The 142,754-nt window shown below is 46.4% G+C and overlaps 8 protein-coding genes across 17 annotated transcripts in view; 3 read left to right on the top strand and 5 right to left on the bottom strand.

Annotated features, from left to right (window-relative positions):
- Positions 1–220, bottom strand: part of npy8br (neuropeptide Y receptor Y8b) — a 4,901-nt gene extending 4,681 nt beyond the window's left edge. For both annotated transcript variants that reach the window (XM_084024419.1, XM_084024420.1), the window contains exon 1: positions 37–220. The gene's annotated coding sequence lies outside the window, so the exon portion shown is untranslated. The remainder of the gene's footprint in view (positions 1–36) is intronic.
- Positions 221–13,198: 12,978 nt separating this feature from the next.
- On the top strand, positions 13,199–20,559 carry klhl22 (kelch-like family member 22). 2 transcript variants are annotated; one of them, XM_084024239.1, is made up of 7 exons: positions 13,199–13,788; positions 15,811–15,976; positions 16,063–16,374; positions 17,024–17,433; positions 18,061–18,253; positions 18,531–18,764; positions 18,840–20,559. In XM_084024239.1, the coding sequence occupies exons 1-7, from the start codon at positions 13,538–13,540 to the stop codon at positions 19,179–19,181; spliced, it is 1,908 nt and encodes a 635-aa protein (XP_083880365.1). In that variant the 5' UTR covers positions 13,199–13,537; the 3' UTR covers positions 19,182–20,559. The 2 variants fall into 2 exon arrangements, with proteins under 2 accessions (XP_083880365.1, XP_083880364.1); XM_084024238.1 differs by having other exon boundaries at positions 13,200–13,788; positions 16,063–16,386.
- Positions 20,560–24,469: 3,910 nt separating this feature from the next.
- tbx16 (T-box transcription factor 16) lies at positions 24,470–28,699 on the bottom strand. 2 transcript variants are annotated; one of them, XM_084024430.1, is made up of 9 exons: positions 27,557–28,144; positions 27,315–27,471; positions 26,669–26,771; positions 26,275–26,439; positions 26,034–26,180; positions 25,858–25,928; positions 25,592–25,680; positions 25,291–25,504; positions 24,470–25,205 (listed from the first exon to the last, which is right to left on the bottom strand). In XM_084024430.1, the coding sequence occupies exons 1-9, from the start codon at positions 27,570–27,572 to the stop codon at positions 24,764–24,766; spliced, it is 1,404 nt and encodes a 467-aa protein (XP_083880556.1). In that variant the 5' UTR covers positions 27,573–28,144; the 3' UTR covers positions 24,470–24,763. The 2 variants fall into 2 exon arrangements, with proteins under 2 accessions (XP_083880556.1, XP_083880555.1); XM_084024429.1 differs by having other exon boundaries at positions 25,291–25,680; positions 27,557–28,699.
- Positions 28,700–31,467: 2,768 nt separating this feature from the next.
- Positions 31,468–75,905, bottom strand: cabin1 (calcineurin binding protein 1). Of its 6 annotated transcripts, none has more exons than XM_084024679.1 (39): positions 75,744–75,905; positions 74,466–74,524; positions 73,966–74,058; positions 73,226–73,339; positions 72,718–72,852; positions 72,432–72,612; positions 72,209–72,338; positions 71,962–72,111; positions 70,938–71,245; positions 70,648–70,831; positions 70,423–70,553; positions 69,523–69,740; positions 69,240–69,312; positions 68,951–69,147; positions 68,726–68,863; positions 68,320–68,508; positions 68,000–68,242; positions 67,224–67,377; positions 67,014–67,129; positions 66,261–66,422; positions 64,518–64,724; positions 63,402–63,547; positions 63,063–63,324; positions 61,478–61,648; positions 59,485–59,574; positions 58,969–59,129; positions 58,671–58,885; positions 56,484–56,549; positions 55,578–55,757; positions 54,444–54,844; positions 52,388–52,501; positions 42,767–42,930; positions 42,577–42,673; positions 41,789–42,481; positions 37,776–37,850; positions 35,415–35,682; positions 34,097–34,261; positions 33,817–34,019; positions 31,468–32,961 (listed from the first exon to the last, which is right to left on the bottom strand). In XM_084024679.1, the coding sequence occupies exons 2-39, from the start codon at positions 74,466–74,468 to the stop codon at positions 32,788–32,790; spliced, it is 6,771 nt and encodes a 2,256-aa protein (XP_083880805.1). In that variant the 5' UTR covers positions 74,469–74,524; positions 75,744–75,905; the 3' UTR covers positions 31,468–32,787. The 6 variants fall into 6 exon arrangements, with proteins under 6 accessions (XP_083880805.1, XP_083880806.1, XP_083880807.1 ...); XM_084024680.1 differs by having other exon boundaries at positions 70,648–70,825; XM_084024681.1 differs by having other exon boundaries at positions 31,468–32,934; positions 70,648–70,825; positions 75,744–75,903.
- Positions 75,906–77,185: 1,280 nt separating this feature from the next.
- Positions 77,186–79,685, top strand: neflb (neurofilament light chain b). Its single transcript, XM_084025193.1, has 4 exons — positions 77,186–78,327; positions 78,402–78,526; positions 78,600–78,973; positions 79,062–79,685. Exons 1-4 carry the CDS (start codon positions 77,236–77,238, stop codon positions 79,232–79,234), a joined length of 1,764 nt encoding a protein of 587 aa, XP_083881319.1. The 5' UTR covers positions 77,186–77,235; the 3' UTR covers positions 79,235–79,685.
- Positions 79,686–87,526: 7,841 nt separating this feature from the next.
- On the top strand, positions 87,527–117,728 carry dock5 (dedicator of cytokinesis 5). Of its 2 annotated transcripts, none has more exons than XM_084025209.1 (50): positions 87,527–87,695; positions 91,891–91,974; positions 92,451–92,491; positions 92,575–92,630; positions 92,746–92,842; positions 93,137–93,285; positions 93,362–93,497; positions 93,581–93,738; positions 94,997–95,078; positions 96,242–96,371; positions 98,471–98,543; positions 100,026–100,168; positions 100,420–100,545; positions 100,776–100,900; positions 101,455–101,626; positions 102,239–102,342; positions 102,549–102,729; positions 103,595–103,692; positions 103,782–103,871; positions 103,955–104,055; positions 104,130–104,264; positions 104,346–104,457; positions 105,267–105,337; positions 105,441–105,547; positions 105,627–105,763; positions 105,994–106,089; positions 106,194–106,292; positions 106,509–106,679; positions 107,252–107,352; positions 107,435–107,493; positions 107,646–107,800; positions 108,085–108,170; positions 108,760–108,916; positions 109,032–109,072; positions 110,092–110,182; positions 110,280–110,399; positions 110,659–110,748; positions 111,516–111,620; positions 111,783–111,924; positions 112,353–112,434; positions 112,552–112,636; positions 112,902–112,988; positions 113,060–113,236; positions 114,247–114,330; positions 114,419–114,556; positions 114,717–114,889; positions 115,036–115,147; positions 115,370–115,529; positions 115,687–115,805; positions 115,899–117,728. In XM_084025209.1, the coding sequence occupies exons 1-50, from the start codon at positions 87,653–87,655 to the stop codon at positions 115,998–116,000; spliced, it is 5,583 nt and encodes a 1,860-aa protein (XP_083881335.1). In that variant the 5' UTR covers positions 87,527–87,652; the 3' UTR covers positions 116,001–117,728. The 2 variants fall into 2 exon arrangements, with proteins under 2 accessions (XP_083881335.1, XP_083881334.1); XM_084025208.1 differs by having other exon boundaries at positions 115,006–115,147.
- A 4,159-nt stretch (positions 117,729–121,887) lies between these two features.
- On the bottom strand, positions 121,888–122,832 carry tas2r202 (taste receptor, type 2, member 202; the record flags this gene model as incomplete). Its single annotated transcript, XM_084025684.1, has 1 exon — positions 121,888–122,832. The coding sequence occupies one exon, from the start codon at positions 122,830–122,832 to the stop codon at positions 121,888–121,890; it is 945 nt and encodes a 314-aa protein (XP_083881810.1).
- A 2,567-nt stretch (positions 122,833–125,399) lies between these two features.
- Positions 125,400–129,952, bottom strand: vsig8b (V-set and immunoglobulin domain containing 8b). The gene is made up of 8 exons (XM_084025255.1): positions 129,866–129,952; positions 129,565–129,662; positions 128,195–128,355; positions 127,353–127,554; positions 127,057–127,209; positions 126,575–126,697; positions 126,357–126,495; positions 125,400–126,266 (listed from the first exon to the last, which is right to left on the bottom strand). Exons 2-8 carry the CDS (start codon positions 129,653–129,655, stop codon positions 126,017–126,019), a joined length of 1,119 nt encoding a protein of 372 aa, XP_083881381.1. The 5' UTR covers positions 129,656–129,662; positions 129,866–129,952; the 3' UTR covers positions 125,400–126,016.
- Between the last annotated feature and the right edge of the window lie 12,802 nt (positions 129,953–142,754).

Raw genomic sequence — 142,754 nt, 5'->3', positions numbered from 1 at the left:
ATCACGTGTTCACTCTCAGGTGTGCGCGGCTCTTACCTCGGTGCGTGTCCGTGTCGTCGGACTCCCGCGCTGCTCTGCATCAGGTGAGGCGCCGCGGCCGGAGTTGGTGTCGGAGATCCGGGAGGAGGAGGAGGAGGAGGAGGCAGAGGAGGAGGCGTCCTGCCGGGCCGCTGATAGGAGCTCCGATGCCTCTTAAAGCGACCTCTCTCTCTCTCTCTCTCTCCCCGGCGGAGGGAGGGATGTGTGATTGGGAACATGTTACATAATAAAATCGCACGCACGCGCTCGGGCACGCGCACTCGCACGGGGCCAACGGGGGAGTTTTTCGAAGTGTGCGCTCACGGTGCGTTTCCTCCGGTGTGTGTGGAGTCACGGAGCCGCGGAGAGACGCGCTGAAATATCTCCGGTATGTACGGGTGCACGTGATGCTGGAACCCCCCCCCCCCCCCAGGGATCACTGGGATCCATATGGGATCAGAATCAGTCACTCATTTGATCGCGGTGTTGTGACATCATCGGGAGAATCGTCAAGCAACGAAAATAGAAGATTACAGCATAGCAAAATATCTTATGATTTATGATCATGTTATTTAAGGGCGTTTTAAGGGAGCAAGGTCCAAACAAGCAGGCGTAGTGATTTACATCGTTGGATCCTGTTAGCTTTGGATTCACGTCATGCAAGATATGGCATTACTACGATATTACTGCCAGCAGCAACCTTCAGGTGGAGAACTTGAGATTCATTCAACACATTAACTTCCTCTTAATGCAATTTTTTTAAATAGATACTCACTTTACATCTTCATCGTCTTCATTTTCTTCGTCTATGACAGCTAGCTTCCTCAAAGTCCTGTCAAAGTCTGAACCATCCAAATGATCTGAACCCTGGTTCAGTTTGGACCGTGACCACCTCATTTGGATCGGACCACGCTTTGGTCCCGCTGTCCGAGGTTCGAACCAAATGTGTGAAAGGACCTCGGATTATTTCTCACTAAACTCCATTTATTCACTGTAAAAAAAAAAAGATGCGTCTGATTTGTGATCTAATAGAAATGTTTCTTCACCGAATGTAAAAGGAAACCAGGATGTTTAAGAGTTTAATCCCATTGTGATGATTATTGGGATAATATGGTGAATCATGATGATAAGCTGGACGCAGGCCTGTGAAATATTAGATTCTCTTCCACACGAAGAACATTGTCACGTCAAAGAGAAGAGAAAGTGGACGCAGTAAGAAGCAGACAGAGGAAGAGTTTTCACACTTCAGAGTCTGTGGGTGCGAATAGAGGACGCGTCTTCATCACCTCCTCTTCCTGTTTCATCCAAGTTACGTACCAGAACAACAAATACTGAGGGGGCAATAATATATATTTATATATATATATATATATATACAGGACTGTCTCAGAAAATTAGAATATTGTGATAAAGTTCTTTACTTTCTGTAATGCAATTAAAAAAACAAAAATGTCATACATTCTGGATTCATTACACATCAACTGAACTATTTCAAGCCTTTTATTATTTTAATATTGCTGAATTTGGCTTACAGCTTAAGAAAACTCAAAAATCCTATCTCAAAATATTAGAATATCATGAAAAAGTATACAAGTAGGCTATTCAACTAATCACCTGAATCATCTAATTAACTCGAAACACCTGCGAGGGTTTCCTGAGCCTTAAAAACACTCAGCTTGGTTCAGTAAACTAAATCACAAGTATGGGGAAGACTGCTGATCTGACTGCTGTCCAGAGGACCATCATTGATACCCTCCATCAGGAGGGTAAGACACAAAAAGAAATTTCTCAAAGAGCAGGCTGTTCACAGAGTGCAGTTTCAAAGCATATCCACAAAAAGTCTGTTGGAAGGGAAAAATGTGGCCGGAAACGCTGCACAACCAAGAGAGATGACCGCAGCCTTAACAAAATTGTGAAGAAGAGCCGCTTCCAGAATTTGGGGGAGCTTCAAAGACAGTGGGCTGAAGCTGGAGTCCAGGTATCAAAAGCCACAGTTCACAGACGTGTCCGGGAAATGGGCTACAATAGCCGTATTCCCATGGTCAAGCCACTTCTGAACTCAAGACAACGGAAGAAGCGTCTGACTTGGGCTATGGAAAAGAAGCACTGGACAGTTGCAGAGTGGTCCAAAGTCCTCTTTTCAGACGAAAGCAAGTTTTGCATTTCATTTGGAAGTCAAGGCGCCAGAGTCTGGAGAAAGGCTGGAGAGGAGCAAAATCCAAGTTGCTTGAAATCCAGTGTGAAGTTCCCACAGTCAGCAATGGTTTGGGGAGCCATGTCAGCTGCTGGTGTTGGTCCACTGTGTTTCATCAAGTCCAGAGTAAATGCAACTGTGTACCAAGAGATTTTAGAGCACTACATGCTTCCATCTGCTGAAAAGCTCTATGGAGATGAGGATTTCATTTTCCAGCATGATCTGGCACCTGCCCACAGTGCCAAAACCACCAGTAACTGGTGCACTGACCATGGCATCACTGTCCTTGATTGGCCTGCTAATTCCCCTGACCTGAACCCCATCGAGAATTTGTGGGGTATAGTTAAGAAGAAGATGAAAGACACCAGACCTACAAATGCAAATGAGCTGAAGGCCGCTATCGAAGCATCCTGGGCATCAATAACACCTCAGCAATGCCACAGGCTGATTGCCTCCATGCCACGCCGGATTGATGCAGTAATCCGTGCAAAAGGATTCCCAACCAAGTACTGAGTGCATCAATGGACATTTTCAAATATTTGATTTAGTTTTGCTGTTATAAAATTATTTTTTTACTTGGTCTGAGGAAGTATTCTAATTTTTTGAGATAGGATTTTTGAGTTTTCTTAAGCTGTAAGCCAAAATCAGCAATATTCAAATAATAAAAGGCTTGAAATAGTTCAGTTGATGTGTAATGAATCCAGAATGTATGACATTTTTGTTTTTTTAATTGCATTACAGAAAGTAAAGAACTTTATCACAATATTCTAATTTTCTGAGACAGTCCTGTATATGCATGTATCCATCCAGCGAGGCCATGACCCGACTTCCTCTATCTCCTCTGAGGATCCTGAACCTTGTCCCCGTGCGATCTGCATACCCAGAACTCACCACGCAGGTTCTTCCTCGCCGACGTCCACGCCGGCGGCAGCACGGCGAGTCCCCCCGCCCCGATCCCTCTGCAGATAACACCTAGCCAGCTATTTTAAACGCGTTCTTTTGCACCTCTCAGATGGTTTAGCGGCTCCTTTCACGCCGTCCCCACGCCTCCTTGCTGGGAGACGAGGCCGCGTGACAGAACGGTAATAGCCCGACGACAACAACGGCCTCGTTGGGCGTTTTCACTCGACACGGAGACTGTCAGCCTGCACGTGTTTTTCTGGGGAGGAGGAGGAATGCTGCAAAGAGAAGAGGGCCAACATGAGCTGCAATGCTTTACAGGGCTCCTACATCTTCTCCAAAGTCACATTCAAGCACTTTTCAAGCATTTCCAGGTGCATCTCCATGCTTTTCCAGCCCCTTCCAGCTGTGGTAAACTCCATATTTGTACCAATCCAATGGTCAGTATTCAGTCTACTTATGATGTCACTTGTTCATCACATTAAATGAGATGTTATTGTCCTCTAAACAACCAACATGATGTTTGGAGACAGCTTTTTACAGAAGGACCACAAATGAAAGGAAAACTAATTCCACTAATAGATCCACAGAAATATAATCACCAACTATTTTCATCATCTGTTCATCATCAAAAGTCATTTTTCATAAAGAAATGTCAGAAAATGCTGTTTTCAGTCCCTCAGATATGGAGATCTTCTTTTCTCTGTTCTATCATAGATGTCATCACATACAACACACATTTCAAGACCTTTATTCTACATCCAAGCATTTTTCAAACCCTGAAAACACCACACTAAAATTCAAGTGTTTTCAAGGATTTCCAGCACCCGTACGAACCCTGAACTCTTCAATATATTGAGACATCTGGCCTTGTGAAACCTGCCGTCCCTCACACAGGAGGAGAACAAACAACCTGGTTTCAGCATCTATTGATAATTGCAAAACTAAGGTGACGTGCAATTGTTTTCTAGTTGAAGCCGGTTTATTTGTGATGGATTAGTGACGTGTAGGTCGGCTCAAGGCCGTTCAGCGGCCGGAGGAGAACAAAGTAACTCCAACGGGAACATGGATTCTCAAAAAGCTTCTGCATAAACAAACAGAGAGCAGAGAGTTTCGTCCCGTCTTCGATAAGGTGGAACCAGAACAGATAACATGTTCCAAACATCGTTTTATCAGCCTGCTGAGACTCCCGTCGCATTTCCACAGAAACCTCATGAAGCTCACATTCAGATGCATGTCCATATTCGGCCCCGGAGCGAGACTCTGTCTTACGTAAAAAGGCATTTTGTGAATAGAGATGTTCATGGAATTAGTGACTCAATAAAGCACGGCAGCCCAATTAAGAAGAAAACGCTCCACATATCCATGTTTAAGATTATTCGGGGGGGCGGTTGATTTCAAACCTGTGGCCGCATATTTGGGGGTTCATTAATTTAAAATCAATAAAAAACATTCACGTGGATGGACCTTTAACATCCTGTTCTGTGCAGCGAGGCTTCAAAACACATTTCAGCAGCAGCCGGAACAAAGAACTGAACGACAAGTAACAAGGATGGAACATTACAGAAAGTCAAATAAGATAGAGAGAGAGAGATTAAAGTTATCAATCGATTAAATATTTTAATCAGATTAATCGCAAGGTAGCTGTGGATTAATCACGATTAATCACCACTCATAAATATATCTGTATATTGAGAACAGAAAGATAGATGACGGAAGGCATATATATATATATATATAGAGGATATATATTGATAGTGAGTGTGTGACTGCGTACCACACGTATGTTTATTGTTAAACTGGGTCAAGTTCCCATCCTGATGGAGATTCAGCGTCTCCGACCTCAACGCCATGAGAAAGTTGGAGCGGCCGTGTAATAGGTGGTATAAATCCACCCATATGTCAGGAGGCGGTGATAAGGATCCTTCTGCAAACACGTCCGTGCAGATGGAATAAAGCAGGGCGACATAATTGATGCGCTCTGAAAAGCTGCATGTGACGACTCAGTCGTGGAGGGAGGCGAGGAAGAAGACCTTATTGTGGAAAATGATATGTAGAGAAGTCGACGTGAGAGACGGATGATGTTTGTGATCCCGTTGAGTGTTTGGACATTTAAAAGATCATTTAAAAGACTGAGATGCTTTAGAGACGCAGCGCCACACGATTTACTCGCTCCAGTTGAAATATTTCAATTTGCCAGAATGTGCGAATGATGCTAATTTTTGCGTCTTCGCCTCACTCGTCAGTACATTTAGATATTTGTACAGAAGAAGACCCCATGGGGGCCGCTGGGAGACCTCTTTATTCCAGTGGCGTTGCAGCATGTGTGCCTCTGAGAATAGCAGACCAGGGGTCTGTGTATGTGAACGTATGAATGATTTATGATTTCTGCGTCTGTTGAATGCAAAATGCATTCTGTTTGATATTGATGAGTGTATGAGACGGACAGAAGGACAGGAATAAAAAGAAACCAAACAACAGTCAAGTAAAAAATGCAATCATGACTCTTTGTCAAAGTTAACTTTTGATTCGTCCACAGCTAAAAGCAAAGAAGTGATTCCAGGATTGTGTTGGTGCACAGTCTGAACATGGCTGAGGTCTAATTGATCATCCAAAATCAAACAATGGAGCACAGACATCGTATTGATCGTGGTGCTTGATTTCCCCCTCAGCCCCCTCGCTCTCATCGCAGCCATGAATCCATATGCATTGTGTTCAGGCAGCGACTCATTGAGCGGAGGACAGTCTCCTCCGGCGGTGCTGTAGCTCCTCACAAGAACCAAGTTGAAGTGATCCTTGACACCGTCGCTGCAACCACAGTCACACAACCCCCCCCCCCGGGGGCTTTAAATAACCCCGGCCAAGAACAAATGCCACCATGCCTCAGGTACTCGCCGAGGACAAATCAACCCCCGTCAGTTGCACAAATCATATCCGACACAGAAGCTCGACCCGGCGCTCCCCGGCTTAAATGTGACTTTTGGGAGCAGCTGGTAATACGAGTGAGCATTAGAGCAAAACACCGTCCTGCACCTTCAGAGGATGCTAACGGGACAACCCACACACTAATTATCACCCAACGCCCAGCAGATCCCCCAGGGGGCGACCGCCGGGTCTGAGAAGTGAAGCCAAACGCTGAAGTGCCTTAAACTGGTTTTCTCCCTGCTGGTCACCAGGGGGCGACTCCTCTCTGGTTGTATTGAAGTCTATGAGAAAATGGTCCTACTTCTCTCTGCTGGCCACCAGGGGGCGACTCCTCTCTGGTTGTATAGAAGTCTATGAGAAAATGGTCCTACTTCTCTCTGCTGACCACCAGGGGGCGACTCCTCTCTGGTTGTATAGAAGTCTATGAGAAAATGGTCCTACTTCTCTCTGCTGGCCACCAGGGGGCGACTCCTCTCTGGTTGTATAGAAGTCTATGAGAAAATGGTCCTACTTCTCTCTGCTGACCACCAGGGGGCGACTCCTCTCTGGTTGTATAGAAGTCTATGAGAAAATGGTCCTACTTCTCTCTGCTGGCCACCAGGGGGCGACTCCTCTCTGGTTGTATAGAAGTCTATGAGAAAATGGTCCTACTTCTCTCTGCTGGCCACCAGGGGGCGACTCCTCTCTGGTTGTATAGAAGTCTATGAGAAAATGGTCCTACTTCTCTCTTGATGTATTATCTCAGTAAACATTGTAAACATGAGTTTATGGTCTCAATCTCTAGTTTCAAGTCTTCTTCAATCCAGCATGATGTTCATTTAGTACATTATGGTCCATTTAGAGTCCACCAGACCAGAAAGCAGGGGATGCTTTAGGGGGCGGGGCTTACCTGCTGATTGACAGGTCGCTACCATGCTACCAATGCTAATTAGCTACTAAGATGACTTCAACACTTCATCACAAAAGATTCCACATGGATCCAGATCCAGTAAAGGTTGCTGCTCGAGGTTCATCGGATCCACCCGTTGCTCCTCCACAGTCCAAATATGGTCACTTCCTTCAGACCTACGTTTGAAAGGCGGTAAACACGACTCCAAATAAACGCCAGCGTTGCTCTCATATCGGCTGCTTTCATCCGACTCAGCAAGACGGCCAATAATCATATACATTGCTGTCCCAACTGATCCACATTAGTATGTTTTAAGTCACCAACAATGGAAGCTTAGTATTCTCACACTGGGCCATAAAGTCTCCCAAGTATGAAATGAAAGAAAGCTAAAAAAAAATGATTTGTAGTTTGTGTATTGCTACTCCAATAGATAGATGTATTATAGTGGAATAAAACGATTTGAATGTAGGTAACAGAGGGAGAAGTGGAGATTGCATTACAGCGCTCTGAAAGGTTGAATCAATCCGGTGTGCATTAGAGCGTCCGACTCTGCTTTAATTCAGATAAATGTTCTGCATGTCCTTCCTGCTTTCTGAAACCACATGCTGCAGTCTCATCCGTGTGCGGAACATCCTTCCCAATCATGCTAAGTGAGCCCCGACCTCAGACTGTATAGAGGTGGACGTCGTCATGGTAACGACACCCGTTTGTTGGGCATCTCAGACTTTTTTCCACCAGTAGGAGGAGGTGACTAGATATTTGGACTGTGGAGGAGCGACGGGTGGATCTGATGAACACCCAGGAGTCGCCCCCTGATGGCCAGCAGAGAGAATGACAGTTTAAGGCGCATCAGATTTGGCTTCACTTTTCAGAACAGGAGGCATCTGAGCTATTAAACGCTATTAAACTTAACTTAAAAAAATTCTGGATTTGTATTGGTTTAAACTTATTTTAGAATTATTCATATTTGACCTTTTTGGTTTTAATTCACTCGTCTTATGAATTCTAATTGACTGGTTGCTGAGTTTGATGATTTTTACTGTGATTCCTACTTCTTTATGGTTTATTTTAACACCGCTCTGTTTGTGGTGGGATGCCGCGGTTGCTCACGCGTTGCAGCTTCCACCTGGAAGAGAATTTGCCGTATAAATGAAATTCTCTCTGCTCTCTGTGTGTCAACAAGGTTTTCACACTAAGATCCACAGAAGCCTCGTTCAATACGAGTCCAGACACAGATATGACCGACCACCCACTCAGGTTATTGCCGAGGACGGCTATTTTTCCTGAAAATGCTCCTGTAATCTTGCAGGAAGTGCATTCCGATCATGTTTTTATGAGCGTGATGTAAATGAAACATTTTCTCCTCAGTGTAAAAAGACATTTCCCATCCCGTTCCGATGTTCCATCAGCAGCAAACCGTACATGTACAGACTAAACCTGTCCTTGGGGAGCAGCCGTCACAGCCGTCCGGCCGAGTTATCTGGTGCTATGGAGTCTCTGCTCGCCGTCTTGTGTAATACTTCCCACGGGGAGATGTTTCCTGCCACGTGTCGGCCACGCGACAAACAGAAGAGATGATCCCGACCTGTCTGGCTTTAGTCGTTCACGATCATGGAATACAAGCACGTGGAACGCCTGCTGTTTCTTCATTTTTATTTTACTCCATTATTTCCTCTTTCATTTTAATACGAACTGACAATCCTCGCCTCCTGCAGAGCAGCGCAGACTGTTTGGCTGCATGAATATTTCAGAGACATTGGTTTGTTTTCCCGGCGAGGCAGGAAATCTCCCAACCTTCTCCGAGTCGGTGACTCTCTGACCTCAGACGGAGACAGAAAAAACCCATCGCTTCAGCTGACACGGGAATCGCCATTATGGTTAAACAATGAATAAATTAAATTGTCATTTCAATATCCAGAGACTACAAATTGCCCTTCCTCTCCCTAACAATCTCACTGTGGCTGTTGCAAGAAACACCCAGCGTCTGTCGCCCGGCAGGCCGCCACACAGAGACGGCCGCCACACGGAGACGGCCGCCACACGGAGACGGCCGCCAGCCTTCATCAAACATCGGCGCAGGGATTTTTCAGTGTAGAGGGAAAATTGATTTCTCACCTCCCAATCATGGTGAGCAGCCCCCGACAAAGATTGCACCTGCCAGGGCTTCACCTCACTCACTCCACAGCCTCCATTCGCCGGATGAATCACCGCGCGTTCAGACACACAGCTCCGTTCACGCTGATCCCTCACCAGCCGACACGTTTGCTTTTTTTTCATCTCGACATGCACTCTTCACAGTTTATGCCTCGTTATTGACTGCGGTAAAACTCAAACCAATGGAAGAAGGTATTTCATATAGAAAACGCTGCTCGTTAAGAATTCCAGTCATATGCCAAGCGGTCTAGATTCAAGCAACAATGAGGGTTTTTTCAAATGTCCAGGTGGCAGGTTTTTGGCAGCCGTCCTGGACGAGGTGCAGCAGAATGAATGAATGGCACCACCGGAGCCATTCTGTCAGCTGGTCTGGGGTCTGCCAGTTTCCTCTTATCGTCTCCACAATCGACCCGTTCTCACCGCCAAGCAGTCAAATAATGCAGCTTGGCCGCTGCTCCTCGGCATCGCTTAGTTTTTGGCAACATCCTCCCTGCTGCATTATGGGTAAATTAACTGGCAAAAAGGTGGACGGGTCAGTCAAACACAGGACTTTCACCCAGGAAACTGCCGTAAGTGTCCTGTGCGAATCTAAAAATGAACATTACGTCATGTCAGTTGTTAATAATTGGTGTTGATAGTCACGTGACTTGCTGATCGCTATCAGTCAGGGAAGTTAACATCCAGCACGCTGTTTTCCTAAACCTCACTGTTTCATTAAAAAAAGGCTTCTAAAGTGTTTCTATGGTAACAATGTCTTGACAATGTAACACCACCCTAACCACTGTTTTTTGAGAGACTTCTAGTTGTATTATCTATTTGGGCTCCTGTCTATTTGTTTGACGTTGGCTTTGCGCTGTGAGAGCAACACAGGCCCTAAACCTAACTTCCTGTCCAGAGGGAAGTTTATTTTGAAAAGACAGAGGCATATCAACGCTCCGTAACTGATGTAGAGCATCACAGTTTGAAGCTTTGGGAACTCTGACCAAGATGCAACATTTGACACGTAGAATACGTGACATGTGTGATTTATTTATCATTTATTTTCTTATTTCCACGACTCACTAAGTCGCCTCATCACAGGAAGGCCGCCCACGCTGTAACAGGGATGCTCACAAAAGCTCAAGGTCATGACGGACCACGTGAAAGCCTCGGCAGCGGCTGTGGCCGACATCCCTTCTCAGAGTCCGTCTGTAGAAGAGACTGCCAGTTAATCCTGTAAATGCAGCCTCACTTTGTGTTGGTTTCTTTGTCATTTCTTCCTCCGGCTTGAGTTCGCCTGCTGCTCGGCCTTTTCTCCTGATGAGAGGAGACGGCCCGCTGCTAATGCACCACAATGCTCTACTCCATAATGGCAAAAAACCCCGGCTCTCCGTGACCTCCAGGAAGGTCAAACAAAAAAACATGCTTTCAGTCTCTGACGTCACTCACGATGACAAGGGCGCTGACACGACCCTGTCACACCAATCAGCAAGGAAAGTGATTCTAAGATTCAAAAGTGTGAGATTAAGCCGATGTGTTTGGAAAATAAAACCACATGAATGATGAGAGGACTAGGTAATGAAAATTTATCAGTAATCCTATATGAGCAACATCAGCTAATGAACATCAGGCATCACTTTCAGCATTTAATTTATTGGCTGTGACTGACGACTGCTATCGTTTTAAACTGTTGCCATTTACTGTGGGTTACTGCAATTAACATTTACTTCCATTAACCAATTAATCATTTGGTCTATAAAAAAAATGGAAATTGCACTTCTTTAAACCTGCAGTGATGTCTTCAAATTACTTGTTTTGTCCAGGGAGCAACCTCCGGTTCTGAAAAGTGAATCCAAGGCTGAAGTGCCGTAAACTGTCACTCTGTGCTGGCCACCAGGGGGCGACTCCTCTCTGGTTGTATAGAAGTCTATGAGAAAATGGTCCTACTTCTCTGTGCTGGCCACCAGGGGGCGACTCCTCTCTGGTTGTATAGAAGTCTATGAGAAAATGGTCTACTTCTCTCTGCTGGCCACCAGGGGGCGACTCCTCTCTGGTTGTATAGAAGTCTATGAGAAAATGGTCCTACTTCTCTCTGCTGGCCACCAGGGGGCGACTCCTCTCTGGTTGTATAGAAGTCTATGAGAAAATGGTCCTACTTCTCTCTGCTGGCCACCAGGGGGCGACTCCTCTCTGGTTGTATAGAAGTCTATGAGAAAATGGTCCTACTTCTCTCTGCTGGCCACGAGGGGGCGACTCCTCTCTGGTTGTATAGAAGTCTATGAGAAAATGGTCCTACTTCTCTCTGCTGGCCACCAGGGGGTGACTCCTCTCTGGTTGTATAGAAGTCTAATAGAAAATGGTCCTACTTCTCTCTGCTGGCCACCAGGGGGCGACTCCTCTCTGCTTGTATAGAAGTCTATGAGAAAATGGTCCTACTTCTCTCTTGATGTATTATCTCAGTAAACATTGTAAACATGAGTTTATGGTCTCAATCTCTAGTTTCAAGTCTTCTTCAATCCAGCATGATGTTCATTTAGTACATTATGGTCCATTTAGAGTCCACCAGACCAGAAAGCAGGGGATGCTTTAGGGGGCGGGGCTTACCTGCTGATTGACAGGTCGCTACCACGCTACTAATGCTAGTTAGCTACTAAGATGACTTTAACACTTAGCTGTAAAGTTGACCTTGAATTATAGACGCTTACTTTAAGCTTCACACCAGAATCCACATGGATCCAGATCCATGACTATGTCCTCTTCCTACTTCCAGTATAGGTTTTGTCCAACCAAGTGTCTAAAACCTGAAGATATTCAGTGTATTATGGCACACAGGACAGAGATGTGGGAGCAGGAGATGGAGTGGAGGTGCACAGTGTGAGTGGCATGCATGTTTGCTCCTGAGGGAGCTGCAGCAGACTCCATTACTGGCAGGAACTGTGATGGGAATTTCTCCAGCCACATGACAGATGCATCAGGGGGGAAAAGAAGTTATGATTTGCAATTTGAAAAGGGCATTTCTGCACCCCAAGACAAAAAGCCAGGGGAGCTCTCCCCCCTGAGCACAACGCCACTGCAACATATATATTAGACTGGAAAATAAATCAAGTGATGGATTATTCCAACGGTGTTATTGCGAGTGGAAAAAAATTCTACTCTTGGCGTCAGGAAATGATATATGCAAATTGAAACCTCGGCAGAAGATGAATGAGATTGAAAAACCTAATATGGAAGCCTCAACTTTTATAAAAAGAGCATCATGACTGGCTGCCTTAGAAAATCTATCTGGCAGCTCATGCAGTTATGAGACAGTGGAAAATCAATCTGGAAAGTGTTTGATCGCAGGGACACCAAATATCGGACAAAAACGATAAATTCAACAGACAGTTGGCAAGAATGACGGATCATTATTTTAGATCTGGCAGAGTCCAAACATTCTTCCCATTATCCTTTTTAGTGTGACATGTTTAAGACGAAGATATATTGAATATTTCTTGTCTGAATAAACTCTAGATAGGAGTGTTTTCATTTTGTGTTTCATAATAGGTGAACTGACCTGTCCAGGGTGTACCCTGCCTTCGCCCAATGACAGCTGGGATCGGCTCCAGCCCCCCCCCCCCCCCGACCCTGAATATCGGATAAGCGGTAGGTAAATGGATGGATGGATGGATAATAGGTGAACTGTTCCAGTTAAGTGGAGGAAACGATATCAAAGGAAATGGAGCATGTGAAAATATGTAAATGTATATAGAAAATGCAAATGTAATACATACAGAACAGAGTACATGTACTTGGGACTATTTTGAACCTCTGCTGCTGGTGTATTTGTACAACATGCAGTGAAGACATTTGCGCGGGAAACAGCACCCTCTTGTGTTTCCAGAAAGAATCACAGTATCTAAACATTTGTTGAGCTAAAAAACACACTTGATATGAATAAGGTGAATCTGAGCTGTGGATAAAATGACTGTTATGATTGATTCTACTTTAAAACACCATAAATTCTGTTAACGGTCTTTATTTGCCTTGCAAATGTGACTGACGTATCTGATTGGCTCTTTCTTAGAAGCTGGGCGGGACGAGGCGACGCCAGTGGCCAATGGCGTGCGAGCTCCGCGTCTCGGGCACCAAAAAGTAAACAGGCTTGTTTTGATCTGTCAAAACATCAGGCTGCGGAGCCCGGTGGCTAACGGCGGTGCTAGCCGTCCCACGGTCGTGTTTCTGGCGTCACCGCGACCGAACCGTCGTCGTTGTTCACGAAGACGCGTTTCGTTGTTAAAGTGCTGTTGTTAGCTAGCAATGCTAACCAGCTGACGGCTCGCTAGCACGCCGTTTAGAGTAAGTTAACCCGAGTGGCAGCGGAAGGGTGTTAAGTACTTAAAAGTCTTCGGCGTCACAGGTCTGGGTCCGGACGTCTCGATCAGTGACGTCGATACGTGACGCAACGGGATGGCGTCAGCGCTGGACAGGTGAACACGGCGATGAAGCCCGAGAACCGGCACCCTTGCCCGGTCGGCGAAGGAAAGCGGAGTCCGATGGGAGGACGCGCCGGTGGCTCGTCGGGCCGCCCGGGCCGCCAGACCTTCAGGAGCCCCGCCCACTACCGCAGCCTGCTGGACGGCCTGCTGGCTCTCCGGCAGAGCGGCGTCCTGTTCGACGTGGTGCTGCTGGTGGAGGGTCGACCCATCCAGGCCCACCGGATCCTCCTGGCTGCCTCCTGCGACTACTTTAGGTATTCACCTCACTGCAGCTGGTCTCCATGGTGATGGGGGGGGGGGGGGGGGCATAATTATAAAAATATAATATATGCCTCAGTAACGTAACTGGCTCCCGCAGACATTAAGTCCTCTCTGGAAGAGTTACACACTACTGATCCCCGTTTGTTTGTTTTAAAATATTTTATTTTTATTTTTACATTTTTAATTTAATTTATATATATATATATATATATAAATACATTTAGATTTTTAAAATAAATATATATATTTTGATTATTTTGATTAGTATTATATTATTATGGATGGATGGGGGTTATCCCCAAAAATCCAGCATGATTTGCTGCAAAATTATGCAGCAAATCATGCATGCACACTACGAATCCCCGTTTGTTTGTTTTTATTTTAGTTTTTTAAATCCAACATTTTTAACTTTTTTTTTAATCTAAAAATAAAAAAATATATATATACATATACATTTTGGATTATTATTATTATTATTATTATTGTTTAACCGTTGCCTATGAAATCTCCCTTTTGGTGAGATTTAGGACAGCTTCTGTCCATGTATCAGTAAGAAGATGCAGCTCTGTCCTGACTAACTCAGAACAAATACGCAGATAGAGCAGCAACTCTGATGACGACAGCGACCCCAGCGACCCCCTCCCTCCTCCGTCACACAACTTGTATTTGACTCCCGTCTTTACAGACATAGCTGCACGTTCTAATCAAGGCGTACGTGTGATCAGGTCCAGCCGGGGCTCGGTGCAGAGTCCAGTCTAATCATCACCTAAACCACATTGAGTTTGAGTAGTGCGTGTTTACGCGCCTGCTTCCGTCATGAATGATAAGTATCTACAGTAATCACAGTCGTGTGTGTGTGTGTCCATACCTGATTTCAACACTTTAGACCAGATCAAATGTTGAAGCGTTTCTTTTTCTCCTCCTTATCAGACTAAATATAGTCTTTAGGTGAATATGGGTCACAGATAGCCAGCAGGATGTAGGTCACAGAGGAGGAGTTATTGATGAGAGATTGTACTTTGGGTTGTAGCTGAGCTCAGGAAGATGCTTCTCTCCCTCCAGCTACAAACCAATACGAGTACAATACTTGACCTCCAGTACGCCTGAGGGGTCGACCGATATGGCTTCTTAAGGATTATTACCAATCTAGGAGGCCAATGACCCACATTTGAAACAGATATTTGTCTGCAGTAAAAATCAAAAGGTGTCAAAATGTAGAACAGCACAATCAACACAAATCTTTGTTGAAATGTCTCAAAGCACAAAACAGAACTTAACAACGTGACCTGAACAGTAAAAGGGCAGGAAGCTATCAGCAGCATTGATATGAAGATGAACAAACAAATAAAATATTTCCCTGAAGTTTTATGAAGTTAAAATCAATAAATCAAAGACCGGAGAGCGGCATCGACGCCAAAGTAGTAGAGCCAAATGACTTTATCGGCAAACCAGCAGATAACCATGAGAAGCTGAATGCTCGTCTCCGACCTGCAGGTTATCTGAGGTCACGATGGAGGTGTTGGCAGGTAGCCTTGTAATCCCATTACAATGCTAAAAGCAGGTGAAGCCACGGCGCCAACATCCCTTTACAGAGATGCTTTTACTGCATTAGGCGAGCTTCGTACCGGCGGGGAAGTGCCTCTATGTATTTGTCTTTTATTGGACGGTTCAGTCAGGGAAGCAAGAGGTGGATCTTATGCAGGGAGTTGAAACCGGGTTATTGTGTCGCTGAGAAAAGTTGGGTTTGAATGGACCAAACCAATCAGGCGCTTCCAAGGTCAACTCGAGGTCACGCTATGTTTTGACACAATCTTATTAAACCGGAGGTTTAAATCTCCGGAAAGTCAGATCAGTGAAATCGTCGCTTTCCTGTCAGCTGAGCGTCACAGGAACTCAGTTTCCCAGCATGCAGTAGCTAAACTTGGACTAACTAATCCCAAACCAGCTCATCTGATTTGGTAAACTGGCTTCATGACCGTGGGAATAAACAACGTGTGATCACCGTCCTCCTCCAGGGGAATGTTTGCTGGAGGCCTCCGTGAGACGCAGCAGAAGGAGATCCCCATTCATGGTGTATCTTACATGGCCATGAAGAAGATCCTGGACTACATCTACACGTCGGAGATCGAGTTGGACCTGGAGTGCGTGCAGGAAGTGCTGATAGCCGCCACTCTAGTCCAGGTGAGCTCTCCCTCGCTGTTCTTTTGCTCGATCGTGCCGTCGAAGCGTTTTTTTCCTCACCAATCAGAATCCTTTGTGTTTAAAAGCTGGAGATCGTCGTCGGCTTCTGCTGTGACTTCCTCTTCTCCTGGCTGGACGAGGGCAACATTCTGGAGGTCCTCAACCTGGCGGATCTCTACGGCCTGCAGCAGCTCAATGCCCGGATCCACAGCTACATCCTGGGGAACATCCAGACCCTGTCCCGCGCCGACGTGTACCGCCAGCTGCCCCAAGGCGACGTCTTCAGCGCGCTGAGCAGCGACGAGCTGCAGGTGAACAGCGAGAACGAGGTGTACGAGGCGGCGCTGCACTACCACTTCAGCCCCGAGCAGGTGGAAACTGACCAGGTGTACCTGCAGGTCAGTGCCAAGGTGCGTCCCCATTTCATCCTCATCTCCATCAGATTCACACGACATGGATAAACCTGCTTAGATTCAAGCTGCGTCCGAAATCACGACGCATTCACGACTCACTCTTCAAGGTTCTACGGAGAGGAAATATACTAAAAAAGCAGTTAATGTGCCACCACACAATTAAAACGGGTTGGTGGACCATCCATAATAAACACACCATTTAATGTCATAAAGCCAATTTGTCGAACCTAAGTTCCCCTGGTGGGAAGTGATGCCGCCTATATGTCTCGGGCTTTTATTGTGAAAGGTAAGAATGAAAGGAGCAGCTCATGTTCGGAGGCAATAAGTGCATTTTACCAAAATAATAAATCAATTCAAAGTACATTGCTCTGCTCACGTTAAATATATTATTTTCATGGATTTGTCTTGATCGCTCTACTCTCGTCCTTCAGTGCAATGCATGATGGTCTATAAACACTCGGCTGTACGCTGCTTTCCATGATGAATTGTGGGATGCTTTGAGTCACTATAAAGGGTAGAATAACCTTCAGACACGTAGAACTCACTATATAGTGCGTAGTGAGTGATTTCGGACACGGCTCTACACTTTATTCATCACTTCATTGCTGTTGTTTTCATCTTTGTGATCCTAAAGGACAACCTGAAGATGCTGGACGCCGTGCGTTTCTGCCTGATCGAGAAGCACGTGTTGCAGCGGCTGCACGGCCGGCTGCACCCGTGTCCGCTGAGGGAATCCGTGGCGGCGGCGGTGCGCTACCACGAGCAGGAGATCTGGCAGCCGGTCCTGCAGAGTCCCCTGACCCGGCCGCGGTCCACCTTCCGCTGCGTGCTGGGCTTCGGGGGGATGTTCACCTCCAGCTCCCTCGGCGACGGCGAGCACTTGTTCCAGGTGTTCCACCCGAGCTGGGGGGAGTGGAGGACCCTCGCCGCGGCTCACGCCCCCCGGATGTCCAACCAGGGCATCGCCGTGCTCAACAACTTCGTCTACCTGATCGGAGGAGACAAGAACACCAGCGGGTTCCGTGCAGAGACGCGCTGCTGGAGGTCAGAGCCCATTACTTATACGTATTCAAAGAGGAGATTTTCTGCTTTGTGTTCACACCAAGTAACACACTGTTTGTTAACAACGGCAAACACGGCATCTCTGAAATATTTGCAGGTACAGGTGTATTTGTAATAATCTAATATTGCCTGATATGCAGGCTGTATGCATCAAACTGACCGGCTGTTCAGAATCCAAATAAATTCAGTTTAAAATACTCAAGTAGATGTCCAGATACTTGTGTTTAAAAAGACTCTGCTAAAAGTAGAAGTACAGGCTCTGAAATGTACTCAAAGTAAAAAGTATCACTATGAAGTACATTTCCACTGAATCTGGCGTCATAATAATGGATATTTGAAAATTCCCCTCAAATGCATTTAAAGGCAGAAAGTACAGAGATTTGTTTTAAAATGTAAAAAGTTGTCAGAAAAATAAATATTCAAATAAAGTACAGATACCTGGAAATTCTACTTAAGTATTTGTACTCGGTTTTTGGTCTCAAGGATCTCTTTTTGCACTTATTTTGATTTAATCTGCAATCTGAGCAACAATTTGAATTTGGAAAAAGCATATTCCTCATCCACTGTTTCTAATTCATTTGTTATTATTTACCCCCCCCCCCCCCACAGATACGACCCTCGACACAACCGCTGGTGCTGCATCCAGCCGCTGCAGCAGCAGCACGCCGACCACTGCGTCTGCGTGATGGGCGGCCATATTTACGCCATCGGAGGACGCGACTACAGCAACGAGCTGGAGTCAGTGGAGCGCTACGACCCGCACACCAACACCTGGGAGTTCGTCTCGCCCCTGAAGAGAGAGGTGTGAGCCCCGCACACCGGACGCGTAATACCGCCGTCGTCCACACGATGGTGCCACACACACGTATCCTTGTATACACACACCAGGTATCCTTATGGAACAGCAGCATCCCAGGGCAGTCATCATCACTTCTATGAGCTGCAGCAACTCTTAAAGCAACAGACACTCACTCTTAGACTTAGATTTCTGCTTGTGTGGATGTTTATTCGTCACCTCAAGAAATCACAACATTGGTGCTAAATTAACATAATTGATCCTGGTCTGGACCCCTCTGTAGGTCCACGCCCACGCCGGCGCCGTGCTGGACGGGAAGATGTACATCACGTGCGGCCGCAGAGGCAACGCGTACCTCAGAGAGACCTACAGCTTCGACCCGGGGGCCAACCGCTGGACGGCGTGCGCCGAGGGGCCGGTGGAGCGAGCGTGGCACGGCATGACCGCCGTCAACGGACGCATCTACGTGATCGGCGGGAGCAACGATGAGCGTGGATATCGCCGTGACGTCCTGAAGGTGCGATGATGTCACGCGGGTGTTACGCCAGTGACTTAAACACTGATTTGTTTCTCGTGTCGTTGTGTTCTCCAGGTGGCGTGCTTCGAGCCCGACGCCAACTCTTGGTCTTTGGTGACCCCGCTGCCCGCCGGACACGGAGAACCCGGCGTCGCCGTGCTGGACGGACGCATCTACGTCCTGGGAGGGCGCTCTCACGACAAAGGCAACCGGATGAAGTACGTCCACGTGTACAACGCCGACGCAGACGAGTGGGAGAGCGAGACGGAGTTCAAGGAGCGCGTGTCGGGCATGGCGGCCTGCGTGGCGCTCATGCCCCCCGCTGTGATCGCCCAGGCCAGGAACTGGGAGCAGCGCACCAAGGCATCATGGGAAGACGTGGACATGGACAACACGGAGGAGTCCAGCGAGGACTGAAGCAGCAGAGCCCCGGAGCCTGTGATGCACTTTCTTAGAAAACGTGTTCGCCTGCAAAACCATTGTTTCCCCCCGGGGGGCGCTGTGCCCCTCGTGTTCCCCTCTTGTGTTCCCATCTTTTTTTTTTGAGACTTGCATAAAAAGGTAAAAAACTATTCTTAAATGTAAATTTTTTTCAGGACGTCGTGACCCCAAAACCTAGAGCTCCACATCGGCTCCAATCCACGTTTGTCGGGCTCATCGGAAGTTTGTTTTTTTCCGTGACGTCGTTTCTTTTAAGCTAGCTGTTGCGTCTCGGCGTGATCGACCCCTCATGTCGAAGTACCTGCAGGATGTGTTTCGGCAGCGTCACGTCGACCAGTTTGAGTGCCTCTGAACCAAAGCGACGGCTTTTTTTTTCACACTTTTTTGTCACTTTTCAAATATGTTCTCAGAGAGTCGTCGCCCTGCTGAAATGCTGGATTTGACTAAATCTGCTTCATGACAGAAGGCAGAGAAGAAGACCAGCAGCTATGCAATAGATAGAGGATCTTCTAAGAATGGGTTTAGGTTCTCATCTCCGCCCCCCCACAGATTCTGGTTCTTGCCAGGAAGTGACGGCGTTAACAGGTACTGAACACGTGTTTTTTGAGCGGTATATGATAGAACTGTACTGTGATGCCACGCTGTTTGGGACTCATCTGTGTTGAAATGTATATTTGAACAAAGAGTGATAGGTCACTGAGTAATGTTCTGTTTTGTTTGTGTTTTTGGAGCCGGGCTCCGACCCGCGGTACCCGGGGGTTGAAGTTACATTTTAACATCGTGCCTTGTTCTTTGTGTTGCGTGTTTTTTATGTTTCCGTGTATTTCTGCGGATGGAGACGAGCCTCCGGCGTCCCGCCGCCGACATCGCAATTTGTTTTAAAAACAACCTGTTTTTCTGTTGTACCTGTTTGAAAGATGAGGCGCTGCAGCTGCTGCTCCAGGTTTTAGACCCCACCGCATATGATTTATTATGAGCATCGAGTTTAGATTTTTCGTGTGGTGGAAACCACACATTTTTTGGGGGGTACTTTCATTGATCTTCCGTACTTTATAAGCTGTTTCATCACTGAATCCAAAGAGCACGATGAGTTGATTTTTAGGATGTTTCTATTGGCTTCATGGTTGCACTGTTTCTTCCATGTGAGCGTTTGAAAAGCTAAATGTTGCATCTTTAGTTCTCTGCCATGGAAAAGCTCCAGGCACAAGTCTGTTATAAAACAAACGCACATTTATTTTTTTCCTTTAATGAGGGTCACGTCTTAAGAACAATTAAATGTATTCGCACAAGTTATGCAAACTTCTTCCTATCCTACTTCTGACTTTTGAGAGTTAATAAAGAAGGTAATATATTGCTTGTGTCATGTGTGTAAGTTGGTCTGGACGATATTTCTCTTCTTATTCAAACACTTTTATTTCAACACAAATAATCCAAAGGATTCTGCATCCATCAGAATCTGATTTGTTGTGTTTAAAAGTTTACTTGCGGGAAATTGATGAACATCAGAGCAAATACATTAGATAAATACATAAGATTAGCACTAGAATATTGTACTCCAGTAAGTACTGTTACTTCAAAGAAATGTACTCAAGTAAAATATACTTGTACCTAAGAAAATGATAAAATACTACTATAGTACTGTTAAATTAAAGAGCATCTTTAGGCTTCAAAAAAGATTAAACTGAATGTAAACATAACCTCTGATCAGTGATCAATAATCCATATCAATCCATCAGTGTGTCATAGTGGAGGATGAACGTGAACCTGATCACTGATCAATAATATCAATCCATCAGTGTGTCTGTCAGCTGTCTGATTCTTCCAGAACCTTCAGCAGAACACAAGGAACCAGAGGAACCACGTGGACGTATGGAACGCTTCGGTTGGCGCGCGCACACGCGCGACTGCGTTGCTAGGCAACGAGCCACTCGTTCCGGTTCGTATCGTTCATAGCGTGTTTGTTGTACTCACCGGTCTGAAATCTTCCACAATCTGGTCCACTTTATACTCACACTTCCGGTCCACTCGGCCTCTCTGGTCCCAGTAGAACCAGTCCACTCTGGTCCCAGTAGAACCAGTCCACTCTCTGGTCCCAGTAGAACCAGTCCACTCTCTGGTCCCGGTAGAACCAGTCCGTTCTCTGGTCCCGGTAGAACCAGTCCACTCTGGTCCCAGTAGAACCAGTCCTCTCTGGTCCCGGTAGAACCAGTCCGTTCTCTGGTCCCAGTTTTACCAGTCCACACAACCTCTGTGGTCCCGGTAGAGCCAGTCCACTCAGCCTCTCTGGTCCCAGTAGAACCAGTCCACTCTCTGGTCCCGGTAGAACCAGTCCGTTCTCTGGTCCCGGTAGAACCAGTCCACTCTGGTCCCAGTAGAACCAGTCCTCTCTGGTCCCGGTAGAACCAGTCCGTTCTATGGTCCCAGTTTTACCAGTCCACACAACCTCTGTGGTCCCGGTAGAGCCAGTCCACTCGGCCTCTCTGGTCCCAGTAGAACCAGTCCACTCTCTGGACCCAGTATGTTAGCGTGTTAGCATGCTAGTGCGCTTAGCCGGAAGGAGCCGTTGAAGCTCGCGGACGTCGTGACTGCGTCACTTATCGCGCTGTGCCCCCGTGCGGCCGCAGACGCACGTGCAGCTTCTTCTCCGTGTTTTCTTTAATCCATGGAGGACTTAAACACGTGACTGAAGGTGAGACCAGGTTCGTTTGCGTTTTTCACTATATTTTCACTATATTCATAAATATCAGTCTGTCAATCATGGTAGATTATAACCAGCAGCAAGGTAGCTAGGAAGCTAGGTAGGGCGCTAGGAAGGTAGCTAGGAAGCTAGGTAGGTAGCTAGGTAGGTAGGTAGCTAGGTAGGTAGGTAGGACGCTAGGAAGGTAGCTAGGAAGCTAGGTAGGTAGCTAGGTAGGTAGCTAGGAAGCTAGGTAGGTAGCTAGGTAGGTAGGTAGGACGCTAGGAAGGTAGCTAGGAAGCTAGGTAGGTAGCTAGGTAGGTAGGTAGCTAGGTAGGTAGGTAGGACGCTAGGAAGGTAGCTAGGAAGCTACGTAGGTAGCTAGGTAGGTAGGTAGGACGCTAGGAAGGTAGCTAGGAAGGTAGGTAACTAGGGAGATAGGTAACTAGGAAGGTAGGTAACTAGATAGATAGGTAACTAGGAAGGTAGGTAACTAGGAAGGTAGGTAACTAGATAGATAGGTAACTTGAGAGATAGGTAACTAGGAAGGTAGGTAACTAGGGAGATAGGTAACTAGGAAGGTAGGTAACTAGGGAGATAGGTAACTAGGAAGGTAGGTAACTAGATAGATAGGTAACTAGGAAGGTAGGTAACTAGGAAGGTAGGTAACTAGGGAGATAGGTAACTAGGAAGGTAGGTAACTAGGAAGGTAGGTAACTAGGGAGATAGGTAACTAGGAAGGTAGGTAACTAGGAAGGTAGGTAACTAGGAAGGTGTACTACAAGCTGTTTAACATTGAATAGCTTGACAGACATCTTTACTAAAAAAAGTTCCTCGTCAAACAGAACATTCCAGATCTCCAATCGTACTGGTGAACGCTAAACTCTGTGTGATCCGGTTCTGGAAAGTTCTGTGTCGTTCTGAACGTGGAGGCCTGTATCCGGTACCTGTCTCCTAGATGAGCCAGAATAGAAGCCAGGTCGGCCTGACCTCTGACCTTGTCAGACATGGTCTTGTCTGTGAGAGGTCAGTCTCTCCTAGTTCCTCTCCATTTGGCCTCCACTCCATCAGCTTTATGAAGCTGCTGTTTCATCTACATCTGTCACCCCCCCCCCCCCCCCCCCCCCTCTCTGTTTCACACTGACGTGACAGCCCCCCCCCCCCCCCGTTCTCTGGTGGGACCAACAATCTGCTGTAGTCTTTTCATTGTGACCCTGCAGTACCACCTGGGGACCCGTACCGGCCCGGCCGGTCCTTTACGGTCCTCTGAGTGCCGCTTCGATCCGAAGCTCTTTGGACCATTAGAGGAGCAATTAAAGCCCGATGGCCCATTGATGTGCAGCTATGCAGATTAACCCGTGTGTGTGTGTGTGTGTGTGTGTGTGTGTGTGTGTGTGTGTGTGTGTCGAGGGAATACTAAGTGCTCACTTTCATTCTAGTCTCTCCTGCTGTGTGTGTGTGTGTGGGGGGGGGGGGGGGGGGGGGTCACCTGTGGATGGAGATCTGGATCCTTGTATGTGTATAGATGTGTACAGATGTTCTCTCCTCAAGTAGAAGTACAGGCTCTGAAATAAATAAATACTCAGGTAAAAGTATACCTGAATATTCTACAAAATTGTAGAAAACATATTTGTTATTACAACAGTCTGCTCCTCTGAGTTTTTATATTTTTACATCCTTGAATCACAATTCTACTGAGCAAACATTTGAAAGAGGGAACATGAAGAATTGAATAGAGTTATGTATCTAATTTCACCCGACGCTTTATCTTCTGTTGTCCACTCACAGATACAGGTTATATGGATCCAAACAGCTAGTATTTCATCAGTATTGTGTTAAATCAAAGCAAGACGAGGAGGATCTCTTCATATTCATTCATTTATTAGAAATGTCATCTTCATCACATCGTCGGCGTAGAATCTCATTAAAACCACTAAATGAAGCGTGTTCCTCCAACATGATGACTCACACTGAGGAAAACCCACACCAGTCGTCCCTGAAGGACCCCCCCCCCCCCCGCCTTAACAACAGTCATTAGCGGCCCGTATCCACGGCGACGGGGCCAGCTTGTGTTGGAGCCGTGAAAGCAGCCAAACGGCCTCGTTTCCAAGCCTCTTAAGGCTCATTGAGGAAGGAGAGCGCTGCGGCGGCTTTACGACGGCGGTGGGTAAACCTCAGCAGGTGAGCCGCAGTCACGCCAACACGACGCCTCTGATGCATGCTGGGATCCAGAGGGCCCTCGTTAACAGCCACAAAGAGGAAATACAAACAGGGGGGGGGGCAAAAACACACTTCTGCAATCCGCTCCGACGTCCAGCAGCACGATGAAACTAAATCACAGGAAACAGATACGACGATACGAAGGGAATCACTATTTATCTACATGTTTAAAAATATACCTTTATTGTATATAATCCGCCATGATTCTAATTTAATATAAAGACAAAGTATTATATCTACTTACAATCAAGACATCCAAATCCATTCAATGTAAAGATGTTTATTTTCAGGAATCCAAATAAACACAAACCAGACATTAAATCACAATAAACTTCTTTATTTTCACATCACAGTTTCAAAGACAGACAAACATTGCACACTTAACTTTTATTCTTTTTTTGTTTTGTTTTTATTTTACAAAAATAATATTTAACCGTGGCGATGAGATGAAATACAAAATAAATAGACAATCCAACGTTAAAACGGTCACCAGCGCGGTTTCCGATGTCCCGCCCGCCTGGACAGGAAGCAGCAGCGGCGGCAGGCGTGTTGCCGCGGGCGACGGACCCTCGGCCTGGGCTGGACATGCATTCTCATGCCGCCGCCGCCAACGGCATCATGGGTAAAAGTCACTGAGAGTCAGTCATCAGTGACGCCGCCTTCACCAGCAGGAGTAGGAGAACAGCGGGTACTGGCTCCACTCGGCCACGTTGCCATGGTGATAGCCGTGATGCACAGCCGGCGTGGCGTAGTCGGCGGTCAGGTGGTGTGGCGGCGGGTACTGGGCCGGGCCGGGCCCGCTCCACTGACCCAGGGGCTGCTCGGCGCCATACGGCCCGTAGATGTGGTGGCCGATCACGCCCGCCGGCTTGCCAGCCTGGGCCATGGTCATGTTGAGGACCCCGGTGTAGTCCTGGGGGGCGGCGAGGTGCTGGGGGCCACAAGGAGGTGGTCCAACCTCGTGGGGGCGGGGCTTGGAGGCGTCGTGCTCGGGGACGGTGGCCACGTCGGGGACTCTGGACTCGAAGCTGCTGCTGCTGCGTGCTGACCCGCTGCTGCCCACGCTGGAGGAGGGGGACGGGGACTTCCCGTACTCGTGGAACCTGGGGGCCACAAAGGGGACGCGGGTCAGTTTTAACATTCGGACCACATCGTGGTCTTGATCCTGCATATGGAACGCCTGCTCACCTGTGCGGCTGGTAGGAGGCCGGAGCGGGAACCAGCTGCTCCGTGTTGTACAGGTCCCGGGGGTCGGACCCGGCGGGGGACTCGGTCCTCACGGCGGGATCCCTCTCAGGGGCCCACGGCGAGTACCGCTCCTCCTTCACGCCCTCGGCCTCCTTCCTCTTGGCCAGGTCGCCCTCCTCCCCGTCGTAGCCTTCGTACGACGACCGGCAGAAATCTGAAGGGACGCAAAAACAACAATCAGGTCTGAGTTGGGATCCTAGAGGACAAGGAAGCAGGAACACGGACGGGGTCCACGCCGTACCTGATGGACTGTCCTCCTCCGAGTCTCGGCTCAGGGCGTCCGCCATCTTGGCTCGTTTGTCCTGGCAGCTCGGCGTCTTGTTGGAGCGCCTGCAGAGCAGCATCAGGTCCATTAAACCCGTTTAAATGAGTCTACCAGCTTTAACATGCATCTCTTCTCATCTATTTATACATCACATTATTAGTTAAGTTTAAGTGAGGATGCACAGCTAATAAAAACATTCATGTATTTTGAAATAATCTGCGTGTTTCCGGCGGGACGCTCACCTTTTTTTATTCGTGCCTTCGTCCCGGAAACCTTTCGCAAACGGGTTGTGATCGATCTTCAGCTTTGTGATCTGCAGGCAGGGAAGTAAGAATCAGTGGAGATCCTAACAATGATAATAATAATCCTACTAATAATGTGTGAGGCCCTGCTGGCGGTCTGCAGGTGAGGTCCTGACCTTGGTGTTCTGGTAGGCCGTGACGGCCGTGAAGGAGGTCTCGGGGAAGGTGAAGGTCTGGAAGACGCTCCAGCGGACGCTGAACAGGTCGTCGGCCTGCACGATGTGGAAGCGCGGGTGGTAGCGATGCATGGAGTGGAGGATGATCTGCAGACAGGAAGAAGAAGGTCCTTCATTTTAACACTTAAAGTCTGGAGTCCAGTCCTGCGCTGGCATCATGCGGTCCTGGTTTCCCACTTACGTGGCCGTGCTGGTCCAGCGTGTTGTTGGTGAGCTTGAGCTTGAGGAAGGAGACGGACTGCTTCATCCAGTGGCTCCCCGGGGCCGGCGAGTCCGGGTGGAGGTAAGTCCTGCAGGGAGGCTGGGGCTCCGCTTTCCCCGCCACCTCCCACTTCTCTTTATTCCACTGTAAGGAAGGAGACGAGGAGTCGGTCAGGCAGTCTGTCACACTAGAGGTGATTTACAGAAGGGACCAGTATACCACCCACAGAGACCGGGGGCTCCCAGCAGGGGATAGAAAACAGGAAGAGATAGCACCCTTTGATGTCAGGGGGTGATAAACAGGGGGGGGGGGGGGGTACTGGAAACCAGTGAGGGACATCTACTTCTATGGTAGATTTATTTTAATGTCTCACCTTGTACCTGAAGCCGTCCTCAGGGACCATGTCCACCAGCAGGATGTACTTAGCACACGGGACCAGACCGGACAGGTTCACCTTACAGTGTGGAAACATCCTCCTGGACCAGAGAAGGAGATGATCAGGAATAAACAGGAGGAGAAGGAGAGGAATAAACACAGGAGGAGAAGAAGAGGAATAAACACAGGAGGAGAAGAAGAGGAATAAACACAGGAGGAGAAGAAGAGGAATAAACACAGGAGGAGAAGGAGAGGAATAAACACAGGAGAAGAAGGAGAGGAATAAACACAGGAGAAGAAGGAGAGGAATAAACACAGGAGGAGAAGATGAGGAATAAACACAGGAGAAGGAGAAGAGGAATAAACACAGGAGGAGAAGAAGAGGAATAAACACAGGAGAAGAAGAAGAGGAATAAACACAGGAGGAGAAGAAGAGGAATAAACAGGAGGAGAAGAAGAGGAATAAACGCAGGAGGAGAAGAAGAGGAATAAACACAGGAGAAGAAGATATATGAGGAATAAACACAGGAGGAGAAGATGAGGAATAAACACAGGAGAAGAAGAAGATGAGGAATAAACACGGGGAGATGATGATGAATAAAACCAAACGTGCAGCAAGACTCTCCACACTGCCGTCCTCTTACCGGCCCGGTTTGGTGATGATCATCTCAGTCCCGATCCCACAGAAGGTCTTCCAGAGTTCAGGGTCCTCCAGAGTCAGCCTGATGTTGCCCTGGAGGTAGGCGTCGGGGCCCGGGGCCATGGAGGAGGGAGGGGGGCCGCCGAAGCCGGGCTTCAGGTCTGAAAGCAGAAGGAGAGTCACGGTAGCAACGCGTTGTGGTGAACATGAAGACCCAGACCGTCTGAGGTTTCTAAGTGGACTCACCTCTGATGGACTGCATGGTTCAGGTTCAGCTGCAGCTTCATGCACCGGGAGGTGAATCCAGGAATGTGTGATATAGTTCCTGCAGCTTCAGACCGTGAAGAAAGTCCAAAACAGAGAAATCCAGCAGCTCCGGATCAGAAGGTCAGTGGAGGGTTCAGAGCTCTGAGTCCTGCTGGGAGGGGTGACCATGACTCTTTAAGGGGAGCCCCGGAGTGGGCGGGGTCTGGAGGGCCGTTCCCAGGCTTTGAAGTGGCACAATGCTGAGTCAGAGCCCCGCTGTGATTGGCTGCAGGAAATCAAAGGGACTTAACAGAGCCCTGATAGCGTCCCACAGGAAGGGGGCCGAGGAAACGCATCTTTATTAACTGCTAAGAGACTTTAAAACAAATACGGACGCACTTCCCCGCCGCTCCACCATCTCTAAATATACATCATACACACACATCACCGGCATTTAGTGTGTGTGTGTGTGTGTGTGTGTGTGTGTGTGTGGTAAATACCAAAACACACAGACAAACACAATCCTCTGTTTTTGAGTCATTTTCATAAAAACAAACATTCTGCTTTACATGAAGATGCAATAAAACAGGATTCATTCAACCTTTGCAGCGTTCTACATAATAATAAATAACAATAATAACAATAATAATAGGAATGAGGCGGCGGGTGTAAACCCATAATGGTGTAATGATAACAGGCAGCTTTGTGCAGGTAACTTCTACCTGAGGGCGTCCTCTGGACCCTCTGCAGGCTGGGGGGAGTTGTGTATTGGGGTGTCTAGACAGACCCATGCTCTGATAGATAATCTCATTAGGCTAGTTTCCCTTGAAGGAGCTGCTCCCTGCATGAGGAGAAAGGCCGCTGTATGGAAGGCAATTAACAGCCAGTTAGCACCACGAGCCCAAGTGGGCCCTGAATGGAGGGGGGGTCTGAGACTGAAGACCTCCACCTCCCGCCGTCCAAAAAAACATCCACGGGTGTGTCATTCATGGGCCTCAACACAGATGCTAAACGCTCGCAGGCTCCTCTTCCTCCTCTTCATCATGAACATTTGAATTGAAGCTCCTCCGACACGAACGCATCGCTTCCACTCATTGTGTGTCAGCTCTGCTGCATACAATGACTCTGTAAGCAGACGCACAACCAAATACAATACTATATGTGTGTGTGTGTGTGTGTGTGTGCGTGTGTGTGTGTGTGTGTACGTGTGTGTGTGTGTAGGTGTGTGTGTGTGTGTGTGTGTGTGTGTAGGTGTGTGTGTGTGTGTGTGTGTGTGTGTGTGTACGTGTGTGTGTGTGTAGGTGTGTGTGTGTGTGTGAGATTTAGGCTTTAAAAGCAGAGAAACGGCCGTTTTAACAGCGTTCTGGAGAGTCAGTGGTCGTTCCTGTGAAAACATTGACGAGTGTCTTTAAAGCTGCCGAGCGGTCGATGCCGATAAAAAGTGATGACAACGTTCAGGTCTTAATGATGCACTTTAAAGATGCAGCATCACCCCCCCCCCCCCCTCTTGGTGGTCAAACATTGGCCTTGAGGAAGTCGAGGGGTTATTAATGGCGGCTGCGGCGTGGCTCTCCTCGCCGGGTCACGAGGGTTTAACGTGAGAATTAAGGAGATTTCCGTGATGGCGAGCGGCGGCGGCGTGTGCTGGCGTGTGAGGCGAGGTGTACGTTTCAGCAGCGGCCGTGTCGATCCCATTACACTCCGGGTCTGGAGGTGACAGGTGTGACTGGGGAAAGCACCGGTGGCCTGGGGGCAAATACCAGGGGTGGGGGTCAGGGGTCACAGGCAGCCTGGATGACACATCAGGGAGGACGACGTTACAAACCGACTTTCTACTCCGTAAACATTGTAAACATGAGTTTCAAGTCTTCTTCAATCCAGCATGATGTTCATTTAGTCCATTATGGTCCATTTAGAGTCCACCAGACCAGGAAGCAGGGGATGCTTTAGGGGGCGGGGCTTACCTGCTGATTGACAGGTCGCTAGTTAGCTACTAAGATGACCAGTTATGGACTACAGAATCCAGATGGATCCAGATCCAGTAAGGTTGCCACCCGTCGCTCCTCCACAGTCCAAATATGGTCACTTCCTCCACCGGTTGCAAAGAATCCAAAAGAGCCGAACTCGAGGCTTCAGAACTGTAGTCGGGTGCCGTCGCCATGACGACGTCCCCTCCTCATATCCAGACGTGGTTTCAGGCCCTGAATGTCGTGATGAAGACACTTTAAAGATCCTTTCGGGGTAAAAACCTTGATCATATGATATTATATGATATTATAAACGGAGATCTCCTCCGGACCGGCGGCGGCGGCGCTCCTCCTCCCGGCTGTCGGTCTCTGGCCATTTGCTTTAACTGCACAGATACCCCCCCGACGGTTAACAGCTGCCAATATACAGGCAGCCGGGGATCAGACGGCTCTCCGGCCGCCCGTAAAGGCCGGAGTGGCCTGACGAGAAATCTCACACCTTTCACCCACATTAGCCATGCAGCATGCCCCCCCCCCCCCCCCCTTTTGATGCTTAATTGGCCACTTTGAGGAGTTTGTGGAGATAGCAAGCCTGTGGCCGGAGACAACGTGATGTCACAGGACGCCCATCGCCTTGGCAACGGGTCGACTGCTTTCACTTTATCTGCTGTAGAGGAGGCAAACGTTGAGATGTTTTCTACTCGAGTAGAAGTACTGATTCTTTACTCTAATTGGAAAAGTACTCTGAAGTGTACTCAAAGAATCTCACGTCATATTCATTTGAAATAATAATCGATAATTCTCCTCAAATGCATTAAAACTAAAGTAACCTGTTAATTTAAAGTGTGAGTAGAAGAAAGTTCAGATATTAGTTTAAAATGTAGGAGGAAATTAATACTCAATTAAAGTAGAGATACCTGAATATTCTACTGAAGTATTTGCATTTTGAGTCGAGTTTATATTTAATCCAAAGTTTTGTGTAAAAAGTTTTTTTCTCAACAAGAAGTTTGCAGACGATTAAACTAATAAATAATGTGTCATCCCCGATCTAATTCACGGAGGGGATGTGGTCTCAGATCTGGGGGGGCCGGCCGGTCCACATTTGGTCCCACATAAGACAACAAGGCTCAGATCTAGCTTGCCTGGCAAAGCGAGCAAATGACGACTTCACAGCACAGATCAGAAAGTCCTGCCAGCGCTAATGAAGACTAATGACTTCCCTCGTGTCGGAGACTTCACACCACAGCGCTCAGACCCTTTGACCACAAAGTCAATGTGGTCTGTGGTGGTCCGCCGAGTCCCCCTCCCCCGAGTCCAGGACCGGAGAGCCCCCCCCAGCTCATCACATTTATCATTTTAAAATCATGTCAAACAAAGACTTCACAAACGCTTTTTGCTTTATTTAATGTTTTCATATTAAAAGTGTTTTCTTCTGAATGAAAGGTCTATTTGTGATTTTGGGCTGTAAGAATAAAAATGACTCGACGATCCTGAGTTTATTTATTTATTTTTTTAAATTGTATTCCATCAGCCTGTGTGGTTTTATAACAGTTTAAAGAGCAGTTTTATGATTCTCAGGTTTCACCGGCTTCACACTGAAAACAATTAAGAACTTCACCATCAAATGCTGCGATCGAGTTCCAGCTGCTTTTTCTTAAGAATTCATATAAAATGATGGACTAATATGGATTTAAACCGAGGCTCGTTAGGCAGGTTTGAGCTCGTAAAGCGGTTCGTTAAAAACTCTTTTGTGACGGGAAGAAAGTTCATGAACTGGATGTTGATTCTCAGTCGTGTTCATACATTTATGTGTATTTATGCTGCTTTGGTCTCTTAAAGTTGAGCTGAAATGAAAATAATGTTTTAAGATCTGATCCAGTCATATTGTTCAACTTATTAATATAACATACCAGTCTTTTTTTGAAGTAACACACGGAACAGAAGTTATTTCTCAAATATATTTTTGGTTCCACATCTATGATGCATTCATTCCAGACGGAGAGAACGTTCCCCTCCATCAGCCGGAGGGGGCGGAGTTACAGCGCCCCCCCTCGCCGTGGTACATTCCCCGAAAAAACAAAAAAACAATAGAAAACTATCTTACACACAAAAACATGAACAAAAACAATCCTTTTTTAAATTAAGGGTGACGGTTAATCATTATTCATTTGTGTCCTTTTTTAAAAACTATATATTTTTGAGAACAGCTTTCCAGAAACACAATCACTTCATATCTCTATTTATTTAGCTTTTAAATAGAAAACAATCTGTAAAAAACATTCTGTTGTCTTCCTCTGAGTTTAGCTAGAATTGTGACAAATTTACCAAAACGTTTTGGACTGAAAGGCATCTGAATGAGAAAGTCTGACCCGCCGTGACATCAGGAACCGAAGCCTCGCCGCCACGTTCCCGGTGGAACGCCGGGCCGGACGCATCAGAAAAAAGGATATTTGGATCGTGATATGTACAAAAGCTAAATTCAGAACAAGCAAACGCCGTCCCTCGCTGGTCCCGGATCAGTGCTGGTGGCGGGACCTCTTCCCGTGAGAACCGCTCCTGGTCGCTACAAATCACGCCGAATCAAAGAAACTCATTACAAGAATACAAAAAATGAGCCAAAGTGCCGACAGAACGTCCCGAACGCTAAAGTGTAAACATTTCCAATCTGCTACAGGTTGCTAGGCGACGCAGACGAAGAACCCCCCCGGCCGTCCTCGTCGCTTCCTTCGTGTTCGCTGAAATACACACGGATCCATGTCCAGGACCGAGGCCAGTCCAGGACCGAGGCCAGCCCAGGACCGAGGCCAGCCCAGGACCGAGGCCAGTCCAGGACCGAGGCGAGTCCAGGGCCGAGGTGAGGCGAGCCCAGGACCGAGGCCAGTCCAGGACCGAGGCCAGTCCAGGGCCGAGGCGAGGCGAGCCCAGGACCGAGGCCAGCCCAGGACCGAGGCGAGCCCAGGACCGAGGCCAGTCCAGGACCGAGGCCAGTCCAGGACCGAGTCCTTAGCTGCAGATTCAGTTCAACACACAACGTAAAAAAAAAAGTCTTTCTGGCCGGATCCAGCGTGAGATCTGCATAAATGGCACATGGCGAACATGCATGAGAAACTGTGACATCACAGGCGATGACATCACAGGCACTCCTGCTGCTCTCTCCATTTGGGAGTGTTTTGTGTTGTAATGCACATGAGGGAGCAACAGCATCAACAACGGCAGCCGCCTCCATCAGGATCAGGTCTGCGGTGCAGACGAGGTCTTCGGGGCTCAGATGTCCATGTAGTCGTCCTCCTCGTCCTCAGACTCGCTCTCCAGAGACGACTCCTGGCTCGACGTCTCCTGAACCTCCAGCGCCGGCTGGCTCAGCGTGTCCTTCTTCACCGTGGCGGCGGACTGAGACGCCAGGATGACGTTCTGTACGGGAGCAGACAGCAGGGGGCGCTGTTGAGTGTTAGTATTATAGTAGCGCACATGAGTCCAGAGACCGGACCAGACTGTGTGGAGGAACCAGAGACTGTCTGTGGTCCCCCAGAGGTCTAGATAGTAGCTCACATGAGTCCAGAGACCAGACCAGACTATGTGGAGGAACCAGAGACTGTCTGTGGTCCCCCAGAGGTCTAGATAGTAGCCCACATTAGTCCAGAGACCAGACCAGACTATGTGGAGGAACCAGAGACTGTCTGTGGTCCCCCAGAGGTCTAGATAGTAGCCCACATTAGTCCAGAGACCAGACCAGACTATGTGGAGGAACCAGAGACTGTCTGTGGTCCCCCAGAGGTCTAGATAGTAGACCACATGAGTCCAGAAACCAGACCAGACTATGTGGAGGAACCAGAGACTGTCTGTGGTCCCCCAGAGGTCTAGATAGTAGCTCACATTAGTCCAGAGACCAGACCAGACTATGTGGAGGAACCAGAGACTGTCTGTGGTCCCCCAGAGGTCTAGATAGTAGCTCACATTAGTCCAGAGACCAGACCAGACTATGTGGAGGAACAGGAGACTGTCTGTGGTCCAAACAACAAGGTCTCTGCTGTATTTATGTCTAGATGACCTTATTTCATCAAATAAAAAAATAAAAATAAAAAAAATATATATTTATATTATAATTACAAAAATATTGTAGTAGTATGCAGTAAAATGAAAGAACACTATGGACATGCTACTCAGAAACAATGACCTGTCATGTTGTTTAATTATGTCTGATAATAATTGTGTTTTTAGGATTTAAGGTGAACGGCGGCGAGCGTTTCCTCCTGACTCTCAACAGCAGACTGACGGAGACGTGGAGGTGCATACCTTCAGCCTCTGCTTGGTCTCCTCCGAGATGCTGCCCTTGGGGGAGAGCAGCGTGGGGGTCGGCGGGGTCACGGTGATCTCCGGGGGGAACTTGGTGACGGTGGACGGGATGAAGAGCTTTGGCATGTTGGGCGGGACTCGGGAGCGGATCCGGGTGGGGTCTGGAAGCTTGGATTGGTCCTCGCTGCCGTACTGCTGCTGGTCTGAGGGACACATTTTAAACATTAGAACCTTGTCTCTCCCCCCCCCCTCCGGTCCCAGCTGGCGGTCTGGGTCTGACCTGGACCCGGCTGCTGTGCGGTGCTACATGTGGCGGTCTCCTCCTGGAACCAGCCGGCGGCCGCCTCGTGGCCGTGAGACACGGTGGCGAGCTTCATCTGCTGGCAGAGGTGCGACTCCTGCTGTCGGTAGGCCAGTCCCTCCGAGGGTGGATCCCGGGGATCCTCTGTGGACACAAACCAAAACCCCGTCACGGTCTGGACACGGTGCAGGACCCGGCTATCAGTGATCCAACCCAGCAACCATAAAACACATGATTGATTAAAGGTGAACTTCAGTTATCGAGACTTTAAAACAAATATCCTTCATTAAAACACGGCTAATAATTATATTCTATACATTCATCGGCAAACTTAGTTTCCTCACACACACACACACACACACACACACACACACACACACACACACACACACACACACACACACACACACACACACACACACACACACAGAGTGGGTTTTTCTAATTAAAGGGTAAAACGAGACGCTGGCGTGTTGCGGCGCGTCGCCTGACAGCCGGTTCATTACAGTCGCTCTCACCTGAGGGGAGTTCATACTGAAATAGAATTTGCTAAATAAAACATCACGATGAAGCTGAAGAACCAGAAATGTGACTCCAGGCAGCAGAAACACATCACGGCTCGTCTGATTGTAAAGAAAACAGTAGCGACTGTATGAGGATGCATGGATGTGTCCTCATCATGTGATCCGACCCGTCTACGTGCTTTTTAACGTCCATACAATCTAATATTTATGAGCTTCGTGTCTTTGAAAAGAAACGACGGGTCCAGGTTTGTGCAGAGCGATCATCTCCCAGAAAACGGGCTGGAGACAGGAAGAGAGCCAAATATGGACATCTCCACTCGCTGAGCACTTATGTGCTACTACCCTCAACAACCTACTGCCCTCTAGTGGCCTCACATGGAACTAGTGTTAAAGCATTCTGAATAATAACAGAAATACACTCCAGATAATATGTGTAGAATAGACAGATTGAGTTGGTTGATTATATCTTTAGATATTAAACGTGATAAAAGCCAGAATATTAATTATGAGGGGTGATTATTATCCCTGGAGAAGATGAGAGGAAGGGGAAGGGTCTACTGAAACTTGCCGATGAAACCCAAAAAGGAAAAGAATACAAGCAGGCCATTTTTCTGCTGTTATGTAAGAGATCTGTGGAAGTCCACGGGCGCCCCCTGCTGGCCACACGGACTGCAGCACTTCAGGATCTTCACAGTGAACCTCTCGGAGCACCAGCAAGCCTCATGACTCTTGTTAATAAATAAATTAATAAAAGTAAGCGGCGGCCATCGTACCTGAGTGTGTCAGGAAGGCCATGGCGGCGGCGGGGAGGCCGGCTGCTCTCCTGTGCTGCTGCTGCTGCGTCTGGTCTTGCAAGCCCGAGGCCTGAGGTCTGGACAGCTTGTTCAGGGGCTCGTAGGCCACTTTGGCCGGACCCTCCGGGGCCGCCAGCGGGTGGCAGGGGGCGTGGCCAAGCAGGACCGGCGTGGACAGCGAGGCCGGGAAGAACAGGTCTCGGTGCTCCTTGGTGTACTTGGGTGTGGTCGGGGCATCGCCGGCAGTCTGCAGGGAGACGGGGGAAGACAGAGGTGTTGAGGAGGTGGACCTCGGGACCTGCAGGGTCCTGTAGGTTTACAACTGTACATCCTGGTCCCTGGAGGCAGGTCCCCCCTCCCGGAGGATCACTCGTGTGTTGGACTCTGTGGTCCCGGCTCGAGGCTACGACCACGCCACCCCCCCCCCCCATGTGTCCCTTTTTTGGAGGACCACTTCCAAAAACACAAGAGCTGCACAAACAACCTATGACAACAGCCGCCCTGCTCCCACAGCCGCTGTCATGGCAACAGCGAGGAGCACAGTCCAAAGAAACAACACACACCTGCTCTCGTCGGGTGAAAAGTTGGATGGAAACCAGCCGTTAGAAGGTTCATTTCCAAGCTGGAGGAAGGATGTTGGTACGCTGAATATACTGTTTACACCGTGTTCAAAGTCACATTCAAGCACTTTCCAATCATTTCAAGGTGCATCTCCATGCTTTTCCAGCACCTTCCAGCTGTGGTAAACTCCATATTTGTACCAATCCAATGGTCAGTATTCAGTCTACTTATGATGTCACTTGTTCACCACATTAAATGAGATGTTATTGTCCTCTAAACAACCAACATGATGTTTGGAGACAGCTTTTTACAGAAGGACCACAAATGAAAGGAAAACTAATTCCACTAACAGATCCACAGAAATATAATCACCAACTATTTTCATCATCTGTTCATCATCAAAAGGCATTTTTCATAAAGAAATGTCAGAAAATGCTGTTTTCAGTCCCTCAGATATGGAGATCTTCTTTTCTCTGTTCTATCATATATGTCATCACATACAACACACATTTCAAGACCTTTATTCTACATCCAAGCACTTTTCAGACCTTGAAAACACCACACTAACATTCAAGTGTTTTCAAGGATTTCCAGCACCATACCGACCCTGTGTATTAATTATCTAGCCGTGAAAAAGAGTGTCGGTCCTGTCGATGAATTTACGGTTTTGTGGAGATTGCAAAAAGCCGCTCTGCCGTAACGACACGCCGCCTCGACAGATACATCATGTCAGCACGAGATCATTTGGCAACAACAGAGATCTCGTTCCATGTTTCCCTCTCTCTCCCTCTCTCTCTCTCTCTCTCTGCTGGGAGTTTTTAAGTCAAATTGTGCTCTGAATCACAGCCGTATGTGACGGAGCTCCCCGTGGGATTCACGCAGCCGAGCACATGCAAATCAAACAAACGAGAGAGCGCTGCCTTCCTGAAGCTGAGACGGATCCTCCAGCAGCTCCACAGTCAGCTTTGATGATTCACATCTCATGAATTAAACATCGCTAACTAAGACACCAACAAGTCAGCTGGTCCGCGTGCAGCAGGAAAACACCGTACCTTTGCAAAAAGAAAGAAAGCATGCCGTCTCCGCGGGTTCCTGGAGTGTTTGCTAGTTGAGCTGCTTCTGTGTGCAATTAAGCAGATTATGGCTTTAAATCAGATTACAACGGCCCATGTCGTGCAGGTTTGAGCGTCTTTCTGACACCATTGAAAGACCCGGCCAAACGGAAAACAAAATGCCTGGAATCTCCTTGGATGATTAAAGACTCAACCATCGTCCCAACATGTCCAGGAGGAGAGTTTAATGAGAAGAGGAGATTATACAAACACATCCAGGGTTCCTCTACCTTTCCCCAAATTCAAGCACTTTTCAAGCATTTCAAGGTGCATTTCCATGCTTTTCCAGCACCTTCCAGCTGTGGTAAACTCCATATTTGTATCAATCCAATGGTCAGTATGATGACATCAGACATGATGAATCCAGACTACATCAGTGCAGTTCACCCAACATCATCTGCTTACCTCTAATTTGAAGACTGGATATGTTCCTTTAACGGCCGTGTGAAACCGACTTCATCAAGCCACTAAAACGCTGCTTACGCACCATAAACCGGAGTAAATCGGGCTTTATGTCGGCATGTTGTCGTTACGTGAGGGAATAAGAAGCAAGTGTTTGGCTGCATCGACTTGGAATGAAACAGGAATAGAAGGAACATTTAGCTTCCTGTGTAAATGTGAAGTACAGTAGGAGCTTCTACGTGGAGACAAACAGCAGATGTTCTACCTGTCGTTGAGCAGAAGTGGCCAACTGGATCTGGCAGAACTTCACCGCCTGGTCCAGAGCTACGTCCTCGTCCACCTGAGAACAGACGAGCACATGAGCAACACATTTAAACAAAACAACTCTCTTTTAAATTTGATCAACTAATACATTTCACATAAACGGCAGGTGTGGTCAGTATCGCCTGACCATGTACGCAGGTTCTGTGTTTTTCTCTCTCGTCTCTTAAAACTCCGGCTCAAAGTATGTTGTCATGGCAACACATCACCTAGACACTTAAAATGATGTTAGATTCGAGCCAAAGTAAGAATAAGATGTGGATGTCTTCATGGTGACGTCAACCGTCGGTTTGTGGACGACAGTTTTAAACGCTCCAGTTCAGCAATTTGGCCGTCGCTGTCTTGGATTTTTTATTTTTTTTTGCAACCAGTAGAAGGAAGTGACCATATTTGGACTGTGGAGGAGCGACAGGTGGATCTGATGAACACAAGCAGCAGAGCGGCACACTTACTGGATCTGGATCCATGTGGATTCTGGTGTGAAGCTGCTAACAAAGTTAGCTTCTATAATTCAAGGTCGACTTTACAGCTAAGTGTTAAAGTCATCTTTGTAGCTAACTAGCATTGGTAGCATGGTAGTGACCTGTCAATCAGCAGGTAAGCCCCGCCCCCTAAAGCATCCCCTGCTTCCTGGTCTGGTGGACTCTAAATGGACCATAATGTACTAAATGAACATCATGCTGGATTGAAGAAGACTTGAAACTAGAGATTGAGACCATAAACTCATGTTTACAATGTTTACTGAGATAATACATCAAGAGAGAAGTAGGACCATTTTCTCATAGACTTCTATACAACCAGAGAGGAGTCGCCCCCTGGTGGCCAGCAGAGAGAAGTAGGACCATTTTCTCATAGACTTCTATACAACCAGAGAGGAGTCGCCCCCTGGTGGCCAGCAGAGAGAAGTAGGACCATTTTCTCATAGACTTCTATACAACCAGAGAGGAGTCGCCCCCTGGTGGCCAGCAGAGAGAAGTAGGACCATTTTCTCATAGACTTCTATACAACCAGAGAGGAGTCGCCCCCTGGTGGCCAGCAGAGAGAAGTAGGACCGTTTTCTCATAGACTTCTATACAACCAGAGAGGAGTCGCCCCCTGGTGGCCAACAGAGAGAAGTAGGACCATTTTCTCATAGACTTCTATACAACCAGAGAGGAGTCGCCCCCTGGTGGCCAGCAGAGAGAATGACAGTTTAAGGCACTTTAGATTTGGCTTCACTCCTCAGAACCGGAGGTTTCCGTGTGGTTCGGGGGTATAGTTTGATCTCTAGTGATTGGTTAGAGACAACATCGCTCACGCCCCCTGCTGTCAGACTGAAGCCGTTACTAACTCAAACCAACAACAAACCCTTGTAGTGTGTACCAGAGCCAGCAGGACGCCTCCTGTACGATGCAGGAAGGCTCACATTAAAGGCCGAGTGCAGCGAGCGGTTTGTGTGGGAGTCAAACCGACATCATACACTCAGCAGTTATCTTCTTCACACAGCTGGTTCCTCCAGCAGCCCGGTGTACAGCGGTGCAGGGACCCGAAGGGTTTCTACAGCAGCCTCCTTATTGTTTTTAAAATTATGCCAATTGTTAAATGGACTTGAGCTTCAGTGCACCAACAGAGGACCCCCCCCCCCTTCTTTTACTTCACCTCCAGCTCGCTGCAAAGCTCCCTCATCAAAACCCAATACAGTCCGCATAACGACGTATCAACATACAAGGTTTCAAGCATTTCAAGGTGCATTTCCATGCTTTTCCAGCCCCTTCCAGCTGTGGTAAACTCCATATTTGTACCAATCCAATGATCAGTATTCAGTCTACTTATTATGTCACTTGTTCATCACATTAAATGAGATGTTATTGTCCTCTAAACAACCAACATGATGTTTGGAGACAGTAGAGTTCTCAACGGGTCGGCCCAGCCCGACAAACCCGACGGGACCCGAAGTTTCGGGCCGGGTCCGGGCCGAAAAAATACGCAAATGAGCCGGGTCGGGTCGGGCCTCGGGCTTCCTTTTTTTATAAAACACATTTCATTAAAAAATAAAAAAATAAAAAAATTGTAGGTTGTAAATTATATATTGTTTGCTGTGAATCGTCGCTGTTCACGTTTGGTCAATCTGGCTGCCTGCTTCATGGGGCAGAGTAAGTTTCATTTGAATTCACGTCTGCTGTCTGTCTGATCGTGATAACAAGTGTATGAGGAAAACAATGCAGGCGCGCGGGGGGTCGGGTTCGGGTCGGGTTCGGGCCGACAATTCATGCTGGTGTGTCGGGCTGCGTCGGGTTCGGGTTTAAAAACCCGCGGGCCGGGTCGGGTCGGGCTGTAATTTTCAGGCCCGTTGAGAACTCTAGGAGACAGCTTTTTACATAAGGACCACAAATGAAAGGAAAACTAATTCCACTAACAGATCCACAGAAATATAATCACCAACTATTTTCATCATCTGTTCATCATCAAAAGTCATTTTTCATAAAGAAATGTCAGAAAATGCTGTTTTCAGTCCCTCAAATATGGAGATCTTCTTTTCTCTGTTCTATCATAGATGTCATCACATACAACACACATTTATAGCACTTTATTCTAAATCCAAACACTTTTCAACACCACACTAAACTTCAAGTGTTTTCAAGGATTTCCAGCACCCGTACCAACCCTGAAAAACCAAACATATGAACAAGGATGCAGCTGTGCAATGCAGCAGCCCATGAATCCCCTGCAGCTTGTGTGAGTGAGTCGGTGCTTCTGGAAAACATCCAGGCGTATTAATTACACCACTCATTTGGTGACAGGAAACGTGCCGGGGCAGCTTCTAGCTCCTCTCTCCGTTACGGGCACGGCAGAGAAAATATCCCCTTTGTTTCTCTGTAAGAGGACTGGAAAACAAAACTAAAAGTCTCAACTTAACCACCAAACAAATAAACCCAGCAAGAACTGCTGAAGCTGACCGATCCAATCCGATCTGATTACATGAATATGCAAGAAACTATAATTGTATTTTGTAAGATCCTTGTTGAGGAAAGTTAAAAAAGAGAGAAAAAAAGAAAATATTTTAGTTTTAAAGAATTCACTAAAAACATAAAATATGATATATGTATGACAGAGGATATGAATTATTGAGAAGGGTTGGGATTAAATAAGTGTATACTTCTTCCCACTCCTATTCAGACATGTCAAAATAAATAAAATGATTAATATATCTCTATACTTTCTAGTTGTGTAATATTTTCTTTTCTGTATTCATTTTGACATGTTTGAAATTAAAAACTCCACAACTGAGGAACATTTGCTCCAGAGAGGAAACGTCTCCCTTCTCTGACACTTTGTACACAAAAGAGTTACCATTATGATTTATGAATTTCATAACATTATAAAGCAGAATTATACAGATAGCCTAACAGACAATTCAGCAACAATCTTTCTCTGCCAGTACACATCTTTACTCCTCGTAGTAGAGACTGTAAACTTGTTTCAGCACATTCACAAAGTCACTCCAAGGCCAAGTGGTGCAAATGTAACGTATGCAGTGGTGAGAAGCATCAATTTTACAAGTGTAATGGGAGAAAAAGGGAAAAAGAAACATGAACCCTGACTGTTCAGAGCAGCTTCCCCGACCTACTTGTGACATGATGTAAAAAAAAAAAATCCCAAATTCATCTAAAAAAACACCGTGTGCTACTTTTAGAGTCAGCAAACTGTTTCCAGGAGTAACAACAGGACGGGGAGGTTGACTGAGTAAAAACAAAACCGCACTATATGAGCTGAATCTGTTGCAGCGGTTGAAAAGCTTGAAAAAGGGAAAGTCCCTCTCTGACAGCGAGTGTTGCGTTACTAATTCAGGTAGAAGAGGGGTTTCCCGAGCCTCGTCTATTTTAGCAGGGCTCATATCGAGCATGTATGACTTTGCAAAAACAACAAATTAAATGACAGCAGCGCACCTCAACAATAATGCCATGTGTGGGGATTTACCTGTTTTATGAGCATGTAGGTCTCCGACATGATCTTCTCGATGCGTGCCAGGTCGTAGGTCATCACCTTCTGGCCCTGCTGCCACACCCGGTAGGCATCCAGCAGCAACGTTTTTCCGGACTCCACATCCTCAAGAAGCTTCCTCTTCCTGTTTGGCCTCCGTAGCATCCCCAGATCTGACCCACCGGTTGCCACGGTGACCTTGGGTGCCAAGGCTTGGAGCTGCTGCTGCCTGGAACTGATGCTCAGCTCCTCCAGGGACAGCTCCGGTGTCCGGCTGCTTTCGGCTGCTTTCTGCTGGACGATGGCGGCGGCGCTTGCGGCGGTCTCAGCGTCCGTCGGGTTGCCCTGAGAATCGGCGGCGCTGGAGGGCCTCCTCCAGTGGCCGGGGTCCAGCTCCATGGGCTCCTCCGACCCTGCCACTTTGGGACCCTCGCTCCCAGCAGTCTCTACCTTCGCCGGGTACATTTCCTGAACTTTACTCCCTTTGTCTACGGACAGCGGCGGCGTCGGGGCGAGTTGTGCCTGCAAGGCATCCTTGGGCGCCGATTCAACGGCGCAGCCTCCCTCTGTGAGCGCCGGCTTCTTCGGCGGCGCATGCTTGCTCTCCTCTGAAGCGGGCCTCTTGGATGCATCCGTCGTGGTCATCTCCCCCATGGAGGGCGCCGGCGCTTTGTGGAGCTGCTCAGACACCTGAGAGAAAACAGAACCTGTCAAAACACGACGCCGGGGGGTGGGCTGTGGCGTGCCAGACGTCTGCTCGCGTGCTGGGATTCGTGCTTTCTTACCCCTGTGAGACTGTTCAGATTGTCCTCCAGGACTTTTACAGTTAGGAAGAATGCTCTCTTGGCCAAAACCTGGCGATCAACATCCCGTAAATACTTCCTTCACAGACAGAGAGAGAGAAACAAGAGCAGAGGTGTCAAGGAGCAAATCCTAACAGAAAAACAGCAGGCTGATAGAAAAGGAGGTCCTTACTTTCCCTGGTCAGGGGTTCTCTGCAACATGAAAGAGACTTTCACCAGAGTGTCGTGATCCTTGAGCTGAGACAGCACTTCTAGCAAGAGCACAATAGATCGGTTCATATGAGATGCAAAACTTCCTGGGCGATCAATCTCGTCTACTGGAATACGCCAGATGCCCTGAAGGAGGCGAGGAGAGGAGGAGAAGGAGAAGAATGTGGAGTTAAGTTTGGCTGTGAAGGAATAAAAGAAAAACTGTACGTTTTTACACAAAACTGCTAATCAAACACACTTGTTGGCTCGGCCTTGGGCTTTTAGTGGAGCAGGAATTTCATTTCAAAACATTGGATCAGCTATAAATATGTATTTTTTCCAAATTGGCCGAAGGAGGCGTGAGGGAGTATAGGAGGAGTTTCCTACATGTAACTGGTTTGACATTTGACTCGACAACAAGCCAAACGGGCTGAAATTGTGAAAGTGATGGTTTTTTTCGTGATTGCGCTCTTCAGCTCGGAAACAATCAACAGGGAGACGTGGAAAAATACCGGAGTGGAGGAGAAATCAAGATGAATTAATGGGAGTTAAAAACATGGCAGTCAAACAAGGAAGCTGTAATGAGGGGATGGGAAGGACTGGCTGGCCATGTGGCTGCTTGGAGGGGGGGAGGATGGAGGAGGACGGGGGAGGATGGGGGAGGAGGGGGGTTCTCTCTGGGTACACATGAGAGGCAGCCTCATTAGTGCTCAGCTCTGTCCAAGCAAAGCAACAGACCTGCAGCCAACAAACACAGCCCTCCTCCTGAAAGGTGGGTTTTTTTTATGATGGACGAGTCTGCACAGACCGAGGTGAGGTTCTGCTCAGAAGGCGAGGTTCTGCACAGACCGAGGCGAGGTTCTGCTCGGACCGAGGCGAGGTTCTGCACGGACCGAGGCGAGGTCCTGCACAGACCGAGGCGAGGTTCTGCTCGGACCGAGGCGAGGTTCTGCACGGACCGAGGCGAGGTCCTGCACAGACCGAGGCGAGGTTCTGCACGGACCGAGGCGAGGTCCTGCACAGACCGAGGCGAGGTTCTGCACGGACCGAGGCGAGGTTCTGCACAGACCGAGGCGAGGTTCGGCTCAGAAGGCGAGGTTCTGCACGGACCGAGGTGGGTCCAGATGGCGGCTTAGGCGGCATCACAGAGCACATGGCGTGGCGTGCATCTCCTCAGAGAAACGTGTGCGAGACCAAAACAAAGATATCAGAGATGGCACACAACACCAACGAGATGGCTCCATCATCAGCCGCCGCCGGGGGAGCGAGGTGGCTCCTCTTAGACGGCTCAGATTGTCAGATGACATTTTCAAAGCCAACGGAGAGGAACAAAAGAAGAAAAAAGCCATAAAAAAAAAAGAAAAATCACATTCCTGAGGACGGAGCGGCATCACGAGACGGAGCTCAGTGACAAAGTGTCAAATCTGGGCGATCTGAACCTCCTTCCAGAGAAAGCCAGACCCTCTGGTGTTTACTTCCAGACTTCCTATGAAACCTGAATGAAGGGTCATGTTTACTTCATGTTCATGAAGGCTGAAGTCCAGTAAAAGGAGAATATAAGAAGCTTTATAATGAGGCCTGGGAAGGTTTTAACCTTTCAATGCTACACAGATTAGAAACGCCTCAACGGGATGGGGTCGCCGCCGCCGCACACTTAGAAACACATCTCTAATGGAGGAGAGTTGTTCTTCATCAGACCCATCAACCACAGCAAATCTGTTAAGGGAGAGTAGACCGTGGCTTTACACAGATTATACTGTGGCACAACAGCTAAAGCAGATTTGTAAGACTAACTGCAATGATTTTAAGCATCTTTTTTTCTCTCTCACAAGAGGAAATATGACCAACGGTTGATATCTAGAGCAGCTTTGGCAGATGTGGCAGATACAGAACACAAACAGATTAAGATGTATAGCAGAACGGGGGCTGGACGAGGGAGAAGCCTTTTTACTAAAGTAGTGACGCTCCTTCTATTTCTACTCGTGTGAAAAACCAAAAACGGCTGGCAGAAAATCCACAACCTGTTGACTTATCGACTTCATCTGCTCATGTTTCAACATGTCATCAGTGACAACGGAACAACTTACTGACTGCAGGCAAGTTGCACAAACTGAGTGCTTATAGCAACCGGCAACGTACCAAAACAACATCACTATTCCATCAAGCAACTACGACTTTAGTTTGTTTAAAAATATAAAAGATCTAAGAGGGCTGTTTACCTGCTAATACTACCAGCAATCTGCAGGTGGGAGGTGAAATACACGATTCTCTACATTCTTGTATCTTCAGGGCTCCTACACCTTCTCCAAAGTCAAATTCAAGCACTTTTCAAGCACTTCAAGATGCATTTCCATGCTTTTCCAGCCCCTTCCAGCTGTGGTAAACTCCATATTTGTATCAATCCAATGGTCAGTATTCAGTCTACTTATTCTGTCACTTGTTCATCACATTAAATGAGATGTTATTGTCCTCTAAACAACCAACATGATGTTTGGAGACAGCTTTTTACAGAAGGACCACAAATGAAAGGAAAACTAATTCCACTAACAGATCCACAGAAATATAATCACCAACTATTTTCATCATCTGTTCATCATCAAAAGTCATTTTTCATAAAGAAATGTCAGGAAATGCTGTTTTCAGTCCCTCAAATATGGAGATCTTCTTTTCTCTGTTCTATCATAGATGTCATCACATACAACACACATTTCAAGACCTTTAGTCTAAATCCAAGCACTTTTCAAACCTTGAAAACACCACACTAACATTCAAGTGTATTCAAGGATTTCCAGCGTATCTTATATGAAGAAATCTGAACAATTCATACAAATGTTCAAAAGTCCCTCAGGAAGACTCAACTCAAACACATTATTCGTTCAACGAGAGTATCACCGCTTTTAAACAACAACTCTGCTCACAAACAACAACCAATCACCACAAACTTGTGGTTTGGTTGTCAGTAAAGTCAGACGGGAGGAAGAGAGAGAGAAAGCGACTCACCATCACCAGAGAAAGCTACTCCGCGGCGCCTGTCGCTATTCTTTTTGGACAGTTTCTGGCTGGCGGCGGCACCAGCAGCCCTGGCAGCGCCTCCACCCTGAAAGAGGCTCACGCTCGCAGAGCGAGGGGTGGTGGGCTGCATCTGGGTGCTGCTCGGGCAGCGAGAAGAGGGGAAGCACAGCTGCACACAGCAGAGCGGGAACCGAAGGGGAGGAGGAGGTGGAGGAGGAGGATGGCAGCTGCCTTGGCAGGAGGAGAGACGGTGCTGGAGTCCGGGCCTGTAAACTCAGCGTGCCGCTGACGGACAAGCCGACTCGTTCCTCTCCTGCTTCCCAACCCTGCCATCTCAAAACAAAAACACCCACGCACTCTAGCTCCGCTCTCCCCTGACCCCAGCCTGCTGGAGCTCGCCTCCACCCCCCTCCCTCCCTCCTCTACTCCTTCCTTCCTTCCTCTCGCACTATACACAAGCCTTCAGCCAATCCTCGCAGGCTTCACCGGCCAATCAGAGGCGAGCAGAGGAAGCTCCCGCCCCCAACATAAGTGCACACCCACACACAAACAGAGGAGTGAGAGAGTAATGAGGAAGCAGAACGAGTGCGACGGAGGGAGGGGTGGAGAGCCGGGGGAGGGGTGGAGCGTGATCAACCTGAAGACGGAGCAACAGGAAAAAAGAACAAGAACACAAACTAGCTGAGAAATGAACTCACAGCCACCGCGGCAGTGAGGTGGAGGCATCACAACTCTACCAAGCCTCTTCTGGTGTGTGTACACAGCATTTCACTCCTCTTCCTCCTCCTCCTCCTCTTCTTCTTCTTCCTCTCCGCCGGTCGTGTCTCTCTCCAGCTGGCCGCCGTAAAAAAAAAAACCAAAACAAAAAAAAACACTACGCAAACACACCTCCGCTTTTTTTCCTGCTTCCTGTTGTGAGCGAAAGAATGTCAAGCTCAGGTGAACAGAGCAGTAGGTGGCAACGGGGAAAACACACACACACACACACACAGAGACACACACACACACACACACACACACACACACACACGCACACACACACACACACACACACGCACACACACACACACACAGAGACACACACACACACACACACACAGGCAGACAGACACACACATACAGACACACACACACACACACAGAGACACACACACACACACACAGAGACACACACGCACACACACAGAGACACACACACACACACACACACACACACACAGACACAAACAGAGACACACACACACACACAGACACACACACACACACAAACGGAGACACACACACACACACGCACAGACACACACACAGAGACACACACACACACACACATACAGACACACACACACACACACACGCACACACACAGAGACACACACACACACACACACACACACACACACAGAGACACACACACAGAGACACACACACACACACACACACACACACACACAGAGACACACACACACACACACACAAACAGAGACACACACAAACAGAGACACACACAGAGACACAGACACGCACACACAGGCAGACACACACACACACACACAGACACACAGGCAGACACACACACACACAGACACACACACAAACACACACACACACATACACACAGGCAGACACACACAGACACACACACAAACACACACACACACATACACACAGGCAGACACACACACACACACACACACACACACACAGGCAGACAGACACACACACAGGCAGACACAGACACACACAGGCAGACACACACACACACACACACACACAGGCAGACAAACACACACACACACACACACAGGCAGACACACACACACACACACACACACACACACACACACATAGAGACACACACGCACACACACACACACACATACACACAGGCAGACACACACACACACACACACACACACACACACAGGCAGACAGACACACACACACACACACACACACACACACACAGGCAGACAGACACACACACACACACACACACACACACACAGGCAGACAAACACACACACACACACAGGCAGACACACACACACACACACACACACACACACATAGAGACACACACGCACACACACACACACAGACATGTTTCAGCCTCCAATCAAAAGCAACTTCTACTCAAATCTATTCATTGGGCAAAGAAGAACAACAACAACAACAACGAGGAGCTTCTCCTACGACAGGTTGCACAGCTGAACACACAAACGTTTGATTCATCCATGGGAGCAGGACCTGGTCCAGGTCCCGGTCCCCCCAGACTAGACCATCCTGACAGACTACAACCAGTCACTGATGATCTACCTACGAGTGGAAATCAACACACGACTGCTGCTTCTACAAAAACAACACCACTCAAAAGAAAAAGTTCCAAGAACCAGGAGATGGATTTATGTTTTTCTTTCTGAAAATGAAGCAACAAAGGCATCCATTTTATCTGGAGTTTGGAAGAGAGTGAACTCACGAGTGGGTGGAAGAAAATATGTAAGCAAGAGAGGGAGAGTGTGTCTGGTTGGGGGGAGGAGGAGGGGGAGGCAGCGTGAACACGGGGACTCCTCACGATGGCGGGAGTCCTGAGCAGCCGGAGGGCCTGGTGTCATGGCAGCACTGAAACCAATATTATTCCACTCAGCCGTCATGTTGTGCTACAGGAGCTGGGAATTCATCCTATAACAACGCTCCATTACAATCATTGACCCACGATGGTGACATTCTTTTACAACCACAAGATTCTTTCTTTTTTTTTGCAGCAGTCTGTTGCTTCACAGTATTCAGTCCTCAAAATTGATTCTTCAAAAAAGGGACTTATGCTGGGTTTATTTACTGTATTACAAAGAGCCTCGATACCACACGGGGGAGGAGGAGTCTTAACCAGCAGCCAATAATAATACAGGCAACTCTTTTTTTTATAATGTGGAAAACGCTGCTAGAATAATTTGGAAGCAGGGGGGGGGGGGGCTCATTACATATCTATATATCTCTAGATAGAGCAGAATATCTACGACGAGTATGAAGGCCATTGTAAGTAACTAAATATATATATATATATAAATATAAATATATATATATATTTATATTTAAACGGAGATAGCATAGTGGGGCAAAATATTCCCAGAAAAAAAACTTGAGATACATTTTTTCGAGCTAAAGTCTTACATTTATGAGGGAAAAAAAGGATTTCTTTTCTGATACTCACAAAAACCTCAACAAATTTGCCAGAAAAAAACTCCAATAATCTCTGAGAAGAAAGCTTTAAAACAATGCTGCTTTAAATGAGGTGATAATCGGCCTCAATGCAAAGTGAGGTGTTTTTTCTTGTAATTTGTGAGTTTGTTTCTTATTTACTTCTCATTTACCACTTAAATTTCAGAAAAAAATCTGTTTCTTTTCTCGAAAATCTTTCGAAAAGTTTTTTCTCAGAATGTATTTTTTTTAATTTATTTTTAACCTACAATCTTCAACCTAATATGCTGTTGTAGTGTGTCGTGTGTCAATATTGGATTTTTTCTCCCAACCCAATTATCGGAAATTACCCCAAAAATCCCAGATCACTGGGGCTCAATTTCAAAGCCAGTAAGTATTACACGACAAAAGGTCAGTGTATCAATAATGCATCATAACAGACTGAATCACAACATACTACAATATCAATTACATGTCAGTGACTCTGTAACTTCAATATCTATAATTAGTTGACATGGGTTTAAAAAGGAAAGCGGCGACGACCACACCGATGAATTATACAACACAACCTCGTCTGGATGGTTCTAACACTCGTATATAGGTTACTTTGCAGGGCCCAGTTTGTTGCTGCCTTGAGGAGGAGAAGTAGGGCATGGTGACCTACATCAGGAACTCCAACAGGCTCGTTGAGGTGCTACACAGCTGGTGGTCAACTTTAATTCACACCATCATGTCACGACTATCCTGGTCAAAGGTCACTGTGATTCTCAAGACTAGCAACACGGGACTAAAACTGCATACATTACGTTAAAATCAACTTCAATTTGATAACTATGAAATCATCAATTATGACCTGTCAATCAGCAGGTAAGCCCCGCCCCCTAAAGCATCCCCTGCTTTCTGGTCTGGTGGACTCTAAATGGACCATAATGTACTAAATGAACATCATGCTGGATTGAAGAAGACTTGAAACTAGAGATTGAGACCATAAACTCATGTTTACAATGTTTACTGAGATAATACATCAAGAGAGAAGTAGGACCATTTTCTCATAGACTTCTATACAACCAGAGAGGAGTCGCCCCCTGGTGGCCAGCAGAAAGAAGTAGGACCATTTTCTCATAGACTTCTATACAACCAGAGAGGAGTCGCCCCCTGGTGGCCAGCAGAGAGAAGTAGGAACATTTTCTCATAGACTTCTATACAACCAGAGAGGAGTCGCCCCCTGGTGGCCAGCAGAGAGAAGTAGGAACATTTTCTCATAGACTTCTATACAACCAGAGAGGAGTCGCCCCCTGGTGGCCAGCAGAGAGTAGTAGGACCCTTTTCTCATAGACTTCTATACAACCAGAGAGGAGTCGCCCCCTGGTGGCCAGCAGAGAGAAGTAGGACCATTTTCTCATAGACTTCTATACAACCAGAGAGGAGTCGCCCCCTGGTGGCCAGCAGAGAGAAGTAGGACCATTTTCTCATAGACTTCTATACAACCAGGGAGGAGTCGCCCCCTGGTGGCCAGCAGAGAGAATGACAGTTTAAGGCACTTTAGATTTGGCTTCACTCCTCAGAACCGGAGGTTTCCATGTGGTTCGGGTGTATAGTTTGATCTCTAGTGATTGGTTAGAGACAACATCGCTCAGAAGTAGGACCATTTTCTCATAGACTTCTATACAAGCAGAGAGGAGTCGCCCCCTGGTGGCCAGCAGAGAGAAGTAGGAACATTTTCTCATAGACTTCTACTTCTGCCGTGAAAAATACAGACTATATAATGTGTTTCCACAAATTTATGTTAATAAACTACCCAGAAGTCGTGGACTCAATGAAAACAGTGTTTGGTCAACATTTAGAAAGGTTTGTTCTGTCCTGTGCCAGTGAGGCGGAGGCTTCGTTTGAAGGGAACAGTAAAGCTCCAACAGTTTGTGCGCCAGGGTGGCAGGTTTTACCTCCAGACGGGGCTCCGCGAGGACCCAGTGGGAGCCAGAGTGCTGCAGAGCCCTCCTCCAGCTCAGACCTGGGCCAACATCCCCTCTACAGTCTGTCCCCACAAGCCTTCTGGACTCACTAGTGTTTGAGACTCCACCCTGCACCATCAGCTACATCCAGAGAACATCAACCCCCAACATGCGACATTCTGCTTGTGTTATCTGCCCGGTAACAAAAGCACGATAAACAAATGAAAAAAAGAAAAGAAAAAGTAAAGCGACATGCAGAACAGATGAGGGATTGAGTCAGTAATCTGCTCCACTGGAGCCCAGCGGAGGCCTTGTAACTCCGAGAGGAAGATAATTCAACCATCTCCCACCGTGTGTGACTCCATTTATAGCAGCGCACGGATCCATGATTCATATTATAAGGGACGCTTTTTTTTCCTTCTACTGCATCAAATTGAGTTTTTGTGTGTGCGGCGGTATGCGTGGAAAAAGGGTAAACCTCAATCATCCTGCTCACGGGAAAACACGCAGACGACTCATTAGTCACGAGCATGACGCCGCTCCGGCACCTCGCTGGTTCGCAAAACACAGTATTATTATAGTCTATGATAGTATTTTATAGTCAGGACCTTTATTGGAGGACCAAAGCGTCTCTGTATGTGGAAGAGTAGCATTTTCTCTTTACATCACCTCAGTGTTGGTCTGGGTCCTCTGGATGAGACTCACTTTTCAGTCCAAGTACTAACATTTTGGTGAGTGTAGGGGGGAATATTCTGAGAAAAAAAGTATTACGGTCTTATGGGTGTTTTATTGATCGGTAGCTTTCACTTGTCATAGACGAAGTAAACACATTGCTTGACTGGATGTTTGCCGTTGCTATGACAACAAGTGAAAGCTACCACTAGTATCAACATCATCACCCTAAGGACCTTAACGAGGCGTTGTCACATGTTGGGATGATTCCAAAGTAGCAAATCTGCGATCTGTGACTTTCCCTCTGAATATTGCCCGCCTCTCTCAACTCTGTTTTTTTTTTGTCACTTAAAGAAGAATAGCGCTGGTCCACCTTAAAGAAGGTCAGTCCACCTTAAGTGTTCCTGAGTTGTTGGTAACAAGACACGGGAACTTAGCTCGTCTCTCCTCACGGGTGTTGAGGAGTTGTAGCATTTTATTTCTGTTGCCCTAGTAGTATTGCAGCAGTTTTACGAGTACAAGTACATGAGCACAGTTTCGGACCCGACACTGGTCTCAGTGCATCCCTAGTATTTTGGTATCTATTGGTCAGTTTAGATACTTAATAAGCAGGCATTTCATTCCAGCCTGCATCTTCTTTGAACTCATGGTTGTATTTATGATGTGCTGTATATTCCCGACATGTAAGCGAGAGCTCAAAATGATGGAGGGAGATGAAACACATTTAATAATGACATGGGAAAAATGAAGAGGCATGCAGGCATGAACTGACTTACATTGAACAGGTTTGTCTTGTTTCTTTCACAGAAAAGTCCTTGTGCTGGCATGTGCTTCAGCTGTTGCCATGGGACACTGCTTCCTAGCAACACATCTCGGGCCCACCGTAGGTTCTGTGGCGGGAAATAAATAAATAAATATAAATGAGAAGGAAAAAAAAACATACATTTGAATGCACGTTTTTTTTTTAAATTTAATTTCTAATACGCAAATGAAAAGGGAATCCCACCCTTCATCAGGAGAGATTGACAGACGTGATTAACAAATCTACGCATTTACGCAGTATTTAATATATTCTAAAACAGGGGAGAAAAACAAAAGAAGAGAGAAAATTATGCTCATTTGCAATCAGGGAAACGCAGACACTCTCCACAGCGTGATGACTCACAAATCAGTGTCTACACCCGAGCCCTGTTTCAACAGATAGCCGGCTAAAGCCACTGAGTTCTCCTGGAACCCGGAGGGGCGATACAGCATGAAATAACGGGCTTTCTTCCCTTCCATCTTTCAGAGGGGAGGATAAAGCCGGCCAGTCAGTGTGTCCCCAGAACAAAAGGAGGCCATGGAGACTTTTAAACACTGTGTGTGGCTGTGAGAGCACGCTAAGCAACCTGTGTCAACAGCAACACACACCCCGACTGTGTCATCAAGTCACTGGTCAGAGCTTTAGCATCAATCCGGCTGATATCTCCACTACATTTACATTACATTGACGCTTTTATCCGTTTGTATTTGTTGGAAGAAAGTTAAGATATCTTGTACAGTAAGCACTGTACTGGTGGCGTCAACTGAGGGACACCTGACCACCTGTGTGAGCCTCCATCAAAAAGGTATTCGACATTTAATCGAGCCTCAAGGAAATTAATACTTCCATAATAAAACCAAGAAAAAAATGAAAGGTTTTGGCAGCCTTGTATCAAATTAGACAGACATTACCGCAGGCAGCCATAAAACTCATGATGCTGCACATACAGTACTCTGAGGTCAAATGAGCATATTAGAAAACCTAATATATATTAAAAAAAGGAACTTTGCATTCCCGATTCACCCCTTATTGAGCGGGGACAAAAGACTGCATTAAAAAAAAAAAAAAGTTGGACAAAAAGGACTGCCGACGGAAGGATGCCACCAGAGGAAAAAGCTCCACACAACCTCGCTGTGCCAAACTGGCTGAGAGAGCACTGTGCTGCTGCCCACGCACACCTCTGCCCACAGAGCCTCATCGCTGCTTCAGCAGCAAGATTACTGCAGAGCTCACAACCAGGGCTCTACACCTTTCAAGTCATATTCAAGCACTTTCCAAAGCTCTTCAAGGTGCATTTCCATGCTTTTCCAGCCCCTTCCAGCTGTGGTAAACTCCATATTTGTACCAATCCAATGGTCAGTATTCAGTCTACTTATTCTGTCACTTGTTCATCACATTAAATGAGATGTTATTGTCCTCTAAACAACCAACATGATGTTTGGAGACAGCTTTTTACAGAAGGACCACAAATGAAAGGAAAACTAATTCCACTAACAGATCCACAGAAATATAATCACCAACTATTTTCATCATCTGTTCATCATCAAAAGTCATTTTTCATAAAGAAATGTCAGAAAATGCTGTTTTCAGTTCCTCAGATATGGAGATCTTCTTTTCTCTGTTCTATCATAGATGTCATCACATACAACACACATTTATAGACCTTTAGTCTACATCCAAGCACTTTTCAAACCATTAAAACACCAAACTAAAAAAACAAATTAAAAAGGACACATACAAACCCTTATATGAAGAAATCAGAACTATTAATAACAATTAAGAACCTCCAAGCTGGAAATCATTGAAAACACTTGCATTTTAGTGTTGTTTTCAAGGATTTCCAGCCCCCGTACGAACCCTGAAAATCCACGGTGACAACAAAACCAAAAGAAGCCATCGCAGCAGCGGAATAACGTCATGTGACTTTGGAAACGTCACCTTTAATGACCCTCCGGTTTAACGGACGACCTGGCCTGTGGAATGCGGTGAGATTTGGACCGCTGCCATCGAACTAACGGTGCTGGACTGACCTGGTGGGTCTTGCTGTTGGTGTAGAAGAAGGCCAGGCGGTAGAGGCTCTTGTAGTGCTGAGGGAAGCGTCCGAGGCAGAGGAAGAGGGCGCTGACGCACATCTCCACCAGCATGCGGCGCTGGTCGCCCCGCTCCGCCGGCAGGGCCTTGGGCACCTCCACCACCTCGGCGGGGGGCTCGGGCTTCCTCTTCCCCTCGCTGGCCGGGGTCTGAGGAGCCTGTTGGGCCAGCTTCGGAGGGGTAGCGGACGCCGGGACCAGCAGAGGATGAGAGCCTCCGGGGTCCGCACAGACCCGGGGGGTCGATGCCACCGCCTCAGGGAGCGTCACCACCACCGCTTCTACCACTTCCTGGATGAGCTTTTCCTCCGTCTGGATGCCAGAATGTTCTCCATGTGATGCTTGAAGAGGATTTAAACAAAACTAATTCAGGATTGTTAATAATAACAATACATTTTATTTAAAAGGTGCCTTTCTGGTCACTCAAGGACACCGTACAGACATGAGATACACTTTGAAAAGAATCAAAGAACAAACAGTATAAAGTGACAAAGTGGTGAAACAAAGTAATGAAAATAAATAATAAAGCAATCGATTCCATTGAGCTTAGATGTAGATTTTTTTCCACCAACATTACGACGGCGTGTTAGGGCCACTGTAGGGAGAAGGAAAAGAACGGAGCAGAGAGAGGGGGCAATACTCCGAGAAGGAAAAAGGTCGCAGATTAGCTATATAAACTTTATTAAAGAGGTCATAGAGGAAGTAAACACGTTGCTTGACCGGATGTTTGCCGTTGCTATGACAATAAGTGAAAGCTAACGCTAGCATCTTAGCTCAACCGCCCCGATCATTATTTAGTTTTTAGTTCATTCTTTATCATTAGATTGTTTTTGTTTGTTTTTTTGTTTTATTTAAACTCAACCAGTTTTTTACAAAATACAATGTATTCCTCATGTATTCCTATCAGATATAAAGTATAGTTTCTTGCATATTCATTGGATTCAATCACAAAATATAAACGTGTGGAGATATTTAAGTATCCAAACTATGAATTCATTCAGCATTTAAACTAAATACATAAACAACACATGCTAAGTAAATGAGCTGAAACGGTGTATGTCCCAGGCTACCTACCTGTGTCCTCGGACACGAAGCGGCCGTCCTTCACCGGCGTCGTGCTCTCAGACGACGAGGAGCTGGCCTTCCCAGACGCCGGCTTGTGGCTGCTGTCCTGTGAGCTGGCGGGGTCCGTGAAGGCGTCCTGGGTGGAGTTGGAGTCCGAGAGCATCACCACCTCGCTGTCCTGACTGCGCTCTGGGGAAAAAACAAAAAGAAGCATGGTTAATGCCGCTGGTTCACGGACCAGATAAAATGACTACATGTTTAAGGATATCATAGATGAATACAGTTAAATGTGTTCTTCTATTGGAAAAGTTCTGTTAAACACATTACGCTGTCATTTCAGGTGGGGAATCATTTATTGGTCAATAAATTAAGTTTACTGCACTGTACGAATTTCATCCAATTATCCAGAATGTGTAACGGCCTCTTTAACAGCACGCTGTGTGGGTCCCTTTCAGACTGGTGACTTCTTTTTTAAATGCCATCGCCTGTTACAATGTGGGGGTGGGGGAGGGGGGCACGAAATCAATCTAATTATGAAACCAGAATAGGTCACGAGGCACAAATCCTTATTAGTGCATCACTAATGACACATTGTTATAAAGAGTTTGTTTTTGTAAGTGGTCCAAAAAACCAAAATGCCAGCGTTCTTCTTAATTGCAGTGTTTATGCAGCCTCAGCGAAAAAATACAGTCCTTGGCAAACGACTGTAACTATCAGAGGGGCAATAAGAGTGTGTGTGTGTGTGTGTGTGTGTGTGGGGGGGGGTTCAAATGGAGTCACCGTCATTAGAGTTAACAGCAAAGTTGCTATGGTGCCGTAAAGGTTGGCGTAAAGCGACAAACTGTAATTCAGCGCTTCATTTTTGGGTTTAAAAACATAGTCTCTTAAAGGTTTGGTGGGTTTGAAGAGCAGTACCATTCAGGGAAGCCAGCCACATTGGAGACCTGGGCCGGCAGTAATCATGGTCAAACTCTGGTGAGGCTGTTGGAGATATGGGGAGCTGGTTTTACAATATAATCAGGAAAAAAATCTCTATCTCTGAATTTATAGTTTTAGTTTTAAAAATCTGCAATTTCCCCCGAAATATAAAAAAAGATCAAATCAATCATTCACCTCCTTGACAACTGAATACAGATGTAATGCCACTCCCCCTTGAAAATGTAGAGCCTGATTCAGACACAAATATCTTATAAGTGCAACATGATGAGGGGAAACTTCAGTAAAGCAGTTAACACGCTCAGAGAAATCCTCTTATTTTGCCCAATTAACTCATCTGCTATTTTCCCGTCAATAGAGCAGGACGAGTAAAACCCAGAAGGATAATGATTAGATGACGGCGTGTCTGAATCAGGCCCTGCATGTCCTTTAAAGCAGAACTCAAGAAGCCAGAACAATCGGACACCTTCAAGCAAACATGTGCATGGCGGGGGGTGGGGGAGGGGGGTTATCACCTGCCAATAACAAGGCCAGCAACATTCTTCTCTTCCCTTTTCACACCAATTGGTCATACTTGGAAATGACATCCAATTAGTGAGAAAACGGCGAAAACACGTGAGTCACGAGATATTAAAAAGAATAAGTTCCCGTCAAATTAAAGCCCACACCGAACTCAAGGACGTGAAACCACATGATACACCAAGACGATCAAGTGAAGTGTGATAACGGGGAGCCGTCCAGTCGTGAAGACATTCAGCCCCGTTAGAACTACATGCATATCAAAATGGCAAAGCAGGTGGTAAAAAGCAAGCAGGCAAAGAGGTGGCAGGCAGGTAGGTAGGTAGGAAGGAATCTGGAAAGGGTGACAAAACTGGCAACATGGGCAATATGGCTGCGTTATTTGCACATTCAAGCTAAACATGACACGATGGGGGAGGATGGACTTTCTTTCTTTTGGCGTATGAAACGGACCAGGACTCCAAAACAGCATTTCAGCTTCTGTCTCCACAAAACCTTCTTTTAAAAGACACCAAGTTTCTCTAAAACATCCGGCTTCACTAGGAAACATCAAACCATTCTGAGGGATCTGTGTGTGTGTGTGTGTACACGTGTGTGTGTGTGTGTGTGTGTGTGTGTGTGTGTGTGTGTGTGTATGTGTGTGTGTGTGTGTGTGTGTGTATGAGTATGTGTGTGTGTGTGTGTGTGTGTGTGTGTGTGTGTGTGTGTGTGTATGTGTATGTGTGTGTGTCTGTGTACACGTGTGCAACCTAGCTTTACATTTTAGGGGGTAAACATCTGACAGATCACATGTCCTGTTGTCTCTGCTTCCATTTACCTATTTTATCTATTGTGTTTGTTTTTTGCTTTATTGGTTCTTTTATTAATCTTTTCCTTTCAATACTAATTTATCGGCTATTATTCCATCTGCCTGGGACTACAGGTGGAAAACACCTGGCATTAGCATCGTATCTTGTTGTACAAGATTAATGTCTTATAGTGCATTGTCCCCGTCTTGAAATAAATAAATTAGGATCTCTTGCTAAACAGATCTGAACCTCAATAAATGACCTGATTAAATAAAAGTTCTAATAATAATAATCATAACGAAGGTGCTTGTATATGAATATGTAATATGTGTAACTAGGACTTGGTTACTCGGCATCTCCTCTTAAAAACAAACAACGACACGCAGTGAAGCAACAGTCAGGATCGTTATGAAGTCGCTGTGATGTCATAAGGAAGTCACGACAAAGCAACAACTAAGATATTAGCAGAGGCAAGATGATCGATAAGGAGAGCAGATAAGACAAGCGATAAAGCAGCGACAAGAAATGGAGGTTATTTCAGAACACACACACACACACACATCCACACTTACAAACACAGCATTGGATTCTCACCGCTAAACTCAGATCTAGATTCAGTTTCAACAATGCTGCTTTATCAAAGCAGATCAAGTGAAATAATCAGTAGCCATATTGCCCATTTCACCACATCCCCATCACCCAGTGCATCATGGGGATCCTTGGAACTGAAACCAAAGCCATTAAGCATGGTGATTAGCAAATCTTGAGCGCCTCCCCCAAAGTGGGCTTCTGGTTCCCGGTGCAGAAAAGGGGCAAAGAGGCCCAACCCCAGAGACAGAGTCTAGGACTGGGACTGTACCATCAGCCTGCTGCTCCTCATGCCGCTGCTGCTGCCACTGCTGCCGCCGGAGTGTTTTGCGTTTGGCGTAATCGTGGTCAAACGGCGTGGCCACGTAAGGAGGGGATGTCAGACCTGGGGTGGCGGCGGCGGACGGGTGGGAGGAGCCGAGGACGTTCCCCACGCAAACCGACGAGCAGTTGAAGTCTTCGTCCGTCATGGAGGCGGGTTTCTCCCTGCAAACCAATCGCAACGCCGTCGGATTAAAAGTGTTCAGTCGTGAAGTTCAACTGCTGTGTCATGCTTTCTTGCTGCTTACTTTTCAAGGGAGCGTGGCATGCTGGGCATGCTCTTCTCTTCCCCCCTGGCAAACGGCCCCGTGGCGGCCTCCACCAGCAAGGTGAACAAGCGCTCGTGCTCCAGATCCGGCACGTCGGCCTCGAGGAGTTTGAGGGTGGTGGCGCTGAGACGGAAGTGCAACTAGGAGACACAAACACAATCAGCTGTTGGAGATTACAGGGTTCCTACACCTTCTCCAAAGTCAAAATCAAGCTCTTTTCAAGCATTTCCAGGTGCATCCACAGAAATATAATCACCAACTATTTTCATCATCTGTTCATCATCAAAAGTCATTTTTCATAAAGAAATGTCAGGAAATGCTGTTTTCAGTCCCTCAAATATGGAGATCTTCTTTCCTCTGTTCTATCATAGATGTCATCACATACAACACACATTTCAAGACCTTTATTCTAAATCCAAGCACTTTTCAGACCTTGAAAACACCACACTAAGTGTTTTCAAGGATTTCCAGCCCCCGTGAGAACCCTGGCTTTACCTCCAGGGCCTCCATGGCCAGGTCGGGGGGATTATGGTAGTGGATCTTGCGGGGGTAGCGAGCAGCTTCTTCGTGGAGATAGTGGGCAGCCTGTAAACATAAGGAGGAGAGTCATCAACCCAACACCATCATCTGGTAATACGGACTAGGAGGTCAAACGGACGAGAGGAGTCGGAGGATGTGTGCTGACATCAGAGTTCAGTCTGTTCACGCTGCCCCGCTCATCCTCCGCTGACCTCCGTGACCCCGTCATCCTCTGATCTCATCAGAACAACAGAGCGATGACTAACGGCGTACATTGTTCTCTCTGGGAGGAAAAAACATCCTGCGAGGGTGGAAGGGCAGCGATCTCTGAGTCCGTAGGCGGGTTATGAAATAACGAGCAAACCAACCAAAAAGGATTATTCCAATTACTTTGACCTACGGTTATTATTCCCTGGGGGGGTTACCATCATGACGACATTATTAATTATTCCCTTCTTACTGAACTGACTTCTAGAATTTAGTCACCATAGTTTTTCCCATTGGGAGAAAAAATATAGTATAAAAAATAATACTATATATATATATATATATATATATATTCATTTCTGTGTATATATACCACAAAAATATGGTTTAAATCAACCTCCAACCTCCAGGAGATGATGATCACAGACGCTGTACGCAGCTCACATAGTAGTGAGTATTATGGTGTTAGAGGATGTGATGTAAATCATCCTTTAAGCTTGAGGTATTTCTGTATTTACCCGGAGAGACAGAGGAGTATTTATACGACAAGATCAGTAGTCGGGATGGCGTATAACGAGGGTCGGGGTTAGGGGATGGCTACTTGGGCTCAAGCCCCGGATGTTTTTACCAAAGCCCCGAATGTTTACAGTAGGGGGAATGTCCGTTTATGTCGCCCCTGACCGCACCGGAGTCTGAGGCATAGCCTTCCTGCAGTGCTGGAGTCCAACAGAAAGACAGCAGCAGCAGGAAAGTAACCTGCGTTCATAGCCTGCCCTGCCGAGAAGAAGTGTGTCCTCTCTCTCTTTCCTGTGTTCGCCCGCGGGTTCAAATCGACATGTGAGATGGACGTGGCTACATGATGGACAGAAGAACGTTTTTCTCTGCGGCGGCGAAACAACCAACAATTAACGACCAACGTCTGAACAGACGTTTTAGGTCTGTGAATGTTAAGATTAACACTCGGTGTGTGAGAAGTTATTGACTGACAAAATGGTAGCTTTCAAGTGCGCAGGTGGCCGAGTGGTTAGAGTGCATGCCATGAATACCCGTATACGTAGCCGACCCCGGTTTGAATCCAGGCTGGTGATCTTTTGCTGCATGTCACGCCCCCTCTCTCTGTTTCCTATCTGTCCACTGCTAATAAAAGGCGTCTATGCCAGAAAAAAACTTAAAAAAAAAAGATTTAAAGTTATAGTTCTTGCTAGATGGTTTACATTACCATCAGTTGTAATAACAGTTAGCATATGCAGAATATATGCCAGAACTTTGTGCATACATCTTTTGTCCCTCTGGGCTAAGCCTCGGATCTCCCATAATCCTAGATCCGCCCCTGTGTATAACATACATTCAAACATACAAAGCAGCTTTAAGAACTAGGGATGTTCAGAGATCTTCACAAAAGGATTTGTAAAAGCCGTTGAGCTCACTATGGTGGTACAGAAATAAAAATATGTATCCTTTATCTATGATTTATCATATTATTAAAGATTATTGGATTGTTTTTCTGCTTCAGATGTGTGTCTTATCTGTGGTGCAATAAAATATTTGTTTCTTAACTAAGTTTAGAAAGATTCCAGTATGTTATATTATTATTTTTTGCATTATTTGATGATAAAATATCGTGAATTGCTAATTATTTTTGCCTGGATAATCGTGACATGAAATGTTCATATGGTGCCGTGCCTTCGCCAGAATAAAACGAAAACATCAACAACAGCATCGTCGGTTTGAAACCCGGGAGTGAGAACCTGAAGCCGGTCACCTTCTTGTAGAGCTGCAGATATTCCACCGGAGGCTGTTTGCGTTTCTCTGCGATCTTGCCGAGCATGTAGTGAATGAGCCATTCCTCTTCGTCGCTGTCGCCCTCGCAGCGGGCCGCACCCTGGAAACACTGGGACGCCGTCGCCAACATGGAGTCTCTCCGTTCTTCCATCTACACACACACACACACACACACACACACAGATACAGACACACACACACACACACACACACAGATACAGACACACACACACACACACACACACAGACACACACACACACAGATACAGACACACACACACACACACACACACACACACACACACACACACACACACACACACACACACACACACACACATACAGACACACACATATACAGACACACACACACACACACACACACACAGATACAGACACACACACACACAGATACAGACACACACACACACATACACACAGATACAGACACACACACACAGATACAGACACACACACACACATACACACACACACACACACACACACACACACACACACACACACAGACACACATACACACAGATACAGACACACACACACATACACACACACAGATACAGACACACACACACATACACACACACAGATACAGACACACACACACACACACACACACACACACAGATACAGACACACACACACACACACACACACAGATACAGACATACACACAGATACAGACACACACACACACACATACCCACACACAGATACAGATACAGACACACACACACACACATACACACACACACACACACACACACACACACACACATACACACAGATACAGACACACACACACACACACACACACACACACACACACACACACACACACACACACACACACACAGACACAGACACAGACACACACACACTCATCATGAGTAATTTAGCTCAAGGCGACGAGTCCATTTACTCGACAACGAAGTAGAACGAGCAGAAGTGACGGGATGGATGTGACATCACACACAAAGAAACCCGACATAAAAGCAGAGTTAACAGGAAGTGACAAGGAAACAGATGAGCAACAGACCAGATAACTCTGTTAAGGTGCAGCGTACCTGTTCACCACTCTGGGGGCGCTCGCTGACACAGATGAGCTACACACTGGGCTCCTACACCTTCTCAAAAGTCACATTCAAGCACTTTCCAAGCATTTCAAGGTGCATTTCCATGCTTTTCCAGCCCCTTCCAGCTGTGGTAAACTCCATATTTGTATCAATCCAATGGTCAGTATTCAGTCTACTTATTATGTCACTTGTTCATCACATTAAATGAGATGTTATTGTCCTCTAAACAACCAACATGATGTTTGGAGACAGCTTTTTACAGAAGGACCACAAATGAAAGGAAAACTAATTCCACTAACAGATCCACAGAAATATAATCACCAACTATTTTCATCATCTGTTCATCATCAAAAGGCATTTTTCATAAAGAAATCCAAGCACTTTTCAAACCTTGGAAACACCACACTGAAATTCAAGTGTTTTCCAGGATTTCCAGCACCGTACCAAGGCTGTAGATGACGGTTGGCGTACCTGTTTCACCACCTCTGGGGGGAGCTCGTTCCTCCACTGCTTGAGCTGCCGCGAGGCGAAGGTGTGCAGCGAGTAGGAGATGGTGCCGTACTCGATCCACAGAGACAGGTTGGAGCCGTCGATCTCCAGCGCCCTCTTGAAGCAGTTCAGCACCGCCTGGGAGTGTTTCCATATGGGGACGTCGCTCTTCAGCTCGTTGGAGTTGAGCTTCTCCTGAATACGACTGGCCCGAGCCAAAGCCATGCCGGCCCAGGAGTCGAACCTGAGGGGAAGCATTAATATCAGTCACTGCACCTGATGAGAAACATGTTTTTACTAATGGTAGGGAACTGAGCTGACCTGTTGGGACACACACATATGTCGTGCATGTAGAACTTGATGGCTTTGGACTGCTCTTTGTTCTTGAAATGGTAGTCGGCCAGCAGGTAGTAGATCTCGTTGATGATGGGGGGGGCCGGAGCGCTGCCCTCAGGAAGGCACGGGGCCTGAAGATCCAAACATAATCACGCTTTAATCAATCAGTGACCTGAAGCCTGCAAACCAAGCTACATGGTATTTAAAGTCCAGATGAAATGGAAAAACGCCTCCTTTAACCCTTTTAGTCAGATTGTTCACCTACAATATATTCAGAAAAAAAAAAAAAATCTTTGTGTTTTTATATCAAAATCCAACATCTTTTAATTCCTGGAAAACAAAATATGAACCAACCAATTTCAACCAACAATACCCTCGCTTCCATCCATCAATCCATCTCCACCTTTGGCTCCGTACTTCCCACCAAACAAGAGTAACATTAACATTCTGGAGCATAAAACAAACGTAAACTACCAAGTCCAGCAGTTAGGCTTCAGGCATGATGGGAAATGTGGGCCGTCCCTGTCGCTGAACCACATTCTGCTCAATAGATTTCATGCTACATAAATTAGCCTAGCGGTTAGCAGACTTCCCCGTTACCACAGTTACATTTCAGCCTGAATGTTGATTTATTTATACGGATACATGTATTGAAACAGAGCAGCTGATTGTTTGAATGCTTCTCTACTCTCTTGTGAGTATATATGTATATGTGTATATATGAATTAACTTACTTCATTACTACATACTGCAGTTTTAATTCTCTTAACAGAGATTTTCTATCTTTTTTTAATTAACCTTAAATTTACAGGAAGTCCCTTGAGATTGAAATCTCTTTTTTCGAGGGAGACCTGGACCGGTGGCCAGTTACAGGTCAAAAGAAGACAGTGGCAATACAAAAAAGAAAAGAAAAATACACACATTTAGATACAAGAAGATACTGAATCCATGTGTAATAACAAGATGTCACTCTGGGTTTCCTGCCCAGCGACTAAAGATGTTAATAAGCGTATCGGGAACTCTGGTAGCTGTGCTCTGCCATATCAGTCACTTCTGAAATCTGTTGAGCATGACTCAGCAGTGTGGGCCCCGCTGACTCACCTTCTCCGTCAAGCCCTCGATGTAGGCCGCCACTTCATCCATGGTGAGGACGGGGGTGTCGCTCGTGGGGGCGATGCCGGCGAACCTCCTCAGCAGATTGGCCAACTCGGCGGACACCGTGCTCGTCTTGTAGCTGTCGAACTCGGGCAGCGACTTCGGTTTGAAGTACTCGAACATGAAGAGCGCGTCGGACCAGAGCAGCTCGACCTGCGACGCACGGAAGGGTTTCACAGGGAGACGTTAGCGTCACACGGTCTCCATGGTAACACATTAGTGGTACCAGGACCTCCTGGGGAAACTCCTCTTGTTGTTGTGTGTTGCATAATTACAGTCAGAATGCCTGAGATACACAGCTCTGGGGATGACACCCACCTGGTGGCAGGACGCATGTATTACAAAAATACAAGAGACCCGGGCCTGGATCCACAAACCTTCACTTTAGTGGTTAAAATCCTACAATATTATTAGTAACAGGGTTCCTCCACCTTACCAAAGTCAAATTCAAGCACTTTCCAAGCATTTCCAGGTGCATCTCCATGCTTTTCCAGCCCCTTCCAGCTGTGGTAAACTCCATATTTGCATCAATCCAATGGTCAGTATTCAGTCTACTTATTATGTCACTTGTTCATCACATTAAATGAGATGTTATTGTCCTCTAAACAACCAACATGATGTTTGGAGACAGCTTTTTACAGAAGGACCACAAATGAAAGGAAAACTAATTCCACTAACAGATCCACAGAAATATAACCACCAACTATTTTCATCATCTGTTCATCATCAAAAGGCATTTTTCATAAAGAAATGTCAGGAAATGCTGTTTTCAGTCCCTCAAATATGGAGATCTTCTTTCCTCTGTTCTATCATAGATGTCATCGTAGAACACACATTTCAAGACCTTTATTCTACATCCAAGCACTTTTCAAACCTTGGAAACACCACACTAACATTCAAGTGTTTTCAAGGATTTCCAGCACCCCTACCAACCCTGTAGTTAGTGATGATATTGTCAATTTAAAAGAATTCAAATGGAAAAGGCTTCAGGAGTATGTTTGTGTTCACATCTCTCCCTCGGTGAGTTCATGCCGTTAACGTGCACTAACGGGTGAAGCAGACTTCCTCCCCGCTGTAAGACAATCAAACCCCATTTATTGGGTTTTTATTGGGTTTGCCAACACATGTGAGAAATCCTACCAATTAGTCAAAGTCTTGAGCCATTTTTCACCACCTCTTCACTATTTCACCGCCTCTTTAACACCCGTTGGTTATTATGTAAATTTATGTTTTAGATTACATAATGAATCGTTTTTTTAAAAATGGGTCAATTAAAGCATTGCTGTTTAAACTAATGTACAATTGTTTGCATGTAAAATAATGCTGGTTCTTATTCAGCACATTTCCTAGAACCAAAACCTTTTTTATTTTCTCCCAAATTAAAATCTAAGAGAGGACATCTTTTTTTTTTCACGCTGTGCAAACATTCCTGCTAACAACCATTTGCATCAAAATGTAACTTGTACAATGAGTAAGTTGCAGCACAGGAAGGTTTTTCTCTGCAGGGTGGATGCAGTGGAGAGAAAAGTTTGGGAAGCGTTCTACGAGCGGAGCACAAACTTTCAGTCGATCGTGTTCATTTAATTGTGGGAAGCCGAGATCATGTTGAATATCTGATAAATGTGGTATAGCTGCTATATGTTACATCAAAAGCAGAGCGAGAGACTTCTAGAAGCGTGAGTGGCCGACCTGTGGAGAGGAGTGGTCCTCCAGGTAGCGGGCCTTGCTCTTCTTGCTGGGGTAGGCATACAGGCAGAAGAAGCACTGCTCCAAGGCCATCTCCAACTCCTCCTTGTAGGGATGCGAGGCGCTGATGGACGAGGCAGCAACCTCCTTTTTCAAAACTTGAACCTGTAAAAAAACATAAGAATGAAGCTCTGACACAGAGTTCAAATGGTCCACAGACGTTCCTTTAGTTACATGAACACATATAAATCTACGTCGGGGCGACAGCTTTGAGTAAACATTTAAAAAGCAGGACTTCACAGCAGACAAAGCCTTGAAAGCCAACCCAGCACGACAAACTCATAACCTCATAATCGTCATCCTTCATTTGCACACTTCTTCCTCATGTATAAAGCATGTTAGCGTATGTATTCAGAATCAATGCATCACCTGATCAGCCTTCAGAGAGAAAACCGATCAAACGTATTTATTCTGCTTAAAACAGTGAGTTACAGGTGAATGTGTGTCTGGCTATTAGAAGTAAAAATGAAAACAAAACTGACATCCCGTCTAGACATCGTTCTGAGCTCAGCTGCCTGTCATGCCATAGAAACTGACCCCTGGTGGTGGATGCGGGCACTACAACGGCCTCTGGATTTATGACGGTATTGAAAATCATACTGCTGGGATAATACCGCCCAAGCCTAATGGCAGAAACAATATTCAGATTAAAAGTATGCAAACTGTGCATAGAGAGGCGTCTCCAAACAGACTTACATAGAACTTGAGGAGCGCGCCGGTTGAGTTGCAGCACAAGGAGCGACGGCCAAGATACTCGTGGGCCGTGTTCAGCAGCATCAGGGAGGAGGGCAGCATGGGAGTGTCTGAGTCATCTGAATAAATAAAATAAGACATGAAAGGGTCACCCGCTGGTAGAAAAAACACCCAGGGCAACCTGAAGGGCATCAAACAAGAAGTTGAACAAACCTTCGTCGTCGCCTACGGAGATGTGCTGCCGGAGCATGCAGTTAAAAGCGGCCTCCTCATGTTTGATGATGCGGTAGAGGATAATCCAGGGCAGGACCGAGAAGAAGTAAGGCTCCTTGGGATCATCTGTGATGTTCATGCTCAGATCAATCAACTGAAAACACAAAACAACCTCAATTAATCCAGGGTTCCTCCACCTTTTCCAATGTCAAATTCAAGCACATTCCAAGCACTTCAAGGTGTATTTCCATGCTTTTCCAGCCCCTTCCAGCTGTGGTAAACTCCATATTTGTACCAATCCAATGGTCAGTATTCAGTCTACTTATTCTGTCACTTGTTCATCACATTAAATGAGATGTTATTGTCCTCTAAACAACCAACATGATGTTTGGAGACAGCTTTTTACAGAAGGACCACAAATGAAAGGAAAACTAATTCCACTAACAGATCCACAGAAATATAATCACCAACTATTTTCATCATCTGTTCATCATCAAAAGTCATTTTTCATAAAGAAATGTCACAAAATGCTGTTTTCAGTCCCTCAGATATGGAGATCTTCTTTTCTCTGTTCTATCATAGATGTCATCACATACAACACACATTTCAAGACCTTTAGTCTAAATCCAAGCACTTTTCCAACCTTGAAAACACCTCACTGGAATTCAAGTGTTTTTCAAGGATTTCCAGCACCCGTACCAACCCTGAAATTAAGATTCCACAGAATTTCTTATAGCGTCACTTCATGGGTTTCTTCAGAAAACCTCCCTCCTGACCTGAATGAGGTTGTTTGCCAGCCGAGCCATGCTCGAGAAGTGGGGGACGTTGCTCAGAAGCTCCGAGTCGTTAGTGAAGCACTCCTCGGTGCCGTTGAGCAGCTTTCCGATCGTGGCGACCCACTCCTCCTTGCTGGGGGGCGAGTTGTTTGGAGCGGAGTTGAGCTGCTGCAGGGCTTCGTTCAGAGCCAGCTCGCTGCACTCCAAACACTGCTGGTAGTCCTGCAGCTTCAGCAGCGAGTTCTGAGAGGGAGAGAGACCAAATGAGTGTCACACATTTCAAAAGATGAGCATGTTCAATCATCGCTGTCGTCTCCGACCTGCAGCAGCATCAGCTGAGCGGGCCGCTCCGGTGCCGAGCTCACAAACTCCAGAGATTTGCTCCTGCTGCCGTAGTTGAGAGTCGGCTGCAGCAGACGCACGACGGATTCAAAGTCTGCGGCCTCAAAGAGACGCTGGATCTCCTCCAGAGACTGACAACGCTCCAGAGACTTCAGCCTCTTGTCGATCTGTCCGTTGGGAGGAAACCGGAAAAGGACCACAGTTAAAACAGCTGGGAGCTCAAAACTATTTACGATTATGCTAAAAGAGAATATTGGGTCGTGAATTATTTTGCTACTTCGTATATCACAAATTATTTAATGCATCAGGCATCATTTTTTAGTACATTTTTTAAATAATAACGATTATAATTAGAGCAAGAACAATAGGAACAAGTAGACTGACCTCCTCTACAGAGATGGCTGCATCTACACGCAGGTTAGGCAGGCTGATGGTGTATGTCTTCCCCTCGGGGGTCTTTGGTTTGCTCTGCAAGAGGCCAACACAGACATCATAGCTCTCCAGGGCCAAATCCATGTCTCCCTGAAAGACAAACAAAGACAGTCTTACAAGTCACATCTGGCTGAGCTGACGGGAGGACAGACTCGTATGATCAAATATAGATTTTACCTGCAGGGCCAAGAATCTCGCCTTGAGCCAGTGGACTCGCACCATCACCTCCAGCCAGTCGTCCTCAAACAGGTCTCTTTGGGACGAACCAAGCGCCAAAAGTAACAAATCACTCCCAAAGTGCTGCCCGGGGAATTCGGAGTCGGCTGCATCGCTGCCGGGACCGACGCCGCCACTGCTGTTTCTTCTCGGAGACACTAGACGAGGATAAATATAGCAAGCAGGCAGAGTGTAAACATGTTGTTGTTGCCCTCACAGATGAGCTGCAGCACACAGCGGTGGTACTCACCCGTCTTCCCTTTGTTGTGTAACCACTGCTCCAACTGCAACTCCATACTCGCTAAACTCATCGCCAACATCTCCTGAACAGGAAACAGAAACAGACACTTAGAGGTTGTTGTGGGTGCAAAACATGATGAAGTTCTGATGGATAAATACAGTTATGATGTTCTGGGTTCCAGTTCAGGAAGATTTAAACCTCGATAGACCCAGGAGGACGATTGTATCCTGAGTGAGTCTAAAAAATATCAACTTTGAACACACAATAAAGAACACTCCCAGTAATCATGTACCCGGATGTGCTGGTTGCTGCAGTCCCGGAGCAGAGGGTTAGGAAGGCCGCTGCTGTGCTTCCTCCAGGTCTGGTAGACCTCCAGCACGACGGCCGTCAGACCCCGAGGCCACTCCGTCCCGAACTTCTGACCCACGGCCTTCAGGTAGCGCATCATCACGTCCAGCACGCCACCGTTGGTCATGATGCTGAGCAGGAAGTTGTGGACGTCCTGTTGCTCTACAGAAGGGAGGGTTCAATATCATCATATCACTTCTTTTAGAGGAATCACATCGTGATGAAGTCATGTATCAAGACATTAGACATGAAAATTTAACATCATCTGCCAAAATAATTTAGATTCACAATATAATTACAATAATCACCAATATATGCTTAAACTCTTACATTTCCACTTAAAAAACCTGGAATCACTTTACATTTAATAACAAAACAGATGTTTTTATTGCGTCAAAGAAAGTGCACATCTTTTTTCTTATGATCATCATAAATCATAAAGCTCTCCCTACAGGGAATACCATTTTATGATTGTTGTTTTGTTTTTCCATCATTCCCACTCAGTTAAATGCTATTAAACTGCCTATGGAAATATTATGAATTATTATATATTTTTCAATCCTTAAATTTCAGGCAAAACCGTTTAATTAATTTTGCACAAAAGTTCTGACTAAATCCTTTTCCTTTGTCATGTACTGAACCACATGGGGGAGTTTACAAAGATCGGCTTTATTTGTGGTTATTTGTGGACTATTTATTGAATAACAAGATAAACATCCGATATCATGATATCTATTTTGTTATTGAGGTATGAAATGACCTACAATGCAGATTTCTGTTCATTTGACAAACAGCAGCATGGCATAAAAGGATCTTTTAAACGTGTCCACAAGGCGCCACCTACCAGATTCCATGTATTCGACCGAGTCGGCAGGAAGACAACTCCCATGCAGAGGCTGCATGTCCTCCTTCCCGTCACACTGAGCCCCTAGATTACTCAGACTCTCGTCATCGTCGGGATCAAACTTCTTCAGCCTGAGACAAACCAGCAAAATATGTTTGTAAATCAACAGATCTATAATGAGCAATGCATTCATGTATTATACATATTTAGTTCAGCGTAACGGACCGAGAAGGAAGGTATTTGAAAAGCAGTTCCTGGAAGTCAATCTTCTCTTCCTTCTTGCATTTGGTGTTTCGAACGCGTGCCGAACGCCGCTTGGCTGTTTCCCCGCTATCTTCCACCACGCGTTTCCTTTTGGGGGCCTTCTTCACTTTATCAGCCAGGGAAACTTCCATCGCCGTCGCTGTCGCTGTATACATATAGCAAGAACATTACATTTTACACAATGAGATCAAACTAATTCTAATTATTAATTATCATGTTTAGGCAGGTAAAAGTCCTTTATGACCACTTACCCAGAGGCGGAGCAGAAGTGGTGACCTCCACGGTGGACTGGGCCGGGGTGATCTGAGGTTGGGTGCTCGGTTGGGGCAGCACCGGCGGCTCAGGGAGGGCCAGCGGCGGCAGGGATGAGCTGGGGCTGCTGCTCAGCACGGTGGTCTGGACCACAATGACGGGGCTGCTGGGCTGGGGGAGGTTCTGGAGGAAGTTTCGGTCCCGGTAGTCGGAAAAGTCGATTCTGCGTCCGAGACTCGGCCGTGGTGGCTCACATGTGGTCTGGTGTCTGTACATGGCTAGAAGGCTCTCGCCCACGTGCTTCCAGCTGAAATACAACAACAGTTCATTCATATTAGCACTCAAATGATGTCATCGTTGATCATCCTATCAGCACCTCTAAATGGACCATAATGTACTAAATGAACATCATGCTGGATTGAAGAAGACTTGAAACTAGAGATTGAGACCATAAACTCATGTTTACAATGTTTACTGAGATAATACATCAAGAGAGAAGTAGGACCATTTTCTCATAGACTTCTATACAACCAGAGAGGAGTCGCCCCCTGGTGGCCAGCAGAGAGAAGTAGGACCATTTTCTCATAGACTTCTATACAACCAGAGAGGAGTCGCCCCCTGGTGGCCAGCAGAGAGAAGTAGGACCATTTTCTCATAGACTTCTATACAACCAGAGAGGAGTCGCCCCCTGGTGGCCAGCAGAGAGACGTAGGACCATTTTCTCATAGACTTCTATACAACCAGAGAGGAGTCGCCCCCTGGTGGCCAGCAGAGAGAAGTAGGACCAATTTCTCATAGACTTCTATACAACCAGAGAGGAGTCGCCCCCTGCTGGCCAGTAGAGAGGAGTAGGACCATTTTCTCATAGACTTCTATACAACCAGAGAGGAGTCGCCCCCTGGTGGCCAGCAGAGAGAAGTAGGACCATTTTCCCATAGACTTCTATACAATTCTTAGAATGAATTATTCTATCCTCAGAAAGACAAACAATATATGTTCAATGTGACAGGCAAAGAAACTCACGAGAGGCAGCGGATGGGCTGAATGAGGACAAGGTCAGGTTTGGGTTCACAGTGAGAGAGCGCCTGTCTGCGTTTCCGTAAGTCCAGCGCCTCGTCCACTATGGATTTGCATTCCTCCAGCTCCACTTCCACATAGTGAATAGACATGTCGCTGCAAACCAGCCACAACACAGCAGAGAGGGTTCGTCAGGGATGTGAAAGCACATTCTCAATGGACGGAGGAATAAAAGACGAGAGGCGGGCTTCACCATTTCATGAACATCTGCATGGTGTCTCTCTTCAGGCAGGGCTGCTCCTCGAAGATCTTCTCCTTCAACACCAGGCCTTTAGTGTAACAATGATCCCTCTCCAGGGCTTTGGCGATAAAGTACAAACAGCCTGGAAAAACACAAGAGGATGACAGGTTTCTTTCTACCGGTAATGAGAGAGGGAGGACACAGAGAAATAGGTTAATGAACATGGACCACATACAGGTGTAGTCACTGAGAGTGTAGAGAATAGTGATGAGGTTGTCCATGCAGGGCCAGTGGTCCGGGTTACAGTGCAACCCCTCCTCGAAGGCGTGTCGGGCCAGAGGGATGCGCACCAGCCGCACAGCCACCTGACCGATTTTATACCACATGTTCACGTCGGTGGAATCCAACATCACTGCCTAAGAAACGGACAGAACAGATACAAATAAAAAAGGGTATGAACTCTCACCGGCCTCACCACTTAAAAGACAGATTCAGTTGCACAAAAGATTCATTGGTTTTACCTCCAAGTAAAACTCCATAGCCGTCTCCAGGTCGTCCCGCAACGCAGCCATAGTAGCCAAGTTTTTAAAAGTAGAATATTTCAACATCAGTCCGGGATGCTTGAGACCCACTTTCTGATCATCAGAGGCCACGGCCTGAAATATAAAGATTCATCAAATTCAGATTCACCGTCAAGCCTTAAGCAACAGAAAGATAACAGATGGTACGTGGGCAGGTCCTCTCTGAAGTTTTAGACAAGAATGTTAGTGCAGGATTGCCCAGCAAACATAGTAATATTTAGACCTTCATACTTTGCACAAGCAAGTGTTACAAATGTGAAATTAATATTATTGTGAAGGTAAATTAGGGGCTCGCATCATAAATCCCTGCAATCTTGGCATATGATGACAGTTCAGTCTACACAAAGCGAGCGATATCCCTCGATGACTAAGCGGGGGTGTGCTGCTGTCATTGTGTGAGAACACTGTGGCCTTGACAGGAGGACCATGTGATGTCTGGCATGTTTACCTCTTTGAGCAGTGGGGTTTTGAGAAGCTCATGATAGGCCTTGTTCGACTCCACAAACTTGTCATGCTTTTGAAGATCTAAAGCTTTGTGATATAAAGCAAACGCCTCGGCCTCCTGTGGACAGAAACATGGAAGAAAAATTACACAACTTATTGAGATCTACGGAGAGAGGAAAAAGTCTGCTAATCCATCCATCCATCATCAATCGCTGCTTATCCTGTTCGGGGGGGTTCACCTGGACAGGTAGCCAGACTTTCACAGGGCCGACACACAGAGACAGACAACCATTCACACTCACATTCACACCTACGGAACATTTTTGAGAGTTATCAATGAACCTGTCCCCATCCTGCATGTCTTTGGACTGTGGGAGGAAGCCTGAGAACCCGGAGAGAACCCACGATGACACGGGGAGAACATGCAAACTCCACACAGAAGGAACCCGAGCCCGATGCTGATTTGAATTATTGAAAAATTAAATGATATGAAGACAAATGACTGTTTTTCTAATCGTTTCCTTTTAAAGCTAGGCAGCAGCTATCCAGGTTATTATCCGTTTAATTATATAAATACATATTGACAGCGGTGAACATTCCACTGTCTAGGGCATTTTATTTTTTAATCTGTGGGTTTGAATTTATAATGACCCCACGCTACACCGGGTCCCTCTTGCTAGTGCTAACCACGACACCAACGTGCAGTCCCCTAAGTCTGAGAGTTCATCTGTAAATGTTCTGTACCTGAGCCTCCTTAGTCTGGCTCTTGTTGCTCCTCAATGGGTCTTGAGACTCGTCGGCAGCTGTCGAAGCAGCATTCAGTGCTGCTATGCGAATCTGGAAAGAGAGAAAACCCATTCAGAAAGCATATAACTAGACGGGCATGTGGCAGTAAGGCATATAAGAAAATGGCTGTTGATATACGTATAACAGAAATAGTTATAGGTATGTTGAGGTACATGTGGATAGTCTGTACAGGTGGAAGGGCATACATAAATGTATATTGTGCTTCTGGAAGTGATTATGAGGGGTCTCTAAGGCGACTTGTAGTTGGAATTATTGCCCACAAGGATTTTAAAACACATTACTCTATGCTTATGCAAAAAAAAAAAGGAAAAGTATCTCATTTTTGATTAATGTTGATTTCTTTTGTAAAACTGTCAAGAAAGCAGATATATAACTCAAAAGTGGGAGCTAGTAACCAGAATAGTCTGCACATTTAAAAAGGTTTTAACAAGACTTACCATTTTAATGTCGAGCAGACCTTCCTTTCACCTTCACGGTTTGTAACTTTTGATTGGATCTATAGCAATGTGTGGAAACAGCAAAGAGAGGAAGATAAGAGCAGACAAACCAATTAAGCACATAAAAAAGCTATGCAACGTCCCATCAGCAGTGGATCAAAGAGTCATAACTACACATACAATTACCTTTATGTCCGTGGTAATAAAAAAGGTATGTCTTTGTGAAACTTTAACAATTCTTGTAAACAAATAATCATAATTGTGGCCAAAGTGTTTTTACTGTTTATATCGGAATCAGGGCATGACATTTACGTGTCACAGGCAATAGTATTAGTATTGTAGTTTATAGTATTGTTTCAATATGCTATAATATAAAATCCTTGATTATGCCTGTATTTGGACTGTTATTAACATGATTTATGGATTGGGTTATGTAAAAAAGAAAAAGAATTGATCTCTATTGCAATTATCCGTATGACTCTTTCCATTATTTCACCTGCTCTGTGTACTAGATTATTACCAATCCAGTCCTTTTTTTATTCAACATTATGGACACATGCAAAACCCATGGAAACAAAACTACAGTTAAGTTCCATAAGAAAGTGCTTCAGCTGGAGCCAATATGTAGTCCAGAAATAATACTAGTCTCTTCCATGTGTGGTATCTGTAACTAAATAAAAGCAGTATGATAAAGTAACATGGGAAGTGACAGTTAAATACATAAATGATAAATAAATCAACAAAGTGACATGTGAGCTCCCTGATTTGCAGTGCAACACCATGATCTGATTACAGCCCTCTTCATTTGAATCCGGTCCCTTTTTACCTGTTGAAATACCCTTTAAATGGTCAATACAACTCCTAAAGGGCAGTATTTCACCTGCCAAATCACCACACCTGTGCTCCACCGAGTCTTGTCGAAGGCCACCGTGTTGTTAAATAATGTTGTGTACTGTTGAGTGTTGTGGCAGCATCTCTGGCTAAATAAAGGAAAAGCAAGCAGTCAACTGTTTAACTGCTAACAGAGAAGGGAGCGACTAACTTAGCTAACATGACCACAACACAGCATGTTTAGCTCGTCATAATGGCAGTTATCTTCCTAATAAAACATGTTATAAAGCTTCACACATCTCCACACAGCAGGCGGAACACAGTTTCCTAACGGGGCTAGCAAATAACTGGCTAGCATCTCACCGCTAACCGCTAGCTAGCTCTTAGCATGCTTCGGTGTGTGTGAGCTAACGTTAGCTAGCGTTCGCGTTTCGCCGGTTAGCTCACCGTTCATCCCCGTTGTGACGTCGTCGATCAAGTCGCGACCTCTAATATTAAACAAATACAATAAAAAAACACACATATGACATCATAATGTGAACGCGGCGCGCGAGACACAAGTTGGAAACTTCCATTTATTCGGCGTCCTCTTTGTTGTTGTTAACGTTACCAGCGTCTACGTCATCGCGCACGACGCTCGCGACGCTGGCTCTACCCGAGTGAAGTCGTCGTCGCTCATTGGTCCGCACAGCTTGTGGGCGTGTTCACGTGACCAATCGTGTGTTATGGTATTGGTTTTGAGAAACGCACCATGAAAACGCACTGAAATGTCACTTAGAAGACAAAGTAAGATACAACTATTATTCCAGAAGAAAAATATATAATATTTAATAATAAAAAACAATAAAATATAATAAAAATATAACAATACAATAAAGTAGTATATACAATAGAAGTACAAGATCAGTATTTACATTATTTACACACACACACACACACACACACACACACACACACACACACACACACACACACACACACACACATTTACAAACACACATACACACACAGTATACATATTACACACATAAAAAAAATATATACATTTTCATTTGTGATATTAAAGCAACAAAAACTATCCTGCAGTACAATGTTACGGCTATTAGAAATCTGCAGCCTGTATATCCTTACAGGACACTGATCAAGGTGTTTCCTGCAGCGCTAACTGTTCAGGAAGATGATCTCATCCCTAATGAAGTGATAAATAACCTGCACCATTTCTACAGCAGCACACAGCCTTCTAGTCTCTGGGTTAAAACAGGGTGGAACCAGGCATGCTATCTATTTTTTAATAGTTTCTTATAAATATTTGTGCTGCTTTATTCATTTATAGTCAGCACTTCTACTGTGTAACCTATATGGTGAACAGACAACCACAAGAGGGCACACTTTGATTCTATAGCCCAGTTAAATGAATTTCACTGAGACTGAATTGTCTTTTTGTTGTTTAAATCACAGGATCGACCAAGTGATGCTGATTTAGCTGATTTGTTTTGGCTTGCTGTGACATTTGATTGTGATACTTAGATTATAATGATGTTAAAATATATATCTTGTTTTTTCCAACACAGCAGAGAGTTGATGCAAAGCAGCGTCTTCCAGCAGGCAGCATTTCAAGAGATTGTCCAGCTGCATATCAGGATTTAAGGTGGGACTTCTGCAGTGTTCGGTGTCCCGGTCTGTCCTCAGTGACCCCCGTCTGGTGCAGTCCCCTTGTATCTTATCCCCGCCTCCTCCATCCACCGCACCCATCCTCACCCACCCCACCCACCCGTCCCTTGGCTGAGACTGGCTAGCTGGCATAATCAATTCCTTCTGTCAGCAAGCCTGCAAAAAAAAAGCTGACGTCACAGTCATTACCGGCTCTATAAAAGCGGGTGTAATGCAGATCCAGTGTGCAGTCAAGCCCAGCTCTACGTCCAGACACACAGCCGCAGGTATGTCTTCCTCCGGGTTCGGCCCCTACTACCCTTCTACCCACAAGAGGAGGGTGGTCGTGCGCACTGCGGGGTATGGATCTGCAGGAGGACTCGGATCCAGGCCCGCCTACACCACCAGCCACTCTGCACCGATGATGACTTATTCATCTTCACGCAGAAGTTACCCGACGCACGCCCGGGCCGCGTCCGGCTACTCCTCCTACTCCTCCTCCCTGCTCTCCGCCGCCCCGGGGTCCGCAGCCGCGGCCGAGCTCCGCCTGGACCAGGCGGCCCAGGTCAGCTCCGAGTTCAAGGCCATCAGGACCCAGGAGAAGGCCGAGCTGCAGGACCTGAACGACCGCTTCGTGAGCTTCATCGAGCGCGTCCACGAGCTGGAGCAGCAGAACAAGCTGCTGGAGACGGAGCTGCTGCTGCTGCGCCAGCGGCAGACGCAGCCGCCCGACCTGCGCGCCCTCTACGAGCACGAGATCCGCCAGCTGCGCGCCGCCGTGGAGGAGGCCCGCCACGAGAAGCAGGCGGCCCAGGACCACCGGGACCAGATGGAGGACCTGTTTGGGAACCTGCAGAAACGCTATGAAGACGAGGTGATCGGCAGGGAGGAATCGGAGGGCCGGCTCATGGAAGCCAGGAAGGGAGCGGACGAGGCCGCGCTGCGCCGGGCCGAGCTGGAGAAGAGGGTCGGGACCCTGCTGGACGAGCTGGTCTTCCTGAAGCACCTGTGCGAGAGCGAGATCGCCGAGCTGCAGGCCCAGGTCCAGTTCGGCGCGGAGGTCTCCGTGGAGATGGAGGTCGCCAAGCCCGCAGACCTGTCCGCCGCGCTGCGCGACATCCGGGCCCAGTACGAGAAGCTGGCGCACCAGAACCTGCAGTCGGCCGAGGAGTGGTTCTGCAACAAGGTCAACGTGATGACGTCGGGCGCGTCGCGCCACACGGAGAGCGCGCGCAACACCAAGGACGAGGTGGCGGAGTACCGCCGGCTCCTCAAGGCCCGGACGCTGGAGATCGACGCGGGCCGCGACATGAACCAGGCCCTGGAGAACCAGCTCCAGGACGTGGAGGAGAAGCAGAGCGCCGAGATATCCGGCCTGCAGGTGAGTCGTACTGAACTACCCATGATGCTCCAGAAGAATGTATGCCATTAACACGTCATCTTCTCCCCCTGCAGGACACCATAAGCCAACTGGAGGAGGAGATGAGGGCCAACAAGAACGACATGGCCCGCTACCTGAAGGACTACCAGGACCTGCTGAACGTGAAGATGGCCCTGGACATCGAGATCGCAGCCTACAGGTAAAAACAGGTGCAGTGGGTTTTTATGCTGTGATGATGAATTTGATTTCATCCCCGTGTGTTTGTTTGTTAGGAAGCTCCTCGAAGGGGAGGAGAACCGTCTGAGCGCGGCGGCCCCGGGGTCCTTCAGCGTCTACTCCAGGGCCCCGTCCTACGGGAGGACGGCGTTCTCCACGCAGACCCAGCTGAGCTCTGCACCTCCCTACCTGCTGGGCTCCTCCTCCCGCTTCTACACCTCATCACTCTCCACCGAGGAGGAGACGATATCTGCAAGCCAGGCGAGGCAGGCGGAGGCCAGCCCTCCTCAGGAGGAGGAGGAAGAGGAGGAGGAGGTGGTGGAAGAGGTGGAGGAGGAAGAGAAGGAGGGTGATCAGGGAGAAGATGGGGAGGAAGAGAAGGAGGAGGATGTAGAGGAGGAGGAAAAACAAGGAGAGGAAGATGGAGAAGGTGAGTGTGGTCATTTTGTTTAACTGATAAATTTGTTTAATTTAATCAATTCTAATTATTTTCTTTATCTCCCACTCACTTGTTTTAGGAAATGAAGAGGGCGAAGCAGAGGATGGAGAAAAGGAGGAAGATGAAGAGGAGGAGGAAGGAGGAGGAGAGGAGATCTTGGATGCTGAGCAGAAAGAGAAGGAGGCTGATGAAGAGGGCGAGGAGGAGGAAGAAGAGGAAAAACCCACAAAAACCACAGTTGAAAAAGTTTAAACGTACACGCTTTAAGAGAATCTCCTCTGGTGCTCCTCCCCCTCCTCCTCCTCCTCCTCCTCCTGAAAAGATCTCCACATCACACGAAGTCGGCAAACAAAATCCAGTCTGAGCGTGCATGCAAACATGTCACAGCTGATCAGACAGGAAGTGTGTGTGTGTGTGTGTGTGTGGAGTAGAAATGCTGCTTTTTGAGGAGATTTGTTTGCGACCCCGAGTGCCCCGCCTCCCCCGTCACCACGACAACGCCTGTAACGACCATCTTGTATGTGTTTGAAATGCCTTACTCCAAAGTCCTCAGTGCTTTAAATCCACCATGTGCTGCATTGAACGCCAATAAAGCCTTGAAGCCTCGTCAATCTCAGAGCCGCCTCCGGCCCTTTGGATTTCTGAGGATGAAAACCGCTGAAATAATGTTTGTGCATGAGCAAAAAATAAATAAAAATGATAAATATTCAATGTTCGTGACTTGACTTTCTCAAGCAAGGAGAGGTATTTGAGCTGGCTGGATGTTTCTGGCCAGAATGATAACGGAGGTTAATGGAACAAGAGCCCTCTGTTCTGGCCATATTCTATAATTATTATAGTATATATTATAAATCAGCCCATAATGGAGTGGAAGGGAGACGCTGCAGCAAAACAGCTGAGTCAGCAAGTCTGTTGTACATTCAGCAAAATAAAATGTATGAAAAAAACTGTTATAAGCTTCACATTTTCAACATGAGCTGCTAATAAAACCTCATTAAACTCCTCTCGACTCGAGGCCCCGGTCTGAGTAAGACCGGGTCTGAGGTCTGTATCTGGAGTCAGCAGGTGGTCTCAGGCTCCTGGTCGGCGAGCTGACGGCGGTGGTTCTTCCTCCTGCTGCCTCCCTGGCTCCGTCTAACATCACCGTCCCATAAATCAGAGCGGCTGAAAGCGTTATGAGTCGGCCGGTCTGCTGCACCAACGGATCTGGCCGAGTGTCAACTCAGGCAGGACAGCAGGAGGGCGAGCGTTTCATTATCTCATTAGGGGGAGAGAGAGGGGAGAGACAGCTTGCTGCACTAAACCTTGACAGAGGACAGACGGGTTTCCAACAGCAGAGAGACCCAAGGGACAGACAGGTTTCCTACAGCAGAGAGACCCGAGGGACAGACGGGTTTCCAACAGCAGAGAGACCCAAGGGACAGACGGGTTTCCTACAGCAGAGAGACCCGAGGGACAGACAGGTTTCCAACAGCAGAGAGACCCGAGGGACAGACGGGTTTCCAACAGCAGAGAGACCCGAGGGACAGACGGGTTTCTAACAGCAGACAGACCCAAGGCTTCCTGGAGGCGTCTGAACTCCTCTTCTCTCCTCCATCAGGAGCTTCAGTCTGACGCTCACATCATTTATTTAGTCCACAGCTTCTGATTAGCTCATTTCTGATGTCTGCATCTCCCTGGAACCAGAGAAGAACATTGACTGCTAGGCGAGGCCCCTGGTTGGTCGAGGCCCCTGGCTGGTCAAGGTCCCTGGTTGGTCGAGGCCCCTGGCTGGTCGAGGCCCCCTGGTTGCAAGTAAGTAAGTAAGTAAGTAAGTAAGCAAGTAAGTAAGTAAGTAAGTAAGTAAGTAAGCAAGTAAGTAAGTAAGTAAGTAAGTAAGCAAGTAAGTAAGTAAGTAAGTAAGTAAGTAAGTAAGTAAGTAAGTAAGCAAGTAAGTAAGTAAGTAAATAAGTAAATAAGTAAGTAAGTAAATAAGTAAGTAAGTAAGTAAGTAAGTAAGTAAGTAAGTAAGTAAGTAAGTAAGTAAGCAAGTAAGCAAGTAAGTAAATAAGTAAGTAAGTAAGTAAGTAAGTAAGCAAGTAAGTAAGTAAGTAAGTAAGTAAGTAAGTAAGTAAGCAAGTAAGTAAGTAAGTAAGTAAGTAAGTAAGTAAGTAAGTAAGTAAGTAAGTAAGTAAGTAAGCAAGTAAGTAAGTAAGTAAGTAAGTAAGTAAGTAAGTAAGTAAGCAAGCAAGCAAGTAAGTAAGTAAGTAAGTAAGTAAGTAAGTAAGTAAGTAAGCAAGTAAGTAAGTAAGTAAGTAAGTAAGGCAAATGTATTTCAAAAGCACATTTATCAACAGGTCACACAGACCAAAGTGGCGTACACAGTACATTAATTAAGTAAACATAAAGATGTCAAATACATGCACATAACTTCACTGTGTCAAAGCCCCCAAACTGGATGCAATCTGCTCTCCATCCTCCTCGTCCTGGGTTTACCCCCCCCCCCCCCCCGAGCTAGACTACATCATCCTCTCCTCCTGCTGTTGCTACGGTACCCGGCCTGGAGGAGCACTCAATTTAATGACTGGAAACTCCTGGTTTCTGGCTGCCTTCCCCTCTCAGAGAGAGAGAGACAGAGAGACAGTGAGACAGAGAGAGAGAGAGAGAGGGAGATAGCAGCGCTGCTGCGTATGTTTTCTTATTGATTTACAAGTGCAGTGCTGACGAACCGCCGGCTGGATGTTAATACACCAAACCGTCCTGCAGAGATGCTGGAGCGGTGATTTATTTATATATATATATATATATATATATATATATATATATATATATATATATATATATATATATATATATATAAATATATATAGACTATATATATGTGTGTGTGTGTGTGTGTGTGTGTGTATGTCACATGCAGCGTGGCTGTCGGGGCCACAGATCCACCTTTAACACAGTATATCAAAGGAAAGCTCTTTCATTCTTTTTCTTTTATCACATTTCATCTTCCACATATTGAGTTTCAGCCCTTGGTTTCATCTGTCACATCGGCCGGCGTGTAAATCTCCTCTTCCTCTGGCGAGCCAACAGGATGTCAGAGGGAAGGAGACGCCAACGCCGGCTTTGATGGAAAACAAAGAGCTGGAGGCAGCAGGAGCCGTCGGAGGCAGACCTCATACAGTAGAAAGGTTCCTACAGGGAGTCAATCCCACATTGAGAAAATATGAGAAAATGGTCACTTCTCTCTGCTGGCCACCAGGGGGCGACTCCTCTCTGGTTGTATAGAAGTCTATGAGAAAATGGTCCTACTTCTCTCTGCTGGCCACCAGGGGGCGACTCCTCTCTGGTTGTATAGAAGTCTATGAGAAAATGGTCCTACTTCTCTCTGCTGGCCACCAGGGGGCGACTCCTCTCTGGTTGTATAGAAGTCTATGAGAAAATGGTCCTACTTCTCTCTGCTGGCCACCAGGGGGCGACTCCTCTCTGGTTGTATAGAAGTCTATGAGAAAATGGTCCTACTTCTCTCTGCTGGCCACCAGGGGGCGACTCCTCTCTGGTTGTATAGAAGTCTATGAGAAAATGGTCCTACTTCTCTCTGCTGGCCACCAGGGGGCGACTCCTCTCTGGTTGTATAGAAGTCTATGAGAAAATGGTCCTACTTCTCTCTTGATGTATTATCTCAGTAAACATTGTAAACATGAGTTTATGGTCTCAATCTCTAGTTTCAAGTCTTCTTCAATCCAGCATGATGTTCATTTAGTACATTATGGTCCATTTAGAGTCCACCAGACCAGAAAGCAGGGGATGCTTTAGGGGGCGGGGCTTACCTGCTGATAGACAGGTTGCTACCATGCTAGTTAGGGACTCTGGTTTGCTTACACAGATTGCTGCTGAGATGAAACAGTCCACCTTTTCATTGACGTACTGAAGGACGACTCTTTCCACCGTGAGGTTTCCTCTTGTCATCCTGAGCAGGTGTTTTAAACCGTGGTGTGTTTGCTCTCCTCCGTGACGCCGCCGACAGCGTCTCTTTGTATCCAAAGACAGAGGAAGTGTAAGATAAGGGCTGTGGCTCCCTCTGCTGATCTCAGAGCAGCAGTCTAATTAAAAGCTCTGTCAAACGAGCCTAGACGCTGCAGACGGCAGACCGGGGGACTGTTTAATTAAAATAACTCTCACGCCAAGAATAGACCCTCCGTCCCCCCGGTGAACACAGCAGCTATCTAGAAGGCCTCAACCCTCCACCACGACGAAGGAAGGGGGGGCACAACCCTCCTCATACATCACCACCTGGAAAGAGACGCTGGACTTGTTGGACAAGACGGATTCTGTGGATTTGGTGTTTGCGTGGGTGTTTCTGAGCTGCGAGGGGAAGAACCATCACACGTGTGATTATTACACCCAACGAGTCGTGACAGCTCCACCGCCGCACGGAGATCTGATGCAGCCAGGCTAAGGAAACAGTGAATGGGCCTGAATAAGATAGAATTAACTTTATTTCCACATTTAAAAAAAGTAATAATCAATAAAATTGATTTTAAAGGGAAAAAACACCAACAAAAACAAGATAGCCCAACGGAAAACCAATAAACTACATAATGTGTAAATAAATGTTCCACACTATAAAACCTCCATTAATAAAGCAACTCCTTCTCACACCCCTTCAGGGGGCCACATGGGGTCCGGTTTCTCGCCCCAAGGACACTTCGGTTCGGCGGGTCTGGAGGAGCCGGGATTCGATTTTCTTCTGAGTCATTTTTATTCTGCACCAAAAAGTGACAGAAAATCAACTCCTGGCCCGGGATGGATCTGCAGCTCTGCACACAGCACCGTGGGACCGGGCTATCACCTGATCCTGCTGCCGAGGGCCACGATGCTGCCTCCGGGTGTCACGTGGCGGCCCCTGGCAGCGGACCCCACGGATCCATTAGGATCCTCTTTTTATGCTTTTCATCCGAGGAGGCGAACGCCGGCGCCGGAGTCAAGTCAGGTGACGCTACAAACATGGATATTTGATGTGCTTCCATTATCATAAAAGGTGTGCACGTGCACTGGAGCGTGCACGCTCAACGAGCTGAAGGAAATGTAGGAAGGTGATGGTGTTTCTCATCACTATATATATATATATATATATATATATATATATATATATATACATATGTATGGCACCTTAAATATAATATTATAATATATTATATGATATTTATTATTGTATTTATATATATTTTATACACTGGTGGGTGAAACAGCAGGATTCTCTTTCACCACACACAACACCTCCACATGCTGACACACGCTGTGTGTGTGTGTGTGTGTGTGTGTGTGTGTGTGTGTGCTCAAATGTGTGTTTTTACTTTTATTACTAAAGATGCTGCAGAAGCTCTGAAAAACAATAAGACACGTTGATGTTTTCACACTTCATTATATGCAATAGCACAAAGCAGTCAGCTGATGGCAATATTGTATTCCTTTTTGCACATATGATTGTTTTTTAATTTGTTTAACACTAACATTAATAGTCCGATGCTTGATAAGAAGTCTGACAGGTTTGATTTGCCAAAGAGAATAAAGAGACTCCGAGGTGGAAGGAACGTGTTTCTGAAGTTCTAAAACAATCTGATGCAGCGCAGCTGGAAATGTGTCACAATAATCACGTTGCAGCTCAATCAGCCTGGAAAACGCTCCATGCAGCTCCATAAATATATTTCTGATTATATTTCTGATTCTCAGGATGATTGTTTGTGACAAACAAACAGCAGGAAGAAACACAAAGGTCTGACTTCAGTGGTGGAAATGTTTATTATCTCACATTTAAATGTCTGTTTTTCCTCTTGTTTTTAATAATGAGGTTTGTCCTTTAAAAGCCGCCAATCAGACTTTGTTATATTGTGTTTATAAATGAATAACAAGCTGTTGTATTTTTAGATGTGGAGGAGGAAGAAAAAATAAAATAAGTGGACTTCACCGTGCCAAGCAAGAAACACACTGGCTGAACATTATTGACAGCACCATTTGGCTGACCAGCAGGAAACACACACACACACACACACACACACACACACACACACACACACACACACACACAGAATGGGCAAACAAAAGGCTTAAGTTGACTACCAGCCCTCAGCCAGCAGCTGTAAATGACTTCAGTGGGCAGGGAGGGGGGGTCTTGTGACATACTGACTGTGTTAAAACATAATTTAAATTAAATTTTAATTAAGCACAATTGTTTTGTCTTGTTTCTTTATGAACATGTGACTCCGACTACTAATTAGGTCTCATATTCTCACGATTCAACACGGTCTCCTTCAAAGCAGCAATCTCACATCCAATCTCTTTTTAAATTAGAAACAATAACCGGCTATAACTTATTTATGACACATTTATAACTCAGTGAATTATATTCTCCGTGTTCGTCAAACTGTCGGATCAGGAGTCCTTGAAGCAAAAGCCAGGCGGCGCAGGTGGCCTCGTTAGCATTTCTCCTCATTCCAAGTTTGTTTGAGGGTTTATGAGGAACGGCTGCATAAATCAGTGTATTAGTACATGTGAGTATACGTCGGTGTACTTGCAGACACACTGGTCAGCGGTAGAAGTGTGTATTTGAATTGGAGAGAAACACAAACTGAAGTGTATTTAGTCAACTTTTATGTGCTAAAATGAACTTTAAGTACTCTTAAGTACCTGGCCATGTGTGTACTAATACACACGCTTAGTTAATGAAGTTCAAGTCTGCTTTGTTTGTGTTATGGCGAGTACATTAAACATCTTTTGTGGAAGACAACGCTATGCTTTGTGGGTAATTCCCTCAGGTAAAGGCTGGGGTGACGTCCTGGCTGCTGTCCTCTATTTCACAGAATATTATAATCTATATCATATGTATTTATGTTGATTATGATAATTATATATATATATATATATATATATATATATATATATATATATATATATAATTATAATATTCTATGAAATTGATGAAATTGTTCATCAGATCCACCCGTCACTCCTCCACATTGTCCAAATATGGTCACCTGCTCCTACTGGTTGCAAAAACCAAGATGGCGACGGCCATAATCTCCAATAATGGAAATCCACCACGATGAAGTTATCGTGAATGTTTTTTTTGATCAAGGTCTCTTTTATTTTTCAAATATAACAAACAAAAATAAGTCAAGTCAGGTGACTTATTCTGTATAACAAACAGAATAAGGTTCTGTTATTACATCGCATGGATTCTCCTACCATTGCTACGCTGATGACACCCAGCTGTTCCTCTCTTTTCCCCCGTCCTCTGACACTCACATTGCAACTCGCATCTCGGACTGTCTGGCTGACATCTCTGTCTGGACAACTGCACATCACCTCAAGCTTAACCTGAATAAAACCAAACTCCTCTTCATCCCAGGGAAAGACTGCCCTTGCATGGACCTGTCGGTCACTGTCGAGGGCATCACAGTATTGCCGTCGTCAACTGCGAGGAACCTGGGTGTAATCCTCGATGACCAACTATCCTGCACCCCCAACATCACTGCTGTGGCCCGATCCTGCAGATTTGCCCTCTACAACATCCGCAGGATTCGGACCCTCCTCACAAAGGACGCAACGCAACTCTTGGTCCAAGCACTGGTCATCTCCCGCCTTGACTACTGCAACTCTCTCCTGGCCGGACTCCCGGCCTCTGCAACTAAACCATTGCAGCGTATCGGGATACATATCGTGACTCTGCAGCACGCCTTGTCTTCAATCTACCCAAATTCTCCCATGTGACCCCCCTCCTCCGTGACCTCTGATCGTAGCACTGTTGCTCTTGAACTACAAGTTTACTCAAATGAGGACCTAACACTTGTTCTACTTTTAGCTCTTACTTTATCGGCAATGATTCGTTGTGGTTTCCTTGTTTCCTTCTTTTGACGTACTTATTGTAAGTCGCTTTGGACAAAAGCGTCTGCTAAATGACCTAAATGTAAATGTAAATGTAAAAATACACAATTCACACATGAAATAGTCAAGTCTAGTTCCTGACCATACAAACAAACAGACTTCCCAGTTCCCCCACCCCCCCCCCCCCCCCCCCCCCCAGGTACTGGACCCAAACACATTTCAGTGCATATTCAAATATGAGTTTGCAGATTCATACATTTATAGTTAATATATCTAGGTTAACAAAAGAAAAAGACAACATACATAAATAATAATAATACTTAAAGAAAACAAAGGAAATAAATGGCTGCCAAATGAGATCAAATGTTCTAGTGGACCCTCTTACAGTGTATCTATTTTTCTCTAAATGGTTTGTCTTTTAATGGCGATCTGCGATAAACTCGTAGATCGTGTTGCCAACAAATACATAAAAATAAAGTGAAAAATGTTTCAATCATATTTATAATATTTTGTTATTATTTTCAATATTCTAGTGAAAATGTAAATATATTTAAAGTACATTAAAAAGTATATTTATTTCCCACCTGGGTACAGTGTGTGTGTGTGTGTGTGTGTTTGTAGTGGTTCACGCCTCTCCCCCCCTCCCCCTCCCCTCCCCTCCCTCCTCCCCCCTCCCTCCCCGTTTCCAAGTCATGATGGCGGAACTGTAGAGCTCGGGACGAGCAGCAGCGCCTCGTCCTCGGTCCACGACTGTACATAGTTATTTATTCCTCCAGACCAGAGCAGACCCAGACCAGACCCGCGTCCGGGATGACCCGCTGGATCCCGACCAAGAAGGAGAAGTACGGAGTCGGTGAGTGTCTGGAACGCGCGCGTGTGTTGGTGCGCGAGGAAAGAGTGAACTCCCAGCTGAGGGGGGGGGGGGGGGGGGGGAAGTTGGTGGGACACTTTACTTCTGCCTGTTGTTGTTGTTGTTGTTGTTGTTGTTGGCAGAACGCTCTTCCTCGGTGCACGAGGACCCTGTCTGTCTGTCTGTCTGTCTGTCTGTCCCCCCGTCTGTCTGCCTGAGCAGCGAGACGTCGGGTCTCTACCAGGCGGCGAGGAGACGTGGAAGACGGCAGGAGTTCAGCCAGCATACCGCTCATTCTTGGGCTAAACCTCCCCGACAGACGGGCACGAGTAGCAGGGGCTCGACCCCCCCCTCCGCCATCCAGGGCCCCTAAAGGGCCCCACATGGGGGGCCTCCACTGTACTGTATGCACGTCGGATAAAAGAGTACACTTTACTGTGTTTATGGGACCATGGAAGGGTTTATTACGGTTTATTATTGTTTATAACTCACCATAAATTGAGTTTCTGTCACCAGGATTATTATGAGTCACGATATTTATCCCGATAATCATCAAAATATGGTTAAAACTCTTAAAGTGACAGTAAAACGTCCCGGAAACACTTTGAAAGTTGTTATAAACTAATATTGTAAATAGATTCTTAAAAAGTATTTTTGTATCGTTTGTTGGTGTTTTCCACCTGTCTACCGTGATCGAGAGCTAGCCAGGTCAGTCACTCGTAAAGATATTTATGATTATCTAGATAAGTAATAAACTTATCATGAGTGTTTTTTTTAATCTCTATTCACAATCGAATCCTAAATTGTCCCGTCTTCTACTAGCACATCCTCGCTACCAATGCTACCAAGCTACCATGCTACCCCACTGCCATGCTACCACGCTACCAATGCTAGTTAGCTACTAAGATGACTTTAACACTTTGCTGTGAAGTTGAACTTTGCATTATATTATATTTGTTAGCAGCTTCACACAAGAATCCACATGGATCCAGATCCAGTAAGGGTGCTGAGTTCCTCAGATCCACCCACAGTCCAAATATGGTCACTTCCTCCTACTGGTTGCAAAAACCAAGATGGCGACGGCCATAATCTCCGATAATGGAAATCCACCACGAGGAACTTATCGTGAATGTTTTGTCTTTTAATGGCGATCTGCGATAAACTCGTAGATCGTGTTAAAGTAAAACTGCGTTGTAAGGATTTTATGATCATCTTTGATTTTCAGTAAAACAAATACTTCTTTCTTTGAACGTTTTAAGAGTTTTGAGCAGAAACATGAAACTCTCCCGTCGTCCTGTGCAAACTCTTCTTTTTCTTCTTTTCAACTTCAGAGTTACTTCACACTAAGGTGTGGCCCTGTGTGTGTGTGTGTGTGTGTGTGTGTGTGTGTGTGTGTGTGTGTGTGTGTGTGTGTGTGTGTGTGTGTGTGTGTGTGTGTGTGTGGGCTTTTCCCTGCATGCACCTTCATGCTATCAGCTAGCCTTCCACGCCCTCCAGGCACCTCGGAGAGGAATTCCTCTCAGGTTTGCTGCAGAGACCGAACCTCGCTGATTTATTCCTGATCTTTGTGGTTGTTGTGACTAAAAGTGTTATTTTTACATTTTTTATTTCAAACATGTCAAATACAGAAAGTGTCATCCAGAAAATAACTAAAAAAACAGAGAAAAATGTTTTTTTTTTTTATTTATCTATTTGTTTTTTTGTTGACATGTCCAAAAAGGAGTGGGAAGACGTATACAGTTATTTAATCCCATCTCTTCTTCACTATTCATATCCTCTGTCATACATTTATTTTATTTATTGTTTTAGTATTTTTTTTTAAAACTCAACTAAAATCTCTTTCTCTCTCTTTTTTTACTTTACTGAACAAGTCTCTAACAAAATCCAATTTAATTCTCATGTATTCCTATCAGATATATATGATAGTTTCTTGCATATTAATTTCATTTAATCAAAATATATCATACTTTAGTATCCAAATTATACATTAATTCAGAATTTAAAATAAATAGCAAATAATTATTAAATAAACAGGGAATTTAAGAAACTTGCTTGTGACCTTGTTTCACCAGCTGATTGTCTTTTACTTCCTGTTAATCCTTTAAGAAGTGTCGCTGTGTGTGTGTGTGTGTGTGTGTGTGTGTGTGTGTGTGTGTGTGTGTGTGTGTGTGTGTGTGTGTGTGTGTGTGTGTGTGTGTGTGTGTGTGTGTGTAGACCTGCTCTCTCACCTCACAAACACAACAGGACTCGCTGACACAGTAATCCTTCAAACTGCCTTCGGACCCCGAAGGAGGTCTTACACGTCTTAATCGGATTAGTGAACCCGGCTGATCGTCTGGAGATGAAAGAGGAGCGGCGAGGTGTCTGATAACATCACTGATATCTGGCTGGCTAACGAGGGGGGGGGGACAGGACCACTTCCTCATTTGTGCATCCTGACGAGACGTTCTTAACGAGATCTGATCCCGAGGGTTCATTTAGGTGGCTTTCTTAACGAGCCGCCTCGTTTACGTGAGGCGTTCAGGGACAATAGGAAGTCAAAGGGGAAACTTCAACACTACGTTGACGTGTCGCCGATGGCGATGGCGGGTCGAGAGATGACATCACATCCATGTTGTTTGTTTGACAGGAAGAAAAAGGAAATGTTAGATTTTGATACAAAACCATGAAATCCTTTATATTCCCATCTCAACTACCACAGCCTCGTTACCGTGGCTACCAAGCTACCGTGGCTACCAAGCTACCGTTGCCGTTAGTTACTAAGAGGACTTAAACACTTGTCTGTTGTTGCCTTTTAGTTACCATGGCGATGCCAGGCCCGGACATCGGGTCAACACTGTTAGAGGCTCTCTTTTCAGAAGGAGGTTTTGGTGGTTTTGGTTTTCAGAAGGTTTTTGTTGGTTTTGGTTTTCAGAAGGAGGTCTTGGTTTTCAGAAGGAGGTCTTGGTTTTCAGAAGGAGGTTTTTGTTGGTTTTGGTTTTCAGAAGGAGGTTTTGGTTTTCAGAAGGAGGTTTTGGTATTCAGAAGGAGGTGCGATAAGCTGAGCCAGTCGAAGCGTGCTGTGAAATCTGGCCTCCGGCGACGAGCGCGATCACCATGCAAGTCAGGGCAGAGCTCGGCTTGTCTGATTGGCCGCCTGCTCTCGTGGCTCTGTCAAGTCCGGGCAGAGGCCTCGGCTCCGGTGTTTGTGTGCCAAGGTTTCTCTTTTAGCAACTTTGTGTCTGCTTGCAGACGTGTTGTTGTCATGTGATCCGCCCCGGACAGAAGGCAGACGTATAAACGACCGACCAATGTCCACAGATGATGATGATGTCATAAATCTAGAGGATCTAGAGGCTACCTGGTCCTGCACAGTCCACTTCCTGGACTATAAAACGCAGCCTCGGGGCATCGCTTTCAATCCTGCTCCGGAGGCCCGCTGCTACAAAGAGCAGCGATGAGGACTAAATCCCACATCGGGGTCCCCTATAGTCCACAGAGTCCAGGTCCCGGTTCTGCACCACGGATCCAAAACCTTCAGAGAAACCAGACCTGCTGGTGCAACCAGCGGTTGGAAAGGGATTGTTTTTTTGGATGAAGCACACTGTAAAAAATGTTGCTGTGCATTTTAAGGTAAAAGTTGAAATTACGATTACAGTTTAATTTCATTTACTTTCAACACTTTTAAAGTGTAATTACAATTCTGAATATTTTAGTTTCCCAGCAGTGCGTTCCCATGACAACCGATCCAATCACAGAGCAGCCGTGTTAACCATTTTTACCCAACACATGACAGAATTCTCATTTTATATATTCTATATGTATTGAGCATAAAGAGTCAGAGGATCATCAGAATTATCACATGTCTTCCTGTAATAATCCCATAACAGTAACATGCTGCATACAGCTTGCAGTAGAATACCAAATCTCTTATAGTGTGATATGAACATTTCATATCACGATTATTATTATATTGTGATTCATATTCATATGAATATTGTGTTTCCAATAATCATCAAAATGTGCCTAAAACACTTGAAATGACACGAAAACAGTTAAGTTAAGAAACAAATATTTGTCAAATTTATATGTAGTTTTTTTCATGAAATCAATGAAATAATTTTAAATAAGTTGATCAAAAATACCAAAAATAAAGAATAAATAAATAGATGATCCTGTGTGTGTGTGTGTGTGTGTGTGTGTGTGTGTGTGTGTGTAGCTGTCTACAACTATGAGCCGGGTGGAGAGCAGGAGTTGTGTCTGCAGGTGGGCGACACGGTGCACATCCTGGAGAAACTGGAAGGTGAGCAGCAACCAGGCCTCCACACATCCCTCTCCTCCTTCCCCCTCTCCTTCTTCCTCCTCTCCTCCTCTCCTCCTTCCTCCTCTCCTTCTTCCTCCTCTCCTCCTCTCCTCCTTCCTCCTCTCCTTCTTCCTCCTCTCCTCCTCTCCTCCTTCCTCCTCTCCTTCTTCCTCCTCTCCTCCTCTCCTTCTCCCTCCTCTCCTTCTTCCTCCTCTCCTCTCCTTCTCCCTCCTCTCCTTCTTCCTCCTCTCCTCCTCTCCTTCTCCTTCCTCTCCTTCCTCTCCTTCCTCTCCTTCCTCTCCTTCCTCTCCCTCCTCTCCCTCTCCCTCCTCTGAAGGCCGCCACACGAGCTGAAGTGAAATGATGAAATTAGCCCGTTGCTCTGGATGATGTCATAATGATGTTAATGTCCCGCTGACGGGTGGAGTGCGTTGGCCCCGCCCCCTCCCTCTAACGTGTTATTAACGTGTCCTCAGGCTGGTACCGCGGCTACACGCTACGCAAGAAATCCCACAAGGTAAACATCGCATCATCAGCCATTATCCCTCGCCGCCGCCGCCGCCGTGATGCAAACACACGCTGACTCTGTTGTTTCCTCAGGGCATCTTCCCGGCGTCCTACATCCACCTGAAGGAGGCGACGGTCGAGGGAACCGGGTGAGGTCACATCATCATGATGATGATCAGCTCCTCATTAGCATAAGTGAAGATTCAGATTCAGTCAGTCATGTGTGAGTGATCTCCTCCTCCTCCTCCTCCTCGCGGCGGGTAGCCAGCAGGAGATCGTCATCCCGGCGGACCTGCCCCTGGTGCAGGAGCTCGGCGCCACGCTGAGGGAGTGGGCTCAGATATGGCACAAGCTCTACGTGGTACGATCCTCTCTCTCATCAGGAGCATTCACACTCTAATATTATATTAATGTGATTCAGGAATATTCCCAATAATCATCAAAATGTAACTAAAACTCCATGAAACATGAAAACATGCTGCTATCACTTTACATGTTCTTAAGAAAGAAAAATGTGGATTTTCTTTTAATATTTTTGTATCCTGATTTTTTTACATTTTTTATTTTTGTATGCTGTATTTTGTTCTAAATAGTTTTGTATCCTGACTATCCTCTCTGACTCATTGACCGTCCTACGTCTGTTTTAACCCGGTAGGCGAACCGGACCACCATGTTCCGGGGGGTCCAGCAGATGGCCTACAGCCTCATCGAGTACCGGTCCCAGATCGTGTCGGGGACGCTGCCGAAGGACGACCTCGTGGAGCTCCGGAAGAAAGTCACGGCCAAGATCGACTACGGAAACCGGTAGGAATCCCGCCGCCATCGACACCGCGTCCTAAAGTAGTATTTGCTCTGACACGTTGAGCCTCCTGCTGATCAGGATTCTGGGGCTGGACCTCGTGGTGCGAGACGAGGCCGGGAACACGCTGGACCCCGACTGGACCAGCACGGTCAGTCTGTTCCGGGCCCACGAGACCGCGTCCCGCAGCGTGGACGACCGGATACAGGAAGAGAAGGTATGATGTCATACGTATCGCTCCACCTTTCCTTCCTGAGAGTGCCGGTTCACCGTGACCCATCCGGCCTCGCTCCCCTGCAGACCCGGCTCCAGAACCTGGAGCGGCGGCGCCAGACCCTGTTCAGCATGGTCCACACCTACAGCCTGCTCATGAACCTGAAGAACTTCGTGTGCAACATCGGAGAGGACGCCGAGCTGCTCATGTCGCTGTACGACCCCGACCAGTCGGAGTTCATCAGGTTCGCTGCTCGCCGTTTTCTCCCCTCCGCTAAGCCCCGCCCCTCCGACGCAGTCCGGCCAATCAGAGCGTGGCACTCATGCGATCGCTCCAGACGTTCTAGTTTTCAGGCTGGTTGTGTTTAAGAGAAATTTTTACCAGGCGATCGATCGATCAGATAATCAGCGATCCTTCACAGCCGTATGGCATTGGTTCACCTCGGCAGGTTCAAGGGTCGTTCGATTTTTGCCTCCCCAACTTTATTTAAACAATAAATTAATCACAAGCAAAACCCGTGGAGCAAACATTAGCGGGGCACGTTAGCACTTGATGCTACGCTAGCTACTGGATGCTGAAAGTCTTTTTATGACCTGATTTGAACACTAAATTTCACACTTTTTAAACTTCCATCTTTATCTTTCTAACCTGCTTTCACCGCGGAATCAGTTTCTGGATTTACTCTTCAAACTCACATTGTGTGTGTGTGTGTGTGTGTGTGTGTGTGTGTGTGTGTGTGTGTGTGTGTGTGTGTGTGTGTGTGTGTGTGTGTGGTGTGGGCGTCAAAAAAGCGGCACAGAGAAAAACACATTGAGGTGTATTTTAGCAGCTGATTTAGAAAAAAAATTGAATTTTATTTTGAAAAATACCCATGAATAGAACAGCTACTTTGTCGGTGAATTATGTGAATAAATAAATATCATGAATATAATGAGTTAAACTGTGTCTGTGAATACGAATACTGATAATAAAGGCTGGAGGTCGTGTATTATTGTCACAGAGCTGCAGCTCTGATGCGGCGGCGGTGGTTTTGATGCTTCCTCTCTGCTGGAGGGCCGTTAGCTTCAGGTGTCACGGAGCTGCTGCTGCTTCTGGCTGCTGGTGGAGAAAACAAACGCCTCTCTCCTGCCAGAAACGCTGCCAGCAAACAAATGATTAAACCGAGCCTCGAAAACAAAACCAAAAGAGAGAGAACAAAATCAAAGGAAGCTCATTTGTGTGAAGGGAGTGGTTCTTCAGCCGACCCCGACCTTTGACCCCCTCCTGAGAGGCCCTTTTTATCACAGATGAGTTAATGGCAGGAACAGGTGCAGCTGATGAATAATGAATGGCGAGTGTGTAGAGCACATTAACACATTATTGCTATTTAACACACTGGTCTTTCTGTCCGTTTCATCTGGCGACGGCGATATCAAATCATGCAACGTTCTAACCGTGCTGCCGTTGTGTTTCCTCCCGCCGCCGCCGCCATACCTGACTGCTTCTCATCTACATTCATGCAGTGAGAACTTCCTGGTGCGCTGGGACAGTATGGGGATGCCGAAAGAAATTGAAAAACTCAACAACCTGCCAGCTCTGTTCACGGTAACTGAATCCCAACCCCCACACACACACACACACACGTTTTAAACAATGCCAGCGCCGCCTGGAAGCAGTCATAAAGGGAGACGATTTGCTCCCGCATGGCTCTTAATTTGCAGAGAGCTTTTTCTGTCTCACATTCATGGAGCATCTTTTGTATGATTTGAATACATTTGCCTCCTTTGTGATGCTGTTTATGTTGATGCGGATCGGACCGCTACGACTGCGGATCAGGGCCAGTTGCAAATCTGCGAGTTTAATAAAGTGGCAAATTTAGAGTTTATAAATATATCTATCCGATATAATAAACAAGTTGCTTGGTTCCGCTAACATCGGATGTTTGCCGTTGCTATGACAACAAGTGAAAGCTACCGCTAGTATTAATAAAAACACCCATAAGATGACAGTTTGTCCTCATATAAATAAAAGCAACAATAAGCATCAACATCATCACCCTAAGGACCTTAACGAGGCGTTCATTACAAACATAAACGTACATTCATGGGAAGTTAGCTAGCATAGATGCCGGTTGTTAGCGTCGTAATGAAGTAGCAAATCTGTGATCTGTGACTTCCCCTCTGAATATTGACAGATACGTAGTCGTACTTTCTGACTGTATCAAATAAAACAATAAAAGCTAAGTAAGACTCAGAGGAGCAGGTTGTCACTTAAAGAAGAATAGCGCTGGTCCACCTTAAAAAAGGTCAGTCCACCTTAAGTGTTCCTGAGCCAGAGTTGTTGGTAACAAGACACGGGAACTTAGCTCGTCTCTCCTCAAGGGTGTTGAGGAGTTGTAGCATTTTAGTAGTATCGGAGCAGTTTTACGAGTACAAGTACATGAGCACAGTTTCGGACCTGATACTGGTCTAGGTGCATCCCTAGTATTTTGGTATCTTCATATTGTTGGCATCGTAATAAACTAAAACTAAACTAATTTAGGACTTTTTTTCTCAGGACATTGCCCCCCTCACTCGGCTCCGTGTTTTGTTTGTTTTTTTGCCCTGATACGCCGTTGTGTCATGTAACCGTTATATTTGCTTGAAAAGCATCCAGTGAAACAAACACAGAGACTCAGTGTGATGTGTTTCTACTGGATGCCTCATGTCATATGTCTGCCTGTAATAACATGATAATAAAGCGTCTTCCTGGTGGTGTTTGTGGTCCAGGACCTGAGCAGCAGCGACCTGATGAGGCAGCGGCTCTTCCTGGTGTGTCAGATCATCAGGGTGGGCAGCATGGAGCTCAAAGAGGGCAAGAAGCATACGGGAGGGCTGAGGAGGCCGTTTGGTGTCGCCGGTGAGATGCTTTATTTATACTAATATTACTTACAAACTCCACAGAATACTAATACAGAGTTCTTCTGTCGAGGTGTAAAACGGGAACACCTGTTTCCTGAGCTAGAAAATGCCTTTTGGCAGAGAAGACGCTGCAAATTGGTTTAGCACTCGTCTTGCTGTGTTTTGGCCAAACCATTATTGGATTTGCTGAGGGATGGTTTCCTCTGGTGCTCCAGCAAACCAGCCAGAAGTTTCTGAGCCAGGAAAATAAAACACTTTCCAAAAAGAACTGAGAGGAATCAGGAGGCAACAACTTCTGTCCTGAAAAGTGAAGCCGAAGTGACTTAAACTGTCATTCTCTCTGCTGGCCACCAGGGGGCGACTCCTCTCTGGTTGTATAGAAGTCTATGAGAAAATGGTCCTACTTCTCTCTGCTGGCCACCAGGGGGCGACTCCTCTCTGGTTGTATAGAAGTCTATGAGAAAATGGTCCTACTTCTCTCTGCTGGCCACCAGGGGGCGACTCCTCTCTGGTTGTATAGAAGTCTATGAGAAAATGGTCCTACTTCTCTCTGCTGGCCACCAGGGGGCGACTCCTTTCTGGTTGTATAGAAGTCTATGAGAAAATGGTCCTACTTCTCTCTGCTGGCCACCAGGGGGCGACTCCTCTCTGGTTGTATAGAAGTCTATGAGAAAATGGTCCTACTTCTCTCTGTTGGCCACCAGGGGGGCGACTCCTCTCTGGTTGTATAGAAGTCTATGAGAAAATGGTCCTACTTCTCTCTGCTGGCCACCAGGGGGCGACTCCTCTCTGGTTGTATAGAAGTCTATGAGAAAATGGTCCTACTTCTCTCTGCTGGCCACCAGGGGGCGACTCCTCTCTGGTTGTATAGAAGTCTATGAGAAAATGGTCCTACTTCTCTCTGCTGGCCACCAGGGGGCGACTCCTCTCTGGTTGTATAGAAGTCTATGAGAAAATGGTCCTACTTCTCTCTTCTGGCCACCAGGGGGCGACTCCTCTCTGGTTGTATAGAAGTCTATGAGAAAATGGTCCTACTTCTCTCTGCTGGCCACCAGGGGGCGACTCCTCTCTGGTTGTATAGAAGTCTATGAGAAAATGGTCCTACTTCTCTCTGCTGGCCACCAGGGGGCGACTCCTCTCTGGTTGTATAGAAGTCTATGAGAAAATGGTCCTACTTCTCTCTGCTGGCCACCAGGGGGCGACTCCTTTCTGGTTGTATAGAAGTCTATGAGAAAATGGTCCTACTTCTCTCTGCTGGCCACCAGGGGGCGACTCCTCTCTGGTTGTATAGAAGTCTATGAGAAAATGGTCCTACTTCTCTCTGTTGGCCACCAGGGGGCGACTCCTCTCTGGTTGTATAGAAGTCTATGAGAAAATGGTCCTACTTCTCTCTGCTGGCCACCAGGGGGCGACTCCTCTCTGGTTGTATAGAAGTCTATGAGAAAATGGTCCTACTTCTCTCTGCTGGCCACCAGGGGGCGACTCCTCTCTGGTTGTATAGAAGTCTATGACAAAATGGTCCTACTTCTCTCTGCTGGCCACCAGGGGGCGACTCCTCTCTGGTTGTATAGAAGTCTATGAGAAAATGGTCCTACTTCTCTCTTCTGGCCACCAGGGGGCGACTCCTCTCTGGTTGTATAGAAGTCTATGAGAAAATGGTCCTACTTCTCTCTGCTGGCCACCAGGGGGCGACTCCTCTCTGGTTGTATAGAAGTCTATGAGAAAATGGTCCTACTTCTCTCTGCTGGCCACCAGGGGGCGACTCCTCTCTGGTTGTATAGAAGTCTATGAGAAAATGGTCCTACTTCTCTCTTGATGTATTATCTCAGTAAACATTGTAAACATGAGTTTATGGTCTCAATCTCTAGTTTCAAGTCTTCTTCAATCCAGCATGATGTTCATTTAGTACATTATGGTCCACTTAGAGTCCAACAGACCAGAAAGCTATCAGGTAACAGTGGGCTCAAGTTTTAAAGTAGAGATAGTGACTTTTACAACTATTCAATCTGGTAAATTGCTACTTTGCTGTTGTTTTGGAGCCCAGTAAATAAATAATAATAATAATAATAATAATCCAACTTCTCTTTGTCATTGCAGTGATGGACGTTACAGATGTGGCTCACGGCAAAACGGACGACGAGGACAAACAGCATTTCATCCCGTTCCAGCAGTGAGTGTCTCTGACCTCGGTTTCTAAATGTCACGCGACGATTAAAGGACAAAGAAGTTGAAAAGCAGTCGAGTTACATTTACTTTGTGTGTTCCAGTGAATACAGCTGCTGTTCCCGTGTTTCCTTTCAGGGACGGATATTTAAAAGAAAAAGTTGTTTTTCAGTTTGAGCTCCTCTCAAAGACGGCCGTCAAGGTCGAGTTTTCATAGAATCGGTTCATCTCCGCTTGCCTCCTGGCTGTCGCCTTAAGGAGGTAAAAACTAAAATAGGAGAGAATATTTATCTGGGCTCATCGTGAATGCTCTTTATTAATGCAGGTCTGTTTAATAAATGACATCCGGTGGATGTTTCTAACCTGAAATCCACAAAACTTGAGAGCTAATAAACTCATTGAGACATAGTTTCCGTTTGGTTTGTTTCCTGAGGAAAAGTGATGATTATCTGCTCGGAAATGAATGCTAAGTGTTTTCCTTCTTAATAAAACATCAATCGTAGCACAGAACAACCCGATAAATCCATTTATATCCCATTAGCACTCTTATTTGTCTGGTAAACAAGCATGGAGGGGATTAATAACACATTAAAAAGGTCAGTTAAATGTGACAGTAAATTAATTCTCCAGTGAACAACGGAAAACACAAACTGTTATTTTATTTGACAGTTTTTCTTACTTAAGCACATTTTCTGCCCTTGAACTCAGATACATTTGACCTGATGCATGAAAACCTTGTATCCTCATTATTAGAACAACTACATTCTATTTATGATGGAAACACTCCGTTTTTTTCTTGAAATGACACTTGATATTGTGAATGCCAAGAGGTGCCAAGAGAGAAATTAACTAAACACTCATTCTACCTCCCCACCAAACTCTGTTCTCAATATTAACACTTAACAGTTTCTTGAAATATTTATCAGTTAGTTTTCCAAATATTTATTATCAGTTTTCTAAATCCACATAAACCGTCTCTTCACATCGGCATCAGTTTTATCCACCGCAGCACTGATATAAAGGAAAATACGTCACTTTTAAAGCTCGTTGTCGACTTTGCTCACATGTAATCTAGCGTATAAAAGGCTGTTTAGTGAATGGAGTCTGGTGCAGCGCTCTCTGCACACATGAAAACATTTTACATCAGCAGGTGAACATGGTCAACAACCGGCTGAATGCCGTGTTCTTTGGTTTCGTTATCTACAGCCTGTCTTTGTCGAACCGTCGTCATGGCAACACTAATGTCACATAAAACACCAATGCATTGACTGTGGAGAGGATATAAGGTGTCTTCTTCTTCTTCTTCATTATTATTATTATTATTATTATTATCATCATCAGTACATCAGGAGTCGATGCTCCTGCTTGGTCTCAACATTTCATCCTCCAAAACCTTTTTGTCGGATGAAACCTTCTGCCACACTGTCTCTGAAAACAGCGTTTAACTGTAAACGGTGTAAACGCAACGCTCCTCTCCTTCTCCTCCCAGGATCGCCATGGAAACCTACATCCGTCAGAGGCAGCTCATCATGTCTCCGCTGATCCCGTCACGAGTCATCGGAGAGAACGAGCCGCTCACCGCCGTCTTCAACAAAGTCATCGCCACACGGGAGGTCAACCACAAAGGCCAGGGTAAAGAGGAAGCCATGGCAGACGGGTCTGTGGGGGTCTGCAGGGGTCTGTGGGGGTATGCGGGGTCTGCTGGGGTCTGCTGGGGTCTACAGAGGTCTGCAGGGGTCTGCTGGGGTCTGCAGAGGTCTGTTGGGGTCTACTGGGGTCTACTGGGGTCTGTTGGGGTCTGCAGAGGTCTGCAGGGGTCTGCTGGGGTCGGCCCTTTTGGTATCGGTCTGCCTCGTTGAACTTCTCCTAATGTTTGCCTGCAGGACTGTTTGTGACCCTGAAGCTGCTCCCGGGGGACCTGGTCCAGGTCCGGAAGGACTACCCTCACTTTGTGGACCGCAGCACGGCTGTTGTCAGGAAGATGGGCTTCCCGGAAATCATCCTCCCTGGTGTGTTACAAGTGTTTGTGGCCGGGCATCACCACGCCTCCGCCGCGTTCATGTTCTTTTTTTAAATAGCTGTTTTTTATAATGGAGTCTGGTGCAGCACTAACTGTATACTGTAACTATACAAAAAATAGCCTTTTACACGCTGGATTGCATGTTAGCAAATAGTGGACAACCAGCTTTAAAAGTATATATTTTACGATCGTGACGGATTCTGATCGTTCTTCCTGCAGGAATCGTGAGGAACGACATCTACGTGACTTTGCTGCAGGGAGAGTTTGACCGAGGTAAGAAGAAGACCCCGAAGAACGTGGAGGTCATTCTGAGCGTGCACGACGACGAAGGCAACCCCATGGAGGTACATTTATTTATTGCACAAATAATGAATAACACGTTTCATTGCATTGATTCCTGGGTGACGTGTAAACCATGTGATAGACAATAACTTCTTTTTTTTTTATTTGAATTGGGACGTCCAGCTCAATTAAGACACGTGTTATTACTCTTCTCATTCATACCCAAACCATAAATCCTTTAAATACTTTATTATATAGTGTTGATAATAATACATTTTATTTGTAGAAAAAGAAATGGAGCCGAGGGAGGTGGGCGATACTCAGGGAAAAGTGGCAAATTTGCAAATTTATTACGATGCTAACAACCGGATTCAGCAGTTGGGCTAAAATGCTAGCGGTAGTTTTCACTTGTTGTCATAGCAACAGCAAACATCCATTGTTGGCGGAAACCAAGCAAAGAGTGGCAAATGACCAAACTTTCTTTTCTAGTTATTTTTTTATCTCTAGCGCCATCGTCAGGTCAAATTTTCCACTCGTCTCAAACTTTCAAACGCCTGCTTAACGAACGCTGCCTCCACGTCCACGATAACCCGCCTACTTCCTGTCGCGTCCGTAGAAGGTGATCTTCCCCGGCGCCGGCTACGACGGCATCACGGAGTACAAGTCGGTCATCTACTACCAGGTGAAGCAGCCATGTTGGAATGAGACGGTGAAGGTGACCATCCCCATCGAAGACGTCTGCCGCTCTCACCTGAGAGTCATGTTTCGCCACCGCTCTTCTCAGGACTGTGAGTGTCTGTTGTTTCCATGACAACCACTGACTGTCCTTATCCTCCATCCTTTGATCCCTTATGACGATTAAAAAATTATCCTGGTGAATTTCCATCGGTCACTAGTGACGTGAAAAAGACGTCTAGCTCGAAAATTTATCATTTATTTATGTAGGGAGACGTATCATTGATGATTATTTAATATGTATTTCTCTAAAGGAATTATGTGTCTTATCTGTGATGCAACAAAATATGTTTCTTAACAAAATGCAAAGTGATTCCAGGATGTTTTAGTAATATTTTAGGAGTTTTAAGCACATTTTTTGATGATTATTGGGATAATAACGTGAATTGATTTGGCCCCGCCCCCTAAAGCATCCCCTGCATTCATTGAGAGAGAAGTAGGACCATTTTCTCATAGACTTCTATATAACCAGAGAGGAGTCGCCCCCTGGTGGCCAGCAGGGAGAATTACAGTTTAAGGCACTTCAGCAAGGAAACATTTGTCTCATCTGTGATGCAATAAAATGTGATTCCAGGATGTTTTAATGATATTTTGCTGATTATCGGATGATCCAGTATTTTGGGAGGATAATTGTGAAGCTTTCATGTCTCCATCGTCTCCTCCAGCGAGGGACAAGTCGGAGAAGCCCTTCGGCATGGCCTTCGTCCGGCTCATGCGAGGAGACGGCACCACGCTGAAGGACGGCCGCCACGAACTCATCGTCTATAAGGTACGACGTTAATTCACCGCGGCCGTCTTCAGAAATCAGCAGGTCGGTCATTGTGATCTAATTTCACGACAAATGGGTGTCTGGAACAGCTGACGGCCGGCAGACGGGCCGCGCAGGAATACTCTCCTCGATCAATAAATATGAAATTAGATCTCCGTCGATCAATACGCCTCGTGATTAAACCCCCCCCCCCCTGTATTTCTCAGGTTGATGCGAAGAAGACGGAGGACGCGAAGGTTTATCTGAGTTCGCCGGCGACCTGGACCGAGGCGGCGGAGAAGGAGAAGCAGACGGGGAAGTCCTTCCACCACTCGACCGCCATCCCCGTCACCAAGGACAGCTTCCAGCTCGCCACGCTCACCTGCTCCACCAAACTCACGCAGAACGGTAGTCCTGGTCCAGGATCTGAGACCATTAGAGCTCATCTTTACCAAACGGATCAGATCCTCCCCAGATAGAATTTAACACCCAGAACTCTGCTGCTAATATGATCCATGAAGCTCTAATTAGCTTTTTAACAGGATTATGTAAAAGGTAGAACACCTAGGCCTCTTTAGACGAACCAAACTCAGTCCTGGACCAACAGAAAACAGACTCAGGTCCGTTTCTGGTCCAGGTCAGATCTGACGGGTCCTCAGTCCTTTTTTCTGGTCCTGCTGTAGCTCCTCCCATCGCCAGTCTGCTGGTCAACGACATGATGACCGTCGCTTCCACACATTAAAAACCCTCTCATTTTATATTCACCAGAGAAAAACATCTCTTTCAAACATTTATGTATTCATTCATTCATTCAACGCATCAAAATAATGTTATCATTGTCTTTAAAAGTATAATAAGTTACTGAATGGAGCCTGAAGGCATCATAATGTAATGGAACTTCTGTTAACGTTAGCAGTTAGCTACGTTATTTATCCGCCACTAGCATCTCCCGATGATCCGTATTTTGACAGAATCTCAGCGGATATCGATCGGCGGTTGATCGGATCCGCTGGAGTCTGGAGAAAGATATATGGTCGGAGCGAATCCGGAGTGTGTTGCGTTCACGATGTTCGGTGATGAGAACTGCAACCTGGACTTGAGTTAGTGGGAAAAAAGAGAGGGAATCTCCATATTCACACCTCCTCACAATCCTCCGGGAAGGTGCTGGATTTTGAATGAATGCATCGGTTCATCCTGCTGTGGCCTGCCTGCTCTCTCTGTGTCAGAAGGGATTATTTCAATAATAATGCTGAAGGGATTCTGTTTTTTCCAGTGGATCTACTCGGCCTGTTGAACTGGCGGTCCAACTCCGAGGACCTGGACCAGATCCTGCAGAGGCTGATGGAAGTGGAGGGGGGGGAGATCGTGAAAGTGGGTTCTAGTTCGCTGCCATGTTTTTTCGTACGTGTTATTTCTTGCTCAGTGGCAACTTTAGCAGCAGCTTCCTGTTGTGTTCCCAGTTCCTCCAGGACACGCTGGACGCCCTGTTCAGCATCATGATGGAGACCTCCGAGAAGGACACCTATGACACCCTGGTGTTCGATGCCCTGGTGAGTTAGTGGTGGTTGGTGTCGGCTTATGGAGCTCTGATATTCAGTACGTACGTCCTGACTTCCTTCTCGTCTTCATCCAGGTTTTTATCATCACACTCATCGGCGACATCAAGTTCCAGCACTTCAACCCGGTCCTGGAAACCTACATCAACAAGCACTTCAGTGCCACGCTGGCCTACATGTGAGTCTAGACGCCCCTTCCTGCTGTTTCACGACTTTATGGTGACTCTGATGCCGGGCTCGTTGGTTCCCCAGGAAGCTCACCCGGGTGCTGAACTACTACGTGGGCAACGCCGAGCAGCCCTCCTTGACTGAGAGGCTCTACACGGCGCTCAAGGCCCTCAAGTACCTGTTCAGGTTCATCGTCCAGTCCCGGGTCCTCTATCTCAGGTGTCCGAGGCGCTAAAGAACCCACTTCTCCCTCTGGTGTTACCAGAACGACTTGTTTTAATGCCATGCTTTGATTCTCAGATTCTACGGGAACAGCGAGGACGGCGACGCCTTCTTCAACTCCATCCGAACCCTCTTCCTGTCCTTCAACACGCTGATGGACCGGCCGCTGGACGAGGGCGTGAAGATCAAGGTCTGGAGCACTTTATGTCAGAGAAATGATTTCAAAATCCTCCTGCTCACATATAAATCACTACATGGTCTAGGGCCGAACATATCACTGATATGATCCCACTATAAGCCTTCTAGACCACTGAGACCTTCTGAGACAATCTGTTAGTGATTCCCAGAGTAAACAACAATCATCATTTAGTCACGATGCAACAAATAGCATGAATAAACTCCCTGAAGATGGAAGACTCGCCCCAACTCTGACTCTTTTAAAACTAGACTGAAAACTTACGTTCACCATAGCTTTCTGCTGAATCCTTTAATGTCTGCACTGTTTTTAATTATTGTAAAAATGTTTTTATTCTCCTTGTCTTTCTGTAATGCATTTTAATTTAGCATTTTTTTTCACTTTATTGTGTGACATGTTATGATGTGAAGCACTTTGAGTCTGCCTCGTGTATGAAAGGTGCGATACAAATAAAGTAGCCTTGCCTTTATAGCTTGTAGATAAAAGGTCAGCACTGTCTAATGGCTGTGAGGGGGTTTTAAAACAGAAGAATAAGCACAAATATTTTGCACAACTTGTAAAATTGTCAATATCATTATATTATGGTGCGTATGTATATAGAGTTTTTATTCTTTGGGGGTAATTTTTCTATTTTCTATTTTATTCATGTTCTTGACTGCAAATTCCTTGTATGTGAAAACAATGTATAATATATATTAATGTATAATGAGTTACTTAATGGAGCCTGAAGCATCATCATGTAATGGAACTCCTTTCTGATTGATGAAGATGATGAAGGTCCGTTCTCTTCCTCTTCCCTCCAGGGAGCCATCCTGAAATACCTCCCCAGCCTCATCAACGACATCCAGACTGTGTTTGATCCCGTGGAGCTCAGGTATCTCTCCGAGGGCTCTAATGGTGCTAAATCAGCATATTTACTTGTAGTCGTCCTGCTGAGATGTGAAATACGAAGCCTGACCCTGGTTCTTCGTTCTCAGCCTTCTCCTCACCAAGTTCATCGAGAGCATCCCCGACTCGCAGCTGGTGCGTCAGAAGCTCGGCTGCATGTGTAAGATGGTGGAGAGCGACCTTTTCAGGCAGCCGGGTACGAGTCGTGACCGTGAACGTTACACGCCGCCATCACAGCTGCATGTACGAGCTCCTGACTGTCCTCTCTGGTGCAGATTGCCGTGACGTGCTGCTGCCGCTGGTCACGGACCAGCTGAGCGGCCAGCTGGACGACCACTCCAGCAAACCGGACCACGAGGCCTGCGCCCAGCTGCTCAGCACCGTGCTGGACAACCTGGACCGCAAGGACGTGGTGAGCTCTCTCTCATGGGGCGTTCAGGGTCTGTGGGACACGGCTTCAGTGTTTACTAATAGAAGAAAATCTATTCTTTTTTCGGCCTGAATGTGTTGAATTTCAAATTTGTATTTGTTCAAGTTAGTTGATCCACTCTTCATGATACATTTCAATCCCAACCATTCTCCCTGTCGTATATAAGTGCCGGCGTTGCCGTGGTAACTGACCCCGGGTCTGTTCTGGTGCAGGGTCCGACCCGAGGCCACGTCCAGCTGATCATGGAGCGGCTCCTCCGCCGGGTGAACCGCACCGTCATCAGCATGGAGCGCTCCTCCGCCCTCATCGTAAGACACCATGTGTATGATGTATATGTCCATGTTTGAGTGCAGCGCTGGTTAACACTGGAGGCATGTGAGTGATGGTGACCCCCCCCCCCCCCCCCCTGCAGGGCCACTACCTCGCCTGCATGACGGCCATCCTGAAGCAGATGGACGACATGCACTACGCCCACTACGTCGGCACCTTCAAGACCCGACAGGACATCATCGTAAGTGTCCCACCTCCTTCCCCGCCGGCCACTTCCTGTCCCCAGACATCCATAACGGGTATTAACCGGCCCACTTACGGGCCCTTAAGGGACTCTTGATTACAGACGTGTCATTCAGGGGATCGGAGCGGCATGATGGGGGGGGTCGGGGGTCGGCAGGTCTGCGTCACGTCGCTTAGCTTGCATAACGGTTTCCTCCCCTCTGCCGCCCCTCAGGACTTCCTCATGGAGACCTTCATCATGTTCAAGGACCTCATGGGAGACGTGTTCCCCGCAGACTGGATGATCATGAATCTGGTCCAGATGCAGGTCTTCCTCAGAGCCATCAACCAGTACTCCAACGTCCTCAACACCTACTTCCTGGACGAGGCGCATTTTCAACTGCAGGTACGGGTGCTGGAAAAACACCACACTAAAATTCAAGGGTTTTCAAGGTTTGAGAAGGGCTTGGATGTGGAATAAAGGTCTTGAAATGTGTGTTGTATGTGATGACATCTATGATAGAACAGAGAAAAGAAGATCTCCATATTTGAGGGACTGAAAACAGCATTTCCTGACATTTCTTTATGAAAAATGACTTTTGATGATGAACAGATGATGAAAATAGTTGGTGATTATATTTCTGTGGATCTGTTAGTGGAATTAGTTGTCCTTTCATTTGTGGTCCTTCTGTAAAAAGCTGTCTCCAAACATCATGTTGGTTGTTTAGAGGACAATAACATCTCATTTAATGTGATGAACAAGTGACATAATAAGTAGACTGAATACTGACCATTGGATTGGTACAAATATGGAGTTTACCACAGCTGGAAGGTGCTGGAAAAGCATGGAAATGCACCTTGAAGTGCTTGGAAAGTGCTTGAATTTGACTTGGTGTAGAAACCCTGCATAAAAAAGGAAAAAAAGGGCTGGAGGGTTAATTATGGTTTTAATATTTAATGACATTCCCCCGTTTGCAGCTGTGGAATCACTACTTTCATCTGACCGTGGCGTTCCTTACCCACAAGACACTGCAGCTAGAGTCCTTCTCTCAGGAGAAACGCAACAAGATCCTGAACAAGTGAGATCACGTCTGATCCATCAAACATTGTTGGTATTATTTAAAAGCCTTGAATGTAACGTGTGATGTGAATGTGCTGCAGGTACGGAGACATGAGGAAGACCATCGGCTTCAAGATCAGAGACATGTGGTACAATCTGGGTGAGAACAAGACAATATGTTTTATTCTCCTGTTCCTCCGCGTCGTCGTTGTTTTGTCTGCCACGTTATTAGATCCGTCCTCGTCAGAAAACGAGGACGCAGCTTATTGCCTTCTGCAATCACATGATTATTAATATCCCCCCCCCCCTCAGGCCCCCACAAGATGAAGTTCATCCCGGCGATGGTGGGGCCCATCCTGGAGGTCACGCTGGTGCCGGAGCCCGAGCTGAGGAAGGACACCATCCCCATCTTCTTCGACATGATGCAGTGTGAGCACAACTTCAGCCCCAGACACACCTTCGAGACGGTAAACGGGACGGATATTTATTTAGTTTATAGTTTCCACTGAAGAGTCTGAGGGTTTGTGATGCGTATGATGTTGATACATTTTTTTTTTTTTTTTTTTTTCAATCTCTTTTTTTAATGTATTATTATTATTATTCCGTTTTTTCTGTCATTTCTCTGTGTGTTTTATGTTGGGACCCCCTCAAAAACGAGGTTCATCCTAAATAAATACATTTCAGACATGATGATGATGGTGATGAAGATGATGATGGTGATGGTGATGATGATGTCACTTTTCTTTTGCAGTTTGAGAACGAGCTGATAACAAAGTTGGACCAAGAGGTGGAAGGAGGCCGAGGGGACGAGCAGTACAAAGTCCTGCTGGAGAAAACGTAAGAAAATAAAAGTCTTTTATTCTGAAAGGTTTTTTTTAAATGGATAGTTGAGTTTTTTAATAATATATGAAAGGTGATAACGTTTAATAATAACCACTCCCTGTGGTGTCGTATGGCTGCTGCTCGTCATCTATGCTAGGTAATAGGGAAGCTAAGCCCCGCCCCTTCCTGTGTAACTTTTTCAAAATAAAAGGAGCATAAAAGGATTTGCCTCTCAGCGTTGACTTTGGTGACCACCAAAAGGGGGCGGGGCTTAGCCTCCTAGCATCCTGACTACGGATCGGTCCCTCAAAGTAACCCAACAGAAACAACGTGAACGTTGAAGTAACACACTGATCACAATCCCTCTGTGCTGTTCACGTAGGAGGCCTTCCAAAGTACAACAAAGGCATTTATTATTGTGTTTTTCAAAAAAAGGGCCTCGAGGAGTCAGAAGGATAAGACGTTCTGTTAGAATTTTAAGCAACCTCTAATCGATAGGCGGCCCTGTGGGACGCCGCCTCCGAAACAAGCAGAAAAACAATTTTAATGTGGTGTGAGGAGGAGACGGAACCAGAGACGTTTACGTGATATGTTTGCCGTTCAGGTTGCTGGAGCACTGCCGACGCCACACATACCTGTCCCAGTCTGGGGAGGAGCTGGCCCTGCTGCTGAGCAGCCTGCTGGAGAACCTGCTGGCCTACCGGACCATCACCCACGACGAGAGTCCCGAGCACCGCATGAGCTGCACCGTCAACGTGCTCGTACGTCTGCCGTTACACACCGGGCATCTACACACAGCCGTTATCCGTAAAGCACTTCCTGTCAAAACACTCTTCAAAGAATACTGTCAAGATTCATTATGTTTCTCTCTCGCAGAATTTCTACAAAGAAAAAAAGAGGGAAGACATTTACATCCGGTGAGTCGGAAAGAAACAGACAAAGACCTCCGGTTCTGAAAAGTGAAGTGCCTTAAACTGTCATTCTCCCTGCTGGCCACCAGGGGGCGACTCCTCTCTGGTTGTATAGAAGTCTATGAGAAAATGGTCCTACTTCTCTCTGCTGGCCACCAGGGGGCGACTCCTCTCTGGTTGTATAGAGGTCTATGAGAAAATGGTCCTACTTCTCTCTGCTGGCCACCAGGGGGCGACTCCTCTCTGGTTGTATAGAGGTCTATGAGAAAATGGTCCTACTTCTCTCTGCTGGCCACCAGGGGGCGACTCCTCTCTGGTTGTATAGAAGTCTATGAGAAAATGGTCCTACTTCTCTCTACTGGCCACCAGGGGGCGACTCCTCTCTGGTTGTATAGAAGTCTATTACAAAATGGTCCTACTTCTCTCTGCTGGCCACCAGGGGGCGACTCCTCTCTGGTTGTATAGAAGTCTATGAGAAAATGGTCCTACTTCTCTCTGCTGGCCACCAGGGGGCGACTCCTCTCTGGTTGTATAGAAGTCTATGTGAAAATGGTCCTACTTCTCTCTGCTGGCCACCAGGGGGCGACTCCTCTCTGGTTGTATAGAAGTCTATGAGAAAATGGTCCTACTTCTCTCTGCTGGCCACCAGGGGGCGACTCCTCTCTGGTTGTATAGAAGTCTATGAGAAAATGGTCCTACTTCTCTCTTGATGTATTATCTCAGTAAACATTGTAAACATGAGTTTATGTCTCAATCTCTAGTTTCAAGTCTTCTTCAATCCAGCATGATGGTCATTTAGTACATTATGGTCCATTTAGAGTCCACCAGACCAGAAAGCAGGGGATGCTTTAGGGGGCGGGGCTTACCTGCTGACAGGTTGCTACCATGCTAGTTAGCTACTAAGATGACATGAATATAACTCGAGGCTTCTAAACCATAATCCTCAAACCGATGGGTGACGTCACCATGACAACATCTTCTATACGGTCTGAACTGCATCCTAACTAATGTGGTCTTGCACCCAGGTACCTGTACAAGCTGCGAGACCTGCACCTGGACTGTGAGAACTACACTGAGGCCTCCTACACGCTGCTGCTACATGCTGAACTACTGGAGGTCTCCGACACTGACTGCTGTTGTGTTGCCGTGTTGTCACCTTGCTTCTAAATGTCCACCTGAGTGTTGATGGATTTATTTATGTACCCCCCCCTAGTGGTCAGACAAACAGTGCGCATCTCATCTGATCCCCGGCGACAGCAAGCACGTTTGGACCCAGCAGGAGCTGAAGGAGAGGCTCTTCCAGGAGATCATCTGCTACCTGGACAAGGGCAAGGTTGGTACGCCCCGGAGGTGTCCGGATGTCAGGATGCTGTTGTGACAGACGTTGTGAAACCGGCGGGGGAAGTTACTTAAACCCTGTTGGGTCAATGTGCCGTTAGTTTGTTTCACAGCCGTGATGCCAGATTGTAAAGCGGAGCTTAAAGGCATACTTCCCCGGTGGATCATGACTCTGTACTGAAAGTGGGTCATGTATGTAGTCAGATTGTAAAAATACATTTCAAAATACATTCGCCCCCCTTTTGTCTCCTCAGATGTGGGAGAAGGCCATCGAGCTCGGCAAACAGTTGGCCAAGATGCACGAGAGCCACATGTTTGACTTCATGGAGCTGAGCCAGCTGCTGGTGAGACCACGTGGTGCTTTTACAACTCTGACCGACAGCTAGGGGGATCCGTATTCGCCCGTATGCAGACGACCCCCAATAGTCGACTATTCCACGGTCCGATCTCAGAAGCTTGATTCGACTGCCAATCTTATAGTTGACTGGCCATCGGGAGATTTAACAGCCGGTCCATCCCGAGCCAAACCGGCCGGCGGTCATATTTCAAACTCAGATGTCAGTCCAGTCGTGGAGGGATTCAAACCGGTGACGGTACGGCCCTCAGGCCCGGCAGGCAGACTGGGACACTTTAATACTGTCAATTTAGAGGGGGGGATGTGAACGGGCCCTCCCAACTTGGACTGCTCCACTTTTTGTTCAATAGGATTGGTTCATCGGCCCCTTTTACAATCAATAAGCAAAAAAGAAAAGACAACAACCTGATTTGACAATCAGTCGACTATAGGGCAAGATTTGACCAATCAGGTTCAACTATGTAAATTCTTAGTTGGCGACGCCCCTACAGACGACCTAATAGATCTGTGTTAACGCCTCATTACGGTGATCAGAATGAGTTACGGTGTGTTCCAGCCGAGAGCCCTCGGCCAGGAGACGAGTTCACTCATTCCAGAGAGTCTGCTGCTGTAAATGTGTTATGAAGCATCTACTTAGAAAGTCTCTCAGGGACGGTGCTTCAGTCTGATTGTCCTGTTATCTTTTCCTGGAAATGACAGTAACCACGTTCATTTTGAAAATGAACGCCTTAAATGAACGGACGAATTGTGTCACAGAAAAAACAAGCCCAGTTCTACGAGAACATCATGCACGCCATGCGGCCGCAGCCTGAGTACTTCGCCGTGGGATACTACGGCCTCGGATTCCCGTCCTTCCTCAGGGTGAGGAAACCATCCTCCTTCAATAAATGAACACTCGCACCGAGCTCATGCAGCCATCCTGTTGTTGTTGTTGTGTTTGTAATGAAAGAATATGAAACGTCTGTGTCACGACTCCTCTCATACATTATGGAAAATCAGGATTCTGTTTTTTTATCGCCACAGAACAAGATGTTCATCTACCGAGGAAAAGAATACGAGTGGCTGGAAGACTTCAGCCAGAAGCTGCTCTCCCAGTTCCCCAACGCCGTCCGCATGACCAGCACGGCGCCCCCTGGAGACGACATCAGCAACTCCAACGGGCAGCGTATCCTTGTGCACGAAGCCGAACGGACGCCGTTTGGTTGTCGAGTCGCATTTGTGCTTTTATGTGAAATATCGCGACAACAGCGCTCATTTCGCCCTCAGGAAGGAAATGACATCATCAGGCCGATATTTAAACGTGATACTTTGCTTTATGAGGAGAATGTCTTTGTGTTTCTTGTCAATTAGCAACTCTAAAATGGTGAACATGGTAAAAACACGTTAGCATGTTAGCATTAAACCGTGCACGTTAGCATTCAACCGTGCATGTTAGCATGTTAGCGTGACGTCAGCGTAAATCAGTGCATCAGCTGCAGTGTTTGAGGATCGCAGGTTTATAAACGGAATCTGGTTCCATGCCACTCTGTGGTTTCTGCTCCTCCACCTCCTCCTCCACCTCCTCCTGGTCTCTTCCTGAGCTGAACTCCACAGACATCCAGTGTTTCACGGTGAAGCCGGTTCTCACCGTGCCGCTCCAGTTCAAAGACAAAGGGGTTCCTGAGCAGATCCTCAAGTACGTAGCAGAACGTTTTAAAAGGCTGATTTATGGACCTCGTGAATCCTCCGGGATTTATGGGATCCTCCGGTCAGAGCGGCTGTAACCCCGCTGTCCTTCCCTGTTCTCCTGCAGCTATTACAGAACCAATGAAATGGACCAGTTCCAGTATTCCAGGCCCTTCAGGAAAGGTGAAAAGGACCCCGACAATGAATTTGCGGTGAGCGTGTTTTTTCATACGTGTAAGCACAGATCCATAAATAATCATGGAAACGTGTAAACAACACTGTCTGCACATGCGTCACTCTGAAGATTATTTAGAGAAGAAAAACTTTCTTAACAAACTGTGAAGTGATTCCAGTCATTTTTAGTGTTTTAAGCGTATATTGATGATTATCATGAATGCTAATGATTATGACCAGGATAAGGATGGGATTACATTTTGTGCGTGTCCTTTAATAAGTTGCATGTGTTCCGGCCTACAGACCATGTGGATCGAGAGATCCACCTACATCACCTTCTATCGCTTCCCGGGGATTCTGAAGTGGTTCGAAGTGAAATCTGTCTCCGTGGTAAGAAAGCTCAACGTGTTTTATGTTCTCAAACACCACGTGGCTCCTCATGTAACCGTCCCCGTGTGCAGGTGGAGATCAGTCCGCTGGCCAACGCCGTGGAGACCATGGAGCTTGCCAACGAGAAGCTGAGCAACCTGGTGCAGCAACAAGCCTGCGATCGCACGCTGTCCATCAACCCGCTGTCCATGATGCTCAGCGGCATCGTCGACCCCGCCGTCATGGGCGGCTTCTCAAACTACGAGAAGGTAACGAGTTCAAAACTCTATTGATCTGTGATTTAATATCAATAACCAGATGTAAAGGATGCTGAAATAACTCCATCATGATGGTGATCAGTAAAAAGTGCTGAGTCATGCTTTGTTAAGTCTGTCTGCAAGACCACAAGATAACTACTGTTAAAACGCTGGTTTTCTGAATGGAGTCTGGTTGATGGTGCTAGGCTACGCTAACATTGTAGCTGCTCCATCAACACTCCATATAAGGTCATCTAGACATAAATACAGCACAGACCTTGTTGTTTGGACCACAGACAGTCTCTGGTTCCTCCACATAGTCTGGTCTGGTCTCTGGACTAATGTGTGCTACTATCTAGACCTCTGGGGGACCACAGACAGTCTCTGGTTCCTCCACATAGTCTGGTCTGGTCTCTGGACTCATGTGAGCTACTATCTAGACCTCTGGGGGACCACAGACAGTCTCTGGTTCCTCCACATAGTCTGGTCTGGTCTCTGGACTCATGTGAGCTACTATCTAGACCTCTGGGGGACCACAGACAGTCTCTGGTTCCTCCACATAGTCTGGTCTGGTCTCTGGACTAATGTGGGCTACTATCTAGACCTCTTGGGGACCACAGACAGTCTCTGGTTCCTCCACATAGTCTGGTCTGGTCTCTGGACTCATGTGAGCTACTATCTAGACCTCTGGGGGACCACAGACAGTCTCTGGTTCCTCCATATAGTCTGGTCTGGTCTCTGGACTAATGTGAGCTACTATCTAGACCTCTGGGGGACCACAGACAGTCTCTGGTTCCTTCACATGGTCTGGTCTGGTCTCTGGACTTCTTCTGCTCTGTATTTGTTAGATTTGAGCTCTTTGCTGGATCCGGTTCAGGTTTGTGTAACGACTGTAAATGATCTTTTTTATGTCTAGTTCTAGTTTTAGTCATGAGGGAACGGCGTCCTCTTCCTCGATGCCTGCAGTCGTATTTAGTTTAAACAAGCCGCCTAAACGTTCCCCTTGTTTCCGTCGTCTGCAGGCGTTCTTCACGGACACCTACATCCACGAGCACCCGGAGGACCACGAGCGCATCGAGGTCCTCAAGCAGCTCATCGCCCTGCAGGTAAACCCTTCGTCCGCCGCCGCCCTCGAAAGCCGAGCCGCGCTTCGTAAAAACACTTCAGTGGCCGTCTCCCTCTCTTCCACTCCAGATCCCTCTGCTGGCAGATGGGATCCGCATCCACGGGGAGAAGGCCACGGAGCAGCTGAAGCCCTTACACAACCGCCTGGTCACTTGCTTCCAGGACCTCCGGGAGAAAGTGGAGAAGCATTACGGCGTCATCACCTTGGTGCGTTGCCACAAACTCAATTTAATGTCCCTCGCTGTCCTATCAGACACCAGCGTGTAAGAGTAGCGCAGGATCATTAATCTCCCTTAAGCGGGTCCAGAGTTTCTGCCTCGTCATTGCCCCCCCCCCCCCCCGACTGATTAATCCTGTTGTGTCGCAGCCCTGCTCCCTGACGGAGAGGAAGAAGAGCCGGGTGGGCTCCGTGGTGATGCCCTACATCCTGTCCTCCACGCTGCGCCGCATGTCCACCGTCTCCACGCTCTCCAACGCCTCCTCCGGCCTCTCCAGTGGCTCCGCCTCCTCGGACGGACCCTCCTGTGTCTCCTCCCAAGAGTCAGTCCCATATCCCCACATCCCGCTGCCTTTGAAAATATGTGATTTGTTTTTTTTGTCTCGGTGGCTGTCGGTTTATTTCTGCGTCTCTTCTCTGTTTGGTGGCTGACGAGCAGTTCCTTGTTGTCCCGTCCAAACGACCGCAGGACCTCGCTGTTGTCCCGCTCCGAGGAAGACAACCGGATCGCTCGAAAGAACAGGAAGGAATGGAGCGTCAGCAAATCTCAGGTCCTGCTGGAGAGGTCCGATGCAGATGAGGTAAGGCCTCATGGGCCTAGTTTTTTACCTTATTTATTTATTTAGATTTTTTTAAACATTTATTTATATATATATATATATACATATATACATATATATAAATACATTTTTTTATCTGGGACATACCACCTCAGGTGACGTCCAGCCGTTAACATGTTGGGTTTGTAATGAGCTCCGCTCGGCTGTCTAACTGTTGTTTTCTCTGTGTTGTTTTTACTCCAGACTCCTCCAGAGAAGCAGCAGAGACCTAAGAGTCTCCAGCTGGGGGACCGGCGGCTCACCCTGTCCCTGTTCCAGGGCGCCTCCTCCCAGCTCAGCATGTCCAGCCCCCTCAGCCCGCTGCCGGCCTCGCCGCACGCCGCTCACGCTCCACGCAGCGCCAGTAAGTAGCACCACGGCGCCGCATGTCATCGCTTTTATTTCCCCTTAAAAAGAAAAACACGCAGAGCAACTTTGTGGTCTCTCGCTCAAATCAGGTCACGCACAGCCTGAAATCCTCTCTCTCTCTCTGCCTCTCTCTATGTCTCTCTCTCTCTCAGGTTATTCATCGCTTCTCAGTGACAATGATGTCAGCACCATCGACGCCCCTGGGACCCCCCCACCCATGCCGCCGAAGAAACACCCGCATGAGATTGACAACGCCGCGTTCTCTTTAGAGGTAGACCCCCCCTGCATATGTAATGATGTGTAAAACGCCGTTTTCATTATTTCATTTGAAGTCCTAACATGAACTCTCCCCCCCCCCCCACAGTTCACTCCGCCACTGCCGGTGAAGATCGAGAGCAAACCTCCTCCGCCGCCTCCCAAAACACGGAAGTCGATGTTCCCGGCGTATGAGCACGGCCCCCACTAGGGGGCGACACACACACTCAGAAGTTTCACTAATTATGCGAGACGTGGCTGCGATTACAGCTGCGTTGTTTTGGGTTTTTTTTCCTCTTTTTGTCGGCGTCATGGAAACAGTCGGGTACCGATGCAGGACCATCGCATGGGAATGCAAATCACTAATAATGGAACAGGCTTGTTGTTACGCTAGCTGACGTGAGTCGAGGTAACGCACGGCTGTTTGCTTTTTAAAGACGTAATAATGAAATGATTAGATGCTTCTATTTTTTTTAAAAGAACAAAGTCAGGATGTTCAGGGAAAAAGTAATGACCAATGCTGCAATGTGTAATATTTGAGCTTTTATGTGCTGGAGTGACACTGGATGACCCCCGACCCCCGACCCCACAGGGAACACCATGTACAGAATGTTTTGTTATTTTTATATAATGTTATGATTTCCCCCGTTGGAACTGCAACTTTTCAGAGACACTGGATGGCATTAATGAATGTGTTTATGTTTCCGATGAACTGAATACTGTAAACCGACGCGCGTCCCGAACATCGCGTTGATGCCTAGCGGAAGTACCGAAGTTTTTTTTCTTCGTTAAAAAGGGATGGTTTGATACACTCTCCTGCCGAGAGTCGGATGAAAAGACCGATTGGTAAATATGTAGCTGGAGCCAGTTAGCTTAGCTTAGCTTAGCGTAATGACTGGAAACCAAAGGGAACAACTAGCACGGCGTGGTAAAATAAAGGTAACTGAATCTCATTGATAAACATGTTAGATGTTATTCGTTTAACGCGTTCAAAACTCTTTAAGTGTAAAGAAATGATGCAAGGTCACATGGAGCCAGCCTGTTTCCCCTCGTTTCCAGTCTTTGTGCTAAGCTAAGCTAGCTCCACCTACGTACTCAGGGGCACATACAAGATAATTCTTAGTCAAGAAAGTCTCAGATTGTCGTAGCATCATTGAGTTTAGTGTGAAACTGCGAACTTCATCTCTGTTCTCACACAACGTACGTCACCAACACAGCCATTAGCTTGGCTAGCTAGCTAGCAGCTAGGTTCCAAACCAAATATAAACTACACTTTTATTACATATTTTCCAAACAGCTGTAGTACAAAATGCGACTTTCTTGACGTGTAAAAAGATATTTTATATTCAAACAGATCCACTACGGTTCACATGCTGGTCCACCGGTAGCTGCGGGTCTTAGCCTCCGTATTTATCGTACGCACACGAAAGTCGTAACTTCTCATCCGATTCTTGGCAAGAAAGTAAATAAGCACACAAAAAACTTCAAACTGGTCCTTTAAAGAACCCTAAAATGCTGTAATGCCTTCGAAGTTCACTTTAGTTTTATATTTCAGCTTTTTTATCAAGTCATTATTGAAATTTAAATTATTGCTATTGATTTGAATTTTAATATTCCCATTGTGCTACACACACACACACACACACACACACACAGTGTGTAGTCGGATCTCAACACACCGCTTTACTGCAGATTTACGTGCCTTCAGATCACTAAACCTACGCAAGTTAGCTGCTTTGAAAACGATCAAATGTCAGTATTTAGTTTTTTAAAAAAGGTCTCACAAGGGATTCACGTGTTTTTGTACGGTACGCATTTCTAACAACAATCAAAGACATTTTATACAAAACGATGCCTCAAGAGATTTATGATGATCTTTTTTCTTTTTTATGAACAAGCTGTTGTTGACTGAACAAAAATAAAGACTTATTAAAAAATGTGATTGTTGCATTAAAGGCATCTTCATCTCTGAACCGCCGACACGGTGAATACAGATCACTTGGACGCTTTGCTGATAGCCTGAAAAATTACCCATCAGGCTCAGAACGCCGAACCAAAGTGTCAGGGAGCCGCTGATTGATGCCCTTTCAAAATAAAATGACAAGTATGTTGTCGGGAGCCGAGGCCCTCTTGGAGCTCATGCTGATCTTTTTAGGAGATACAAAGAAGAAAGGCATGCTGGGGGGGGGGGGGTTTATGGGGAGCAGCTGACTGATGCGGGTGCTGGTCTTGCTAGTCTGGATTGCTAATGGTCTGTTCCTTCCTGTCAGATAGTGAAGTATGGGATCCCCCCCCCTTTTTAAAGTCTGTGCAAAGGAGCAGGTTGCCATGGAAACGAGCTCCATGCTGAAGACGTGTTTACAGCATCGTAAAGGATCCGTCTTTTCCAGCCTCGACTTTTACTACATGTGTTTTAAAGTTTGGGAAAAACTTTTTGTGTGTCGTACAGGAAGGAACACGGCTAAGACACCAGCGTTACTTCAACCTATTTAACGGGGAGACGGTGAATATATCATATATACTACACTACATCCTTTTATATTTATATGTATATTCATATCCAGGGACGTCTCTAGGATTTAAAGACAGGAGAAGCATACTTAATCTTTGTGTCTTTACTTGAACTACAACCAGTGAAGAAGTCCAGCTAACACGTTAAAAGCACATTGTCTTCTGTCTGACAAGAGTTACTGTCATGGTAACGTTTAGACACATGATTATTCAGAACCTGATGATGTAAATGTGTCTTAAAGTGATAGCGTATCTAATTCCTCTCCATTAGAAACACTGCAGGTCTAAAGAATGTTCTTTTCATTTCTGTCATAAAGGATACAGTAGAATAAACCAAGACACAGTGAAATCTGACATCATCAATAGGAACTTCACCCAAATAACTGTATTTTGGATGGATTTATTCCAGCAGAATGAGGATACAGTGTCCATTAAAAAAACTAAAACAAAAAGACAAATAGGCTTTACAGAAATGCTTTCTAAAGTAGATTCTTTCTACAGACTGATACATGACTGTTATTCTGAAAATGAAGACAAAAAAAAAAAAGCCAAATTATTTGGGGGGCTTGGGAACAAATTAGGGTAGTTCCACCCCCCCTTAAATAGGCCCAGTCGACACGACAACATAACCAGCGTTATCAGAAATCTCCAGTGTGGCCGGAGTTTTTAGAAATAATCGTTTTCTGTGATAAAAACAGGGTTTTCATGTAAATGAGAGGCCGAACCGCGTGGAAACATCTGTGTGTAAACGGGGCCTGAATACTTCTTCTGGCTCTTTTGTTCTATTTGAGGTCACTACGGTATTTCATTGCTCAGTGTGAACTACGTTCCTACTGTGTGACAAATAAAAACCTTGAAATCTTGAAGTATCCATCAGTTTTAGCTGTGGAGACCTTTAAAGTTCACATTAGAAAAAGAAACCAAATGCAGAGAGAAGCCGCCGGCCTCGACGCCGCAGAGAGAAGAAGCGTGTGAAGCCGAGCGGCAGCGGCGCTGCAGGCTTTGTGCTGCCGGTTGATGGCTGCAGGTGTGCAGGTGGACCAGGTGAACAGGATTGCAATCAGACACACAAACAGAGACCCGGTCCCAGCGCCCCCCCTCCAGGCCTGAAACCCTCAACCCTCAGGCTTTTAACTGACCTGGTAAATGTTTGTGTGTGAAGACACAACTTTACTTTGGCGACACAAAAACATGTATTTAAAGTGTTTTTGATTGTCGTCATTCTCTGACCAGACGTAGAGGTTTAATATTCTATTTACTTGTTTGAGTCAAAACGACCTCAAAAAGACAAATAAATATTTAAGGAACAAACTGAGTAAAAGACTGGACCCTCGCGTCTCATCCTTTTGCCATCACTTCTGATATAACTGATGCTACCGAGCAGTTATGCTAACTTCTAACATTTAAGCCACGCCCCTAGCTGCCAGCAGCTCCTCACAGGACTCTGATTGGTCCGTGCTCTGACAGAATGGCCAATCCGGGCAGACTGGGTTTAAAGAGACAGACAGACAGTGAATACAGCTTTAATCAGACAGTTAAGCATTAAATCGTGTAAATAGAAAATAACTCCAGTCCCCAAATTAAAATATTAAGATAAAGAATAATATGATAGCATCCGTACTGGCCAGTATTTAAGCCTCTATCCCCCCCCATCAAAGGCAGATGTGCTCTTTCTCACTTTGTCCATTCAGCTGCAGGAGGGATCCTGATCCGGATCCTGATCCAGTGTGGATGCGGATTAGCTGCATTGTGTCTGTGTTTGAACCTCGCTGGCTGCCGGCGGAGTCAACTAATGGAGCGTTGCAAAGAGGTCTGCTGCGTTTTCCCTTCTTTTAAAATACCCTATTTACACAGGGCAAGGTTCGCTGGGCACGAGTGCACGTTTCAGGAACGCCCAGCTTCACACCCACGTGCACGCCCACATGCACGCCCACGTGCACGCCCACATGCAGCTGCAAAAGAAGGTGGCTTTATTTGGTTAAACTATCTTCAGTCCGTGTGTACCTCCATGTGTTATTAATACGCTCCGTCCTCTCAGTCACGTGGATCTGTTGACGCTCTTCGATGGTGCCGGAGTTACATCATGTCCAACCGGCGCTCTGGGATCAGTTTTACAGGCCTGACCATTATTTGATCTGCTGAAATATTCATGAATGCAGTCTGAGGAGCGTGTGATGATGGAACGCTGGTTACCTGGTTACCTGGATACATGATTACCTGGTTACATGGTTACCTGGGTACATGATTACCTGGTTACCAGGTTACATGGTGATACCTGGTTACCAGGTTACATGGTGATACCTGGTTACATTGTTACCTGGTTACGTGGTTACATGGTTACCTACATGGTTACATTACATGGTTACATTGTTACCTGGTTATGTGGTTACATGGTTACCTGGTTACATGGTTACATTACATGGTTACCTGGTTACATTGTTACCTGGTTATGTGGTTACATGGTTACCTGGTTACATGGTTACATGGTTACATTACATGGTTACCTGGTTACATTACATGGTTACCTGGTTACATTGTTACCTGGTTACATGGTTACATGGTTACCTGGTTACATGGTTACATTACATGGTTACCTGGTTACATTGTTACATGGTTACATTGTTACCTGGTTACCTGTTTACATGGTTACATTGTTACATGGTTACCTGGTTACATTGTTACATGGTTACATTACATGGTTACCTGGTTACATTGTTACATGGTTACATGGTTACATTGTTACCTGGTTACGTGGTTACATGGTTACCTGGTTACATGGTTACATTACATGGTTACCTGGTTACATTGTTACATGGTTACATGGTTACATTGTTACCTGGTTACCTGTTTACATGGTTACATTGTTACATGGTTACCTGGTTACATTGTTACATGGTTACATTACATGGTTACCTGGTTACATTGTTACATGGTTACATTACATGGTTACCTGGTTACATTGTTACATGTTTACATTACATGGTTACCTGGTTACATGGTTACCTGGCTATATTTGCAAAACTCAACACTCCAACCACAAAACCACTCCTGCAGAACTCTTATGCTTTTGCATCAATAACAAAAAAACCTTAATTAGAACCCAGTGGCGTCTCTCGAAGGTGTTCGGTACCAGGATGTAACGTGACTCACACTAACAGGTCTTGCTAGCGACGAGCTTGTTAATGATACGACAACAAACTTATCTGGGCGTGAAAAAAATATATTTTCACGTGACAAACAGCAGAGGTGTAATTCACGGAACAATTCAAACTGATTTGAGGACCGTACATATTTTTTTGTTTTCTGAAATAAAATGCCCACTCAGTCTCTTTATAGCGCTCCGGCTCTGATTTGAAAGGGAACTCATTATCTTAAACTGTTTTCTTTGTGAGTTAATGTTCAAAAGGTGTAAATAGTTTAGCGATGTAGACGCCGATGTTTACAGTTGAGCTAGAAGTGTTTCTATAACATCACAGTAAAGCAGAGATAATCGTTTCAGGATCCTGCTTCAACGATGTGTTGAGGGACTTTTTATTTCAGGCGATAAAAACTAGATTTCAGTCCGAGGAGAAGCCGATCAGCTGCATTTAAGTCTTGGGTTTCTGCTCGGAGACCTTCAGACGAGACAAACACGGATACTCATCCATGCAGACGTTGAACTCCCGTATCAGATCCTTCCAGAAGGTCTTCTTCCCGTAGATCAGCACCACGGCGACCACGCTGGTGTAGACGGACGTGAAGAAGAAGGTCAGCACGCTGATGCTCTCATGGTTGACAGATATCTGGTAGTTGACGTAGAGGTCGATGGCGAGAAAGAGGGCGAAGACGGCCACCAGGGACAGCGCCATTCGGATCACCCTCATCTGGGACCCCAGCTTTGGCCCGTGGGCGCCGTTGGTGCTCGCCCTCATGCGGCGCAGGTGGATGCCTAGGTGGATGGAGATGGAGACGCAGCACTTCGCCATGACGACGCCCGGCAGCACGTCGGCGAGGATCAGGTACATGATCTCGTAGACTTCTCCCGAGGTGTTGTGGGGCATCAACACGCCACAGTCTCTGTTGGCGGCGGTGAAGTTGTCGGCGTGGAAGACGGCGAGCATCGGCATGCAGGTGCCAAGGCCGCATGTGGGGATCAGGACGGCCGCCAGGCTCACGTGCTTCAGGATGGTGGCCTGGATGCGGGCGTAGCAGCGGTTGGGCGTGGTCACCAGCTTGGTGCTGTAGTAGAAGGTCAGGAACGCCGTGTCCCACATGACGGTGAACTTGAGGCTGTAGACCAGCAGCAGCATGACGGCGTACGGCAGGTCGGCGAGGCGGCACCGGCTGTCCACCTCGTCCATCGTCATCCAGAAGTAAGAGAGCAGCTGATGGGCGGCGGCGGCCCCCGCCAGCGCCACGACGATGGTCTCGCTGGGGCTCCACTTCCTGTTGTGCTGGTAGCTCCGCAGGCTGGCGAGGACGATGTAGCCGTTGAAGAAGACGGTGGCGACGGCCGACAGACCGGTCAGCACCCACAGGGAGAGCTTATTCATGGTGGGGAGCTCTTTGTTCTACCGGGAGGCGGCGGCGGCGAGGCGGCGGCAGCGAGGCGGCGGCGGTCTGAAATCTTTTGTTCAGAGATGAACAAAAGTTCTGCAAACAAACCGAAAAGTTCACTTTGTCGGCGACGCCTGAGGGAAAAGATTCACACATTAATCTGCAAAAATATGCCTTTAAAAAAAGATCAAACTGGGCTCAATTAAAATCTCTGACAGATAGAATGTGCAGCGGTCGGATGCAGAACAAAGCGAGGAAAGAAGGTTGGAAAGCGTCCGTTTCTACCTCAAACGCTCCCGCCGGGTCCGAGGAGGCGTTTCATCCCCCAGAATCCTCCTGGAGGTTCCTATAGTCTGCGTCTTCAGGCGGCAGGTGAAGAATCCTTCTGTTTTCTGGAGTTTATCTCCAACCTGGAGACGTCTGCCGGCGGACGCTTGGCCTGCTGCTGGGATTCAGGCTTATATGTGTGTGTGTGGGAGGGATTTGCATCAGTTATGACCACAGGTTGGCGGCGGCGGCGGATTTGCATCGGCATTATGAATATCCGGTGACATTACTGTGTGTCGATCACAGCGTGACAGCTCCGAGGAGTCTGTCAGACAGAAAGCAGGGTTTAAAACGAGGGAATGTTCCAGATTTACTGTAAAACGTCAGAATGTTAACGTAACAGAAAATGTGTTTTTCTACAGATTTATTTCTTACAGTGTAGACTTTGTCCAATACCTGAGTATGCAAATTGTTATTCCTGCCACTTGGCCACATATTTACACACACACACACACACACACACACACACACACACACACACACACACACACACACACACACACACACACACGTACCTAGATAAGAGGAGTGAGTCACCTCAGAATCACCTTGAGGACTCGTTCTGATGCAGCACCACGTCGGCGAGGACGCTCACTTAAATCAGAATGTCATATTTCATATTTCAACTCCCATTTTTATTTGCTTGTTTTACAATCAGGACGATCCGATCGTTGCAAACAGGCTCTTAAATAAAAACGTCCTCTGCAAATCACATCTTTTATACCTTTGTAGTTGTAATGAATATTTAATGTTTTACAGCTCCGCTAAAGTAAACACTGATGAAGAGGAGCTCTGCTGATGGAGAGGAGTCAGACTGTCCCTTTAAGGAGGCCCCCGGGGGCCAAACGGCTCCTCCTCCTGTGGCTCTTATTAATTCAGCGTACGCACCTTTTGAAGATGGGATCAGAGCCGACGAGACTCTGCAGGTTCGCAGCTCGTACACTAATAACTGCTTCGCTGAGAAGAAGAAGAAGAAGAAGAAGAAAAAAATGGGGAAAAACACAAACAAGGCAATTTTTCCAACACTTTGTTCTGCAAATGAAAACATTTCCAGGAGGCAAAACGCACATAAGAGGATCAGAGGCAAAATTAACTTCACAGTCTCCCAATATTCTGATTCATGAGCGGCTCGTAGTGGGGGATCTATATTTACCCGTTGTGGCCCCCGTGGCCCCGTTCTGTGGAATAATCCAGGCTAGCTAGCAGATATCGGGCTAAACTAAACCGCTCTGTTCTCATCCTCTTTCTTAATAAACCCTTCACGGAGGCATCTCGGGCAACAGCGCGCTCTTATTTTGAAATTAAGGCCGAATCGGTTTGCACAACTGATGAAGGGTGATGTTGTGACGATTAAATCTTATTAATATATTAGTCATCAAAGCAGCTTTAATGGGACAAACCATTCTCATTTTAAACATTTTAGTGTGTTAACGTTAGAAGTTTGGAAAGTAAATCTGGTTCTTTTTTTCCCTTAAAACCAATTTAATTCATTTGATTTTCTTTCATCATTCATTAGTTTTGAACATAATCATATTATCATGCATGAGTCCTGATCCAGCTAACCGCCAGGAAACCTGCTCCTCTTGCAGGTTCTGGCTTAAAGAACCTGTTGCCGTGACAACGGTTCACGGCAACAGGTAAAACACACAACCCACGCGTTAGTTCGTGTGTGTCCCCTGCAGGTGTGTTAGACGGGTTTTTCTCTCACACGTCTCTTTGTAATTCATGCAGACGTCTCAGGGCGTAACCGTGACGACCAGTGTTTGTTCAGGCTCCGGGCTGAGTCTTAAACCACGATACGTGAAGAGACTAACACACACACACACACACACACACACACACACACACACACACACACACACACACACACACACACACACACACACACAGCAAACTGTAGTATAGTATGTTTATCTGTGGACAGACGCAGAGCTGCACACTCACTCACTCACAGGTTCTGATTGAGTTAGAAGTGAGATGTTTGTGTTTTATTTTAGTAAAGTTGTAAAACATCCTCCGACCGTATTGATCATGTTTTTTATATAATTATGTCTAATTTTTGCACGACAAACAAAAACACCAAACTTCGTTATGACACCAAAAATCAAACTCATTCAATTAAGTTTGATCTCCTCCGTCTTCGAGCAGCAGATGTGTTTTCATAGATATTCTATAATCAGCCAGAAATCATCGCCACGCAGTCAAAGATACAAATACATAAAATGAGAACCTGGAATCAGTTCAAATGTTTTATTGTACACATATTAAACATATTTAAAAAAGTAATACATTGATTTAAAAAATACTTTAAATATAAACATTTTAGCAAAATCAGTGTAACATTGAGAACCTGTTTAGTCGTACAGTGCATTATGAAACATTCATGTTTCTCCCGTTAATCTCCAGTGAAATATATTTATATGTATCCTATTGCAACATTTGTAATTTACATACTTTACATGACGTTTATACTTCAAGAGGATCTGTTCTGCTGCTTTTCTGGTTCCTACTAGAACACGTTTACTTCTTATTTTCCCCATCAGGCCTTCCTGCCCCTCCCTCCCCCAAAAAGACCAGTCTGCTCTGATTGGTCGGCTGATCTACTCTGTTGCCCCGCCCCCTCACCAGAACCACATACCAGGAGTTTTTAAATAGTGATGAAAGTGAATTCCAGCCTCTTGTTCTTCAGCTCCTCTTCCTCCAGACGGAGGACGTTTACGTGTTTTGTCGTTTTTTACGTATCAGACGAAAAACAAACGATAAACGCGTTAGAAAGAAGAAAAAGGAAAAAAGACGAAGAAAAGCAGCACGTTGTTCCTCTTTCACTCGAAATATAAAACAAGTCCATCAGCGTTAAACGGGGTACCCGTATCGATGGTCGTAGTTGAGGGAGGGGCGCCCCGCCCCTCTGGCGGCTGGCCCCTCCCCCCTGGCGGCCGGCCCCTCCCCCGTGAAGACGGGACTCGGGCCCGACTCGCTGACGCTTGGCAGGTGCTTCTTCACGGAGCTGTAGTGGACCCCGGGGTGGGTCCGGTAGGCCAGCACCGAGCGGAAGCTGGAGTTCCTGCTGGCGGGTCGGCTCTCCGGGGCCTGGACATCCTCCCTGGGGGGGCAAGTCATAGGGTTACAGGTCTATATCAGGTCTACATCAGTACTTCAGGTCTAACTCCAGGTCTACGTGAGGTCAGGGTACCGGATCTCGTTGGCGACCTCCTTCTCGTAGCGGCGCTTGTGGCAGCAGCAGATCAGGAGCCAGATGAGGAGGAAGAAGAGGACCAGCAGCAGGAGGGCCCCGATCACGGCCCCCACGATAACGCCCGCCTTGTTGGTGGCTGGAAGGGGACCAAGAGAAACCTGCATGTCAGGTCTAGGACCCCATCACAAAGACTCAGCACCTGGAAGGAGACTTACGGTTGTAGGCGTGCAGCACGGTTTTACACTGCGCCTTGCCGACGGCGTTCCTCGCCTCGCACGCGTAGTCGCCGACGAAGCCGTCCGTGTGGTTCTTAATCAGCAGCTCGCCGGTCTGAGGGTCTGGACCAGAGGGGGGACAGTCAGGACCACCAGAACCCCTTCTGCTGCACTAACGGACGGTTCCTCGAACCTCCACAAGTTTTACCGTAAAATTAAATTAAATTTATAGTTGCATCACAATGTTTTAACATTACGTACATTTTTTTTATTGAGTTGTTTTTTTTTTAAATTTAATTTAATTTGCTTGTTATTTTTAATTTTTATTTGTATTGTATCTATTTGTATTTTATTTTATTTGCTTGTTTTTAATTATTTGTATTTAATTGTATTTGATTGTTTGTATTTTTAATTTAAATTTAATTTGATTTAATTTTTTTTAATATTTATTTTTTGTTTTTTATAATTATTTCCCGTCTCACCTTGCGTGGCGGCCGCCGGCATCGAACCCCCGCTCTCTCTCGTCCAGGTGTAGGAGAGCGGCGTGGACCCCTGGGACGACTTACAGCGGAGGGAGACCGGCCCGCCTTTCTGCTCGCCGCCCTCCACCCAACACTTGGGCACCGCCGGCGGGACTGGGGACAGGAAACAGAGATCAGCTGGGTCATGGAGGGGGGGGCGTGACGGGAGAGAGAGAGGGAGAGAGAGGGAGACATTCCATGCGAGGGAGGGAGAGCGAGGGCGAGGGAACAGGTCCGACCGGTAGGTTGCTCCTCACCCATCACCACCAGCGTCACCTTCCTCATGTCCACGCCCGGAGCCTTCTTCACTTTGCACTGGTAGGTGGCCGTGTCCGAGGGCGTCACGTCGGCCAGCGCCACGGAGGCGTCGCCCCGCTCGGGGTCCCCCAGGAACCGGAGCCTCCGGGAGAACCCCGGGTCCCCGTAGTGGTGGATCTGGCCCCCCGAGTACTCCAGGATCTGAGGAGGGAGGAGACCGCTTTAAGAAACACAGCCTGAAGGTGAAGGAGGAGGAGAGACCTCCCAGACTGGTCCAACCTGTCTCACACACACACACACCAACACCCGTCTCACACACACACTAAAACCCCGTCTCACACACACACTAAAACCCCGTCTCACACACACACACACCAACACCCCGTCTCACACACACAGACACCAACACCCTGTCTCACACACACACACACACTAACAGCCTGTCTCACACACATACACACACACACACACACACACACACACACACACACACACACACACACACACACACACACACACACCAACACCCGTCTCACACACACACACACACACACACATACACCAACACCCGTCTCACACACACACACACACTAACACCCCGTCTCACACACACCACCAACCTGTCTCACACACACCAACACCCCGTCTCTCACACACACTAACACCCCGTCTCACACACACTAACAACCTGTCTCACACACACACACACACCAACACCCGTCTCACACACACACACCCCGTCTCACACACACACCAAAACCCGTCTCACACACACACACCCGTCTCACACACACTAACACCCCGTCTCACACACACACACACCAACACCCGTCTCACACACCAGCTTGTCTTTCTGCGTCATGTCGGGGCTGACGTTGGACCACTCGATGTCCAGCTCCCCCGTGTCCCCGGCGCCCGGCGTGTAGGTGCACCCCAGGGTGACGGTCTTGCCCTGGGCCTCCTGGATGGTCTGCGGCCCCGACGACGTCACCTGCATCGCCTCTGCTCACACACACACACACACACACACATTTACAACACACACTTCTTCAGCATCCTATTTTCATCCAGCCAGGAAAACAAACTCCAGTTACTTCTCTCATATATATATATATATATATATAGAGACAGAGAGACAGAGAGAGAGATATATGTGTGTGTTTTTCTAACTGAACGGCTCTCAGACTGGGTGGTGGTGGTGGAACCAGAGGGGAGGAGGTGCCGATCTGAGACTAATTGGCCTTGAAAGTCAAAGCGAGCGGCGTCCACAGTCGGAGTCGAAGGAGAAAAAGTGTATTTCTTTCTGCTGGAACTGCATTTGTGTATTAATGTAAAACTCTTGAGGCTCATTAGTCGTGAGAAGGATGCGGTTGAACACACGTGACCACTGACGAGAGGCAGTTAAAGGATGTTTAATTCTCGCCGAGAGCTTGATTGGTGTTGCGTGATGTCACTCCTCAGACATCTGGAGGACGCTTTGTCTTTTTTCCTTTCTTTTCTGCGTCTTCATCCCGGTGATTAACCTCCGCTGAAACGTCTTAATGGAGCGTGATGATTAATCAGACTGCAGCGCTGATGAAAGTCTGTGTGAAAAGCACTCTGATGCCACGGCAACGACACAAACGGACACGTGGGGCGTTTGTGGAAGCTTGGAAATGGAAGATGTGATGAAGCTCATATTAGTCAGTCAAATGTTTATCCTGTGAAAGGGGGGGGGGGGGGGGGGATGGAGGGTGCTGCTGTGTTCTCCAGGCGCTAAGCTCCACACAAACAGCTGCACGGCTTCTCCAACACTTTCACATGTCATGTCTTCTCTACGTTGTGTGTGTTTGTGTATCAGAGTCTGGATTCAACCCAGAAACTCATTCCTCCGCCGGGAGACAATGAATGCTTCTTCTTTACAGCAGCGCACATATGGAACCAGCCTATAGATGTCATGTATATGTATATAGTTATATATATATATATATATATATATGTGTGTGTGGTGCATTGATTGTCTGTAATTCACTGTGTGGTTTTACAGCTGAGAACCAGACCAGCCTGAGTGGTGTGAGTCACAGATCAGACAGGGATAAATAAATAATAAATAATAAATCTCACATCCCGTCTGCTCTCCAAAATCGGAATATTTAAAAATAAAAAAAGGCCAGTTGGCAGATTTGCTTCCGACCCTGAAAACACATTCCTGAGATGTTTAGTGAGACTCACCCGTGTTCATCAGGCCGGCTGCCAGCAGCAGGAACAGCAGCCTCACGGCCCTGGACCCCGGGTCCAGGACCAGTCTAGACTCTGGATCCATGATCACCCTGAAAAGCAAGGAGACATTTCGTATTTTCCATGACTGCCTCTAATTGAACCACCTCTCTCACGTCTGACATGCACCTTCTGGAGTCACGTGATTCTCTTTCTGAGAGCAAAACGGAGAAAATCAAGCAGATTATGAGGTCGACTGTTTGCTTCTTTTGGATTTAAAGAAGCAAACGGAGGAAGAAGAAAGTCTCCGACGTACCGTGAAGTGGAGGAATAATCCCGAGCTGCTGCAGGACTGGTGGAGCTTGATAATGGAGTTCTCAGGTGAAACTCAGCAGCAGTAACAATAAACCACACCCTCTCTGTCCATACTGCACCTGCAGGCCACGCCCCCTTCCACCCGGGAGCACCAACAACCTGTCACCTTTAGGCCACGCCCCCTTCTACCTGGGAGCACCAACAACCCCTCCCCCCCCTCCAGCTGCTGGATTTGTGGATTTCTTTTTCTTTTTTCTTGGGTTAGAAATGTGTTAAATTGTTTACATAATTACAAATTAATAATAATAATAATTAGTATTGATAAAAGGGAGCTGTGTTGTCTGATCACAGAGATTAATGAAGCGTTTACTGGTTGAGCAACAATGTTGCTGCGCTGCATTTTATCATCTGGAATTCCGTGATAATGACTCATATCATCACTTCCTGTTTCTCAGTATGATATTGTCACTGCTGACCTGCTTTTATCTTTTTCTTTTGTTTGTTTAGTTTTTATTTTTAGTATCTAGCTTTTTTTTCTCTCCACGTGATGTTTATCCTGATGTTTGAAAACTTCCACCTTTTTACCGTTTGTTTGGAGACGTGATCTTCGTTTCCTTTATTCCCTGTTTATCGTATTAAAGAAGTAAAACATAAACACAAGTGTCTCACAGTGATTTATCTCCACGCTGCAGTCGTTTGCATGCATTTCATTTCAAAACAATAACGTTTGTGAATGATATTCCTCTTCAATGTAGCTTCCCTGACACACCCTCCTGACAGACAGACAGACAGACAGGCAGCACACAATGAGCCCTGTGTGGATTCCTACCTCAATGCCAAGACGGTGACGAAGCTGCTGCATAAAATAAAATGACGTCTTCTGAACCGGAGTCACACCGGATCGAATTTAAAGCACAGGTTCGCTACTGATTATGTGAGCGGGAACAGGAAGTGGGATTTTTGTCATTAGGGAACTTAGGTTCTGGGTCACTGCAAACACAGAAGGAAGTGACCATACTTGGACTGTGAGGAGTGACAGGTAGATCTGATGAACCCCGAGCAGCACCCTACCTGTATCTGGATCCATGTGGATTCTGGTGTGAAGCTGATAACAAAGTTAGCTTCTATAATTCAAGGTCAACTTTACAGCTAAGTGTTGAAGTCATCTTAGTAGCTAAATAGCATTGGTAGCGTGGTAGCGACCTGTCAATCAGCAGGTAAGCCCCGCCCCCTAAAGCATCCCCTGCTTCCTGGTCTGGTGGACTCTAAATGGACCATAATGTACTAAATGAACATCATGCTGGATTGAAGAAGACTTGAAACTAGAGATTGAGACCATAAACTCATGTTTACAATGTTTACTGAGATAATACATCAAGAGAGAAGTAGGACCATTTTCTCATAGACTTCTATACAACCAGAGAGGAGTCGCCCCCTGGTGGCCAGCAGAGAGAAGTAGGACCATTTTCTCATAGACTTCTATACAACCAGAGAGGAGTCGCCCCCTGGTGGCCAGCAGAGAGAAGTAGGACCATTTTCTCATAGACTTCTATACAACCAGAGAGGAGTCGCCCCCCGGTGGCCAGCAGAGAGAAGTAGGACCATTTTCTCATAGACTTCTATACAACCAGAGAGGAGTCGCCCCCCGGTGGCCAGCAGAGAGAAGTAGGACCATTTTCTCATAGACTTCTATACAACCAGAGAGGAGTCGCCCCCTGGTGGCCAGCAGAGAGAAGTAGGACCATTTTCTCATAGACTTCTATACAACCAGAGAGGAGTCGCCCCCTGGTGGCCAGCAGAGAGAAGTAGGACCATTTTCTCATAGACTTCTATACAACCAGAGGAGTCGCCCCCCCGGTGGCCAGCAGAGAGAAGTAGGACCATTTTCTCATAGACTTCTATACAACCAGAGAGGAGTCGCCCCCTGGTGGCCAGCAGAGAGAAGTAGGACCATTTTCTCATAGACTTCTATACAACCAGAGAGGAGTCGCCCCCTGGTGGCCAGCAGAGAGAAGTAGGACCATTTTCTCATAGCCTTCTATACAACCAGAGAGGAGTTGCCCCCTGGTGGCGGGCAGAGAGAATGACAGTTTAAGGCACTTCAGCATCGGCTTCACTTCTCAGAACCGGAGGTTGCTGCCTGTCAGTGAATGTTCAACAAGGAGATAAAATGAAATCTTAGAGCAAATTTAAAAGCAACACCTCGGCCGTGCGTTTACAAGCCGTGTGTGAAGCTGTACGGTGTCGCTGCTTTACCAGCAGGTGGTTAATTGCCCCCCCCCCCCCCACGCTGTGAGAGGAGGATCTGGCACCAGAGCGGCGTGCTGAACAGCCTGCGTGACTAAAACACTACGGGGACGAGAGAGCGGCGTTGAGGCTGCAAGACGAATACATCTGTGACCTCCGTGACCTTTTCCAAGTCGTCCCGCTAAACTGACGAGACGGAGCCAAAACTGCAGACTCGACTTTGCACGCCAAGATCTGCTATAACCTCATCCATCTTCCCCGGATTGGGCGAAGTAGCCCCTAATCACACGTGGGGGGGCAACAAACCACCTTGACAGATGTCCAAATTACAAGTAAACAGCCGAGCAGAGGAGGCAAACAAATGGCCGATGTGGGGAGGGGGGGGGGGGCTTTGCCAGCAGCCATCCTGAAATAGCACGACAGCAGCAGCAGCAGCGTGAGTCACGGTGCGTCAATGTCAGGCAGCCGGTCGGCACATGTATCCGTCTCTTTTAAGGTGGAACGCCGCTGGGACGACAACGGCGCTTCTGGCAGAGGGAGGAGGAGGAGGGAGGAGGAGGAGGGAGGCAGCCTCAAAGAGGTGAGTGGAATCCAGCCAGCACATTCTGGACCGCAACGCTGCCTCCACGACCCCCGACCCCCACTGAAACCCTGCAATTAAACGTCTGCTTGGACGGGGAAATAGATATTTTTTTGTCTCCTTGACAACAATCTGTTGTTATTCACACACACACACACACACACTATAACATCATCCACGCTGCAGGATACATAATAAAGAGGCGGTTGCGTATCCCACCGAGGCTCCCATCACAGAACGCCTCGATGACGCCGGACTCTCCTAATAAGGACATTGAGACAGTTATTATTTGGGTTTTTGCATCCACAGCATGGAGGGATGATATTAAATAAAAACCTCCGGATGAGAGCGATCCAACATCCCACGCTGCCACGGCCAACAAGCACCAAGGACACAGTGAAAGAGGCTGTTTTTCTTCCACTTCCACTACAACGCTAATCAGGGCCACTGTAGGAAAACACAACGGAGCCGAGAGATAGGGGAGCAAAAAAAAGTGGCAAATGTGTGAGTTTATTACGATGCTAACAACCAACATCTATGCTAGCTAACTTCCCATGAATGTATGTTTGTAATGAATCATCCCAACGTGTGACATCACCTCGTTAAGGTCCTTAAGGTGATGATGTTGATGCTTATTGTTGCTTTTATTCATATGAGGACAAACTGTCATCTTATAGTTGATGGGAAGATGCTAACGGTTGCTTTCACTTGTTGTCATAGCAACAGAAAACAAGCGGAACCAAGAAACTTGTTTACGTCAACTACGACAAGTGAAAGCTACCGCTAGCATCTTAGCCCAACCGCCCGATCAATATTGCCCCGTTTCTGATTGGCAGAGCGTGCAAGAAAAAAACCCACACACTTCCTGTTTTAAACCCACATGAAACGACGGTCCGGTTTCATTTCCAGTAAGCCAGCGTCAACTTCTCACTCCGAGCATGAAAAAGGCTGCTTATGAAATGTATCAAATATTTACTAGTCCATCCCACACACACACACACACACACACACACACACACAGACACACACACACACACACACACACACACACACACACATACACACAGACACAGGAACACGCACACACACAGACACACAGACACACAGACACACAGACACACACACACACACACACATACACACACACACACACACACACACACACACACACACACACATACACACACACACACACATACACACAGACACACACACACGCACACACACACATACAAACACACACACACACACACACACACACACAGACACACACACACACACACACACACACACACACACACACACACACACAGACACACACACACACACAGACACACACACACACACACACAGACACACAGACACACACACATACAAACACACACACACACACACACACACACGCACACACACACACACACACACACACACACACAGCAGGAGAAGACGGTGGACCCCCTAATCCAATAAGTTGTGCTTCCTGGGCTGAACCCACTGAAGAGAGAGAGAGAGAGAGAGAGAGCTGTAAGCTTGGCTCAGAGCGCTGGGACAGAAACCTCAGATCTCTCTGCTCGTGTTTCCCACACACATCACACATCACACATCGGGGGCAAAATATGATATAATGATTGTAATTAAACGCCCAACTTCGCTGTTTAATAATATATAGAGGAAATCAAGAGAAATATTCTTGGAGAAAAAACAGCCTTTAACTGTGTTAAAGAGTGTCACGCTTTATTGTCTGCATCTTCAGAATAATAATAATAATACAAATAAATAATAAGGAAGGAGAGATTTCTGCTGAATTGAATGGATTTGCTTGAAAGCAACAGAATAATTCACAGTGACGGTAATTATCATCAGAACGCTAACGAGAGAGTTCAGGGATTTACGTTCTTGTGGTGACGATGATGAGTGAACTGGACATAGTCGGGTTGTTCTGGTGGATTCTGGGCAGCAATGAAAACGTGACACTCAGGAATTACACAGAGCCGTCATGCTGCTACGCTGCCAACCCTTGAACCTTAAATGTGACCTGAACCTGAAGATCAACATCTGCCGGAGAACCTCAGGGCCGCAGAGAATGTTGATGTTTTTAAAAAGAGGCTCCAGACCCACCTTTTTAATCAGGCTTTTAACTGACATGTTTTCTAATTTCTTTTATGCTTCTTACATTTTTTATTATTATTCATTTTTATATTATTTATTTCAGCTTATCCTGTCTTATTGTTTTATTTTTTAATTTGTATTTCTTCTGTTTGTTTTATTTATTGGGTCTATTTTACAAATTTTATACATTTTACTGTTTTTATTCCCTCAGTTTTTAGCTTCTACCTTGTATATTATTTTGCTGTTTTAGCCCCTCGGTTTTCCAGTGTTTCCTCCTGGGGGTCTACCACACCGGGAGTTGTTTCTGGTCCACCGTTGGGGGCGCTGTCCCGTGGACGGCCATGGCCCGGGTGGTTGGAGAGATCTACACCGTGGTGTGGAGCCTCCTGTCTGCCTGGGCTGGGGTGGTCCCTGTGGTGGCGCCCCCTGCAGTCATGGACCATGTTTCCTCTCGGTGTGCACGGCCCCCCAAAGGTAGCTTCTTCCTCACCTCAGGTCTCGGTGCCCAGCCATGTCTCCTCAGCAATAGCTAGTGTATGTGTGTGGGTGTGTGGGTGTGTGTGAGTATGTGTGTGAGTATGTGTGTGAGTATGTGTGTGAGTGTGTATGTCTTGGTGTATCTCTGTGTGTATATTTGGGGGGGGACGTCTGGGTTTTTATGGTGTTTCCTTGTTCCTCATTTTTGTTTTTCTTTTATTTTCTGTAAGGCACTTTGTGCTGCTTTAAGTATGAAAAGTGCCATACAAATAAAGTTGATTGATTGATTGATCTTATATATAAGTATATAAACTGTGTCATAAACGCTTATCTTGAGGATATCGAGTCATGAGCTAATCTGTTCAACCATCAAATATATATTGAAATATGTTTCTTTAGGACAGGGGTGCCCAAGTCCGGTCCTGGAGAGCTACTCTCTACATGTTTGAGGTTTCTCCCTCCTCTAACACACCTGATCCCAACGATCTTCAAACCTGTGACCAGCTTCAGTTGCTTGATAACGAGCACATCATTAGAATCAGGTGTGTAAGATCAGCTGTAACGTATTAATAACACAAGTCTGATCCCGAGTTTGACTTCAAGTCAAACCGCAAAGGTAGATTGTTAAGAAGCGAGGACGACATTAATAGTGACCTCACGTAACACTCTAAAGGTGTTCACACACACACACGCACACACACACACACACACACACACACACACACACGCACACACACACACACACACACACACATACACACCCACACACACACGCACACACACACACACACACACGCACACACACACACACACACACACACGCACACACCCACACACACACACACACACACACACACACACACACACACACACACTCACACACACACACACACACGCACACACACACACACACACACACGCACACACCCACACACACACACACACACACCCACACACACACACACACACACACACACACACACACACACACACACACACACACACACACACACAGATAAATGGACGGTGTGGGTGGATTCAGCCACCAGTCTGGTGCTCAGGGAGAGAAAGCTTTTCAGTCTTGGTGGGCTTTTTTGCATGACCTTTGACCTCTGACGAAGAGAAGCCTTCACTTTGCTCCACTTAAGATGCTGACCCCGGATCAGCGTTCAGACAGGATCCCCCACGCCGTGCAGTCGCCGTCCACATAACGTCTTATTGATCTATTATTCACACGAACACAGACATGATGTTTTTATTGATTTTATTTAAATCATTTATTTATATTTGATTGCCTTTTTACCGTATCTTGACTCTTAAACTCTACATATGGTTTCTCCTGCTCTGCTCGTGTGTGTGTATTTGTGTGTAGACCGTGTGTGTATATTCTGCTGTCAAAAGCACTTTATAAACTGTTGTTTTTAAAGGTGATATAAAGTTATTATTATTATTATTATCATTATTATTATGTATTGTTATTACCCTGGCTGGGTGAGAAACATTGTGCTTTTACTACATGTACTAGTCATGATTAGGTTAATAATGAGCTTTATAAAAATAATTTCCTTTATTTAAGTAAATAAAAATAAATAAAATACCGGAGGCTTAGTTTAAAGACCGAGTCGTTTATATTTATATTATTTTATGATAAACGTGTAGATTATTTAGGAATGGATCCAACAAACTGGAAACACTCGCTGCAAATACGTGATTTAATCATCATTTAATGTGGAGAATTAAAAACAATGACCAGATGTGTTGGGATTTAAAGCCTTTCTATAAACCCTTTTGTAAAGATTTACGTCTTCGGGAGGAAACAACGTGCTCGGCAGCAGTGGAGTAATAACGCCATAACTCGGCTTTTTAATGGGAATGGTTGAAGACATAACATGAATATTGAATAAAAGTCGTTGATAAGGAACGACGTTGCGCTGCAGATCAGCGCGGATACAAATGTGTGACTTCGTCATCGTTTCATTCCGGCTATAATTCACATGCAGACGAATGCGTGTTAAAAAGTTCCCGTCATCATTAATAATCAGACAAACACATTCTTAAATAAAACCCCTCACTTATTAATTCCAGCCTGCGTTCTGCTGAATAAAAGCAGATGAATAAATAAAAAATCAGGAAATGTTAAAATGTCTTTTCTGGTTTAACCAAGCGGAGCAATTTGCCACGACAACGGCGGTTGCACACGACCACACGAGTTACCGACACATCACAGAGACGACTGCATTAAAGGGACGGAGCGCATGAATATTGCAGTAATGTATTTGCGTAAATAAAATACATGTATGCGTGTTGCATAAGATGTGAGAATGCTAATTGTAGAACAAAACCCCCGACATGATTTAATGGACGGCCAGCGGTGATGAACGGGATGATGTCATCAGGAAACACTGAAGGAAACAAAGAAACATCAGCTGGGTGTTAATTCTTTACTTTTATTCTTCGTAAACAAACAACTTCTCTCTCCGAGAAGAGACGAAGCCGAACGTGTTTTATGGTCAAACCCCCGATTCATATAACGTCAGGAGTTATGGATCCGGCCGGCCGATCGTTACTCAGCTGATTGGTTGCGTTATCGAGCAGTGGAGAAGAAGAAGACTTTTCTTGTTGTCATGGAAACAAAAGGTCGGTTGATCACCGTTATCAAACCTTCAAAGGCGCTCCAATTATGTAACTTATTAAAAAAGGTCGATAACCAGACGCATTCTGCTCCGACTAAAAGGCCTCCAAACAAGAACGGGCTGCGAGGAGGCGTCTCCATGGTGATCGGGAGACTTCGGACAGTCAATCGTGTGATCAATCATATCGACGTGTCGATAATAGTGAGCACGTTATCAATTCAACGGAAAGCTAGCATGTGGAGAAGCTCTGATAACAACACACACGGAGGGAGAGTGGCTTCTCTCTCTGCTCAGGTCAACATTACTCCACTGTTTACAAAGTAATAATAATAGTTATAATAATATTAATTTGATGATGTTTTAATACAAAAAGCTACTTTTTAAGGAGTGACCGTGTTAACTGGTGACTTACAGCCAAACATGTTTGTGGTTGCCCGTAGCAACGGCAGCAGTTGAAAACACTGAAACAGACGTCCTCTTAAAAGCCTTAAATCAATCTGGGATACGTTTGTGTTTATTATCTACGTGAAGCGTTTAGTTACGACGAGCGCCCACCAACGTATCTGGCTGTCACACGTTGACACGGTCACCTTTTGACCCGATACACCCGTTGTCATGATCCCGTCTGAATCCCGTAGTTTTCAGGCCACGGACCACCAGGTTGAAAATCTCTGGTGTATTTGGAGTTTGAATATCGACATCGTTTAGATGCTGCCGACGGTTTGAATCCTGCGTTTGAAGCCTCCGACTCGTCCGATTGGACGAAACGTTGCCAACGTTCACACGCATATTATTTTGATGATGTCGGCTGTAAAAGTTTCTTCATCATTACAAGATTTCTCGATTGAAATCATTTGTCAACAAGTGAGAGTTTTACTGTCCCGCTGGCAGAAATAAAATCCGTTTAAAAAAAAAGACGCAGGCTTTTAGATCCTCGCGCCAAAAAAACGTCAGAAGACAAAAGAGCGAATTGCGGCGGCGACTCTTGCGAGTGTGATGTACGACCTCGCTGCTGACGGAGCGCCGCTCTAATTAGCAAACAAGCTCCGCTGGAAGCGTGGCTTTATTATTTATGTCGCAGCGCCCGGCTGTTTGCTCTGCGGTCGCCACAGGAGTCGATGGGCGCCGCAGATTACTCACCGCCACTTTACAGAAACCACACCAGGGGCGGGCAGCTGCTACGAGCTTCAGTCGAACCCCCGACATCAATCCGTCGCCCCCCTCGCCCCTCAGCAACACTCACTCCCGGGAGTCCCCGCGGTAATAAAGGCGGTTTGGTGCGTTTCCGTCTTTATTAGGCCGTTTCACAGCACTCGGTGCCGAACGCCTCCGCCGCTCTGATGAGCGCTCATGCAGCAGAGAAGCTGCGAGCTCCGAGCCGGAGGGACTTCTGTCACATGGAGTCGTACGCCAACAAAAAAACGTTAATAAGACGGATATTTTTACAGCCTTTTATAACATGCAATCAAACATTTAGATATGAGTGTGAATATCACCTGTGACAGCGTCGGGATCCCCAACAGGCTTCCCACCAATGGAAAGACTCTGGACAGGAAGTGTTTCTGCTTTCTTTATTATTATCAGTTATGTGTTCCGGTTTCGTCAGCTTGCCTGTCACTCACTCAGGCAACTGTCAAATCACACGCCTGCGTTACAAAGGACAGTTTGAGTCCTGTGTGTGTGTGTGTGTGTGTGTGTGAGGTTACCAAACAGAGGACGTTTCTCTATTTTTAGACGAGCTGGATCCTCGGCGGACGCCGCCTTTCTCACCAGGACCATCGGCGTGTTTCATTACTAAGGAAACCAGAATATGACGAGGTGCCGCTTGCTGATAAATCTTATACGTTTAATTGTTTGTCGGCTTTCCGTTGATTTCCCCCCGGTGTGAGGAGCCGAGCCGTCGGAGGAATCGGGGGAAATAAATCAAGGAAACGGTGAAAACATCTCCAAAGGAAGCTCTATATTACTGCTACATCCTACGGCGTCGGACGCCAAAAATATACTTCCTTCATTCCTTCACACGCAACAATATCAACGTGTGCAATGTCGGTATTCAATGCAATATTAATATTTGTCTCATTTCACAGGTGCAATAATCATTTTTTACGGTTACGTATTTGCAATATCTTTTTACTTATTTATTTTTCTGGGGCCACCAGATTAGATGACCACATATATAATATAAAACTGTGATTTCAGGCTCTAAACGTGGCCGTGAAGTCGAGCTGTAAACTGGGTTCTGGCTGCTCTGGGATCAGTTCATATGGACCTCGTTGCCGTGTGATGCCAGGTGTAATTGATCACATCGATTGCGGACCCGTTCCAGTCAGTTAGAGTCACGGCCGTTCCACTGAGCAGCAGCAGGAGCGGGGCCCCAGTCCAACCGAAATGGAACGGGGCCATGATTAGCGTTATTAATCACACCTCGCATCGACATGTGACATCATGGTGTTCCTGTAATTGGACCTCTTCACGGCGGCCGTCAGAGAGACGATGACTGACTGACGTTTCACGCAGAGCGGTTTGTTAACGTACCGAAGCGTGAGCACGGATGCTAACGCCAGTGAGGTATGATGTCATGACTAACTTTGATGAAAACGCTGCATATGTTGCATTTATTGACACAAAGGTGCCTCATTGTTTCTACCTTTTATTATTATTATTTTCTGTTGTTCAGGTCAACTTGAGATGTTTAGTTTGAATTTGAGAGGTTTTCACAGATATGGGCTGTTTTCCTCTTAAAGTGGAACAGATTGATGCATCTCCATGGACCACCTTAAAGGCTAGAAACGTCCCCGGAGGGCCGCCGGGACTCAGGACAAAAGTCATTAGCATTGAAATGAATTTTCACAGGTGACGTGCGGCGCACAAAAGGCTGGAGGAACAAAAGAAGGCTGGTTTTGGGAGACGGGTCAACTCGTCTTCCACTACTTTCATACTTGGCTGACTCTGTTTCCAGCTGACATTAATCATTTCTATTTGACAGCCTGCAGCTCATTATTTTGACTTAGCTAGCTTAAGAAGAAGGGAAGTAGGTGGAGGATACTTAAATTCGTATTAGAGGGGGAGATATGATGCTGCTGGATGTTATGAAAGGAAGAAAGAGAGAGGATATTTCCTGTCCAGCGAGCGCTTTTTGTCCAATTTAAGACCCGTCTGGCTCGATCATCCCTGAAGAAGCCGGTGAGGACAGATGCAGAAGTGAAATATGCTCACAGAGAGGAGCTCGCTGCATTTATAGCACATTAGCACAATTGATTTGCTGATAACATCTTTGCCTGGAGGAACATCGGGGGGAAGAAAGCAGAAGTTCCAGAGAGTTAACCTGCATATTACTCTGCTTAATAGGAAGCCGCATCCTGTTAGCTTAGCATAAATATTCTCTCTCCAAACAGGTAACACTCTAAGTAATTAGCACCTGGAAAAAAAGTTCTGCCGCTGCTCTCAGGTTGCCTGGCAACCAGACTTCAGGAAGTTGTGGTTCCTGGCTACAATATCGTCCAGAACACCAACTTCTTGTTATTTCACAACTTTGGTTGAAATTGAAAAAGCCTTTTTAACCCTTTAATCATATTGTGCACCTATTAAATAACATATATGCCGAAAAAATACAAAATAATAACTTTCTTTGTGTTTTTTATATCTGAATCCACCATTGTTTTCTTCCATCATGACATCCATCAATCTGAAACTTTTAGCGGCACAAAGCTAAGAGAACTTCCTCCCAACGTTTAAGTCCCGCCTCCTGATTCACTCAGAAACACGTCGCCATACGGAAGATGGCGATGGAGTTTGACTTCCAGTTGTTATGCTAAACTAAGCTAACCAGTTGTTGACTGCCACTTCTTATTTATGGGACACGTAAACCTCAGCAAGCCTATTTACCAGCATGTCCGTTATGTACCTTATGAATAGAAGGTCAACAGATATGCATTTGGTGTATTGACAACATCACTCCTGTTCCCTTGGAGAAGATCTCCCGTGAAGAGATGCAGGTCTAACAGTCTGCCAGTGAGATCTGAGCCCGTTCACAGGAAGCTCTTGCTGTATTTCTCGATGTTTACAGGCAGGATTTGACTGATTCTGTTTTTGGCCTCGCTCCCCTGCTCCGAGTCCATCGCCCGTACCACGGTTTCCCTCCATAAACTCATTCCTCCGAGCGGATTCAGTCAGATTCTGCTGCTGGAGTTTGTGCTTGTGTTGTACTCGAGTCGATAGCGTGCACTCCCTCTATTCTTCATCCAAACAAATATCCTGAATAATGATGTGTGAGCATCAGACCAACAGCTCTCTGATCAGCATTCTGTGCTCAGCAACGCAACACCCAGAGACTTCAAACACGAGGAGTTGCTGTTCATCAGTCACTAGGTGGAGAATCAAACACTAATTACAATATCTGCCAACATTAGATCAACAAATCATTTGCTCTGTTCATATTACATTTTTTTTGTATGCGCTCACAGATTTTCCATTAGCCCTCGAAAAGGGAATTTATCATATATGCAAGTGCTGCAAACTAAATATATGGATATGAATTCTGTTGGCAGAGAGCCTCCACGCCTGCAGGGTAAAGAAAGCCTGAGTCATGTTGAGAAAGGGAATTATGGGAAATCATAAATCCTTATCTGAACAACCTTTGACCAGTCAAACTTTACCCCACATGATGGTCGATAACAAGGAGGAGGGATCACACGTCTTCATGGCACAGCCTCCAGGTTTGAGAAGTGAAGCCGAAGCTGAAGTGCCTTCAAACTGTGATTCTCTCTGCTGGCCACCAGGGGGCGACTCCTCTCTGGTTGTATGGAAGTCTATGAGAAAATGGTCCTACTTCTCTCTGCTGGCCA

Source organism: Eutrigla gurnardus (genome assembly GCF_963514095.1).
Source record: "Eutrigla gurnardus genome assembly, chromosome: 13".
Lineage (NCBI taxonomy): Eukaryota > Metazoa > Chordata > Actinopteri > Perciformes > Triglidae > Eutrigla > Eutrigla gurnardus.
The sequence above is the reverse complement of the archived record's forward strand: the minus strand, read 5'-3'. Positions and strand labels throughout refer to the sequence as shown.

Excerpts from the sequence above, each read along its gene's own strand:
- klhl22 (XM_084024238.1), top strand. The coding sequence starts at position 13,538 with ATGAAGCCCGAGAACCGGCACCCTTGCCCGGTCGGCGAAGGAAAGCGG. Across the intron at positions 17,434-18,060 it reads GCAGAGACGCGCTGCTGGAG|ATACGACCCTCGACACAACC; the intron begins GTCAGAGCCCAT and ends CCCCCCCCACAG. Across the intron at positions 18,254-18,530 it reads TCTCGCCCCTGAAGAGAGAG|GTCCACGCCCACGCCGGCGC; the intron begins GTGTGAGCCCCG and ends ACCCCTCTGTAG.
- tbx16 (XM_084024429.1), bottom strand. Across the intron at positions 26,772-27,314 it reads ATCATCACCAAACCGGGCCG|GAGGATGTTTCCACACTGTA; the intron begins GTAAGAGGACGG and ends TCTCTGGTCCAG. Across the intron at positions 26,181-26,274 it reads CGCTGGACCAGCACGGCCAC|ATCATCCTCCACTCCATGCA; the intron begins GTAAGTGGGAAA and ends TCCTGTCTGCAG.
- cabin1 (XM_084024679.1), bottom strand. Across the intron at positions 63,548-64,517 it reads TCGAGGGCTTGACGGAGAAG|GCCCCGTGCCTTCCTGAGGG; the intron begins GTGAGTCAGCGG and ends TTGGATCTTCAG. Across the intron at positions 63,325-63,401 it reads ATATGTGTGTGTCCCAACAG|GTTCGACTCCTGGGCCGGCA; the intron begins GTCAGCTCAGTT and ends GCTTCCCCTCAG.
- neflb (XM_084025193.1), top strand. The coding sequence starts at position 77,236 with ATGTCTTCCTCCGGGTTCGGCCCCTACTACCCTTCTACCCACAAGAGG. Across the intron at positions 78,328-78,401 it reads CCGAGATATCCGGCCTGCAG|GACACCATAAGCCAACTGGA; the intron begins GTGAGTCGTACT and ends CTCCCCCTGCAG. Across the intron at positions 78,527-78,599 it reads ATCGAGATCGCAGCCTACAG|GAAGCTCCTCGAAGGGGAGG; the intron begins GTAAAAACAGGT and ends TTTGTTTGTTAG.
- dock5 (XM_084025208.1), top strand. The coding sequence starts at position 87,653 with ATGACCCGCTGGATCCCGACCAAGAAGGAGAAGTACGGAGTCG. Across the intron at positions 101,627-102,238 it reads CCACCGCTCTTCTCAGGACT|CGAGGGACAAGTCGGAGAAG; the intron begins GTGAGTGTCTGT and ends CGTCTCCTCCAG. Across the intron at positions 104,265-104,345 it reads TCCCGGGTCCTCTATCTCAG|ATTCTACGGGAACAGCGAGG; the intron begins GTGTCCGAGGCG and ends TTTGATTCTCAG.
- vsig8b (XM_084025255.1), bottom strand. The coding sequence starts at position 129,655 with ATGGATCCAGAGTCTAGACTGGTCCTGGACCCGGGGTCCAGGGCCGTG. Across the intron at positions 127,555-128,194 it reads TGACGCAGAAAGACAAGCTG|ATCCTGGAGTACTCGGGGGG; the intron begins GTGTGTGAGACG and ends CTCCCTCCTCAG. Across the intron at positions 126,496-126,574 it reads CGTGCTGCACGCCTACAACC|CCACCAACAAGGCGGGCGTT; the intron begins GTAAGTCTCCTT and ends GTCCCCTTCCAG.